This window comes from Thamnophis elegans, chromosome 10 (assembly GCF_009769535.1).
Source record: "Thamnophis elegans isolate rThaEle1 chromosome 10, rThaEle1.pri, whole genome shotgun sequence".
Lineage (NCBI taxonomy): Eukaryota > Metazoa > Chordata > Lepidosauria > Squamata > Colubridae > Thamnophis > Thamnophis elegans.
The window spans coordinates 46169748-46313926 of record NC_045550.1 but is presented as its reverse complement, the minus strand read 5'-3'; the positions used below and the strand labels follow the sequence as shown (position 1 = coordinate 46313926).

The following is a 144179-nucleotide window of genomic DNA, read 5'->3' as shown; positions in this document are numbered from 1 at the left end:
GAAACGCCATGCCCACCAAGCCACATCCACAGAACCAGTAGTAAAAAAATTTGAATCCCACCACTGATCAGATTGTTATAGAAGCCTACCAACAAGAGATGGGTAAAAACATTTTTCTACTCATGTTCCCAGCACTTAGGGTCAAGAAATGTGCTACCTTTGATCTTTGCAGTATTATAGAAATTTCATAACAAGGAGCTTCTTACAATATAAAATCCTCTGGATTTATCTAATCCTTTTTAAAAGAAATCATCATTAATGTTTGGCGGAAGCAAATCTTCCAGTTAACTTCAATTTGACCTGAATCTGCTACAATTTAGCATTATTGTTTCCAGATTAGTCCAGGAATCAAAGATCAAGAAGGTTTTTTTTGGGGGGGGGGGGGCTGCTATTTTGAATTAATTCTGAATTAATTTGAATATCAAATGCCATTTTCCCATAGTAGAGTTTCAGACATATATTGAGGAAAACCCGTAAAATTGCAAGAAGATGTTAATAAGCTTCCAATGTTTTCCTGCAAATTGTAAATTTGGGATAAAAAATTCTGGGAAATTAAAACAAGTTTCATCACTTAGTTACAAACATTTGTCTGCTATAAATAATTGCATTTAAATTCCATGATATGTAAAAAAAACCCAAAGGAAATCTGGAAAGTTGAATTGCTGAAAAGCCATAAATTAAAATTGTGTTGCCATAAAATAATTGCCATGAATTTTTCTATCAATTGTTATTTAATTTGATGAAAAATAATTTGTACTAATCATTTACTTCAAACGATGAAGGGAATTTTGGTATGGAGTGGATGTCAGTATTTTCTTTGTACTTGCGGTATTCAATCCTCAGTGCTAAGTACATTGTGTTTCTGCCCTGCCTTTTCTTGAAGACTAATGTTTATGCTAATCTTTAAAAGAAAGGCATAATGAAGGAAATCTCAGTTGGACAATGCGAACAACCAAAGCAGCTTTAGAATGATGGGAAACGTAATAATAGCAGCAGATGCATCACTTGCCATGTCCAGTAATAGAATAAGCTAAAAACAACCTTCAACAACAAAATTTGATAGAAATTCTCAAGTATACTAAAGACCAAATAAGCTGGTGTTATCCAAGATGGATACTTTTGAGAAACTATAAGGCAGATTTAGGGGGATGTGATTAAAGACTCAGTGGTTAAAAATGCTGAGCTTGTCAGCTGGAAAGCTGACAGCCCAGGGTTCAAGACCCAAGAGCCATGCAAAGGGGGCAAACTCCTGTTTGTGCCTCAGCTCCTTCCAACTCAACGGTTCTAAAGTATGCAGATCAGAGGTGTTATTCTGCCATTTCACCCCTGTTTGGGTGAACCGGTAGTGGCGGCAGCGGCAGGAGGCTCCACCTTCTTGCCCAGACATCATCACGGACACTCTGCACTTGTGCAGAAGGTTCTGTGCAGGTACAAAATTGCCGCAAGTGAGCTAAGCGAGCCCGTGCTCCACCAGTTCCAAACCTGTAGCGAAGGTAACAGGATTTCATGCCTGATGCAGATGCAAGTAGATAAATAGGTACCACTTCAGTGGGAAGCTAATAGCATTCTATGTGCCTCTGCATATAGCCATGCTGGCCCCATGATCACAGAACTGTCTTTAGACAATACTGGTTCTCTCAGCTAAGAAATGGAGATGAGCACCATCTCTTAGAGTTGGACATGACTAGACAGGAGAAACCTTTATCTTTACCTAAGGTAGATTTTGGGACAGAACTAAATATCATCATGGCTATATAAATGTCACAGAATCAACTTCTGTAAATCAACTCCTTATTTCCTGTAAGCCGCATGAAGGCAATTATATAAAATTTTCCAAAGAAATATAAGCAAACTCATTTGAAGATAAGTAGCCATGTTAATCTTTCCAGCAAAAAATAATCAAAACTATTTTTTCTTCCCTGATGCATTTATTTTCCCATAAGCTTTCTGTTCTGACCCCCTCCTCCGTCCAGTAACGAATGCCCAGACAAGCTTAACTGGAATGTCACAGCACTTTCTTAGCAAGAAACCAAAACCTCGTTGGCTGAAAGCCAAGCATAATAAACAGATAAGAACCTTGGCAGCAACTCAGACAAGACTTAGTAGCAATCCAGCCTGCCAAGCTAGTTACAAAAGTTCTCCAACTTTTAGTCAATGTGTTGACTCCTGCAACGGGGCGTGTGCACAAGCAGTCCTCTTATGGTCTTGAGAGAGCCTAATTACTACCAGCTGAGTGCAATTATCTCCTGTAACTGCACAACTGTTCCTTATGCCTATCAGCTCTTTGGTGCCGGGCATCCAGGAACAACTCCCTTGGCTCCTCCCCACTGCTCCAATGCTCAGGCGCCTCCTGGTGGCCAACCAGCCTCTCTGCACCCAGCTCAGAGTCAGAACCCTGCCCAGGGTCCTCCACATTGGCAGCTCCAATGGCTCCTGCTGGGCCACAACAGCTTTCATAGACTACAAACTTCTTCATTACTACTATTACAAGCTCTTTGGCCCTCCAAATGCTGATGAAGTAAATAAGCATGACAAAAATACATCCATCCATCCATCCATCCATCCATCCATCTATCCATCTATCTATCTACATACACACACACACACCAGTGGTGGGTTGCAGGCAGTACACCCTGGTATGGGCATACTGGTGCCTACCAGGAGCACCGGGTAGCATTCCAATACGGTGCTCCGGAGGGCTCGCCCGCCAGAGTTCCTTACCTGTATTTGAGCTCTTCAGCACTTCTGTGCACACGCATGGAGCATACGGTGCCTATGCGACGTTCTGCCAAGCAGCTGGAGTGTCATGGAGGTAATGATGCATGCACACGTGTGCGCATGCATGCTGCATGCATGCATGTGGGCGACGCGGGCCCCCGTTGCACTGTACCGGTTGCACCAGGATCCAGAACCTACCACTGACACACACTTACACATATTCTCTTTATAAAAAACAAAGCCCAGAACTCACAACTATTTTTGAATATTAGTCTGTTTAAAATTATCACACTAAATATAAATCATTCTGAATCTGTGAAAGTTTAATATACTCGCTCTTGCTCCCTATCTTCTTCTTTTCTGCAGTTTTCTAAAATCTATAAATAGCACAATCTCCTTGGTGCATGAGATGCAGATAAACTTTCTAAAAATATCACCATTCACTCAGCCCAGACCTAAATTATTTATTTATTAATGTTATTCAAAGATTTTCAAAAACAATGTGGTAAATACACCACATTGAAAATGAATCATTCCCTAATTCCTATTATAGTTATCAATATCATTGTTTTTATAATGCCTAATAGTGAATTAATATTTCCTAATGAAAGACCTTCAATGGTCTTTTTTTAAAAAAAAAAAAAAACTTCAACCTTGAAGAATCTCTCCTCAAGATATATGTACTCCTGATTAAATTACTTCAAATTGCTTTGGAGTTTCCACAAACTAAAATGAGTAATTTGCCAAAATCACTTTTCAAAAAGTTATATAAAATACTTTTTGGAACAATCAACTAATAGAAAATGATGAATTGAAATTGGTGGAGTTATTTGTCACTGCCTCAGTGAGCATTAAACAAAATTTAAAAAATTAAAACTACAGAATAATTATAAATTAACTAGCACTTATAACCAGAAAGGACATGTGACCTGTTTATATTTGGATCTTGACTGTTATACTTTTATTAAATTATTGGAGTTAATGGGTGAAGCAACCTAAGTGAAATAATTAACTTATTGTATGAAATTTTAAGATTTGGGAACTGTCAGTAAGTAGATTGTAAGAATAATACATTCAAATATTTAAGGACAATAGTTGTCTGAACCAACTGAGTCTATGTTTATATATAATATAAAAACATACAAGTGTGTTAAATATGTTTGAATTTGCAATTATACCAATATTGTGTTTGCAGAGGTATTTTATATATTTGCACACACCAGAGTTTTTCTGTGGCTGGCTGCTGTTAAATAAATTCTAGCTTGTTAGAAAGTAAGATTTCACTAAGTTCCATAATAGCTACAGTGGTCTAGTGATTAATGTGTCAGCTATGAAAGCTCATTGGGTGACTTTGGGCCAATCACTCTGCCTTAGCGAAGCACACCTCCCAGAGTACCTGTATGGAGAAATAGGAAATTGTACAATACAAAGCAAAAATAAATAATACAAAGCAAGGTGGGTGATGTCAAAACATGGTGAAAATGGTTCTTTAATTTTTGAACAATTCAAGAATTTTTAAATTCCATTTTTAATTTAACTTATTAGATTTGTAATGTCTGCCCATTCCAGGAGACTCTGGGGAGCTTCCAAAATATTGTGCTCTTAGAAGCTCTTGAAATCCTACTCTACATCTTTCTCTCCTTCTCTCTTGAGCATCATCACATTAGAGATGGTTTAAATATGGTTGTGGTTAAAAAATATGACAAAAACAACTTAATGTGGCACTTTACACAACCATTGAACTGAAGCATAATAATAAATTTTACTTTCTTCCTTTATTTTACTTTCCATTTACCTTCCTTTAATGTCATTTTGGTTTTGTAATATTTTTGTAATATTTAATGGAAAAACACTTTTTGGCCCCAAGGTATTTATGATATATGCTGCCTAGAGTAACTTTTTGAGATGGGTGGGAGGGGGAGGGAGGGAAGGAGGGAGGGAGGGAAAGGGATTAAAGACATAAACACAAGCTCTTCATTCCTAGAAATTGGCAAAAAAGTAGTCTTTTGTTTTCAGATCATCCCTGATCATCCCAAGCAAAGATATTGTTATCTACTCAGCAAATTCATAAAACAATTGAGTGATTGTATCAAAGCAATACTACTCTATATATGTATATTTGATCTTATTCCATAACCCACGGGAGCAAAGACCAAATATAGCCCATTTATATTTATATTGCCACATTTCAGCAGTTTTTATTCTGACTTTTTATATTATTTCCTACTACATTACATTTAGTAATTTACCATAGCAAATACAGACAGATGCAGAAAGACATTGATGAAGATAACTTTATTATCATGTATCATTATATAATCTTATTCATAGAAGCTCTCTCCAGCAAACTTCACTTTTTCATTAAAATGATATGCATTAAAATGATCGTATGGACAAATAATACTAATGTTGTAAGCAATTTCTTTAATATGTAATTGGATATATTTATTTATTTGTACATAATTTATTAGAAATAAATAAATAGGAAGGAAGGAATAAAAGAAAGTTAAACTTAGATGAATTGCATGTAGCCCATTCTCAGATAGATGTCAGGCCTGCAGTTTTCTTTTGGATCTTTGGTCTGCCACACTTTCTATTATTCTATTATGCCTTTCTCCATTGTGGAAAAATGGGAGGGGGATTGTATGGAATTACTTACTATGCAGCCAAAACAAAATTCCTTCTAAAAAGCCAAGGTCATCCTTTGTCTCTGTACCTCTGCACCTGACAGGAACTTGATGGGTGGGAGATTGGACTATGTGATGGACTTGTGGGTGTTGGGGCAAGATCTTGAGCTTTCAACTAGGTGGGGAAAACCTGGAAGCTTTCAGATTCGGGTTTTCCCAGAAGAGCCAACATGGCTCTCTTAATAAATTGGAACTTTGAGCAATACTTTGCCTTGGACTCTGATTAACTTTTGGATGCTATTTGGAACCATGACAATAGATTTTAGAAACACATTTAAAATACAAGATATATCAACAATTTTTGGAGTTCTCTAGAGACCTGATCTTAAATCCTCAGAAGTCAATTGAAATGTTTTCTATAGACTAAAAATATGTAGCCTTTGGTAAACTTGATTTGACATCATTTGGATAAGGGGAACAAGTGTAAATTAAATGTAAAACTAAAATACAAGCTTAGGCATGAAGTGAAAATGTGATACAAATAAATGAAACCTTTACTTTATCGTCAATCTCAATATTTGTTGGTTTTGCTGTTGCTGCTGTTCTTCTCCTCAATTATTCTGTCAAGTACTGCTCAAAAAGACATAGACCTGGTAAAGTATGTTGTGTTGATCGGGATTAAAATGCTTCCATACAAATTTATTGATTTAAATAATATGATACCATAGTTGAAATTAGTGAAATAGAAAGTTTTGTAGGTAGATGAACCATCTCATTCAGGGCCCTTCATAAAGGGAGGGGTAAGGATGGAGGAACAAGTGTCTTATCATGTCTGTTTTGATATTTTTTTTAGTAAAGGGATATTTCCTTCCCACTTATTACAGGAAAACAGAAAGTATGTGTTTAAGCCTGATGCTTTTATTTTATCCAGTATTTAGATAACTGCATCTTTAGTATGTGGATCCTGATTTTCTACAATTTCTACAACTTCTGAACCATTCCTTTTTATTCTAGTCTTTGGATTAAATTTAAAGGGACGATTTAAAGGGATGCGGTGGCTAAGAGGTTGAGCTTGTCAATCAGAAAGGTCGGCAGTTCGAATCCCTAGTGCTGAATTACAGAATAAGCTCCTGTTACTTGTCCCAGCTTCTGCCAATCTAGTAGTTTGAAAGCATGTAAAAATGCAAGTAGAAAAAATAGGGACCACCTGTGGTGGGAAGGTAGCAGCATTCCGTGTGCCATCGGCATTCAGTCATGCCCGCCACATGACCACAGAGATGTCTTCAGACAGTGCTGCCTCTTCAGCTTTGAAATGGCAATGAGCACCGCTCCCTAGAGTTGGGAACGACTAGCACATATGTGTGAGGGGAACCTTTACTTTTACCTTTGGATTTAGATATCTTTAGTATGTGGATCTTGATTTTCTATAATTTTTTCAACTTCTGACCTACTCCCTTTTATTCTACTGTCTTTGGATAATTAATGATCTTGTTTACAGTAATTTTAGAAGAATTACACAATTGAGAAAAGAGGATGTGAGTCAGGACCACGGACTGTTCCATCCAAGCTCTATTAGTCGGAATTTGACTGAACTCAGAAGTCTAGTGGAAATTATTATTTGTATTGCTCATCTCCAGTCCTATCAGGCCATTTTGCATTATGCTTTCCTTCAGTTTTCTTGTTTTTCTTTCTTTCTTTTGTTTGTTTGTTTGTTTACTTGCTTGCTTTCCTATGAAGCCGAATGACTAGGTCTGCTGCTTGAGATGAGCAATGAAAGTAATAATTTCCCTTAGACTTCTGAATTCTCATTCAAATTGCAAATATAAACTTTGGTTACAATGCAAAGAAGCTCGTGCTCACACCAAATATTATTATTAAAATTGGACTGTATCCCTCTTTGATAGAAAGTCTCATTAAGATAATCTCCTGGGGCTTCCATTAGTTCTTTCTGAACTTTTCCTACATTAGAAGGAAATTTTGTAGAGTACACTTACTCACAAAGAAAATGTGGATAGTCTCTGGTCTAGCTTTTATCTTTGAATGTTCAACTTTTTGGGAGTTGGATTGACATTTCCCACTTCTAATATTTCCTTCTGATAAAGTAAGTTTCTGACTGTTTTTTTTTTCAATAAATGCTGCAGAGATCTCAAGAAGTTGCAAATTTTTAAATGTTTCCATATTATCATTTTTATCCATTTTTATCCATTAGAGTGTCCTGTCCTGTCTCTGAAAGTATAATGATGGTGGTGGTATGAAATAAAAGCTAGAAATAAAACATGGCCTATTGCCTCCTTCTATTCTTCTTCACAATGTTCCTCTTGTACAATTAATACTGACCAGAGATTTTGAGCAGAGGGACAATCTGAAAATACATTATTACAGTTTTCACATATTGCAGACTTCATGGACATGGATAATTGACCTCCTAGTCCAAAACCTTTGTAAAGGACCCCGATAAACCATGTATGGTTTAGACAGATGTTGAATCCAAACCATACCATTTTTATAGTTCAAATAATACCAAACATTTGAACTCAGACATTACAATAAACCATGTTTTGTCAAATAAGCTACTTACGTTCACACATACTCTCACCTATAAATGATAGTTCACAAACAACAATGACTGAGCATAATCCATGAAGCAAATGATTTTTTCCCCTGCCAAGATTGAGTAGAAAAGAGGGGATATGCAATTCTAGCTAGTATTCCATATTTGTCCTGCAATTTTCCCATATATTATTGAGATAAATGCTTTAAACATTTAGCTTTGTAATGCACTAAAATATTTCAATGCTTTGGCCATTTTTTTCTTGGCATGGCTTTTTCTAATTTAATAATTTTATTTGGCAGATCACACTAGTTGGAAATTTACTTTATGAGTGGGCAACTCATGAAATGGATTCAGTGCCTGAAATAGACCTAGAGGAATTAATGATTTGCCTAGTACTTTTATAATTCAAGAAAGTCTAGCAATGTTCTATAAGGTTTTGACATACAAGTAAATTAATGATTGTGATCAAGGATGAACCATCAACTGAATTAAGAATGTCTAATATTATCTGGATTATATAATGTCTGGTCATTTTATAATCAAAATCAGTGACACCAGTACTTGAATATAGTGATGGAAATATATGGGCATTATCAACAATTTTTCAGGAGCCATTAAAATATGGGCATATTAAGTAAAACTTCAGTTATACAGTGCATTTGCTTTCCATAAAACTAGGTTTATCTTGCTGCTTGCACATAATATACAATTTTTTTTTCATTTCCTTTATTTGTCTCTTTGTGAAATATTATTCTTTTGGAAACAATTTTGCTGATGCATAAACTTGCCTAAAGCTATTTTTTTCAATTTGAGATCTAAGCTACCATGCCAATTACTGTATATAAAATAAATAATGTTAAATCAAATGGGAATGTGCATATATGTTCCCCACAAACAGTTTAAATGATAGTTAGTATGTCATAGTTGTAACTCTCACTATTCCATGTCATTACTACAGGCAAATTTTCCAATCTATAGCACAGGTTCAGTGTAAATAATTAATATAAGCTCTGTTGTCACATTAAAATCAATGCATTTGGCAACTTCATCATAAATTATTGTTTTCAAATAAGTCATGATGAATGCAGTGGAACTGGTGTATATTTATAATTTTAATCTTTGAAGTAGTTAAGTATTACTACCTTTGAACATGCAAGTTTGATTGCAAGGAAGTAAATGCAGCTGCTAGGAAACAAACTATGAGAAACAAAAAAAGTCCTTTAATTGCAATAACTTTAATCTTTGGCAATGAATACACAGACACAAGATTTCTGCCTAATATGTCAGCATCACTGTAATTGCCCATAATGTTGTTTAAATATTACTGCACATATTTTTGGGATTTATATTTGTGCTAATTAAATATGCGATTGCCTGCAAATGTCACTGTCCTGTCCTATTTTGTCTCCTTCTGTTCTAGTATGAAATTAAACAAAATGATCAGGCATCTATGACTGGCAGTGTTGATGGGGCAGGAAGAAGCTAATGTTAAATAGAAAGCAATGATTCCAATAGAAGAAAATATACAGTATATATCTACAGGTTGAACTGTAGAATTTTTGATGTGCTATCTGAGCTTGGATGTTTGCTTGCTTATTTTGGTTGCTTATTTTATTTCCCAATAGGTAACAAACACCATTGATGATGAGTATGGGGCTTACCCCCCTATTTATCTATAGTAGCTTACCTTCCAGTCAGGGCTGGGTTTCAAAAATGGTTCTATGGGTGTGGCTAGGTGGGGGCATGTGACTGAGTGGTTGTGGCCAACTTGACATCACTTACGCACATTTAGTCACATGACTCTCCCCCCCCACAAAGCCACGCCCAATCAAATGGTGGTGAAAATTTTTGGGATTCTGACAGAGGGAAGGGGGGGAAGACAGGGGAAAAACTCCCAAAAATAGACCGCCGGAGGATTTAGGTGTGGAAAAGACATATGTTTCCTAGAAGGAATTAAAGCATTCAACTTTGCAGCCTGGAGAGCACACTTGTGTTTATAAATCCGGTGTGTGAGTAGGGAGGGGGGGAGAGAACAACGGGAAGAGTGGGAGGTAGGAAAAAATGTAAGTGGAGGTGCTGAACTGTGCAAGTAGGGTGGAAGGAAAGTTCACCTGATCCTAGCTCGGGACAAGGGGGGAGGAGGAACTAGCTGCAAGCCCCCAAAACACTCCCCCAGGGCGGAGGAGGCTGTGAGAAATAGCAATAGCAATAGCAGTAGACTTATATACCGCTTCATAGGGCTTTCAGCCCTCTCTAAGCGGTTTACAGAGAGTCAGCATATTGCCCCCAACAATCTGGGTCCTCATTTTACCCACCTCGGAAGGATGGAAGGCTGAGTCAACCCTGAGCCGGTGAGATTTGAACCGCTGAACTGCTGATCTAGCAGTAGCCTGCAGTGCTGCATTTAACCACTGCGCCACCTCGGCTCTATCAGAAATTGCAGAGCTCGGATTGCATGTGCGTCCTTGTGCTCTGCAGTTGCAATACTGTGGCCCAAAGGACCATATAAAGACAATTCTCGAATGTATCAACACATTCTGCACCAATCCTAACAACCCTGAAGTACTAAATGTTGTTTGTTTGTTAGTTTTATTTTATGTCTTTCCTCCAGAAGTTCAAGGTGGCCTCAACTATGTCCCAGCCAATTCAACCATTGCCTCTCCTTTTTGGGCATGTACCTCTTACTCTTGCAAGTTCACCTTGGCCAGGCCGAGATCTTGCTTGCTTTTGCCACTGTTCATTGTCTCTTCCGCTGGTCTGATATGCCCTCTTCATCTCGCCTTCTGCCAGTTTGGAGGCATGGCCAGCCAGCCGTCACTATCAGTTTGGTGACTTGGATCCAATTACCACTACCGGTTCGCCCGAACCAGTCCAAACCGGGAGCAACCCACTTCTGCCTCCAGTGTTGATAAGGGAGAATTTTCTCCTTGGTTGTTCCATTTGTTTTCTGCTTGATTATTTATCTTGTGTTAATGCTTATCTGAAGAGGATGTGCTGAGAGGATGCTTTGGTTTTTTTGTTGCTTCTTAGTTTTTGTATTTTCTCTTTCCAAATGTGTATAAATGTGGTTTATTTCTATGGGTCTACTGATGTCAGCCCTTCCAAGTGAACTAGTCAGAAAACATGACTAGGTGAATTATATCTTCTTTTTTGTAAGGCTTCATCTTTCAAATACAAACTTCCTTCTGCCACATTTAACTGCTTGATCTTTTGAGACAGGTTTTTCTTAATTTTCTGTCTTTAACCATTAAGCCACCGGGGACTCATGTCTTATCTCTCTTGTCTGATTGTTTCCTAGGCAGCATCTCTTCCCCTCATTCCCCAAGGTCATTCATACATTCCATTACAATTGATGACTGATTTATCTGAATCAGAGGCCTTCAAGAATTCCCTAAAGTTTTTAGATTTATTATGGACTAATTTGAAACACTGACCTGGTCCAACAGATTCTTTTTAAGTTCTGAACCAAAAAATGTATTAGAGAAGACAGAAAAAAAGCAGTTACATCTAAATAACAACTGCAGTTCCTTTCATCTAATTGAAATTTTTAGTAGCACAGGTGTTAAATTCTAGCAGGGGATGTATTCTGATTCTTTTGAGACAGAAAGCATAGGAAACCGTATCTTAAGCCCTAACGTAGCATGGACTAAGCACTGCTCAATTTTTCTCCAAACTAGAAAAAAAATGGAACAATCATAGCTATCTTTAAATGTGTGATGTGGCTTTAGTTATTTTAAATCTTTAGCCCAATCTTTACAGCTCGTATCTCTCTCTCAAACATTAGATGAAGGACCTGTCAGAGAAGAAAAATGCACTGCATTGTAATTTCTTTTTACTTTATTGCATCCTGAAAAATTCAAATGTAATCTAGGTACCAACTGTTGATCATTAGCACATCACAGTTAACCTGACCTGGATGTAAGAGGCTTTTTAAAATTCTTCACCAAATTTGTGGGCAGACAAATCTCTGGTATATGAAATCTCAATTTTTTCCCCAGGGGGATAGGGAAACGAGTTGAGAGTTTATTACATGAAGAATTTTTTTCTAGCATTGGTACCATTATGGAAAAAGACCAATGTGAAGAGTTGATTATGTCTTCTCAATTTATGATTTAATTATAGTATGGAAAGATTATGGAGAGAAGGAGGGTACATTCAAACACACACACAGACACACACACTTTACATTTCACTGTTAAATGAAATAACACCCGTACTCCACCCAAGAGAATTCTCTGAAATTCTCTTCTTCTTTGAATTAATTTTTAAATTGCATTTTGCTTTATCAAATAGAATGACAATTGGGAAAAGCAAATGATAGAACAATTTCCAGTGTAGCACTGCAAGTAACTTTATATAATTATGACAGAGTTTGTTGCAGAAATCACATCCAGAAAGCAAATTTCAGCGGAATTCATTAACTTCTCTTTATAGCAATAGCAATAGCAGTTAGACTTATATACCGCTTCATAGGGCTTTCAGCCCTCTCTAAGCAGTTTACAGAGTCAGCATATTGCCCCCAACAACAATCCGGGTCCTCATTTTACCCACCTCGGAAGGATGGAAGGCTGAGTCAACCCTGAGCCGGTGAGATTTGAACAGCCGAACTGCATAACTGCAGTCAACTGAAGTAGCCTGCAGTGCTGCATTTAACCACGGCGTCACCTCGGCTCTTTATATATAATATAACACATGAAGTGAATATACAATACCAAAAGCAGGGTTTCCAATGTGGTAGTAGATACAAGGCAGGGACGTGCAGTCACTAGAGGCAAAGGAGGTGGGGCCTCACCAGTCTCCTCAGGGAAAGGAAAGGATTTTAAATAATGTTCTTAAAATAATTAAAGCCAGGGTATTTGCTACCAGATTTCAAGTCACAGTGGCTTGGTGTCTGCTCTCAGTATTAACTAGGAGGAGGCCAGAGAACTAGGGGCCTCTTTTGCATAAGGAATTTTTCACCTTTTAAGAGTTAAGCAAGGGTTAACAAGCAAAGAATTCCTTATGCAAATGAGGCACGTATTCTCTCACCTCCTGTAGAGGGCATTTTTAGAGGCTTTTTAGAGTTCTCTGGGAGCAACTAGCTCAGTCTGACAGAGCTCTGGCTTTTCAAGAGGGGAGGGCAGTGCAGGGAGAAGCAGAGTTGAAATCGTCTCTGAAACAGCTGGAAAAGGTGCATGTGGGGAGGGGGGGGAGGAATTCAAAAAGTTTGATTGGAAGGCAGCAGGGGAAGCAGGGGTATGGCAGAGGAGCTGCTTTCAAGCCTTTGGAAAATATATCCAATCCAACTTCTGTGTTTGTGTTTGAGAGTGAGTGAATGAGAGAGGGATCGAAGTTCTCTGTTTGCATGTGTCTGTTTTAGAGAGGGGGGAGGGAGGGAGAGAGGGAGGAAGGAGGGAGAGGGAGAAGAAAAAGAATGGGAAAACTTATTTTGCAAGGGGGGAAAATGCTGTCACTTTATATCGGAACTGAGCATGCCTGGCTATGGAATTCTGGGAGTTGAAGTCCACAAGTCTAAAAAGTGTCTCACCAGGGCTAAAGCTGACCGCACGTCACTGATACAAGGAAACACAGGCAGAGGAGAAAAGTTTCAGTTTCAGTTCAGAGCAGCAGACTAGTTTAGAGCTTAGCACAGACTCAGAGCTACAGAGGTAAGCCACGCCCAGGTGCCATGTGTCTTGTGGCTCATACAGCAAATACTGTTTCAGTTTCCAAATAGCCTTCATTGGCTGACCCATTTGCCATGTCTATTCATTGGCTAACCTTGTTACTAAGCCTATTCCAGTTCATGAATGTACACTGAAAATTGAACAGTAAACTTCAACTTCTCCTACACAGGTTTGATGTCAACCTGTCCTACCACTTTTATTTAAGCAAAGATCAAATGTTTCTCTGCTCAGTCATAACATTTGAGGAAAAACCCAGGGCGGGACTAGTACTTTTGGCTCTCAAAGCCTCCATGTTTTCCTGAAAAGGCCCTTTACCTGGTTGTATCAACCAGGAGCAAAAGGAAATTGGGATTTTCTTAAAAAGGAACCCGTTCTTGTGGCTAAGAGAAAATAAGTATCAGAAGCCTTACCATTTCAGTGAGGTAGCATGCTTAAACATTAGATAGCTCCTTGCCACCTAAAACAAGATGCATCCCAATCAATTATGCTAGCAGAAACATCTCTGCTCATTTTATTTGATGTTTATGAAGAAGATTCATTTACAGGGGATCATAAAGTAAACAGAAGGAAAGGTTATTGCTAAAGCTGATTAAATAAGTGTAATAAAAATCCATGACCTTGCTATATACCTTTCAGCTCCTCTTCTAAAGGTAAGCAGTTTTGAACCTAGTTTCTTGAAGTACAAAGAAGTGTTACTTCCTTACAATGATCCTTTTATAAGTCATGTTGTGTCCTTACTCAGCACTGAGATCATAGATCTGGAAGGTATCCTGCAGGTCATTTGATAGAAAAGTCTGTTTAATGCAACATTTCCATTGGACTGACTTCCAGGGAAATAATTCTCCAGGAATTTGCTGCATTGCCTAATTGTGATTACTCAGCTACATCCCATCCCAGTAGAGTAAGGAGACAAAAGAGAGGGAGAGCAACTAGAGCACCAAGGTGGCACAGGGCTTGGCACACAATAAGAGTGCTGTGAGGTCAAAAACAGTGCAACACCAAAGGAACTAGCAGCATTTTAACAGCATGCCATTGGCATTAAGAGTAGCACTGGAAGCTGTGGCTCCTTTTTACCATTAGTTCATATAATGTGCAGCTGAAATATTTTTAAGCCTTTAGATCAAATGGTCTCCCCTGTGCAGTGCCTGAGAAGAATTTGCTTTTTTTTTTTTAGTCTTCCAGTTATTTAAGGCTACATCAATGGTGGGTTGCAGGTGGTATCTCCCAGTACGGGCATACCGGAGCCTGCCCGGAACACTAGGTACTTTTCCAGTAGGGGACTCTGGAGGGCCCACCTGCCCACCCGAGCTCCTTACCTGTGCTTTAAGCCTTTGGTGCTTCCACACACGTGAATGGCGCGTACGGCACCTGCGCGACACTCCGCCAAGCAGCTGGAGCATCGCAGAGGCTTGCAGAGGCGTCGCAGGCAGGTATGACACATGAGTGCACTGTGCACATGTGCACACGCATCCCGCATGTCCATGTGGGCGGCGCCGGGCCCGTTCCAACTGTATCAGTTGAAATGGGATCCGGAACCCACCACTGGGCTACATCTTGTCTCTGCTCAGTGTTTTCTTTTCTAAATAAAGCATACATATCCTTTCCCTTTGAAGTCTCCTTTCTGTAGTGTTGACTATCTTTATGGTTCTGTACTGTCGCCTCTATTTCTGGGCTTTTTCTGAATGATTCTAGTTGCTTTTTGTTCAGTGGTGGGTTCTAAACCGGTTTACTACCGGTTCACTGAGAGAGGGCGTTTTGCGTGCAACCACTACCGGTTCAGCAGAACTGGTCCAAACCAGTAGAAACCCTCCACTGTTTATGTTGCTAGAAAGTCTAATTAAGAGATGAAATAAAGTTTTTCTAAAGGTTTTTCTGGAATCCAGATTTTTAACATATACATTTTCCCTGGAAGATGTGGTCATCTAAAATTGACATATCCATCTTTTGATTCATCTATTTGACATAAATCTGCTAGGGGTCTAAAACATTCTTTATGTATGGTGATAATCAGAACTAAAATGCCAATTTTTAAAATTAGAATCTAAAAGAAATATCCAGTCAGTGGTATGGTTACACATTAATTCTCAAGAAAGCTATACTGCTTCTAGATTCATTATACATCAAGAAACAGTCTCCTGGAATAGGAGCATCAATCATAATAATTTTTAAAAAATTAGTTTGCTATTTTTTTCCAGCAACAAAGTGGTTTTTTACCTTCTTGTTAGCAATTAACCACACAACAAAGAAGCAATTTGTTATATTGTAGGCCAGGATACCCCAGAGTTTCCAAAATGTGCATCTTTCTGAATTCTATCCACTGTAGCTACACATTTTTTTGTTGTAGTTGTTAATTTCATATTTCAACTTTGGTTCCACTATTGTATCAGTGGCAGCGTACAGGTTTGCTATTGGATAATATTGTATGGGTTTCTATTGATGCCAACATAATTGAAACTTTCTATATCATAACTTAATTTGGCTGTTTTTACAAGTCACAACCACTTCCTAGAATGAGGCCCTTGTTAAAATTATTCCAAAATGAGTGGAAATAATATCAATTATTCTAAGGGGAGATAACAGATTTATTTGAGTTCTCTGAATATACAATGATGAATATACAAAAGGAATAAACAAAATTCTTCTTCCCAAAATTTGAGGAACCATACATTTAGTTTGAATCTGTCCTTTTTAGCAGGAAGCTTCATTTGCATTCATAGGAAGCACAATAGGAGCATTTTCATTATGCCTTTTTAAAAATAGTACTAAGTAAAATACATTAAGAGGTAGGTTGAGCACTCTAATGTAGACAATTCATCTTTATCTCTGAGACATTATGCATATATGAATTAATAAATCTGGCAAGATATATTCCCAAACTCTGTGTCCTTCAGATGGTTAAACTGAGTCTGAATTTTAGGCATTCAACCTATTTGGAGGCAGAAAACACAAAAATCTATCCTACCATTGTTGATGTTGCTGGATTTTGTTGTGTGAAATTTTACACTCAATCATGACAGTGCATCACTAAGGGCATTGTTTTCTGCAAAACGATTGCCACAGAAAATGTTTAACTGACAACTTAATAACCAATTTTTCTCCTTTGGATTTTTGAGTGACACACTAAATACCCATTGATCGCAATTTGTACAATCTACTAACTTCTTCCATGCTCAGCTAGTTTTCTTCACACATATTTCTATTATGTTAGTTGCCCTGCAGATTTTATTGGAAATTACACTCTGTCCCAAACAGAAAAAGGTGTTCATTTTCATTAGAACATTGGATATTAAAAGTGGTCACTTAGAAATGTCATATTATGGCTGCAGATGTTTGTCTTCAGCTATAATATGCCAGTGTGCATACTTTAGGCAATCTGGTCTTAGGATACAACCTTGAGACATATCACCATTAACCTTTAAAGGTAAAGGTTGCCCTTGCACATATATGCTAGTCATGTCTGACTCTAGGGGGCGGAAAAGCTGAAAAGCCAGCGCTGTCCAAAGACGTCTCCATGGTCATGTGACCACCATGACTAATCACTGAAGGCACATGGAACACTGTTACCTTTCCACCAAAGGTGGTCCCTATTTTTCAACTTACATTTTTACATGCTTTCGAACCTCTCTGACAGAAGCTGGGACAAGTAACAGGAGCTCACTCCATTACGTGGCACTAGGGATTCGAATCACCGAGCCGCTGACCTTTCTGATCGACAAGCTCAGCATCTTAGCCACTGAGTCACCACACCCCTTATGGATCTTATAATTAAAGCAAATATTACCAAACTCTCAACAAGATATAATTTGGTGCTGCATTTGTAAGAAAGACAGTCATACATTTCTGCTTTTCAATTCTATTTTTGTATCATCATATTCATCTCCTTTTCACTCAGAATAGTTGGGTGCCTGTAGGTTTCCATAATTGTACAGCAATGAAGCAGGCTAGTCTATCAGTTCATCTATACGTAATGTTACAACTGCAAGGCAAGCCTCTATGGCAATATATCAGCACTCATCCAAACTTTAATTAAAGCCATGCTTCATTTCAGCAAGGGTAGCTGCAGATAATGAGCATTTTGTCAACCTGAGGTGGTGTTTGAGTTAACTGTTATGCTTCGAGAGGGGAAAATAAGATAGGAAATTAAACTGTGATAATAGAGACAGCTACTGATAAGTCATCCAACCTAAAGGGGGAGCAAAAGAGCTGTTCTGTAGGACAACATGGAAAAAAAAAAACTCAAAACAGGTTTGAACATGATTTTTTTTCTAAATAAGGCTTGTTCTTGAACTTTTGACCTGGTAGCCGTGGTAAACTAGTCCTGATGAGATTGCATTCTCACAGATCAGGTGCTCAACTGGAAATATTTATTGTTTATTTTATGGAGTGCAGCCTTTACTTTCACTTTGTTCTTCTGTTAGAGTTTATTGCATACATTCAAATCCAGAAGCACACACAGATAACTGATGCAGCAGGATTCAATAACTTATTTATATACATAGGAATAGATGAATAAATGTACAATACCAACAGGTGGTTCTTCCAAGTAAACATAAGGCAGGAGAGTTACAGACAAACACAAGCAGTTAGCTACATCTCAGCAGACAAGCCCAGGCAGATTGCTTTCTTACTTCTCAGAGCAGCAGTTTCAATACAGACAGAGAACCTCCTCTATACAGGGCAGTTAAGCTAAGTCTAAGTCACACCCAGGCTCCGAGCCATCTGGCATGGCTCTCAATTACCAAATAGTTCTCATTGGCTTTAGTTCTCATTGGTTTTAGTTCTCATTGGTTGCCATGTCTATACATTGGCTGACCTTATTACCATGTTCCTCTGCCAGTCATGAATATTGTAACATCTTCAAAATCTTCAGTTATGTTGTAGTCCATCTTCTACATGCAGATCATCCTGAGGGATTCTGATTATTAAGTGAAAAATTCTTCCACACTCCCAGCTTATAGTGTTTGTGAATAGTACAATTGATGTCTTGCCTCTAAAAACCACTATCATGAATGGGTTACTTTATTGCCGCTCTAGACTGCAAAATAGGAATTGGGAATGGATTTGGCAGAGACAGGTATTAATAATTAGAAAGCATTCTGGGCTTTTCTTCTCTTTAGTTGGAGGAGCTTGGTATGAACCATTAACATGAATACCAGAGATTTTCAGATGCATGTATGAAGAGTTGAGTTTTCAGAATAGTTAGGATTAGTAGATGTTTCTCCAGCACATCCAATTCTAAATTCACAAATACAACTCTTCATTGTATGTTTCAGAAAGGGTAGTTTTTTCTATTTCTGATACTTAGCTTGCTTTTCAAACTGGTAATACAAGTCACATGGCTTTACAGCCAGGCAGAAACTTGAGTAGGTTATGGAAGTTACTGAAATATTCATCCTATTTTATGCCACATATAAAGGAACTTTCTGCATCTTTGATAGGAAAAGGCTCAATATTCTCTTATGAATTGATGGATTGATAGTAATACTACAGAATCCATCACTAATGAAAACCACCACTAGTAAATTTTGCTGTGAATGTTGACAACATTCAGACCTACAACAGGAAAATATCAGGCTGAGTGAACTGCATAATCCAATGCAATTGAAGGTTCACATATAACCCATTGACATCCCTAATAACTGCATGAATTTGCCTTCCCCTTCCCCCCAGCTGCCATTGGAGCTGGTGGCAGACTCGGACAATGAGGAGGTTGGAGAGGAACTTGGGCCAGTTCTGGAGTCTGGGGAAAGCTCCTGTGGATGCTCTGTGTTGGATGCAGAGATAGATCCAGGACTGTCCGACATTTTGCAGCCACTGGAGAGGCAGCTGCCTTTGGAGGCTGATGTGAGTGGGGAGGAAGAACAGCTGGGGTCTGTTCCAGATGCACATATACACAGAGCAGTTAGAAGAGGTGAGCAATGAAGGACAAGGAGTCGACTCAGGAAGCAAAGCACACATGGATCCTGAATGTCCCCTCCCCCACTGGGAATAAATAGAAGGAAAGGGGAGTAGTGTCATAGAAGACAACAGTTCATATTTCTGAAGATTTTGCTCATTGTGTTTCATGCCACAAAGACTGCTTGCCAGAACTTAATTTGCAGCCTTTTGGCTGGGAGCCTTGCAATTATTGGACGAAACTGATAAGGTCTGTTACTGCAGTTCAGTGGTGGGTTCCTACCAGTTTGGACTGGTTCAGTTGAATTGGTAGTGGTTTGGTGGCCTGGGTTGCTAGAACCGGAAGTGACCCAGACCTGCTACACCCCTGAACCAGTTCTCTGGGCGGTGCCATAAGCACCACCATCTTGTTTTTCACTTCTGTGCATGCGCAGAACAATTTTTATTGCACTGTGCATGCATGTGCAGCGTGCACACAAGTAGTGTCTTCCAGACCCCACCCCTGCTGCAATTAAATACTTGAAGGATTATTGCCTGGACTTTTCAATGGGTGAATGCAATTAATTCACAAGAGGTAAATAAAGGGGGGTTTTGTGCCAAGGAGTCTGTCTCTTGCTTCTGCTTGGGCTGGGTCAGAACAGAATTATAACAAATAGGTGTTTTTCTTTTTTTATTGGTAATAAACCTTACATTAACATGTAATCTTAGCACATAAGAACAGTTAAAATTATTTGAAAGGTACCATCATTAAGCATGGCTGTAACTAACATAGTTTTTTTGTTTCCTCTTTTCTGCATTGTTTTCTCCACCACTTCCATCTTATGAATATTTGATCCCTTAATTCACCGGAAAAATTAGGAAGGCAATGAAGAAATCCAGTTGGAACAATTAGCCTAAAGGGTTCATTTTTACATTTTTAATACACATGCCTTAATGAGCTTTGAATGAGAGCATGAGCTCTTAAATTGTTTGTCAGAAATCCAGTGCTGGGATTTGCATCTGTATATCTGAGCTTGTTCTGAAAGCAACCATTCTTTCTATAAGATGTGTTAAATTTGAAAGAACATAGCATCACTTTCACTGGACCATTTTTGAACCCTGAATAAGGTAAATGTCAGTTGTAACTCTACAGTTGTCAGTCAGTAACTCTAAGGCACCATGCTGATCTCTGGTTCTTGGCTGAAGGAGCAAGCATTGTCCAAAGACAATTTCTGTGGTCATGTGGCCAATATGGTTATACATCAAAGGTGCACAGAACGCTGTTACACTAAAGTGGTACCTATTATCTACCTGCATTTGCATGTTTTTTTAAGTGCTTAGGTGGACACAAATTGGGGCAAGTAATGAGAGATCATCCCATTGGGCAGAGCTTGGATCTATTGCCTTTAAATCCCACATTTGTCTGAAATAATACAGATTTCCTGCCTGTAGGGTTTGGACTAAAAGACCTCCAAGCTCCCTTACAACTTTATTATTCTGTTCTTCAATGTCAACAATAAGTTATCAGCAACACAAGGATATCTATGATTCTCAAGTAGTCCCTAAAGCAGGGATGTCAAACTCACATCGTCATGGCAGCATCATGTGACGTATTGGGACTTTCCCTCCCTTTGCTAAACTAGGCAGGGGCATGGCCAGCATGTGACGTTTCTGGCCCACAGGCCATAGGTTTGACAACCCTGCCCTAGAGTTTTCTCAGACAGTTTTGCAGCTTTCTGCCACTTGGGAGCAGAAACCGATGAAAATTTAGGGAAGGCTAAAATAGGTTTGAAATAGCCTTCTTTTGGTCGAGCTCACATGGGGGAGACTTCACAGTCATGTCCATAATCATAGAACTGAAAGGGACCATTTGCTTCATAAAGTCCAACAATTGTTCAGCAGAATGATCCTAATTAAAGTATCCCTGACAGATGGGTCTCTGTCCCTTGGTTAAACACATCCAAACATGGAGACATTAACACCTTTCAAAGTAATTAGTTTTACTGACAGCAATTTAGAAGAGGTTCACCATGATCCCCATTGGAAGAGCAAGTGCGTTCAGAGAAGTGTTGTGAGAGTTGCATTGGAGAACACACAAACCAGCATACAGAAACACTGCAGTTTACATAGACTTTTACTTTCATGGAAATAGAGGTATCAGAGTCCATCAAACTGTGCAAGTCATACACGGATAAGACAGTCAGTCATCAGCATCTTTCAGTTAAGGGATAATCCAAATAATCCCCTCTCGACTTGTATGGTTGCGTGACTCTTGCTTATTTTAATTATCTGTATTTTGTTTTATGTTCCCCTTTTTCCCCTTTTGAATTGTTCGCCACCCTGAGTCCTTCCCGGAGAAGGGCAGCATACAAATAATAAAATTCAATTCAATTCAGTTCAATTCAAATAACATAGTCCATAATCATACAAACAGTCCGGTACTCAAAGTTTGCTAGCAGTTGCAAAACTTACAATAGCTCACGGCACTTTCTAACAGCCAGCTTCCAATACACTCAGATCAGATCAGATCAGCCCAACATCTAACAAACAGAGAGCTAACAGTCATTCTGGCTCCCTCTTATGGCCGATTGTGGAAAACAGCAACCAATCACATTTTACAGTATGATTTAAAGAAACAGATATAGCATTGTTACATGATTTATATATTGCCAACCCAACCGTTAGATTATATTCCTAACATTCTTCCCTTTGGGTAAGACAATATATAAATCTTACAATCTGGGACAAGAAGGTAGGTAGAGGCATTCACTTTCTAGCCCATGTTGGTGTTAGTTGCAAAATCATGTCCGATCCATTGCGACCCCATGGACAATGTTTCTCCAGACCTTCCTGTCCTCTACCAAACTCTGGAGTCCATTTAAGCTCATGCCTTAAGCTGACTCCATCCAGCCACCTCATTCTTTGTCGTCCCCTTCTTCTTTTGCCCTCAATCTTTACCAGGATTAGGCTCTTTTCCAGCCAGTCCTTCCTTCTCACTAGGTGGCCAAAGTATTTGAGTTTCATCTTCAGGATATGGCCTTCTAAAGAGCAGTAAGGGTTGATCTCCTCTGAGACTGACCGGTTGGATCGCCTTGCAGCCCAAGGGACTCATTTGAGTCTTCTCCAGCACCATAGTTCAAAGGCCTCATAGCCATGAAATTTCTAGATTGTCTCCCATCTAGGTACGTACCAAGTCCAATCTCATTTAGTTTTCAAGCCCAAATGTGGGTCAGGTGCTACTGAGACTGAAGACAAACCTGAAATGCCTTTCCTCAACTCTGGAAAATAAAAGAAATATGTCTAGCCCTCATCCCACTGCCCTCTGAAAACTCTTCTGTGTGCCTTCAAATATTAAAACTCCTTTCAGCCACCAAATGGTTAATGATATCTCCCTTGGGTGGAGGGAATGTGGGGTGGGGTGGGGGACTATTACAAAAATACTGCATTCTTCTAGAATCTGCCAATTTATAGTCAGACACATTTCTTTCACTGCCCTGTACAAAAATGGATGCCCTGGCCTTTCCTTTTTGTCATTTTGTCTTCTGTCTGGCAGGTGTAATCTCAAAATCAAATATTGTGTGGGTTCGGGGGTTTTTTTTTTTTGACTATCTAACAAGCTCTCTCATTCTCAGCAGTTTTTTTCCCATTGCGCAGAACTTCCTAATGCTAACCATAAGTTAACAAGCTCAGCTCTGTGGCTTTAACATTCTGTCCTGCTTGCCAGCTGTCAGAAATTGACAAGGCCTTAATCAGGCTGAAACCTTTTGCTCCTAACAGGCTTTCGCATATGGAAAAAAGACTTTCTGGTGATGGAAAAAGTAATTTTATATACATGAAGGCTTAAGTACTTTTTCTCTTAGCTTTTCATTAATTTTTGTCATGGATACCAAGTAATTTAAGCAGTGTGTATTCCTTTTCTCCCCATTTCCTTCTTTGCCTCTTCAGATATCTGGCTTCCCTCTCTATAAAGAAAGGGGCATGCTGGCTCAGTGGCTAAGACACTGAGCTTGTTGATCAGAAAGGTCGGCAGTTTGGAGGTTCAAATCCCTAGCACCGCATAACAAAGCTCCCGTTACTTGTCCCAGCTTCTGCTAACCTAGCAGTTCGAAAGCATGTAAAAGTGCAAATAGAAAAAATAGGGATCACCTTTGGTGGGAAGGTAACAATTTTCCATGCACTTTCGACATTTAGTCATGCCAGTCCCATGACCATGGAAATGTCTTCAGACAGTGCTGGCTCTTCGGCTTTGAAATGAAACAGAGATGAGCACCGCCCCTAGAGTCAAGAACACATATGTGCGAGGGGAACCTTTACCTTTATCTATAAAGCAGCGAAATAAGAGAACAAAAAATACTTTCTAAAGCAAAGCTAGCTTCATTCATCCATTCATTTTTAACTTGCTCACAAACACATGATCCAAAAACAATGGGGAGAAGCTCCCCATAGAGAAAGAATTCCCTTGGATGGTAATCCATCTGTTCTATTTTTCTTTCTGTCATGTAGGAGGTCTGAAATGCTAAAATAATTCTTGGTACATATATTTTAATTGATGTTACTGTTGTGAGTGGAAAATACCTAGTTTTGTGCTGTTTCTATGATTTTAATTATTTCTTTTTAACTTCTGTTAAGAATTAATAAACAGTTTCTGGGAGTTGGGCAGCGAGTAAATTAAATATATTGTTATTGTTGCTGTTATTAGTATTGATATTATTTTAATCTAGCTAATAATTAGATACCAAGTCCAGAGGGACGAAGGAAAGGAAAGGAGTGGAAGGTGGAATGGAGAGAAAGAGAAGGAGAGATAGTAGGAAAGGAAGGGGAAGAGTGGAAGAGAGTAAGGGAAGAAGAAAGAGGTAAGGAGACATGGGTGGAAGGGAGAGAAAGAGAAGGAGAGAGGGTAGGAAGGAGAAGAAAGAGGGTAGGAATAGGGGAAAGGTAAGGGAAGGAAGAAGGGGAAGTAGAGGAGGAAGGAAGGAAGTAGAGAAGGAAGGGAGGGAGAAAAGAAAAGAAAGAGAAAATAAGGTGGTGTTACAACAGGTGCTAGGGATGGTAAACAAAACAATCCAAACTATACCTTATAACCTTTTAAATGGAATAACAATAGTATAAGAATGGCAAAGAAAAAGAATAACTATGTGAATGTATACCTATAATTGTATGTAAGAGAATAAATGACAGTAAAAATATAAAGCACAAGATAGGTAAATAATATTTGGTTATAAATAGCTAAGTATAAATAAATATAGAATTGTACATAAAAATGGATAATGAATAAGGAGATTATGAATGCAAGATAAAAATGTATAGAAGGGAAAACACTAACTGCAAAGAAACCGATACGGAACTGCTGTATGATATATGATGGAACTTATTGTTCCTATGTTGTTTTAAGTTATGTGTCTGTTTATGTTCATGTGTTTATGTGTATAAAATAAAAATTTATATTACTAAAAAAAAATACCAAGTCCAGTTCATTCCATTTGTGGCACTGAAGCAACTGCCCCATTATCCTCATTTTTTTTTACAAAAAGTCCTGAACTTTTCATTTGCAGGTACACATTTATTGTATTATTTTTTTCTAGCCAATCTAAAAAAATGCTTGATGAAAAATTTCATCTTCCCTATTTTTTTTAAATTTTCTCCAGGGCAGGATCAAGCAGAGAGAGAAAATAGAAAGCAGGAGGTGGCTGACTAGCAACTTCTGAGAGAGGCTTTTAAAAGCTGCCCTTTGTCACCCCTTGCTTGGCTCTCTGTCTGCTTATTTGCACAATGATAAGTTAGATTATAAATTTGTAAAGACCTACCAAATGGTAGCACTGCTAAAATAAGCAGAAGTTGGAGTACTTTTAAATAGATTTTAAATATCGGAGGTCTTTGCATCCATGCAATGTTTTGGAGAAGAGATATATTTTTGAAATTATGAGCATCAGAGGCTTAACTTACATCTCCACATTTCTTTGATTAAAAGCAAAGAAAATATTTTATACAATTATTGACAGAATGTCAAACAATGACTGCAGGTTATTTTGTTCCTCTGTAGCACCTCTGTTTCACTGTCATGTTGTTATCACATTGCATTGAACTAGAACACGGGTGTCAAACTCATGGTGTCATGTTGCCATCATGTGACATTTCATGATGTTTCCCCCCTTCATGAAACTGGATAGGCGTGGCCTGCATGTGATGCATCCGGCCCGCGGGCCCAAGTTTGACACCCATGATAGAAGCACAATGTGTAACAGATTCACAAGAGTATGGAGGAGGCACTATCCTATGTTGGAGGAGAAACATTGGGAACCATTGGCATTATGGGCAACCTTGGTCGTCAAAGTATAAGCAAAGAAACTGCATCACAACATGCAATTTTTCTTTTGAAAAATTGATCCTTTATAAATCCCATCATTTATATGTAACATCGTGTTTATGGAACAGTTTTTAACCAAGCTTAAACGATAATATTTCTCTGATGTTTCTTTGATCATGACTTCAAGGGCCAATACTCATTCTATCCACAATGAATTGTCCTCCTACAGATGCCTCTCTTATCACTAATGTCTTCAGGCAACCATATTTGAGTGACCCCTGTAAAGAAGCAAAAAGTCACAAAAGCATCTAGAGCTTTGCTATTGCTTGAACTTGACTGGATTCTTGCAGACCAGCAATGGTAGCTTAATGTACAGTATGTCCATTACTTTATAATGAAACAACCCCTGCTGAACGGATGCTTGTTTGCTTGATTATCTGATAAAGTGCTATTCTTAAAGGACCTAAAGACAGAGCAACTTGCACTTCTAGTTCTTATCCCAAAAATGTTCTGGGAGTGGTTAGGCTAAGCAAAACACACTGGTCCAAAGTCATTCAATCTTCAATAGCGTAAGACTAAATCCAACCCTTAATCATTGCACCACACTTATTTTCAAACGGTTGGAACACAGTTTCAAAAATTCCCAACCCTTGGGGCAATTAGCCATCTGCACTAAAACATGGGAAATCCAAAGCAAGGTCAATGAAGATTAGATCTAATGCAACTAAATTCAGTTATTTTTAATGCGAGTTTTGCAAAACCATAAACCATTCTTCATTGAATAACAATGCAACTAAAATGGATGGGGAAAAGTCTGTTGATTTCACTTTCCATGTTTAGTGAGAAAACCTGTATCTTTGTGAGTCATTCTATCTTTCATGTTTTCCAGTTTCGCTGGAAAAAGACTACTATTTTTTTTTAATCCAAGGATTCTGTGATGTGAAATGTTTAAAAACAGTTTTGTCACTGGGCTCTTTCTCCTAAAATTTCCCATTGCTGAAAAGCAGAGCAGTAAATTATTTGTAAATTATTTCACACTAGGTTTCCCAGTATGTATCACAGCTCTCCAGATGCTTACTGTAGTAAAAAGAAGTCAGAGCCTGCGGACACACATTTTCATATTCATTTCCAAGTTTCAACTCTAGCTCAATGGTCTCTGGAGGGCCTTGAGAGACAGCTGAGGGATGTTTACATAACAGTCCTCTCAGTTCTGAAAACTACTGAATCTCACCTCATCAGCTCTGCCCCTTATTTGTGAATTATTAATAACTATAAATATTATTCATCGTTATTAATGCACATATTAATGTAGCGCTCTTGGTTCAATGACAGTTAGTTAAGTTGTGTATTTTCATGATATTAGAAGAGTCTTCATTCAGAAACCACTGGAAAAAGCCCTTTTCCAATTTTCTGTCATATATAGACACCTGGGTTATACTATTTGCTTTTCAGAGTGTAAACAGTCTTCTCCATTGAAGTGGATTATTTTATCAATTTAAATAATGGGCAAGCTTTGTTACCATTTTGAATTGGCAATTTAAATATATTCAACGTTGCCTCCTCAGATATTCTCACAGATATTGTAAGATTAGCGTCTTAAGGATTAATTCCGGAGAATTGAAGTGGGCAGATGTGAAAGCTGACATTTTCAAAGTAGCATCTGGAGACTAAGACCGGAAATCTACTATATTTTAATAGGCAAAGTCACTCAGTAAACATTTGATAAAAGAGCATGTTCATTCTCTGGGATGTAATCCAGTAGCTTTAGATGTGACAGGACTTGCAACCTAATTTCTTATTCTGTTTACCACATTTGTGGCAGATTGGAGAGATTCTTGGCAAAATGAAAACACTGATAATCATCCCAGAATGGAGAAGATGACAATAGTGTGGTTTATTTTTTTGTAATCAACCATTCTGGTGGAGCAAGAAAGTTAATACAGTATTTCCCTTCCTCTTCCCTCCCCCACACAAAGACACATACACACCAGAAATATGAAGAAGAAGAAAATGAAAGAAGATCAAACAGGACAGAAGGAGGATAGGAGAAAGCTACAAAGAAAATAAAAAGCCACATAACATAGTAAGTAATAAGAAGTCAGACAGGATTAGAGCAGAACTGTTAGGAGAAAGACAGATGATTTCACAGCAACAGTTAATTTATTTCTGTGAGTCATCTCTGTATTAGAACATGAATATAAATCTGCCAAATTAAATAATTTAAGGAAACAAATACCTAAAATCAATAACCACATGGCAGTGTTGTTTTTGCAATATTGGGGGTACCTTTGAGTCAATTTTGAGTTCTGGCAACTGTCTGGATCAGGGGTAGTCCACCTTTTTATACCTACCACCCACTTTTGTATCTCTGTTAGTAGCAAAATTTTCTAACCGCCCACTGGTTCCACAGTAATGGTGATTTATAAAGCAGGGAAGTAACTTTACTTTATAAAATTTATAAAGCAGAGTTACAGCAAATCCCTACTGCCCACCATGAAAGTTGGAACGCCCACTAGTGGGCGATAGGGACCAGGTTGACTACAACTGGTCTAGATTAATCCCAGCAGTTTTCTTGGCCAAGTTTCCCAGAAGTAGTTTGCTATTGCCTCTTTGCTAGTGCTGAGAGAATTTGACTGGCTCAAAGCCACCCAGCAGCTTCATGCTCAAGGTGTAACTAGAACATCCAGTCCCCCATTCTAGCCTGATGCCTTAACCACTACATTAAACTGAGTCTCATCAGTAGTATAAAATGAAACGTTAGACATTTGTGGATATAGATGTACATGGTTTGCATGAGGAAGAACCCTAGGTTGAGTTGTTGGTAGCAACAGATAAAGCTAAGAAAAACTCTTTTCTGAAATCCTAACTAAACAGTTCCAGGGGGACTGATGGTCTGACTTGGTGCAAGGCAGATTTTTATGTTCCCATATTACATGTCCAAGAAAAATATCTTACCTCAAGAAGAGGATCCTACATTTGATGTGATTTTATATAAGCAATTTAGTTCTTAAACTATAACTAAACTGGTAAGTCACATTTAAAATGTCAATACTGAAATAATTTCAAAGACAACCTGCTCCATCTGCATTTGTTGGGGACACATAAAATCTGTTGTACTATTCTCAGCAATTTGACTTCAACTCCCAGAATTCCCCAACAACTTATTTGCTGAAGTTGAGAAACTTTGCTTTAAACTACATACATATTTTCCCAGCATGGTGTATAGAGAACAGTTATAGAAAGTCAAAGAAAAGCTGCAGTTACTATAAGAAATTCCCAACAGATTTCTGCATCCTATTGTGTGCTTTGAATATAGATTTCTTAGGATTTTAGGGATGCTAGCTGAAGATAAATCTTGGTTTTAGATGTTGAAATCCAGTACTAAAATTCTCCCTGCCACCATATTATAATTGCTTCTGAGGCCATCTCTTTGGAAATGTCCTAAATTCTGCAATAGGAAATCTACAAAAGCAGAACAATAGGTTGAACAAGGAAAGGCCTTCTTATAGGCTTCTCATAATGAGGAAAATTTAGATAACCCATGGAGTGTTGAGAGAATCATTTATTTCATATCAAAACAGAACAGCAGTGATTACTGCTCCTCTTTAGACTTATATCCTGCTGTTTTGTCATCAGCAGGGGGTTGTATTTTTTTTTGTAATACTGCAGTGTTAGATGCTCCAACAGTGCAACTTGACTGCACTGCTAAGAAATTGACAATAGAATGCATTGAGCCTTGTAGAAGATAACAATTCTGATATTTCAGTCTCATATCCTTCTTTAAAATGCTGTTAGCAATGGCAGTCTTAGTAAAGTTAAAGGTTCCCCTCACAAACATGTGTTAACCATACCTGACTCTAGGGGGAATCTCTGTTTCAAAGCCGAAGAGCCAGCACTATCCGAAGATGTCTCCATGGTCATGTGGCCAGCATGACTAAATGCCGAAGGGACATGGAACGCTGTTACCTTCCCATCAAAGGTGGTCCCTATTTTTCTACTTACATTTTTACATGCTTTCGAACTGCTAGGTTGGCAGATGCTGGGACAAGTAACAGGAGCTCACTCCATTACATGGTGCCAGGGTATAGGATTTCCTGCCTGAGCAGGGTGTTGGATTAGAAGAGCTCCAAGGTCCCTTCCAACTCTTCTCTTCTCTTCTCTTCCCTTCCCTTCCCTTCCCTTCCCTTCCCTTCCCTTCCCTTCCACTCCACTCCACTCCATTCCATTCCATTCCATTCCATTCCATTCTATTCTTAATATAGTGGTTAAGAGGCACTGGAGAAACCCATTTTCAAGTCCACTGACAGCTATGGACCAGTCACTGTTTTTAAGATCACGGGGCTATTGTTATGGGGAGAAATGACAGGATGTAACTCTAAGTATGTTGCTTTGAGATCCTGAACAATAGATTGGACATAAATTCTATCTGTATTAGGCACTCTATGGCTTTTATTTGTAGATATACTATCACAGTCTAATATCTCTTCTGGGAAGAAAAGTTTCATTTTTTTATTTTGACCTTAATCTTGCTCTTTGGCTCTTGCTCTATTTTCATGTGCCTATATTATCACAATTATCTAATTTCCTATGTAATTGTTTTTATCCTGGCAATCAGAGGTGGGTTTCAGGTGGTACGCCCCGGTATGTGCGTACTGGTGCCTGCCCGGAGCACCGAGTAGCATTCTGGTACGGTGCTCCAGAGGGCCCACCTGCCCGCCCATCGTCCTTACCTGTCTTTAAACTCTGCGGTGCTTTTGTGCACAGTGCATACAGCACCTGCGCGATGTTCCACTGAGCAGCTGAAGTGTCACGGAGGCATCGCTGGAAGGTAGGACCATGCTCACACTGTACGCACTGCACATGTGTGCGCGCATGCTGCACGCATTCATGTGGAGGACCCCAGGCCCTGTTGCAACCGTATGAACCCACCACTGCTGGCAATATATAGAGTTAACTCTCATACTACCTAAGTTTGGCAAACTGTGCATTATCTGCACCTCACCCTTGCTGAAGTTGAAACGTGGTTTCATTCAAGTTTGAATAACCTCTGATATATTGCAACAGAGGTCTACTTTGCAGTTGTAACATTATGTAATGATGGAACTCTGTAAATACGACAGACTTGCATATAGCATCACTGTATAATTAAGGAAACCTGAAAATATCCAACTTCATGAAGGTTCACTGAGATTCCGAAGAATCTTGACAGACTTGAGCACTGGGCCTTATCCAACAGGATGCAGTTCAGTGGTGAGAAAAGTAAGATCCTGCTCCAAGGCAGAAAAAAAAGGGTACAGAAACAGAATAAGCAGTAAAAAGTTCAACAATATTGCCTACGAGAGGGATTGTCTTGGTGGACCATCACTTAAGGAAGAGTTAGGAGTGTGTTGCAGCTCCCTCCTCCCTTGAAAAAAATCCTATGTATCCTATGTTTTATCAACAACAGAAGGATAGCATCAAGATCACAGGAAGTCCTAATATTCCTCTATAATGAACTAGTAAGGCCACACTTGGACTAATGTATCTAGTTGCGGTCACCGTGATACAAAAAAGATGCTAAGGTCCTAGACAGAGTGCAGAATAGAACAACAAAGATGATATGCAGTCTGGAGGCTAAATCATATGATGAATGGCTAAGGGAACTAAGTATGTTTAACCTAATGAAGAGAAGGCTTAGATTAGTGGGTAACATGGTAGCCATCTTCCATACATGAAGGGTTGTCTCAGGGGAGAAGGGGGTTGATTTATTCTCCAAAGCACTTGAGGGCAGGACAATAAACAACGTGAAGAAGCTCATCAGAAGGAGATCATACCTGGAAGGATAAAATTCACAATTAATCAATGGACCAGTTTGCCTCTGAGACTTGTGGATGGTCCATTGCTGGATACTTTCAGGAAAAGACTGGACAACCTTTTGTCCTGGATTGTATAAGGACTCCAACCTTGGTCAGGAGATAAGACCAAGTCCCTTCCAGCCCTGTGATTCTGAGGGAAAGAGCAGTGATAAAAGTTAATGATGACATGCCTCAAGTTATATCATAAGACTGTTCCAATAAAATGGTGCTCAGCAGTCAAATACTATGATCTCAAATCCTTAATCTCTAACCACACTGACACGAAACAACACCAATTCGATTGGAGCAACACAAAAATCATTGGTCATACTACCACCCCCCACACTCATGAAGCCTGGCATTCCCCAAGCAATTCCATCCGCAGACACATTGACCTAACAACCAGCCTACGAACCCCTCAGAATCCAAATCAACCACACAGCTAACCAGAGACAGTGCCAACCCTCAACCAACCCATGCAAGCACCCACAACCAGCACTTCACCTCCAAAGGACCCTCACTTGATGTAGCCTCCCTATCATATCACAAGACTACCACTGATGACTCACATCTGACCCATCACAAGAACCATTACAAGACCATTACTTGACACACCCACACCTGACTAACCACAAGACCTACTGACCACACAAAGCCTTTATAAATAGAAGAGCACTGACACTGACACCTCCTAAACTCAACTGATGATGTTACCCAGCCTGGGAATGAAACCAACCCACAAGCTCAGAGAATGAACCTTCAGTCTCATCCTACATCCAAGCTACAGATATTTGCCACTATTGCATAGAATGTAATTTCCAGTAAATTGGAGAATTAAAATGATAGAAAGATGCATGAAAAAAAACTAGTTGAGCATTGATGAACTATTAGATGGTACAAATTGCAATCAATGGGCTGTTAGAGTGTCACTCAAAAATCCAAAGAAAGTTATTAAGTTGTCAGAGAATCATTTTCTGTGGCAATCATTTGCAGAAAAGAATGTCCCTAGTGATGCACTTTCATGAATGAATGTAAAACTTCATACAACAAAATACAGCATTATCAATGGTGATGGGATAAAATTTTATGTCTGGTGCTTCCAAATTTGTTGGAATTAATTCCTAAATTCTCACTCAGTTTAAGATTGGAAAATGTCGTGTCAGATTTATTAATTTATATATGGATAATAGTTTAGAGATAAAGATGAATTCTCTAAATTAGGGTGCTTAACTTGGCTCTTAATACATTTTACTTGGCAATATTTTAAAGGTCATAATAAAAATTCTCCTTTCTATGAATGGAAATGAAACTTCATGCCAAAAACTAAATGCATAATTTCTCAAATCTGGAGAAGAATTTTTTTTAGCTTTAAACAAAGAGTTGACATTTTAGAATTGATAGGCATGGTATAAAGAGAATGTTTTAGGAACCTGACAAGTTTATTGCAAAATAAATGAATGTGTCAGTTTTAGAGGCTTGTATCTCCCAGAAAAAAATTTACATCTTCCCTAATATTTAAAAAAACACCACATTCTAGAAGAACATTTGGCGAAAGTTTATCTTGCTGCTTAATTTGAATTCCTATGGATAGATCTTAGTGGAACCATTCAGAAAAGGGCCTGGAGATTGTTGACTGTATACAAAACAGCCTTCAAAGGAAAAGAGAAAGAAAGTATAGGTTTTACTTGTAGAAGAAAAAGTTGAACAACCATAAGCTGTAGCCTTAAATATCTAAAAGGCTACTGCACATTAAATAAGAAATAAAGCTAAACATAATTTAAGCTGAATTAACCTGGATTACCCTGTATAAGAGTAAGAGTATGGGAAGTGAATTCACGAGATTTTTTTAAGACTTCGGATCTGTCATTAAATCACCTCCAGTGTAATGCTGACTTTCAGTATTGGCTGATGAGGTCAAGCATTTAGCACAACAGTCTGAGAACTGGGATGACATCATTGCATTTTAAATAAAATGGGGGCATTAACAATCTCACATATTACAAGTCCAAATAATTATGAATATGATAAAAAAAATATGCCAGGAAGTTGCATTGGAAGGTTTACAAGGAGCTACATCAGGGGCAAACAACCAGAATCAATCGCAATTAGCCTTAAGTTGTAACTTTATTATTTATCATCTATGTTACATGTTACAAGCATCTCACCAAAAGACTTGCCTTTACTAAGAAATAACCAGATATACTTCATAGATTGGGGGGGGGGGGAGGATAATTATGCAATTTGTACTTGAACCTTCCTCCAACCTAGTTGGCAATTCCCAACAGGCTAGAACCTAGATCCTTGAGGATGTGCAGGTGGGATCTAGTGACATTAGAGCTATCCTAACTATTAGAGCTATCCTAAACATTTTACTGGCCAAAAAATATGCAGGCAGCCTGAATTTCCAAGTATTGATATTCGGTGTGAACTTTAATGCTGCGTTAATCTCAAAAATTTCTTTGTAGGTAGGATTAAGAATTCCATCATGAATGAATAATTTTTGTTACTGATCTATAAACAGTATGAAAATACTATAATTAGATTTAAGTGCTACTGGGTCAGCTAACTCTCTTAGCAATAAAATAAAGCTGCACATTAGCCCTATTTCTATTCAATATTTATATACATTTGCTTTAAAAAAGCTTAAAAGATCTTGGGATACATGTGGAAGATCTACATGTGGTAGATATTGATCTATATGTGGCAAATCTAGTTGTTTATAAGTAGCAGATGAATTAAACCAGTCCTGATTTAGGACTTATTATGCTGCTCAAATTCAAATCAGAAATTGATTTGAATTGATTCAATTCAATTACACTGCTCAAATTTGAATTTGAGTGGAACAACACTGGAAGGAAGAATGGTTGATTATTGTTGATTATGCTGTAGGGTTTCCTGGACTAGAAGATCTACAAGGTCCCTTCCAGAAGTGAGTTCCAGCTTCTTCTATTGCCAGTTCACTCGGGGATGTGCTTTGGGTGCATGCACAGTAGTAAAAAAAAACAAAAAACAAGATGGCAGTGCATACGGTGCCACCAATAGAACCGGTTCAGAGGTGTGGCCAGCTGAGTTACTACCTACTCGGCCGAACTGGGCCAAACCAGTAGGAACCCACATCTGGTCCCTTCCAATTCTTATCCTATGTTATTCTGTTATTCTATTATTGAGGACCCAAAAAATAAGAGCAATGATTTTTTTCCTAACAGCTCCAAGAGTCAGAGTTTGTATCTACATAGATGATGAATCGTAGAACAAGACAAATTTTCTAAATACATAGGGGTAATTTTCTAACCCTCTAAGAGGATAATTATTTATGTCAACTGTTCTCCAAGCTCAAAAGAACATGACAATTATTTTACAATACAGTCATAAATAGAAAACTATATTCTAGTCATTATTAAATCATTTGTAGCAAAAACAGAAGCACAACTTCCTTAAGGGACAACATTAGGCCTTCATTTCAATTTTGGCATGCCAACAAATCAGCCAGGTTTCTTAAGATCCCATTTATGACACTTAGATATGCCTGCAACATAGTATTGAGACAGGAGACTGATCTTTATAGAACTGAAGCCAAAATATGTCAAGACATGAAAACTGCCTGCATAAGGCTCCATTTGGTGACCATGGCAGTGCTCCTATTAGTAAGATAGTTCCTGACTTGCAATTTCAATGGAGTTCAGAACTGTGGTCATCATGTGACTGGGCTCAATTTTATGACCATTTACAGTGGTTATAAAACAAGTCACTGCAATCGCTAAATGAATCATGTGTTCATTAGGCAAACTGGAGAGTTGTTGAGTGAATCCTGCATTATCCAGTATAACAGAGTTGAGAATAACAGAGTTGGAAGGGATCTTGGAGGTCTTCTAGTCCAACCCCCTGCTTAGTGAGTGGTTGTTTTTTTTCATTTTCTGCTGAATAATGACAAAACAAAATGAGTGAATCCTGCATTATTCAGTATAACAGAGTTGAGAATAACAGAGTTGGAAGGGATCTTGGAGGTCTTCTAGTCCAACCCCCTGCTTAGTGAGTGTTTTTTTTCCCCATTTTCTGCTGAATAATGACAAAACAAAATGTAGCAAATCATGGTAATGTGACCTTGGCATGCTGCAACCAGTCATAAATGCAAGATAGTTGCCAACCACCTAAAATGTGATCATGTGATGGAGTAAAGAGGGGCAAATATTTGTAACTTTGAGGACAGGTTGCAAATTGCTTTTTTGAAGTCTGTTGTAACGTCAAACACTCATTAAGTGACCCATCATTGATGGAGGATTACCTGTATTAGATAGGCATGGATTATTTTTGGCAGAAAAGCATCATAGGTAAACTGCTTTCACAAGAAGCTATGGCTGTTACTTAGCAGAGATTCAGCATACAGTTTCAAAAAGTCATATCTCCTGAAAGTATCAACCCCTCAGATACATTTTCCTGCAAACTATTTTTTGAAATACTGCTTAAGAGCACATTTTGGTAACAATCTCAGCAGGTGGATATATAACCATACCTCAGCTTTTCAGAGACTATACCTCTGGGATTTAAGGAAGATTAAAACTAAGAACTACAAGCAATCCTTGAGCTAAAACCTTCCCAACAGCAAATTAGTTTTATAAAATGAGTTTACTGTTATAGGGGATTTTTTTAAAAAGATATTTTCAAAAAAAAAAAATCAATTCCACTGCGTTTTCACAAAATAGCTTTTCGACAAATCCTTGTTCTTACGATTTATCTAGTAAATATGATGGTGAAATTAAAATACCACTTCTTAAAGAAGCAAAGGGGATATCATAGAAATGTAACCACGGAGAGAACATCACTGCCTGCAGAACTCACAATTTTCCCTAAAGAACTTGAAAATAGCAACAGCTAGACTTTTCATCATCTACATTGACTGTGGAAGAAAAAAAAGAAAATCGCTGATAGAAAATAATATTTTTAGCTCAGGGTTAAACTGCGGGGTCCTTGGTGTTTTCTGAACTTGGTGCTTTTCTTGCAGGCATTTTATTACCAAATTAAGTAACATCATCAGCGCACTGATGTTACCTAATGAAACACCTGCAAGCTCAGAGGGCACCAAAGAGCCCACAGGGGAAAATTAATGAAAAGTTGCAATGGGCATGAAAACTGACCAGTAGATTGATACTCAATTACTTGGCAGCTTGAATTTGAACAGAAAAAACAATGAATATACTTCCTTCTGACAGCAGAAGGAAACAAGTTGACAGAGTGGTTGAATTGGAACTGTGGACTTCAAGCTGCTATTTTTCCAATTACTCCTTCTGGTGATGATTTCAGTAATAATGTCACCAAAGTCTGAAAGCATCTACCTTCCAATATGCTTTATGGTACTCATTACAGCAGGAGTATTTGTGGATACTGTCAGAGGCATATTTTTCTGGTAAATATTGACTATTAGCAGTGATAATTTGCTTTTTGTTAGCTTTGATGACCATTTGGCCTATGAACAGTGTTGTTAATGATAATATCAAAATATTGGTCACATTGGGCATATACTGTAATAATAGAGGCTGAAGGTCATGTAGTAACTGTTCCTCTTCATGTTCATGATAATTACTATCTCCAATTAATGCAAATTAATTGGAAAAAGGTGTCACAAAGAAAAACTGGCAGTAGTTTTCACTAGATTAGCTTTCATAAGACAATAGCTGTCCAACAATAATGTTCTTTATTATTGTACTGTATGAAGTACTCAATGAAAAACCACAAGACAACAGTATTGTTCTAAAGAGCTCCCTCCCTCCCACTCCCCTTCCTTCCGTCCCTCCCTCCCTCCCCCCCCCTCTCTCTCTCTCACACACACACACAAACACACACAAAATTCTTGGCACAAGAGGCACAGGTTTGCATAGAAAAATCCCAGATTTAATTCTACCTTCTTCAAAGACGATCCCTCCCTAAATTTTCAATATTCTTGCTGGAAAGTGTGGAGAACAAACTTCTTCACTCTGAACCCCTATGTTGTATTTATAAATGGTGGAAATCTTAATCATATTGGCTTTGGAAAAATTATTGCTTATGGTACAGAAATAGATGGATTAATGACCTAGACTGTTTAAGGAAGTCTCCTAGAACTTTGTAAGCACGTAGATTTGGTTCAGAAATATTCCATTATTGAAACATCATGAAAAACCCAATTTAATAATTACCTATTAGGGTCTTAGTTCTAGATGTTGTGTGACTGTTTTTTGCTTGCTTAAGACTTATAAACACGTTTATCAAATACAGGTTTTATGCTTTACATTTTATGTTCCCACATTTTCATAAAATAAATTCATATAAAGTGAAACACTGAACCAGTGGAAAAAGGGAGGTTGCAAAGCTTTATTCTTCAGCATTACATCTCTCAAGCCTGTTTTCTTCCCTAATTCACATTCTATGTATGAAAGATCTGATTTTCTAATATAATTATATAATTTGTGTCAGCCAAATCAATTTGCACCCCAATTTTGAGTGCAAATTGAGTATGTGTGCCAAAACTACATAAAAGAGATTTCTTTTGCATAAGTGAATTGGTTGAAAATGAACACTCTGACAGTAGTAAAGTTAGTTCAACAACCAAGTTCAGAGAACACAAGAACTTCACATTTCAACCCTGATATTGTCTTACCAATAGCAATAGCAATAGCAGTTACTTATATACCACTTCATAGGGCTTTCAGACCTCTCTAAGCGGTTTACAGAGTCAGCATATCACCCCCACAGTCTGGGTCCTCATTTCACCCACCTCGGAAGGCTGGAAGGCTGAGTCAACCTTGAGCCGGTGAGATTAGAACCGCTGAACTGCAGATAACAGTAAGAACTGCAGATAACAGTCAGCTGAAGTGGCCTGCAGTACTGCACCCTAACCACTGCGCCACCTCATCTTGTATTGGATCCGGTCTATTGTTAGGATGAAATTGCTGGAGAAAGATTTGTTTTCTGATTCAACACAACTGTTCTGTGTTATGATTGGTTTCTGGATCTGAAATTTAAATCCAGATCAAGCACCTATATGTTAAACTCTTGGATCCAAGCAACATGGAGGCTTCATTACATTGGCATCCTTCAGTCTCGAAAGACTATGGTTTCGTGCTCTGGAAAGAGTTCCTAAAACAGCATCTAGTGGACTAAAAAAGGCCAATTCGAGAGTAGCAATCCCTTCCACACTGAGGGCAGATACATTCTGTCTCCTGCCCAGCCCCCCTGATTTTGCTGGTTTCAGGACTGCCTCTTTGCCTCATCCTGCTGAACAAGTGTCTCTTCGACTTGGAGAAGGCCATGCTGCGTCTTTAGCCTTCAAGCTGAATGATCAGAGGTCAAGGTTTCCTAGCTGTTAATGTCTATTCCCATGGCCTTTAAATCCTTCTTGCAGATATCCTTGTATGGCAGCTGTGGCCTCCCTCTGGGGCGCTTTCCCTGCACTAATTCTCCATACAGGAGATCTTTCGGGATCTGACCATCAGCCATTCTCATGACATTACCAAGCCAGCGTGGAGACTTCACCTTACCAATTATTCCGGCATCCATGAACTGAAATCTCTGTACCAGAAAGGCAAGAGAGAAACCTTTCTTACTTTTGAAATTCATACACAAAAGCTCTGACTGAATGCACAAATACAAGCCTCTGTGCACAGAATTAATCACCTCCTGAGAGTTCTCTAAGAGTACCATCAAACATAGGTGTTGCATTTAAATGTAGGCATCATTCTTTGTAATTCTGTTTTAGTCAGAAGAAATGAAGTCAGTCCCAAAGAAGAGAAACATCTGGGGAAAAAAACAAAACTCTTCAAATACACTTGAATAAGCTGCTTCTAATGGCCCTACCTAATTCCTTCTCCTTTCTTTAAATTTTAGAAAAACATGCTTTGTAAAGGTTTCCTTCTGCATCAAATCATCTGTATCTCTTGTTTAAAACTTAAAAGAGAATAAATCCTCCCCAATTTAATATTCTGCAGATTGACATGCAAAGAAAAAGTGTCCTACAAACTTGAAAGAACTATTTTTCTGAAGAGCTAATTTTGTGGCTGAAAGCATAAACGCCATCTGCCTCATTTTCTTGGTCTGTAAAATGGAAGTAGTCAAGATGGAGACAGAGGATATGGAAAATAAAATATTCAGGCTCCCCAGACTTGGTTTACAGATTATTTCCTGTAAGCTTTCAGATCATTTGTATATATTGTAATTATGAATCATAGGATTAGAAGTGATAACTTAAGCTAGAACCCCAAATTATAGTATTCAAAAACAATGGCCATCTTGCCACTGCTTGAACACATCGAGCAAAGAACCCATCACCTTCCTGGGTAATTGGTTTCATTACCGAATTGTTTTTAATTATTGTTGTGGCATACCAGCAACCAACAGAGCTAGCAGCAGAGTTAGACAGTGAGGAGGTTGGGGAGGAACATGGGCCAGTCCTGAGGACTGAGGAAAGCTCAGAAGAGGGCTCTGCACCAGAAGCAGAGAAGGAGCTAGACAGCAACGAGGCAGAGGAACAACTGGAGCCTGTTCCCAGAATGTGCACGCGCAGAGCTATCACAAAACAAGAACAATTAAGAAAGCAGGGTTGACTTAGGGGTCAAGCCACACATTGGAGGTGATTGGCCCCTCCCATAGGGAACAAAAGAGGAATGAATGGGAGTGGGCTTTTGCAGGAAACAATTTGTTCATTCGGTCATGTCAAGAGTGAGACTATAAGAGATTCTGTGCCAAGTTTTGCTTTGCCCTGTGTTCGGAATCTAAACAGTTATCTGCCAGCGCAGAAACGAGATAAGGTGCGTGTGGATTCCTCTGAAAGACTGTTTGCTAAGCCTTGCTTACTATGAATGAAAGGAATTAACAGTTGTGTAAATAAAAGAGGTTCTGTCGGGGACAAGACTTTGCTTCTTGCTTTCTAAGGAAGCCTGGGTCAGAACAATTATGAAAAATATTTTTCAAACTTTCAACTGGAATTTGCCCTCTTTTAACTAAAAACTGTAATTCCATAACCTGAACTATGCATACTAGAGGGCAGGTCTTGTATAAGGTAGTTTTGATATAGGCTATTTACTCTACAAAAGTGATACAGTTCCCTTGTTCAGGCAAAGAGGCAATACAGTCTGTCTTAACAATGCACTTCGTGACACTTCAGAGTCTCAATAGGTTTTAGTCTTCAATCATCCAAATGGGTCTGTGTAGTAGTGAAGCAAGAATGGTCAGCTTCTTACTTGTGATTTGTGCTTCTTCACAAATCACTGGAAATGAACAAGATCTACACCGGGAACAATCGATGCATGAAAAAAAATGTATATGCTTCCAAATTCTATAAGATTCTTCATCAGACAAAGTGGCTCAAACATCAGGTTGAAGAACTTCATCATCATCCAGGCCAAATTAAAACTTGAGATTTAGAATGGAATGGAAACAATCTCCAGTAGGAGTTATAAGATGCATCTCACATCATTGAAAAAAGAACTAGCAGATTCCCTCTTGCCTATTTCTGAAAACATGAAGACTAGGCAAAGATCTCAGTTAAACACTGAAATTATGGATGAATTGCTACTGTTGATGACCATAGCAAAATGATCCCACTACAATGATTTTTTTAATATATACACATCAAGGCATTTCATGTTTCAGATAGATAATGTAGCAGCAGGCTATTTTTCTTTCTGAGTGGTCAAACAACTTCCATATTTTTATACACTAAGTATTACATAATGTTTAGAATTTCAGACAAGGTTATTTCTGAACAGAGTTCAGAGTGGATGCCAGAGTTCTTTGATTCCTGATAACTTTTGGATTAAATTCATCTACTCTATATGTGAACTCTATATATGTATGGTTGACATGGTTACTAAATGGATCCAGTTTGCTTTCCTCCCTCAAATGGAAGATTTCTATTGGAAAATCAAAAAGGCTCTCTGAAGCCTTTATTCCCCACCCAAAATATTCTTTGAAAAGTCACTCCACTTCAGGAGAACATAAAAAAAATATTATCTTCAATTGGCCCAGAGATACTTACTGGATTGCACCCTTTTAAATAACTTTGTTGGTTTTGAATTTCTTAGGCATTCTGTACAGTTGTTGCCTTCCTTGAATTTTTTTTAAAGATGCTAAATAAATAAGCAACCAATGAATCTTTTCTGAGGTCAAATAATCAGTGATAATCAAAAATAATTGGATATCTTATTTGAATTCCTCTCCTCCGGACACCACTACAGGCCACTGTATGCCAAACCAATTATAGATATAGAGAAAGTTTTTTCCTCTTGTCCCATCACTTTGCTGAACAGGACTGTCTTATATCTCAGCATATTTGCCCATGTAGTGAGACTGTATTATTTTATCCTTCTCTGTTCCAGTACCTTCTCTTATTGGTATCATTATTATGATTATTACTACATTGCTGTTTTTCATGTACACTGAGAACTTCTACACCAGAGACAAATTCCTTTTGTGTCTAAGCACAGTTGGCCAATAAAAGATTCTATTCAATGAAGAAACTATTGCCCTTATAATAATAGTGGACTATAAATCCTGGCACAGCTGGATGAAACTGAAACTCCAGAAAATATAGAGGTACTGGTTACATCTTCAAAAGGAAAAAAAAACAATAAAGGCCAGTTGCCTCCTGAAAAAGCACCTTTGGGACAACCATGAACTGGATGACTGAGAATCTCTATAGACTTAGCTATACAATTTCGAATGAACACCATTTGAGTGGTGTGGGAGTAGGAATGGATTTCCAGAGGGGGAAAAATTCAGACTACAGGAACCAGGAGCACTATACAGGTGATCCTGAGGACACAGATAAACCTCCAAGTGCTTCAATGACTCTCTAAAAGCATGTAAATTACCAGCTGTCTACAAGGAATATAAATCCTTCCATTCCCCACTATCCTGTCAGAGCTGAAGAAGCTTCTTGGATGAGAAGCAAAATGTCTTCACAAGAAAACCAAGAAAGTCCAGTTGCCTCCTGAAAAAAAAACACCTTTGGGACAACCATGACCTGGATGACTGAGAATCTCTACAGACTTTGAATCCTGGTTCCTTATTCCTATAACTGTAAAACTATCTAGTATAGTTTTACTTGGTCTTTTGCATTATATTTTCTAAAGCCTTCCTTCATGCACACCACAGCCAGTTTTGTTTTTGAAGCAAATTTATCAGCACAGCTGTTGCTGAAATTATTATTTCCCAAAAAACTCTCAATTCTGTCCCTAGTCACTCTGCTGCAACCTGATCAATTTCTTGGGAACTGCTTTAAATTACTTTCTGCAAAAAACTTATAACTTTTTAATTTATGGTGCTTATTCATAGGAGAATTACACGGTCTACTAAAAAAACATTTTTCTGAGTATTTCACAAACAAAAATTAAACCCATAAAATCTAAAATGAAAAAAGAAAAGAAACATATCTTAAATAAATAATATATTTTGGGGAAACAAATGAAATATAGAGTACGGCTATTTTTAAATGAGCAAGCAAGAATGATTTTTTAAAAAAGAAACACTAAATGTAGAATTCTGACTAAGTAGGAGTAATATTACTGGAAAACTACATCTATGAATCTTGAGTTCTGCTTTGTTGAACTGAAACATAGACCAGGAAGAGAAAATTTCATACCTGTAGCTAGAGTACAATCACAGAGGAAGAAAAAATAACTACATCGGTAATAATCCTGGTATTATGTGCCATCAAGTCATTATCGACTCTTAATGTCCACACAGATAGATCTTCTGCCTGGAAGACTGTTATATTCTTAATCTGTCACAATAATAGAAAGAGTCATATGAGGTTGATCAAAATTATTATCAAATTGCAGGTGTAAGGAAACAGCACTTCGGATTCTCAAATCATTTAAGTAGATAATGCTGAAAGTCTTTTGGAGCACAGAAGATATTCTTTTGGATGTAACTTTATAGAGAAGGCAACATGGCTGGAAATTCAGAGGAACTTTGGGGGTGGGGTCTGGAAGGGTGACACATTGCATTGCATCGCATTGCAGTTTTCTTCCTTCTTCTGGGATCAGTTTCAATAGGTGTTGATTGAGAAAGAGATCGAACCCAAGTTGATCTTTTTATAGGATTCCACAGTGCTCCACACTTTCCATGCTCCTATTTAATATCAATCATTGGTTTACATCATCTATTAACATGGGGTCAGAAGAGATCAATCTGCAGGCTTTCAGCTTTATATCCTTATGCCAGGGTCAATATGTGATGGAGGGATTGTCAAATACCTGGACTTTATTAGGTTTTGTATAAGGAGTAACTAGCTTAGATTCATTCCTAGAAACATGTGCAGCTTTGGATTCAAGGACTTTTCATTTACAAGTAGTTTTCAACATTAGATCTCGATGGATTTACACTTCTTCAAATAGAGCATGTGTATAATTTGGGGGGAGGGGCTCCTGGATCCTAAGTCCTTGCTCCTTTTTGAGGAATTTGATATGCAGAACCCTTGGGCAAGTCTTCTCAGTGATGGCTTCTGCTCTATGGAATAGATATCCAGTACTTCTCTATGTTATTAGGATTCCAAAGCTCTGTGATTTGGGACTGTATTCTGAGATGCAGAGTTTTACCTTTCCCCATGGATGATGTTGCCATGGGATGTTAGTTGATGTTCATGTGTTGAGATCCTTCTTTCTGGGTTCTTATAGCCACTTATATCTTTAGTGGCATAGAAACCTTAACAAATAAACCCATAAATTCCTTTCTATATTATGATTCCATGCTTTGGAATCCAAGCCAGCAAAAGATTGATCAAGATCAATTTTCTTCTAATGATCCATTACTCTTCGGTGACGCCAGTGCTTCTTTCAGCACACTCATGTCTGGAGTCATCAGCATTCACATGAGGCAGCATAGCACAGTTCTTCACCATGCAGCGCATGTACTTCGTGGATTCAGCAGTGGGCTTGAATATAAAGAAAAATGCACCTGATCTCCAGCTCCTGTTTTATCCCAGTTGCACCAGAACTGCCAACAGCTGTGCTGGCTGTCAGCATGATCATTAAGTGGATGGAGCTACATACAAGCAATCTATGATAAATAATTCACTTTGTTTACGGTACATTTTTACTGAGGTATGTCCTCATCCAGTATTTGTGACAACAAAAATATTGAGAGGCTGCAACCGCCTCTAAACAGAGTGTTATTGTGTATATTTACTTCTGTGAGTCATCTCTGTATTAGAACATAAATATAAATCTGCCAAATTAAATAATTTAATGAAACAAATATCCAAAATCAATACCCACATGACAGTGTTGTTTTTGCAATATTGGAGTTGCCTTTGACTCAATTTTGAGTTCTGGCAACTGTCTAGATTAATCCCAGCAGTTTTCTTTGCCAGGTTTCCCAGAAGTGGTTTGCCATTGCCTCTTTGCTAGAGCTGAGAGAATTTGACTGGCTCAAAACCACCCAGCAGCTTCATGCCCAAGGTGTGGGAAGAGGGTTGGACTTGAAGACCTCAAGGTCACTTGGTTGATTCTATGAAGAAAGCTTACATTCTTACACTGGAGCAGGAAGGTTTTCTCCTGATTGGAAGAAAACATGAGGTATTTTTAACTAAGGGAAAAGGTCTCAAATGAAGATTTTTCAGATCCATTTCTAACTTCTTATCCAAAAGTTGCCATATTCTGAATGTTATAGGAGCTTATCTTAGTTTAAAAAGAACTCTCCAAATACATAATATAGATAGTCCTCAACTTTTAACCACAAATGAACCAGAAATTATGGTCATAAGTAATTTTGTGTGTCAAGAAATCAGCTCTTGTGACCACCTTAGCTCAAAAACTGCAACACTGGCTCCTCTGTGGGTTGTTAAACAACAGTACAGGTTGTTAAGCAGAGCTTGAGGTACCTATGAATGGGAGACTTAATGTGGACCCAGGCCTGCATTACAGGCTTCTTCCTCGCCCTGTCACATATCAATCCACTTACCTCTTCCAAAGATTGCCTTTCTGAAAGAGCACCCAACCAATGAGATGCACGGTTTTCCTACAGAGGCTGCCTTGAATCATCCCAGAAGCAGGCACCATCCTGAAAGCAGACATCATTATTGTGATCTCTCAAAAGGCTGCAAGTCTAGAAGCTTGGCATTTAGACAAGTCAACCATCAACATAGGCATAAACATTTACACAGCATCAATAAAAGACAGTAAACAATTTAAAAAGAAAATAAGTGACCAGAACACCTCCTTGCCAATAATCAATACCCAGGTAAGCAATGATTAACACAATAATTAACACCAGACAAATAATCAAGCAGTAAACGACAGCCTAATCAAGAAACTACCAAGGAGAAAACAACATTCCTACCAATACTGACAGAACAAATGACTATATCAACAGGTAACAAACTGCACACCCACTAGCACTGATGGTGTTACTGAGTCAAGTAATGAAATGTCTGCAAGCAAACAACCAAGCTGAGATGTCAGAATTCCACAAGACATACGTAGAACCTAAAAAACTGAGGAAATTGACATTTTTTTAAAAAGGAACCTAACCTAATACAAAACATCCTAGCATTTTTCAAATTTCATCTGAAGATTTTATCTGAACAAATACATTACTCCACACCCTTACTTAAAAAGTCTTTGTAATTTTCAATCTTTTATTTTACAGTTGCAGCACAGAAAACAAAATATAATCCACAGGATGAATTCTTTTTCATTGAAATACAATTAAACTGTGTGTGTGTGTGTGTGTGTGTGTGTGTGTGTGTGTGTGTGTGTGTGTGAGAGAGAGAGAGAGAGAGAGAGAGAGAGAGAGAGAGAGAGAGAGAGAGAGAGAATGTTTGACTAATGAAACAAATTATTTTTATTATGACTTACTTATAAGGTATTTCTCCATATAACAATTTTATATTTTCTTTTTCATTTTGCTATAGTACTATGTCCTATAGCACTATATTGTGTTTTTCACATTCCAGTAAAAAAAGAAAAATATCCACTTAGGCAACCTTATTTTGCACAAACCCAAAAGCAGTTAGTGAAAAATAATTCAGTATTTCTTTCCTGAAAACAATGTAACACTTGTGGTATTTAGAATCCCAATCTCCTGTTTTTTTCTTAAAATAGGCTAAAGCAAATTTCCATCTTGTCATTTACTACTTACCACATTGCATATTCCATTTTGTAAGTGAATTATTAAGGACTTCTTTTATTTTTAAGCAGTCATGATTTTTTTCTTATTTGTCTACTGAATGTGATCTTAACATTCACAAACAACTGGCAAAATTAGACTAGAATAAATTTTATACATGGTCCCTAAGAGGAATATTATTTTTCCCCAGTATAGCTGACATTATTTACTTGTGGGAGAAAATAGTAGTCTCAAGTACCCAAGGGACAGCACAGAATGGTAATTAAATCTGGCAGTTCTATTTTCCGAGGAAGTGATAACTGTTGTTTTTCTTTACTGCTTTCCCAAACCGAATCCTGACTAAAGTTTGATGCTTTCTGGATGTATTGGGCATAAATTACAAAGAATTGTTAGCCAGCATGTGGGAATTGTAGTCCCAATAATTACAGGGCACCAGTTTGGTGAAGTCTCCTGTAGATGTACACTTTGTTCTGGATGACATGAAGAGCACTAACGAATTGTTATTCTATGTCTTCGTGGTTTTGACTTTTCATCTGCTGCAATATTTTTTGGAATCAGTGTGTGAGTTCTCAGTGTGACAGACCATGGTGTTGATCATGTCTAGTATGTTGACTATAGAAATTCCAGGTTTTAGATTTTATCATTTGGTCAACATTTTACAACTAGTACAATTGAACATTATTATTTTTTTACAATCTCCTTCTGTCCAAGGTTATTGAGATTTTTTCCTCATTTTCCTTCAAGATTTTCTAGAAATAGTGTCATCTTGGAATCAGAGACACAAATTCTTCTTGCTTTGAAATTGTAGGTGTGTGGCTGCAGATCAAGATGGAACAATGAACTGTATTTGGAACAATGTGTCCTTATAAAAAGTGTTGGCAGTATTTTAAATATGATATCTTGTTCTTGCATTGTACTGAAATGCTATTATTAGAAATATTTTCCTTTCATGAATCATTTTTATTAACAAGAGACACGTTAGAGAGTTTTGTCACAGTTATACATGGAAAAATTATTTCCAAGGTTATAATTTTTATTCTCTCTCTTTATTGGAATTTGAGATTTACTTCCCCCCCCCAAACTTGGTTTTCAAATTAAACTTGAAAAACCAAGGGTTCTTCAGGCAACTGAAGAGATGATTGTACACTGAAAGTCAGGATATTCACATATACATTTTGCTACTATTAAATAATACTAATTAAATAAATACAACAACATTATATTCTTTGAATAAGAGTTTCTTCAAATTTCTCTCATCCACTGAAATAATTAAAAAGCAGATACTCTTTCATTAAATTGAATGAGAACTGGTAAGAAAAATTCATGAGATTATGCTCAGTTAAATCCTCAAATGGATGGATGGATGGATGAATGGATATATCAATGATAGATGATGGATGGATGGCTGGATGGATGGATGGATGGATGGATAAATAGATATATGATACAGACAGATATACAGATGATAAATAGATAGATGTTATATAGGGGGAGAGAGAGAGAGAGAGAGAGAGAGAGGGAGGGAGGGAGAGAGAGAGAGAGAGAGAGGGAGAGAGAATATGTTTATTCCTTTGTGAAAGATTGACTTTTGGAAACTGCCTGGATGAGAGTTTTGGAAGTGGTTTGCCATTGTCTATTTTGTAGGACTGAGAGAGAATGACTGCCCCAAGGTAGTCTTCATGCCTAAAGCAGGGTTACAACTCACTGTTTCCTAGTTTCTTACCTGGAGCTTCAAACTGCTACACCAAACTGGCTGTCAGTATAATATACGACTGTGGGTAAAAGTAGGAGTAAAACATAATTATATTTTTAAACCAGGTTTTTAGAAAAAGATCAGCTTTTTAGAGAAGCACATGCTTTAATAGTTATTTAAATCACAGCTGCCGGCTGGCTCAGAACCTTTTCTATTTGAGCCATAAATCATTCATTTTCATTTGAAATCCATTCCTTACTGGTGCTGCAGAGTAGCCCTCAAAATAAGGTGTTTGGCCAGAGATTATTTTTATGGAAAAACAAAGGATTGTCTGAATTGGTTAAGATTTCATGTGAGCCTGCTTTTAAACTACACTATTTATGATGGCTGTGAATGCTCACCTGGCAGCCTATTCCTCTGATGGTTAAGATACATCTTGATTAAACATGTTCTAGTTTTAATTAGCATTGTGACCTTTTCTGCCTTATTAATGCAACTTATTAATTTGTAGCTAAAGGATTCATCCTCTGTTTACAGAGAGGGCAATAATTCACCCTTTTCAAAAGAACCTACCTTTCTGATCAAAAACTTGGTCCAAACAAATCCTTACAGATGGGGTGATATTTCTGTTATGAGCAGTATAAATCTGCTTGATCCTTTTTCTTCCATCTGTTTTTTCTTAAATAAATAGCTATTTTAAATAGGTAGGTAGGAAGGTAGAGGTAGAAGTAGAGAGTTAGAGAGGTAGAGAGGTAGAGAGATGAGAGAGAGAGAGAGAGAGAGAGAGAGAGAGGTAGGCAGGCAGGCAGACAGACAGACAGACAGATATATTGATATGGGCATTTGTGTTGCTATTTATGATATGATCTTTCAGAAGGTATATCAGAAAATGTTTCCTTTATTTGAGCCAGTGAGCTTTGGGAAGTGGGTGACTGCAGTTGTTTTCTACCAACAGCTCTCCAGTGTTAAGAAGAGAGGAAGAGAAGGTGAATGACAATGAATATACATGTCCCAGGATAATGTTGCAGGTTCCAATTTGGGTTGGTTACTGGGATCAAAGGTTTAGTCTTTTGAGCTTTCAGACTCATGCTGGAGTCTTCTTAAGCATGCGTGTAGGCTCTAGAACTTCTCTCTGCTTGAAGTTCCCTGAGTATGGGCTCCAGCACAAATCTGAAAGCTCGGAAGACTAAACCTCTAGCCCAGGTGCTGACCTAGATTGGATCCCGTAGGAAGAGAAAGTCTTCAAATGCATCCCTGAGATGGTTGTGTCTTAAACATTGCAATCTTTTCTTGGAATGGCTTTCTTTGCTGCTTGCACCAGATTAGCACTTTAATTCTACCTGGTAAAATAGCAATAGCACTTACAGTAGATTTATGTACCACTTCACAGTACTTCACAGTCCTCTAAGTGGTTTACAGAGTCATCCTATTGTCCCCAACAATCTGGATCCTCATTTTACCAACCTTGGAAGGATGGAAGGCTGAGTCAACCTTGAGCCAGAGAGATTTGAACTGCCAAATTGAAGGCAGTCGGCAGATGTTCCATAAAGAAGAGGCTACATTTTTACATAAGGTTATATTAAAAAGGCACTTTTTTGTGGCTCCAACAAATGGGTTCTGCCTACCCATCCTCTTGAGCTGGGTGGATATAATAAAAGAAAGACGGTCCTTTAAAATACCATGGAATGAACAAAATAAGTGATTCCTGTACAATAACAATATTGAATTAGTTATTTTCTTTTTACTGGTGATTTTCTCTTCTAGAGCAATGTTGTCCTTGAGATGTTAAAACTAAAGAAACATAGCAGCTAACAATTTAAAGGTCCCTTAAGAAATATAAAGCTGCTTTGAATACAGAATAGATTAAATCACTGCAGAATGAGCTCCGTAATCCAAAATATATTAAGGTTGCTTTTGAAGCGCACATTAATCACATTTTGGTATAGCAAAGCGTATGGCCCTCCTACTCTCACCTTTGTGCCAACTGCTGATGACTTTGCTTGATTGCTGGACAGACAATACACACATTTTCTCATATCATCCACTGTTTGTTTCTCAACTCTTTCAGACTGAGAAAAAACAGAAGTGAGTGGACAACTCACTTGAATGGTTAGGAAAAGGAATAGCACCAGACATTCTTGGTGGTAATCACTTCTGATACATAGAGCCCAGGAAAAACAACTGTCTGTTGAGTTGACACCAGTCATAATATGGCAAAGAATTCTGACATGCAAAGAGCTAATATTAATTTCTTTATTTTGGGGTCTGAACCAAACATCTTGAAACTATTTCTAGCCAAGTGAACCTACTCGCCTGAAAGGACTTCTGAACAGGTAGGCATGGATAACATTTAAACAGATAAGGACAATGTCATTTCATCACAACTTAGACAATGTGTAACATGCTAAGAAAGTATCAAAAAGTAATCCACAGGGTTTTGGAAGAATGAGATTACTTTTGTCTTACCATTTTTCACACAACATTTTTAGTCTTAGATGAAAATGATTACATGCCAGGGCAAGAGCCACAAAATAACAGTTGCTGCTGGGGATGATGTTGATAAAGTGAATCAGAGAGAGTTTTTAGTCATTTATATATGATGACGAATAAAGTGGAATGACTTATATTTCAACCGCAAGCAGTTTGACCGAGATGGGCAGCAGCATTCTCGTGGTAACATGGAACACATTTCTATTTTATTTATTAATCCAATTTATACAGCGATCCATCTCTCCAAGGAAATTCTGGGCAGTGAACAAAATAATAATAGAACATGCCAGTAAATAGTAAGAAGAGCCCAAATCAAGGCCCAAAACCATCTCAATAATCACAAATCATGCCAATTCATACCAGAGTTGTCAAACTTATGCTCATTGACCTGAGAAAGCAATAAGTCTTCACAGTCTTCTGAAAAACCGATAGAGTCAGGGACAAATCATAACTTAAAGTGTGGGTGTCAAACTCACCATGTCACATTGCTATCACATGATGTATCACATTTTTATCCCTTCGTGGAACTGGGTTGAGCATGGTCTGTGGGTGACGCATCCGGCCCGTGGGCCACCAGTTTGATACCCATGTTTAAGGGGAAGGCTTTCATATTGCAGAATTGGAGATTGATGATAGATGATAGATGATGGATGGAAAGAAAGAAAGAAAGGAAGGAAGGAAGGAAGGAAGGAAGGAAGGAAGGAAGAAAGAAAGAAAGAAAGAAAGAAAGAAAGAAAGAAAGAAAGAAAGAAAGAAAGAAAGAAAGAAAGAAAGAAAGAAATGATTGTGGCCCGTCGGCCGCCGGTCCTTCTAGCAGCTGAATCAGATGTGGAGGTGGCATGGGAATCAAGGCCAGCATCAAGGCAACGTGAGAGCTCTGAGGGGGAAGAGGAAATGGAGCTGTCAGCGATAGAGACAGAGGCAGAGCCTGGGCCATCCATCAGCCCTCAGATGAAGGGTCAACCTCCTCCAGTTCTGATGAGGAAGAGGAGGAACAGCTGGGTCTAGTACCTGATGCGCAGATGCTCAGAAGGCAGAGGAGAGGAGAGCAATGGAAATCTATGGGCCGATCCTTGAGATGGAAGAGCCACCGCTGCTAGTGCCACCCCATCCTAGCTCTGGTGATAAAAGTCAGGGGCAGAGATGAAAAGGTTTGGAGACAACTATTCATCTCCCTGCCAGAGAGACTTGTTAGCCTGCTGTGAGAGAAAGACTTTTTGTCGGAGCTTCTGGCACTCCTAATAAAGGAAACATTTATTTAACTACAGAAGGTTTGTTATGTTTGGTAGCTGGGTCAGAAAAGAAACAGATGTGTCAAAGGCCAATAAAAGCTCTAAGGAGGACCATGGATATGACACCTAGTGGCAAGTCTTACATTAAGATGATTGACATAATCCTCACCTTATGCAGGTATTTTCCTTATCTATTCCTATCCAGAAGAGATCGAGTCACTCTAAAGAGGGTCACTGGGCTCTATCTGTGGATGCAAGAAAGATGGAGAAATAGGTGCATTTCATCATCTTTATTGCCACAAGGTGTGTCCCAATAAAGGCTCTTATCTGTGCTCAGATTCATAGCCTATTTTCCTCTACCTGTATTCAGATTCATTGTTTTTTTTTCCTCTTTCATTTTCAGAAAGAAGAAACATCAACAATGTTATTTATATGGTATGCCCACAGAATACCATTATACCTGGCTGAGCTGTTTTGAGATCCTTTGGGAGATCTTTCTAGATATGTATCTATTGTTTCTTTATTTGTTAGTTTTTCTCGTTTTGGCTTGAATGGCAGTGGCTGTGGGATCCACACTTAGAGAATAAATCATTTTGTGCTTATGTACAAGAACCCATATTGTGCATGGGCAATAGAAGGACTGCATTTAACTGATTTAAATATAATACAATATTCGGACTCAATTTTATTATATTTCAAAAATAACAAATGGTAACCTACTTTGTTATCATTAAAATCTAGTGCATAATTTAGACCAGGGGTGTCAAACTCGTGGCCTGTGGGCCAGATTCATCACATGCTGCCCCCCCCCCCCCCAGTTTAGCAAAGGGGGGGAAAGTTGCAATACGTCACGTAACGATGACATGATTCAAATTTGACACCCTGATCTAGACAGTAACTTGATTATGTTTTGTGGCATTTCCAATCTACTTCTGAAAATAAAATACACTCTATTTTTTCACTGCAGTTTATAGATATTGTTTTGCATAAAATGCCACAACTAGGTTATATATATCTTACTGAAGACAATTGGATTGTCACAGTTCTAAATATCTTTCTTTTTAAGACATGGAGACTGACCAAAGAGACATCATAACCATTTGACATTATGTTACTATATTAGGTATCTTTATTTAAATGAAGTTCATATCGGTATTTGCAAGAGTAAAACATTTTTTAAATTTATTTATTTATTCAGTTTATGTAACCACCCATCTCACTTTTATGTGACACTAAAGAACTTACAATAAAACAAATAAAAACACAAAAATACATAATATAAACAAAAATAAAAACATTTAGCTGTGTATGATATAACCCATACAACTGATAGATGGAATCTAACCCATCTTGGGTTAGACTTGGACACAAAGTCAGATTTTCAAGGCTAAGAGGAACAAGACCAATCTAATCTCAGAGGGAACTATCATTTTCTCCCTCAATCTTCCCTTTATGCTTCCCGGGTTTGGGTTGATGCTCAGGACCCTGGACAGCATCCCAAAGTTCTGGGTAGCTGGTGATGTATTTTAAGGGAGATACAGATTAATGTCAGGGTTCCAAATAGCATCTGAAATTAAATTAGAGTCCAAGGCAAAAGTTTCCTCAAAGTTCCAATTTATTAAAAGAGCCATGTTGGCACATCTGGGAAAACTCGGATCTGAAAGCTTCCAGGTTTTCCCACCCAGTTGAAAGTTCAAGATCCTGCCCCAACACCTATAAGTCCACCACATGGTCCAACCTTCCACTGCCATGAAGACAGAGTCCACCCATCCAGTTCTGACCAGTTGCAGAGACAAAGGATGACCTTGAGTTTCTAAGAATAATGTTATTATGGCTACATATCACCCAACTCCGTATAATCCTCCCTCCCATTTCCCCACAATAGAAAATAAATAGTAGAAAGTGTGGCAGGCCCGAAGTCCAAAAGAAAAGATGGCTTGCAGGCCTGACAATAACAATGTTCCAAAGAGTGGGTGCCATAGCAGAAAAGGCTCTCCTCCTGAACTCTACCAGATAACATGGTATCTGAATGGTACCCTTCCTGCCAGATTGGGTAGCATAGATAGAAACAACTGGGGAGAGAATTGAAATCTACATGTCTTAAAGTTATCAAGTCTGAGAAACATTGCTCTTGGGCCATGATGGCAAACCTATGGCAAGTGTGCTACAGGTGGCATGCGGAGCCCACTCTGTGGACATGCAAGCCGTTGTACAGCTCAGCTCGACCACACAGGTCCATGCACCTCCCACCAGCCAGCTGATTTTCATGTCTCTGCCGTGAATGCAGGAGATGTGTGTGCATGCAAGGGAGTCCCCCCGCCACTCCATTTTTTTGTGCCAAGAGGCTTCAGGGAGGGCCTCCAGAGCCTGGGGAAGGTTGTTTTTGTCCCCCTGGAGGCTTGAGGAAAACCCCCGGAGCCTGGTGAGGGTGAAACGGCATGTGTTTTTTTCACATGCACATGCACCAGGGAGTCATGTGCACATGCGTGGGGGAGTGTTGAGTGCACATACACAGGGAGGTGGGATGCATTGCATTGTGGGTGTGGGCACACATGCTATCATGCACATGGGATTCAGCACATGAGGACAAAAAGGTTAGCCATCACTGCTCTAAGTGAACCTCAAAACTGTTCCCACCCAGGAGGCTCTGGGTCACCTGGAACAGGGCAACTATCTGCAGATGCATTAAGGACAAAGTATTATTAACACTTCAACCCACCACTACCATCACCACTGCCACCATCCCGATCCTAAGTTAGGCTCTAATAGCATCCTTGTTCTTCCTTTTTTCTTATGTTGTTGTGATAAGCACAGTAACACATTGTAAAAAAAATAATTTATTTCAAATATCTGGTGTGTATTATACCATCATGAATCATGAAAACAAAGGCTGGCAGATTATGTCCAATTGAGAACATATGCTCCCATTCATTTATGTTTCCTGCAAGAATAAATTTGATTTTTCATGGTAGAACTGGATTAATTCTTAAATTCACTTGAATCTCATATTTAAGGATGTCCTCTTTAGAATGTTGAAGCTCATAAAATGAGGCCATGGTATTGCTTTCATATTCTTTTAAACATTGGAAGGCAGTGTTGAAAAAACATTAGGATCCAGACATGATGAAATGTAAAATAAAATATTTATTATATAGCATATAAAAAAGCTGAGCTGCAGCTGACAAGTTTCCCAAGTATTCTTTTGAAAAAGTTGTGTGGGTGTATCAAATGAAAGCTTATAATATCAGACGTTAGTCAGACCAAAAGCATAGTCTAGCATTTTGTTGTAAAAAATTATTGAAGGATTGATAGGGATTGTAACCAATTCAGACACCAATTAAAATGAAATTTGTTACCATGCATGGGATACTGCAGTGAACAATTTGTGCCATGTGTGTTCAAGTACAATGTCCTTCTCCCTTCTATGTTTGCACGAATGTGGATAACAGAATAACAAAGTTGCAAGACAAATCTTCTAGTCTAACATCCTGACCAAGCAGGAAAGTCTATAGCATTTCAGACAACTGGTTGTCCAGTTTCTTCTGAAAAATCGATGACTTGGTTTCTGATTCTTGGCTGATTGTAGATCATAACAGAAAAACAGAGTTGGGAGGGACTTTGGAGGTCTTCTAGTCCAACCCCTCCTCATCAGGAAACCCTATAGCATTTCAGATAAATGATTTTTCAATCTCTTCTTTAAAACTACCAGTGTTGAAGCACCCACAACTTCTGGAGGCAAGTCTCTCCACTGCTCAGTTGTTCTAACTGTCAGGAAATCCCTCCTTGATTAGTTTTCATTCATTATTTCTTGTCCTGCCTTCAGGTACTTTGGAGAATAAGTTGACCAATTTTTTGTAGCAGCCCCTTAGATATTGGAACTCTGCTATCACATCGCCCCTAGTCCTTCTTTTCTTTAGATTAGACATACCCAATTCCTGCAACCATTCTTTACATGGTTTAGAGTCCAGTCCCCTATTTATCTTAGTTGCTTTGGTACTGAAGCCTAACTTAACCATTTTTGCCTACATGCATTTTTCAAGCCTCTTTTAAATATTTCTTCAGGTTTCAGCCACACAGAGCTGAAAGTGCAAACTTTCTACCATTTCCCATAATCCCCAGTCCAATTTCCGATTATTTAAGGCAAAAGGAGCAGGCGGCAGCAGAAGATGAGATGATTAGATAGTGTCATTGACACAACAGATATGAATTTGGGCAAACTTTGGGAGACAGTGGAGGCTGGATGATACTGGTGGCATGCTATGGTCCATAGGGCTGCAAAGAGTCAACACAACTGAGCGACTGAACAACAACAACAAATTTCAGATTGTGTTATGCTAATACCCTTCTTAGTTACTCTTGTCTTTTGACTCCCTCACATAAAAGCATTGAATTGGCCTGAAGAGAAAGCTAGAAGCTTACAGTTGATTTCTAACTTAACCTTCTGAAAAGCCAGATCCTCTGCTTCTTGTTGTTATCTGTCCTGTTGTTTAGTACATGGCTTTCTTCCTCAGGGTTCCTTCAGTTCTTTTGCCAAGCAGCACAATATTCATCTCCCTGCCAGCCACTTTTGAAAACTGAGTCAATTTGTTGCCTACTTCATGATCCTTTCCTGCTCTGTATGTCACGCCTGCAGCCATCTTTTCTTTTGGGTCTTTGGCCTGCCATACTTTGTATTATTCTGCTATGCATTTTCTATTGTGGGAAAATGGGAGGGGGGATTGTAAGGAGTCACATACTATGTAGTCACAACAAAATTCTTTCTAGAAAACCAAGGTCATCCTTTGTCTCTGCACCTCTGGATCTGATCAGAATTGGATGGGTAGAACTGCCAGCATGGCACTGGGAGATTGGACCGTGTGATAGATTTGTGGGGGCAAGATCTTGAACTTTCAACTGGGTGGGCAAACTTGGGAAGCTTTCAGATTTGGGTTTTCCCAGATGTGCTAACATTGCTCTCTTAATAAATTGGAACTTTGAGCAATACTTTGCCTTGGACTCTGATTTACTTTTGGAGGCTATTTGGAACCCTGACACCGTAGCTGCCTCGCTTCTTGATTTTCAGTTTCTGTGGTAGCTTTGCTTCAGGAAAGTCTGCAGAGTGTGTGGATACATCAGGGATCCCCAAACTTGGCAACTTTAAGTCTTGTGAATTCCAACTCCCAGAATTCTAGGAGTTGAAGTCCACAAGTCTTAAAGTTGCCAGGTTTGAAGACTTCTGGTATACATGGATGTTTCCCCAAAGACTAGAGTGCAGTTGTGACTGCATGACCAAAGTCTGTCCCTTTTTGAATGTGATGCAGTTGCTCATGATTTTTATAAAAAGGGAGAGAAGAGCTTTAATCACTCAGTCACAACTGCTCTCTTTACTTTTTTAACCTCCTCCTACAGATGCCCTTGCTCTGCTCATTGACAACATCATCTGTAGACTTGAAAGAAAAACCTTTCCCAACAGTTTACTCACTTTGTCTATTATGTGCTTAATTTCAAAAACCAAATGCATCAGCTCATAGATGATCTAGGACATCTAGGAATTTTCTGAATGCCTCTGGGTCTCTAATCTTGTCTCTGAGATGGCCCTAATGATGAGAAGAAGAAAAACTTCATACCTAGCAACATGTGTTGCCACACAATGGCAACTTCCAAATGCCAGTGGGAAGCTCACAATAGAAACAAAACATGGTCACTTCTTCAGCCACAAAAATCCAAGAGGCTCATTGCTTCTCATAACGCACATCTAGCACAAAAACTTTTCTTTATCTACCTATCCATAGTAGACTTCCCATATCTAAGTGCAGCCTCCAGACACCCAATATTTACCCATGTCCAGTAGCAGGCAATAAGCACAAAAATTGCAGGAAAATGCTGATGTCACTAGCAACATTGGTCTTTACCACTCATCACAGCCATTAGTGGTGATCCCATATAATATTTCCAATTTATTTATTTATTTATTTATTTATTTATTTATTTATTTATTTATTTATTTATTTAGCATATGGCAATATTTTCAATATAAAAAGTTTATATTTGAAGAAATATGTTCTTGCTTTAACTGTGGGCTCTCCAATGGTATCTGATAGATCATTGGGTGGCAGGAATAGTGCTATGGTTCACCTCCAATCAGATAGGATCAGGACTTCATGATGTGACTGGTGGTGTGTCCCACCAGAAACCAATGGAGCTGGCAGCAGATTCGGACAGTGAGGAGGTTGGGGAAGAACATGGGCCAGTCCTGAAGTCTGGGGAAGGTTCTGACGAGGGCTCTGTGTTGGAGGCAGAGAGGGGACCAGAGACGTATGCCAGCTATCAGCTGGCTTCAGAGACAGACTTCAGTGAGGCAGACGAACAGCTGGAGTCTGTTCCCAGTGTGTGCATGTACAGAGTTGCCAGATGAAGGGAACAACTAAAGAACAGGGATTGACTTGGGAGTAAGACCACAGGTGGATGATGAATGGCCCCTCCCAGAGGAAATAAAAAAAGAGTGAAAGGGGAGTGGAGTTTGCAGGAGATAATTAGTTCACTTAATTGCTTTGTGGATCTCCAAGAATCCTTGACAGGTTTTCCAGATAGTGGTCTGTCAGGTCTCCAAGCCAGATAAGCTCTGTGACTGTAAATCCTCCTTTGAAAGACTTTGCTGGATGTGAATGGGCAGAATTCACAGTAAATTACTAAAAGGGTTTTTTGTCAGAACCAGGAGTTTACTTCATGCTCTTGGGAAGCCTAGGTCAGAACACTTGGTTCACCTCTGCAGTAGTCTGGGATATTCTAATAGGTTTACTTTAACAAAAGTCTAATTCACTAAAGGGCTTTTCTTTCTCTTTCCCATTGATTTTCAGTGACTTGCCCAGAAATCTTTCTAAAATATTTTTTAATCTTGAAGAGTATCATTAAGAGGTTTATGGCCTTCAAGCAGCTTGCAGTTGCTTATCATGGGCTGAGAAAATCATGAAAAGTATCCATGCTTATAAATTCAATAAAAATTGCATAAAAAAAGAATTAATTGTAATTGTAATATTGGTATCACGTATTTCCTTCAAGATAATGCATATATGATTTTTATTCCCTGCATTCTGTGCTCATAATCATATTCTGGAACTGACAAAAAGCAATTGGAAGAAGTTCAGCTGGTAGTTTTCATAACTATGGGTTTAGGGAGGGGGGGAATACTCAACCTTTTCTTGGCATTCTAGTCAGCTATGCTGCTGGCTCAGCCTGAGAACACTTGTAGTCCAACATTTCAGCAATTACAAGATATGGAGCACCCTTATTCCTTCTCTGAAAATCCAAGGACACTTTTTCCAGGATCAGCTGCTTTTGTTCTTATAGGTTCATATGATTGTCTCCTCTAATGCTCTTCAGAAGGTATTATTTTATTTACACACTTATTTACAAATATGCCGCTTCAGCACAGGAGTATTCTCTGTGTAAGTTTTTATCAAGCATGAGTGTTAGTAATTTTCAGGTTTGCTACTTATAATTAGTCCATCAGCAGAATATTTATGAAGAATTAAAGCAAGAGTAGACTTTAACTGCTTAGATGATTGTAGTGCTTCGTGATGTCTTTTGTTCAAAAGCAGATGCCTATGCGTGCTACACCGTATGTGAAGTACTGTGCTCTGATGTACTCTACATGTTTGATGATAGGAAATCAAATATGTTTTTTTTTGAACCACTTCCAATCAGATACCTCCATTGGAACCTTTAGGCATTGCATACTGAGCAAAAAAGTAAACTGCGTCAATGCCATAAATTGCAAAGTATCACTGGGAATAAAACATAATGCAATATGAATAAAACACAATATTGCCTGGCTGAAAAACTTGGTGCTATGTTCAGCTATTCAGGATAACATTTCTTTATTTCTTAGTAAAATAGTAGTAAAATAATCTTTCTTTCTTCCTTCCTTCCTTCCTTCCCTCCTTCCTTCCTTCTTTCTTTCCTTCCTTCCTTCCTTCATTCCATTTCACTCTCAGTAAAAATATAAATACATAATAATACATAGAAAAAACATTAGTTGTCCAACTCCAATAGTCTCCGGAGGAACATGGAAGAATCATTTCAATGATCTCTTCGTGTAAATAGAAAGATTAAAAGTTGTTTTCAAATTCAATATTAGTTCCATTTATTATGCATTTTAAGAAAAGAACACTTAATCAGAAAAGGAAATAACTTCTATGTGAGGAAAATTCAATCATAATCAAATCTGATCCTATAAATAATTCATTGCATATTTTGTAACCAAAGTAAATATAGTATTTTTTACATTCCAAAGAGGAAATGAGTTTCATGAAAGGCCTTGTTCTTTTGCAATCTTCCATATCCTGTGCCCCATCTTTGCATATTTCTTTTTCCTATTGGGTTAAATGTCAACTGTTTTGTCCAGCTATGGGGACGAAAAAAGGTACATGATCGATATTGTGTGCCTGTTCATGCATGTGTGAATCTAGGGATGTGTATGTTATGGGGTTTAGGGAGAACTTCATCAGCCCAAAAGGACACCCTACTATAAAGGAATTCAGTGAGAAGGAACAAATTTATGAAAACTCTGCATGCTATCAGTGAAGCCACAAGTTATTTTCATATCCTTTGTCTCTGTGTGTAAGCAATTAAAACTGAACTGAATACACCCTTCTATTTACAAACAATCCTTATAATGATTTGAAGTTGAATAGAATAGAATAGAATAGAATAGAATAGAATAGAATAGAATAGAATAACAGTGATGTAGGGTTTCCTGTTTAGGCTGAGGATTGGATTAGAAGTCCGCCAAAGTCTCTTCCAACTCTGTTATTCTGTATTTTTTATTATTTGCCTTCCTTAAAAAATGATCCAGATAGAAAGTATTTGAAAAGCTAGATTAATCTGTTCTTTATATAAAAAAACTTCTTATACTATTGTTCTTAAATATACAGAATAGATATAGATATTTATATTTATATGTTTCTATCAACTCTATTTAAAATATATTTAAAAATAAATAGATATGTTATGCATACACACACTCATCTCTCTCTCTCTCTCTCTCTCTTCGTGTGTGTGTGTATCTCTTTCTCTCTCTACACACACACACACACACGTACACACACCATACATACATGCATACATACATACACACACACACACACACCCCTAGATATATAATATCTATGCCCCTGAAAGAAATCTTTTATATATAAAATGAGGATGAAAAAGTAACTGAGCAACCAATCCTCATATTTATGACTGCCTGTAAAATGAAGGGAATCTGAAATAAGATAATAAGAACAGTTTGGTTTCACTTAGCAACTCCTTTGTTTAATGACTTAGTTGCCAGTCCCAACTGTGGTTGCTAAACAATTTGTACATATCTGGGTGGCTTTGGGCCAGTCTGCCTCTTTCCTCTGTAAAATTGCCTCTGTAAAATTACAGAGACTTGCCAGGAAGTCTCCAGGAGTCAACACTGTCTCAAAGGCACAACAACAACCATAAAAACAGTAATAAAAACAAAACAAAACCCAAAAGGCATATTGTCCTTTTTCTTAAAATGCAAAGACCAAGATCACTCAGGAGGTATAGGAAAAGGTTTGGTTCTTCCATGTATAACCATGAAGAGCATTCCCAGAAATTGTCTAATATTTTGAAATATTTCTTTTTCTACAGTATTCATATATAGCTCCTCATATTTCACTCAAAATTCTTTCAGTGCCAGAGAATGATATGTTTCTTTTCCTAGGGCTGATCAGGAGTATATTTTGGTGGTGTGTCTGTGTAGGGAGGGAGGAGGGGAAGGCAGCTTTTTCTTCTGATTCCAAATTGTCTACCTTGTGCTTGTTTGATCTGGTGTTGTTCTAACAAGGGGATTTTTCATGCTGAACATTTCTGCTTTTGCTGTAAGCTAACCGGAATATATCAGTCCTATTCTGGCACACAATACGCTTGAGTATATCAATAATAAATAAAATGGCAGCAGCAGAAACAACAGGTAAAAATGTTATGCCTGAACAAATATCAGCGTAAAAGGGCTATAGAGCAGCAGGCCCTAACCTTTTCAGCACCAGGGACTGGTTTCATGGAAGACAATTTTTCCACAAACCAGGATTTCAGTTTCATTTACTGGCCCATTGCTCAACTGTGTTCTTAATAGGCTGGGGTGGGGGTGGGTTTCTAGCGATTCGGACTGGTTCGGCCAAATAGGTAGTAACAAGCTGGTCATGCCCCTTAACTGGTTCTATCAGTGGCGCCATAGGCACTGCCATCTTGTTTTTTGCTTCTGCGCATGCACAGAAGCAATTTTTTTACTACTGCACATGCAGTGTAAAAAATTGTAGGAGGACTTCCATATATTGTCCTCCTATGTTACTTTCCATTTCTTACAACTCTTTTCTGACACATTAAAACCAATCAGTTAAGGAGGAATACATACACCACTGTTTCATGTTTTTAAACTAATAGGACTGTTACCATCTGGGTACACTGTGGTGGCACAGTGGTTGGAATGCAGTATTGCAGGCCAACTCTGCTCACAGCCAGGAGTTCGATCCTGACTGGCTCAAAGTTGATTCAGCCTTCCATCTTGCTGAGGTTGGTAAAATAAGGACCCAGATTGTTGTGGGCCTTATGCCAATGTTGTAAACTGTCCAGAGAGTGCTTCAAAGCACTGTGGGTTGGTATATAAGTCTAAGCACCATTGCTATTTGCTCTGTAGATATTTTTTTTAAAGTACACCAGGATAAAATATCTGTTTTTGTTATACAACAGCCTTGTATTTCATATAATATAAAATAACTGTGAGAAACACAATTATTAAACACATACAGTACTGTAAATTGCCATACCAGATGAAGTTGGTAATATATAGTTATCATTATAATTATTATCATTATTTTTAGTTGATTGCAAGCTGTGATAAGGTAATTGGCATTATTTTGATATATGAAAATAATAAATGGAACAGAAATAGATGTCAAATAAATGTCTATCTGTTGTTGCTGCTATTGAATTGGTGCCTGTACCTCTATTTCATTTCTTTTGTTCAATTCCATTTTTCCTAGACCCCAGTCTGAGAAAAAATCCTGGGGTGAAAGAAGCAGAAAGGAAGATCAGTGAGATAAACCAGTGTTAGTTAATTTGTGGAGCATGGAGAAGAATTTTCAAAGCTATTCAGTATCTTCCCACAAATTGGCTGCAACAATGGGTATGGCCTCGAGGTAGGTTGCTCCCAGTTTAGCCCAAATCAGGTGAACCGGTAGTGGTGACGGCAAGAGACTCTACCCACCCGCCCGGATGCTCTGCACATGCACAGAAGCGTCACACGCACGAGCGAACCGGTCGTTAAAAAATTAGAAACCCACCACTAGTATGGCCAACCAGAAAATCAGGAACTAGAGAGCAAATAGATGCGGGTCTCCATTCTTACTCCTTCTAACATCTACAATGCTTGGTCCACCTATAGTGTTTCTGAATAGGAATACATACTTCTCAGCAAGGCATCCGTTGCCATCTCCTGCTTATTTTATTTCTAACAATGCCTTTCGAGCCTACAGGGGGTATATCAATTTCCTCCTGAGTTTTCTGCCTCAAATATATCAGCATGCAGTCCACTTCGTAATAATGATTTTTTTTCAATAATGATCATGTTTCTCTTTTTAGCAAAAATGCCTTTGTAGCTTAAGATCTCCTTGATTTTCTCAGGCACCTTTAATTTTTTTTTCCATTTTATTCATATTACAATATTAAAACAGGGGGAAAAATAGCATGATTTATTTTTTTCTTCCCTTCCCTTCCAGAAAGAAAGAGTTGTAATAATGAGCAGAAATTATCAGTACTTTGGAATACATTGTTTAAAAACAGTTTAATGATTCATCAACTGGGGCACCATTCCCCAGCTCCTGGGGGGACACAAATGACAACATTTATGTTCCACTAGTTGCTCAGAGCATAGATATAGTTGAAGTAGCCTCCACGTTGAAGCAGTGGGTAAATGAAGGAGTGACAACTTTTATAATAAGGTAATAGCAGTGGGGAATAGAGGAAAACTTAACAGTTATCATGTTACCTGATCCATAAAACAAACATTTGTTATCAAGTGCAAACTGAGACTCAACAAAAGATTAACGTATTTAAAACCACATAAGGCCTTTGGCTAGTTTGTTAAATTTCATATTTGTAAAAATGTCATTAATGTCCACATTTTAAACAAATATGACTGGATGCAATCTACACTTGTAATAGGTTAATATTATAATCTTAGCTAAAGTATTGACAATATTGATACATTTTCATTTCATTTTTCCTCCCTCCCTGTTGCAAATGCATTGTTCCTATTCCTTTATTTCTTAAAAACTATCTTTCCCTTTTTTAAGGGCCAAATAGTTATGTTATCAGTTGACTAGCTGTTGATCAACACCTGACTAATATCTTCAAGCAGCCTAGATCTTTACATCCGTTTCACAGCCTGTTAGGAATATAATCTAACAGTTGGGTTGGCAATATATAAATCATGTAACAATGCTATACCTGTTTCTTTAAATCATGCTGTAAATGTGATTGGTTGCTGTTACCTCAATCTGCCATAAGATGGAGTCAGAATCACTGTTAGATGCTGATCTGATCTAAGTGTTTGGAAGCTGGCTGTTAGAGATGCCGTAAAGTGACCAGTGTGAGCTATTGTAAGTTTTGCAACTGCTAGAAAACTTTGTGTGTCAAACTGTTTGTATGATACTGGACTATGTTATTTGGATTATCCTTAACTGAAAGATGTTGTTGACTGACTGTCTTAACCGTGTATGACTTGGACTGTTTGATGGACTCTGATATCTCTATTTCCACAAAAGTAAAAGCCTATTTAAACTGCAGTGTCTCTGTATGCTGGTTTGTGTGTTCTCCAACATCACTCTCATAACGCTTCTCTGAACGCACTTGCTCTCCCAATGGGGAGCTTACCTAACACAGCCAAAGGCTTAGCTTCGTGATGGCGAACGTATGGTATACATGCGGAAGTGGAGTGCAGAACCATCACTCTGGGCACACCAGCCATTCCCCGTTGCTCTTCTGGGTTCCGGTGCCCCAGCCAGCTGGTCTTCAGAGGCGCATGGATGCCAGAAACTGGAAGACCACATGTGCACAGCAGAAACCAGAAGCTCAACTTCCCACCACATGCTTGCCTGCCTGGGAACTGTTCTTCTCGTTTCCGGCAGTCCCCTCGCACACACCCGATGCCGAAAAGGTTCACCAACAATGATTTATCTGAACCATGGCTTAGGTATCTTTTACATTTAGTTTTTAGTTAAGTAGCCTCCCTAGGTCTAGTGAAGATAAGGGATATCAAAATCAAATTTGAACTTCTAGATGTTACAGCATAGAAAATTGTGATTTGGAAATACTCTTTTTGGACTCCAAGAAAAGTTAATACTTAGCATTCAGAGTATATGAAATGGAGTTTTTTCTTGAAATAGTCAACATTATTTAAAACTGTTTGTAGTAATTCTGAATTGGATCTGGGGAAAATGATTTATTGCATTCTGAGATTAGAATTGGTCAAATATATGTACCTCATTGTTGACATCAACATCAAATGGCCTTGGCTATTGTGGTACACACATAAAATTTCCCAAAGGCATTCCTTTATTTTAAATCAGAAAAAAATGAGACTCATATGAGACTCTGAAAGAAATATGAAATCTTGAATGTGGTTATAAAATGTGCTTTGGAATGAGTTCTACATTTAGGTAAGGAAAAAAAATGCACAGGTATAGCGTAGGTAGTACCTGGCTCAATAGTTGTAATTGTGACAGGGATCTTGGAGTCTTAGTGGACAATCACTTAAATATGACCCAGCAGTGTACTGCAGCTACCAAAAAAGTTAACATAGTCCTAGGCTGAATTAACAGGGATAGAATCAAAATCACATGAAGTGTCAGTACTGATTTATAATGCATTGTTAAGACCACATTTGGAATACTGCATCCAGTTTTGGTTGCTACAATGTAAAAAATATGTTGAGATTCTAGAAGGAGTGCAGAGAAGAGCAATAAAGATAATTTGGGGCACTGGAAGCTAAAACATGTAAAGAATGGTTGCTGGAATTGAGTATGTGTAGTTTACTGAAAAGAAGGACTAGGAGTGACATGATAGCAGTGTTCCAATATCTAAGGAATTACCATAAAGAAGAAGAGGTCAATTTATTCTCCAAAGCACCAGAAGGCAGGAGAAGAAGCAATGGATGGAAACAAATGAAGGAGAGAAGCAACCTAGAACTGAGGAGAAATTTCCTGACAGTTGGAACAATTAATCTGTGGAACAACTTGCCTCCAGAAGTTGTAGATGCTCCAACACTAGTGGTTTTTAAGAAGAGATTGAACAATCATTTATCTGAAAATGATATAGGGTTTTCTGCTGAGGAGGGGTTGGACTAGAAGACCTCCAAGATCCCTTCCAACTCTGTTATTCTGTTATGATTTACAATCTGCCAAGAATTAGAAAGTGAGTCATCGGAATGTAGATGTTAATTCAGAATCCTAAGATTTATGTATCTTGAGGTTGATTTATAAACATACACAAACATACAACAACAAAAAACTCTACTTTTATATTGAAGTAGTTTTAATGATTAATGATATGGCTTCTAAAATGATAAAATACATTAATGATAACAAGATGACATTCACCCACACATATTGGAAGCTCATCATAGTTGCTTATTTCTTAATTCTCCACAGGCTTACAAGAAGCCAATGATATAAATAAAGAAAACAGTTGTATATATGTATAGTGATATCAAAAGAAACTGAGAATTTGCTTCAGGGGGTAATACAGATAAAAAGAACACAAAGAACCAGTAGGAGAGAAATGAACATGTATATCCAGAAAAGTAGATTACTTATGAAATTAAATTCCTTAAGATCAGTTAATGTCAATGTATTGGACTAAAATCGGTGTTGGGGAATTTAAAAGGATTTTATTTGGAACCAGAGAAAAGGAAGCCAAAGAAGTTCTGAGTGAATAGCTATCTAGATGAAAGGAAGAAACAAATGATTGTAGGCTTAAGTGAGGTGTTCATGAGCTAAAAATCAGAAAGAACAGTAGATGTATCAGGATGTTAGCTAATTTAGCAACATTGGTACATTGTTTAGGCCAGAGGATGGCAAGCAGGTACCCTTAATCATTTCCTTTAATGTTCATCATTTTCCCTGTTCCTTTTTAACACACACACACACACACACACACAAACACTTTGTCTATCTGCTCTGCTTGCCTGTTGCCAGACAACCATCCATTTGTGTGTCCACCATAACAGCTATTAATTACATCTATCCATCTATCACATAGATGTAATGGATAGATAGACAGACAGACCAGCAAGCAGCAAGTATCTCAGAAAGAACTCCTCTGTGATGGAATGCATTTAGGAGGTAGATCCCCAGGAGGGAGGGGCTGCATTCCAGAGGAGTAAGAGGCAACTCAGCTCAGATATCAAGTGTGAGAGAAAGAGGGTGAAGACATATCCTCCCTATTAGTGTATTAGTGTATTATAGATGCAGATAGTAGAGTCTGCAGTCTGGCAAGATTTTGTTTCATACATGTAACACAATAAAGAATTCAGTTTGGTAGAATCAAGTATTATTCTTGGTTTTGTGCTTATATGTTGTTTTGTATCTCACCTTTATTATTTTTAAAATAATTCAAGATGCTGAATATACCCAATACTCCTTATTCCCCTCCCCCCCCACACAATAGCAATAGTGTAAGGTGGGTTGGGCTGAGGGACAGAGGAACTAGGCCAAAGTCACCCATCTGACTTTCATACCTAAGGTAGGACTAGAACTCACAGTCTTGCAATTACTAGCCTGGTGCCTTAGCCACCGGATTAAAGAAAAGGCGAGGAAGAGGGGGAGTGCATTCTATTACTATAACATTAGAATAAAGGCAGTGCCAGTATTTGTGGTTTTACTTTTTTGAAGTAAAACTGGCAATTCATATAACATTGGACACCTACAAGAAGAACTAGTAGTATACTACATATATAAAGATATATACTATATCTTTCCCGCCAGCCCACTATGATACAGCTAACAATATGAAAACGCCCAGGGGTGGGTTGCTGCCAGCATTATGCCGGTTCAGCGTGCAAAAAATTTAGGTGTGCATTTGCACCTAAAAAAGTCTGTGCATGTGCAAAACGTTTAAAAAGGGGAAAAATACATTTTTGCAATGAAAATTGTTCTGTGCATGCTCAGAACTGAAAATCAAGATGGTGGCACTGTAGGAGAACTAGTTCAGGGGCGTGACAGGCCCGAGTCGCTGCTGGTTCTAGTGACCCAGGCCGCCAAGTTACTACCGGTTCAGCCAAACTGGTCTGAATCAGTAGGAACCCAACTCTGGGAACGTCTCTTAAACAGAATGATCGTTTGGGGACAACTGTGTCAACTTTGGCATGTTTGTTTCAAAATAAGGGCCACTTTCTGTAGCACTTCCATTTTACAACTCTACAGAAGCACTTTGAAACATAACATTTGTGCTATGGCTCATGGCCATAACTGTTGGTGACTTTGGCAGTTGCTTAAGTCTCTTATCTGTGCATGTCATCTCCAATATTGGCAGGGCATTTTAACATTGGCCGTAACATGAAAAAAAGAAATAAGACTAGCCTTACTGAATAGGTCAGCCCATTGCCAAAGTCTAGGTGCCTAGCTTTTTATAAATATTTTATTCCAGGTGGTCAAATTTACAACCTTATAATGTAAAACACAATGGGCTTGTTATTTTAGTAGAACAGATACAATGGTTGACAGGGGGAAAAAGTACTATCCAAGCTAATTAAGAACTTGTTAAGTCTGTCAGGAAAGCAAACTGATTAGGTCATTGCAGTTCATGTTTTAATAATCTAATCTGTAGAAGGAAGTCATAATTACTCTTCTGAAATAAGATGAGGTGGACTTTTGTCCTCCAGCCAATAAAGTAGAGTAATCCCATTGCATTAATTGGATTATATTCTTGAGCCTGCCATGCATTTCTTAGCTTTAGATCAGATTGTTTTCAGTAGGAAATTATAAAGACATCCTGGAAACTAGAATAGGAGGTGATTTTTTTTAACAGATTAGCAAAATATTAACATGAGTAGCTTAAAAATACAAATGTGAATATTCTGAGGATATATTCAAAAAGACATTTAGTTTTGGAAACTGCATAAACAATAATTTGATATTATCTTCTGAAACATCCCAAGAGTACTTTGTAATGTATTAGGAAGCTGAAATATTAAAGTACTACAATTGTCTTTCAAAGTGAAAAAAAAACTTTTAAATCTATATGAAAAGAAAAAAAATAGCAAAAGTGTCATATTGAATGCTAGGGAGAGAGAGAAAGAGAGAGAGGCAGACAGAGACAGAGACAGACGGAGAATAATAAACAATTTTCCTTCCTATTTCTACTACTTTGCAGAGCTAATTATATAAAAATCTGTGAAATCTTACAGAGCCACATTTACATTTTAATAACTATGGATAATTCTGGCAAATAAATTCAAATCTGGCAATAGCTAAGACCAGGACAGATGAAGAAAGAGACAGAGGGGCTAATTCTAGCTGCATTGAAATACTGGCAAGAACTGCCACTTGCCTGCAAGCAAGAACTTGTGGTCAGGCCACAACATTGGCAAAGTAATAAAAATAAAGAAGTTATGCTCTGGGACTTCAGAATTAAAACTGACAGGCACCTGCTTTATAATGTCCCAAACTTAACCACTGTCGATAAGAAAGGCAAAAAAAAAAGTCTGGATAGTGGACATTGCTGTACCTGAAAACAGCAAAAAAGAAAAGAGAGAGTAGGAGAAAATCTGCAAATACAAATAGAATGAATGTGATAAAAGAAATCAAAGATAGCACCAATAGTAATAGGTACCTTGGGTGCAATCCCCATATTTCTGGAGCACCATTTGAAGCCCATCTGCATTGGCAAAATCATCCTCTGTTAATTGCAAAAGGCACCTTTAATTGGAATGATTTACAACTTGCGATGATATCTTTAACACCATCAAACATCTGCCTATCCTGGGAACTTGGGAAACATGCCAAATCCAGTCTAAAAATCTAGCTGACCATGAGACCAACTGTAAGAAACTAAGTTATGCTTAGGACAATTTATTTATTTTTATCAATTTTGCATGTTTACTGTACTGCAATTCATATACATTCTACTGATGTTATTTTATCACCTCTATATCACTGGTAAATTATTATCATCAACATGTCTTTCTATCAGTAGACAGAATCAAGACATTTGGACTTGTCCGTACTTAATTCTAATTCTCAATTATTTATTGTCACTGTGTTCAACATTTTGAGTCAAACAGTGGATCCCCTTGTGTACTGCAGTTTCCAACTTTGTGCTTTTAACATTGGTTTCTCCTTCAATTTTCAACATTTTCACAAGTTTCAAGCTTTTCTGGCCCTGTAGCTGTCCAGCTCTGCCAAATCCCTAATGCCTCCATCCATCACTATTGGATGAAAGCTATTTTTATCTAATTTGACTTTTTTCTATTTTTAAATCAGTTTTCTGAGTATTAATACGCTGGCCATCTGCTAGGGAATTGACATACCAACTTGTCAAAAAAAAAAAAAAAAGCTGCAACAGCAAACCCAGTAGGAGTTACCACTTACAATTCTAGAAGTTTCTGTACCAATGCATATAATGTGGAAAACAAACAGGGAGTAACCTGAAACTAGATGGTAGGAGCTATGGAAAAGAAACAGGGGTACCTAACCTAGGAGAACAAATATATCATAGACACCATTGAATCTTGGTGGGATGACGCACAGATCTGGAATAAAACCTTGGAGGCTACAATTTATGTACAAAGAATAGAAAAAAGGAGATACGCTGTACATAAAACAACCATATGCCTACATATAAATTCAAAACTCAGAGTATAGAAATCATGTTGCGAATATTTAGGTAAGAATAAAAGAAGAGAGAAACAACTGTGGTGTTTTTTTATTATTATTTTAGACCATCTGGTGAGGCAGAAGCTGAGGACTTTCTGTGTCAGATAAATACAGTTTCAGATAGGCCTGCAATAATGCCAGTGGGAGATTTCAACTACTGTGTTGGAAATGTAACTCTGCCAAAACTTAGAGGTCTCCAATATTCTTCACCTCTATTGCTGACAATTTCATTTGTCAGAATGTGAAAGACAAAGCAAGATAATCTTCTATTCTGAACTTAATCCTAACTGTCAGAAAGGAATTGGTTGAAAATGTGCAGATTATTTGAACTTTGAGACCATGTGTCAATGTTATCATTGAATTCATATTAGCAAAGGCAGGAATAGAAAGAATAGAGAATATTCAGAGTTGTTTACTGGATTTCAGAAGAGCAGATTTTGATGAATTCATAATCAAGGAAGGTTAGTCATACCCTAATGGTTTGGTTATTCTGAAAGAGAGATGTTTCTGGGAACCTAAAGATCAGAATTAGCTGAAGCTTGCAAGAAATGCCCTTCTCCATCCCTAAGCCTGATTTGGATATGTCAGAAACCAAAGGAAATAATACAAAGATGCACTATGAGAAGAAAAGGGTGAATTGCATTTAGTTGATCCTGAGGAGGTAGAACATCAGTGGTGGGATTCAGCCAGTTCGCACTTATTCAGGAGAAGTGGTTGTTAACTTTTTAAGCAGTTCGGAGAAACGGTTTTTGGAAGAAATCTCATTTTGTTTTTTCCCCCCTCATTTTACACGGCTAGTCCTGTAAGGAAGGCAGAAGGAAACATTCTGGTGCTGTTTATAATCTTTATTGCCCTGCTTACAGAAACTGCTCTCCGGTTAACCCTTATTACATTTTAACAGCTAAGGCGAAGCACCCATCAACGTGAGTGATGTTGAGTTGGCCATGCCCATGCAGTCACATGACACTGAGCCTCGTCTACTCAACTGGTCATTAGGGCACTGGACTGGTTATTAAATTATTTGAATTCCACCACTGTAGAACATGTAGGGATAAGAGGGTGAAGGAAAGCATATTCCTGTTCCTTGGAGTTCTTCAAACACAGCCTGGTAACCCACTGTCTGAAATCCTTTAGCAGTTCCTGAACTAAGGATTAGACTAGATGGCTTTTCAAATCCTTTGCTACTTTATGATTCAATGATAGATCGTTTTCTTCTTTGTTGCCATATATGATTGGTTGTGCTTGCTTGTCCATATGAGCTTGAATATTCATTCTAGCTAGTTCTTTGTATTGTTTTGAATTCAGGAGTTTATTTGAATTAGCTGTTTGTGATGTGAAATGAAGAGAGAATGTGTACTAGTTATTGTCAGCTTACAAAAGATAGCTACCCCACCCCCACCCCACCTGCATTACAGCCCAAAATGCAAATAGCAGCATATGAATGCCTCATCTCTGGAAAAAAATAAAATAAAACCCCTTTTTTTTCTATTATTTTCTATTATTATTCTATTATCTGGTAGTCATGCAAGTCTGCGTGTATTGAGAGTGTAGGATGCTCAGAAGCAGTTTACCTCCCATCTTTTTCAGAAGCTCTGAAAGAAATTTTCAAACATCCTTCTGATCATTAGCAGTTCCATTATGAAGCCAAAGCAGCTTATGTCTCTTGCTGTAAGACCTGTGAAGCCAAATGCTTTTGCACTAAGTATGTGCCAATTAGCAGTCTTGACTCATTAACATACATTTTACCACCTACCCTAGACTCTAATTCTGTTCTCATCTGATGTAAACCATCTGCCTCTTAAAAAGCCAATCTTTTTCTTTGAAAGTAGGAATGAGATTTAAAAAAAAAAAAAATAAGAAGATGGAAAAGAAATAAAGCTGCTTCTGAAAGTTTATTCATCCTTTTGATAAAAATCCATTGATAATATTTGAGAAGGAGACCAATTTACTAGGTGAATTTTGGGCAAAAAATATAAGGTAAATGGGCCCTTCCAGACAGATAAAATGTGTCACTCAGAAACCAGTTCTGGACTAATGTGATCCCACAACTATGACTGATTTGGGCTGCTAATGTGTCTTTATAATCAATGTAAAACAATATTTCCTTATAAATGCTTTGCGGAACATGTGGACAATTTGATTTTCCACTTACTAGATCAGTGGTTCTCAACCTCAGAATTTTAAGATTCAATTCCCAGAATTCCTCAACCAGCATGGACTTCTGGAAGTGGATTCATCCGTCTTAAGGTTGAGAAACATTGTATTGGAATACATGTCACACTTCTCTTCCTGCTTCTGAGCTTTCTGCTACCCTAGAAAGTACAAAGTTGGCTTGATAGATTAGCAACTCCCCTTCACAGAACCACTCAGTTATTTATTTATTTATTTGCATTTAATGGAGCAAATATGCAGTACATAAGAGCTGAGGTGGCGCAGTGGGTAGAGTGCAGTACTGCAGGCCACTTCAGCTGACTGCTATCTGCAGTTCAGTGGTTCAAATCTCACTGGCTCAGGGTTGACTAAGCCTTCCATCCTTCCGAGGTGGGTAAAAATGAGGACCCAGATTGTGGGGGCAAAATGCTGACTCTGTAAATCGCTTAGAGAGGGCTAAAAGCCCTATGAAGTATATGTCTAACTGCTATTGCTATAACACAAGAAACTTGGATTATAGGAAAAATAGACTGCAATGTATCGTTTGATTTCCTTTTACATGGAATAAATAGAGTAAAGGAATATTTATTTTTCCAGGATCCGTAGTAAATCATAGCAGGACTTTTGTACGTTGTTCCTTGTTCTCAGTCTGTAAAGCTAGCAGCAAAAATGATGGCTACAAATAAATGTCAAAACTGTCTTTGAGAGATGAAGAGTGAAAGAGTGATTACACAGGAGTACCCAATTTACCCAACTTCCCAACGGTATAGGGTTTCCTGCCTAGGCAGGGAGTTGCACTAGAAGATCTCCAAGGTCCCTTCCAACTCTGCTATTGTATAAGAATTTCTTAATGCATCATTCTGTGATATCATCAATTTTCCAATTTTAATAGATATTGTTTTCTCCAAAACATTTTGACCACTTTGGCTAAAACATTTGACATAAATATCACCCATAATTTGAATTTCAGATACATTGGTAAGGTCCCGCTAGACTGATTTATTTTTCCCCATTCCAAATTACTATTTACAATGAATAGTCACTTCTGGCTAGTAGCTTTGGAAACATTTACTAGGCTCTACTAACTGTCATTCTACCAATAACAAAAGTTGCTGCTGTCACAATGGTATGTTCTCTATCTCCATATTTTCTTATACCTATTGGATTATAATTGATTTTATTTTCTTCATTCGCCTGCCTACCCAGGTATTCTTCATTCACCTTCCTACCCAGGTATTCAAAAGCAATATTGCAAATAGATGAATGGGTAACACTTCAGTGGGAAAAATTAGCTGAGTTCATGTTTGCAGATACCAGAAGCTGGTGCTGGACCTGGGCAGATGTGAAACAATGCAAGACAAGATGAGGTGAGACAGCAGAAGAGCCCAAAAGAGCCAACAACATTAGTGCTGCTAATCAGCTGGTATAAGCTACTTCCTTCCCTGTGGTGCACCAAGGATAGGCATGCAAGAACTCAAGAGAATGAACTAGTAATTTAGGCTACGAGGACTGCATTGTGTCTAGCATTTGTAGATTTTTTTGACATTATATACCATACACTAAATAAATAAATATTTTCTTCATTATTCACCTCTCTTAAGAGCAAGGGTTGATAAAGAAAATAGGATCAACATTCGAGTTAAACCCATCCACCATGAATATGATAGCATGAGATAGCCAAGAATTGTCTTCAATCCTGTCACTTTCCACCCAAACAATATTTCATTCTTTTTAATTTACAGCAGAAATTGAGAAATACAGATAACATGTTTTGTCACAGAATGTAGATTTCTCCTAGGAAAAGGAAAAGGAGCTTTTCTGATTTGAGGAGACTTCTGGGAAGAAGAAGGAAGAATGACTGGTCAAAAAGAGATTGGATTTTGAAGAATTATTGGTTCTAAAAGAATCCAGGATAAGATTCTTGAAATTGACAGGGCCTTTCAAAATAAACAAACAAAACAACACCCTTCTGTGGAAAGAGAAGAAGGAAGAGATAAATGTTCTACCAGCCCAACAGAGAAAATGCTAGTTAATAGAAATTGTATTAATATGTGAGGGTATATACATACCCAGCAGGTAGCTCAGTTTAAAAATACTTGAACAGGTGCTAATAATACAAACTTTTGTTTGTCACTGTTTTGCTATGTATCAGAAAATGAGAAATGGGTTCCAGCTTAATCAGTGGCTGTTATTTTTTAGTTACTATAATTAAATATTCCTTGAATTGCTTTATGTACCTGTTACAAAATTTGTTAGTGGGTTAATGTGGCTAATAAAAAGGGGGAAAGCACAAGAAAGGGCTGCAAGTTGGATCAGCTCCCATGAATCCATGAATATTTTATCACAGTGACAAAGGATCGATCTTGAGTTACTATACCCATGTGCTCTTCCCATCAGTATATAGCATATAAGAATTCTAATGCTTGCCAAGTGATGGAAGGCTGTCATGTACATTGTCCCAAGAATGAAACTAAGATATCATTGATACACAGATGCGTGCATGGAGCCGAGGTGGCGTAGTGGTTAGGGTGCAGTATTGTAGCCACTTCAGCTGACTGCTAGTTCTGCAGCTCGGCGGTTCAAATCTCACCGGCTCAGGGTTGACTCAGCCTTCCATCCTTCCGAGGTGGGTAAAATGAGGACCGAGATTGTGGGGGCAATATGCCGACTCTGTAAACCGCTTAGAGAGGGCTGAAAGCCCTATTAAGTGGTATATAACTCTAACTGCTATTGCTATTGCTATTCTAATATTAACCCATCAAATTCTACTCTGCAAATACCTTTATTCGATGCACGTTGGCATAATTTTGGATTGTAATACTGACTTTAGTTACTGAATAATTTCATACTTGTTGCAATGAAGCAGGCAAAACATTTAAATTAATCAATAATGTCAAAGCTTTAATACAATGGATCAAATGTTAGGAAATATGATGTAGCTAACCATCTAAAGTGACCCAGGCAGTGTAGCTGAAATTGCACATTAAATAGCAACCTCCTATTATTATATAATATAGCTAAGAGCCAAGGTGGCGCAGTGGTTAAATGCAGCACTGCAGGCTACTGCTAGATCAGCAGTTCAGCGGTTCAAATCTCACCGGCTCAGGGTTGACTCAGCCTTCCATCCTTCCGAGGTGGGTAAAATGAGGACCCAGATTGTTGGGGGCAATATGCTGACTCTCTGTAAACCGCTTAGAGAGGGCTGAAAGCCCTATGAAGCGGTATATAAGTCTACTGCTATTGCTATATTGCTATTGCTAAGCATGTTTCTGATGACCATGTGGCTTTGCAAAAACATTGGGCTATAATAATTGAATTGTTAAGGATAAAACTTTGGCAGCTATGTGCCTCTTTGTTTCAACTTGCCATTAGAGTAGGAGGGGGAGATGTTGCTTTCAAATGGTTAGATAGAGAAACAAAACCTATAGATTCCGCTGAAGACTATGAGAGCTTGGAACCTTTTCAAGGACATCATAATAGGTGTGGCATTGAAGCAGACAGTTCCCATAACAAAGTGAACTTGTTTATCTGGACTGTAGGAGGTTAGGGGTTTAGCTGGGGAAATTATTGTTTAATTCCATGAACTGGTGTTTGGGAAAGTCAGAGTTAGTTGTACTTTGATATTACCATGCAGTGTTCAATAAACAGTAAGATTTTCGGAAACAAAATGAACTTGGAGTTTTATTTGGATTAGGGTTCTCGAGCTGGATGTTGACATTAATACCACTTCCATGTTCTGTCTTTAGAGTGTTTTGATTAAGTCCCATTGTACCTGATCTGGACTGCATTTAAAATTTACATCTGCACCAAGTCTAACTTTTTTCCTATTCCTACCTCACCGTTTGCAAAAGTGCAATCATCATCACCATTGTCTTTATTATCACCATTGTCATAAAACTTCAGGACTGAGAAAATGGATGGGCAAAAAAATAAATAAAACAGAGCATCCTGGGAAAGTGCCTAATTGGTTGGTTGAACTCCAGGAACACAATTCAATGTTTTATTAATTCGTTAAAATGAATAATAATATTGTTAATCCTTAATTCATTAAAATATCATTTATTTATTTATTTATTTATTTATTTATTTATTTATTTATTTATTTATTTATTTTATTTATTATTTACTTATATTTCATACTTAATTGGCTATCTTTATCTAATAAGCAGTTTGCTACCAGTAAATAACTCAAGTGTGGGCTGAATTTTTATTTCATATAAATGTTGTATTATCAAAAATAATAGCCACGAGGACGAAATTGCAGCTGACTGGAAGGAAAGTTTAATTCCTCTTCTTTGGCACTTTAGCCAAAAATATTCCTTCAAAAGTGTTTTGCATCAATAGAAAATTTCTAACAGGCCAGATGAGAATTTCCTTTCCCTGATTTAACCCCATCTGTGACTTCTCATGTTCTTAAAGTGGTTGTATTAAATGTTTTATGTTACAGAAGCAGCAGGCTAGTGAGAAACCACATTCTCATCTGAACAGACTACTAAATCACACCATGTTCTCTATAAACAACTCTTTTCTATCCTTTTTTTCCTCAACTTAGCCTTAGCCAAATGCATTTAGCCCATATGAGGTAGCATAACTCAGTGTGTAGAAGTAAGAAAAACACATCTACTGAAAGAGGAAAAAAGAAGTGAATTTCTGCAATCTACATTATGATTGCTAGAACCAGTATCTCATTATACTTCTTAGGTTATACAATCTTTTAATAATTTTTAACAGGTGAAGTAGCTTTTCTTCTTTGTGAGAAGAAATAAGTTTTAGAAATAAAAATCCTGTGTACACAAAGCTTTAGTTCTCGCTGTCATTATTCCTATATGTAAGTTTGCAGAGGCACAAAAATAATTGTCTAAATGTCAAGCCCCCTGGAGCATTACTCACCTACATAATTTAAAGAGGATCATTCCACATCAATTGGTAATGTTCTCAGGTTAGAAAAATATAACCAATGCAAATCTCTGTAACATCATCCTATGTGGAGAGGAAATAGAAAAGCAGAAAGAATCCAATTAGATTTATTTCATTTGGCTAGGAAAAATATTACTGTTAATGATGTTTGATCATTAGAGACCCAAGCATAATATCTACCTAACATTTTCTCCTCAAGTATTGAGAAAGAACGACAACAAATTTTGAGAAAATTGATTTATAGAGCTGAGTATTGTTTAAGTCTCTGATTTAACAAACAACTTTCCAGAAGCCTGAAAATAATGCCATAAAGTAACCTGTATCTAAATCAGACTGAGATTGTTCTATATTTTAAGTTCATTTATTTTGTTGAACATGGAAAGTCCTTGGAAAAAAATGGCCACTTTTCTGCTATTATAGAGACATTTCAGGCAGTTGTTTCCTTTTCATTTCTCCTGACTCAAGATGTTTAACCTCCTGAGGCAAAGATAGTACCCTCGCCTCAATTCTGTTTATAGAAATTGAGTTGACTAATAACTAAATTTATTTGGACAATCTCAATGATAAAGTGTCATCTACAATACCTGAAAGGCATAAATCTACTGCCTAGATGCTGCTGTGTCACACTGCCTTATCAGAGGATTAGCCCATTTGTTATTGATAGAATCCTTGCCTTCACTAGTAGCAAATCTTGAAATTTCACTTAATGACACCTTGGCTTGTTTCCAGATTGGGATACTTTAATCAATGCCAGTGTATTTTTAATTGGTCAATCTTCCATCTAGCAGTAGAGTACAGATACAACATGGCAGTTGAGAGATTAATGCCATCTATATGCTGTAATATGTAAATGTTTCCCTCAAACATATGTGCTAGTCGTTCACGACTAAAGAAGGCAGTGCTAGCACTGTCCGAAGATGTCTCCGTGGTCATGTGGCCAGCATGACTAAACGTCGAAGGTACATGGAACGCTGTTATCTTCCCACCAAAGGTGGTTCCTATTTTTCTTCTTGCATTTTTAACATGCTTTTGAACTGCTAAGTTGGCAGAAACTGGGACAAGTAATGGGAGCTCATTCCATTATGTGGCACTAGGGATTCGAACTGGCAAAGTGCCGACCTTTCTGATCGACAAGCTCAGTGACTTAGCCACTGAGCCACCATGTCCCTCTATTCCCTGTACACTGTATATATATATATATATATATACACACATGCAAATAACAATAAATTAGGAATTGCCAGTAGCAATAAAATCCCTTTTGTTAATAGCTGCCAACAAATGTCATGTTTTAATGGCCAAAAGCCTATTTAAATAAGCAGACTACTTTTCCACTACTCATCCCAATCCCTCATGCAACTCCCTTGGGCATTTCCTAAGTATATAAAATGTCTTTCTCATTTTGTTTTCCAGTCTTTAAATAGAAATATAGCACCCATAATCCTATCCTCCTTGTTGTAATCCTTTCCCTTCTCAATTCATCTTAAAATAATGCCCATTTATCTCATGGAAGTGAAGTTAAAAACGTACTGTATGAAGCTTTGCCCTATAAATCAGTTTCATTTGAATGAACCCGCATTCAACTCCAAGGCAGACAAACTGGGTGGGGAGGGGGGTTGTCTCTTGCCCCCATCACTAAGTTTAGCAATATAAATGCTGCAACGTTATATGGCGTAATAAATAGTTCTTTGGATCTCAGCAGGGTTTATCCTTCTGCTAACACAAATGGGATTGCACTCTAAAATGACATGTTATTTTATGTTTCATGAAATAAGCAAAGAAAGCAGTCACAATTCCTGCAGCCTCTGAACTCTCAAACTTTTAATGACATTGTTTTGACCAAAGTACAAATAACATGTTAATGCGGGCTTTATTATGGACAGGAACAATCTGTATATCAGCTTCTAGATTACATTTTGCTTACTGTGCCTTATTCATTTGGTTGACAGCTTAATAGATGGAGCACTCAGTGTTTACATACACCTTCCTTTGTTTTCTGTAAAATAATCCCTCGGCATTAGAAATATGTTTTTTTAAAATGAGATCATGAGTTGGCTTCTCTACCAATCCTTTGGGAAATAATACTTCCTCAGTTTTACAAGCTGTTACAACCAAAGCAAATATTAAGAATATATTTGAACAGCCAGCCAGACAGATCAGGAATATATTACCCACAAACATATGCAAACCATATGCACAATCAGAAAACCAATACTACACTTTGGGCACATTTATAGGATGTGATTTCTGGTTTAATATGGAGGATTTCTGTAACCAGAATTCCTAATTCAGAAGAAACGCTTAGAAAATGATAATTGGTATTACCTATAATCGGTTATCCTTGCCACTGTGACTTATCCCTGCTAAGTCATTGTTAGGGCAATATGATGATTTAGTGTGACTTCTCTTTGGTGGGGGAGAAAACAAATATTTTCATTGGAATAATGACCATGGAAGACTTAGTCAAATCAATGGAAATAGCTAACATTACAGTATAAATCTTCTATAACATCATAAAGCATTTGGTAATCAGTTCAACAGTATTTTCCTGCTTGTAACTCAATCCTTTCCTTAGCTTCTATCTTAGTTATCCAAATTATGGTCGCTGGCAATCCATATTTGAACTCTTTCAAGTGGTGGTACTTAAATTGAAGAAGTACACAGAAGAGATGTATGGCAATTAGGCCACACACTACTATTTGTCCCACCCAGCATTATCTGTCCTTCATTCAACAACATATACCCCCTGAAGTGAATCATCTTCAAGGAAAAAAGAAAGTCCAGTTGCCTTTTGAATGATCTTCTTTGGAACAACCATGACCTGGATAGACTGAGAATTTCCATAGACATACAACCACCAATTTAGATTATTTTGAAAGCAACCTTGATTAATTCTATTCTTAGATTAACATTAGGTTTGTCAGTGGCTATGCATGTGATGGGTGCTTACTACTTAGCAATAGCAATAGCAGTTAGACTTATATACAGCTTCATAGGGCTTTCAGCCAACTCTAAGCAGTTTACAGAGTGAGCATATTGCCCCCACAGTCTGGGTTCTCATTTCACCCACCTCGGAAGGATGGAAGGATGAGTCAACCTTGAGCCGGTGAGATTTGAACCGCTGAACTGCAGATAGCAATCAGCTGAAGTGGTCTGCAGTATTGCACTCTAACCACTGCGCCACCTCGGCTCACTTGTAGAATTCCAGGTTGTATATCTTAAATATTAGCTGCAACAAAGCTACAATGTCCCCTGCCATCTTTGTGAGGTTCCTGAATACATTCGGTGAGCCACTGTGAAAAAGCAACATATTGGGAATTGGATAGGTCTAGTCCAGTAAAAAGAAGGACTAGGGGTAACATGGTAGCAGTGTTCCAATATTTGAGGGGCTGCCACTAAGAAGAGGTGGGTCAACCTACTTTTCAAAGCATGAGAAGACAAGACAAGAAATAAGACAAGACATGGAAACTAAACAAGGAGACAAACAACTTGGAACTAAGGAGAAATTTCCTAACAGTGAGAACAATTAACCAGTGGAATGGCTTGCCTTCAGAAGTTGTGGGTGCTCCATCACTGGAAGCTTTTAAGAAGAAACTGGACAACCATTTGTCTGGAATAGTATAGGGTCCCCTGCTTGAGCAGGGTTTGGACTAGAAGACCTCCAAGGTCCCTTCCAACTCTGTTATTCTGATTGAACATCTCATGCAACAGGCATCTTATGTAACACAAGGCTCAACTATTTACTTTCAGGAAGCCAGAATTGGTCTTCTGCGGATACTAGCTATTTTCTGTTGTTACTGTGTAACAATTGATACTGGGACGGTCATATTTTCTTGTTTTCTGGAAAAGAGATATAGCCACTAAAACTACTAGCCATATATAATCTACTCTCAGTTCTTGTATTGTCTATAGACGGTGAGGCTGAAGATGGTAACACTTTTTACATAATCTCCACCAATTCTATTTTGTGTATTACTGCTGCTATGAGTAATGTGGTTAATTAGTTTCTCTCCAGTGCTTTTAAATTTTGACATATGTTTTAACATAATTAGACAATAAATAAGTAAATTCTTAATATTTTGGTTTGATTTTTGTTGGCTGCCTTGCAGATATTTGATGAGCATGGATCATCAATATTTTAATTCCTGGGACAGAATTCCTAACAAACACTCTAATTTAAAATTCTTTTTAAAAAACTATGAAAAAAGTAACAACACTACATCAATCTACTGCAAGAGAAGGTAGAATTTCAAATGCACAAAAATGGAAAATTCTAGTTCGTATCCCTTTTAAAATTCATGGTGGCTTGGATGTTGTGTGAGGCATTACTATGAGTATTCTGAGCTTTCTTGAACAGGCGCAGAATAAAAACAGAATTCAAAAAATCTATTGAACCTCATAGTGGATCTTCTGAGTTGTCCAACCATTGTAAGCAGTATAAGGATCACTGTGGAGCAAAATCCTATTCAGGGAAATTCAGGGAACCTATGTGTCACCTCTGAATCTCCTATTCAGAGATGACACATAATTTTGGGTTTACTGCTTAATTTCTTCTTGGGAAAGTTTGCACCAATAATTACACTGGCTGTGTAGTAGGGTGATTAAGATACTTTAAGAATTTAACCAGGGAAACTTAGATACACATTAGCCAGGGAAGTTTACTGAATGATTTGGCCCAATCACTGCATTTCAATCCATCCTTCTTCATATTGTTATTATTAATAGTGTATTGAACCCCTTGAAGAAAGCAAGCAGGGATGTCAACTAAATAAATTACAGGTAGTCATTCACTTACAAGCATTCAGTTAGTGACCATTTAAAGTTGCAACAGCACTGGTAAAATGACTAATAACCATTTTTCAGACTTATGTCCATTGCAGCATCTCCCATGGTCATGTGATCAAAATTGGGATGATTGGCATCTGACATGTATTTATGATGATTGAAGTATCCTGGGGTCATGTAATCCCCTTTTGCGACCTTCTGACAAGCAAAGTCAACGAGGAAGATTCATTTAGCAACTGTGTCACCAATTTAACAGCTTTACTAATTCACTTAACAATAGCAGCAAGAGAGGCTGTAAAATTGGCAAAACCCACTTAACAACAGTCTTGCTTAATAATAGAAATTTTGGGCTCAGTTCTGGTAAGTTGATGACTACCTGTAGGTACATTTCGACATGACAATATCTTTTCTTGTGTTGCTTTTTTATTTTTTGAAGGGAGAATTTTTTTTCAGTTAGTCTGCTGATTTTCTCAGCCCCTGAAGCTCAGCTTTATATGAGCTGACTTCATCTACCCTTTTCCTGATAATCAAAATTAATTAGCAGATCTTTCCTTATAAAATTGCTTTCAAAGAAAAAGAACATCAGAAACACATGGAAAATGGTATTTTTTCCACTTTCGTTCTCATTTCAGGAAGGTTCTACATCATGCTATTAAATCTATGATAGATCAGATTTTGTTTTGTTTTTCAATAATAAGTTCCCAATAGGCCAAGCCACTAAAAGCAGCCTCCCACAGAATGTTCTTTAACTGGCACTTTTCCCTATCAAATAAGAAGTTGCATCTCAGGCAAAAATTGTTATGTAAACTAAAATAATATTGGATTCAACATAATAGACTCTCTTGTCCTTGTCCTCTGCCCCACTTTAGTTTCCAAAGAAAATGAAGTTAGGGAACAAAACAAGATCATGAGGAAAATCTTATGACATAAGATTGCAGACGATAATGCTGATAATTTAACTGATTTTTATTTCCCTCTAGGCATCCAGCTTGGGTAGATAAAATTATTTTTATTTTTCAAAGATATGAAAATCCTAACTATCATAAAATTATTATTTAGCTGCTTGGATCTTTTTTCTGAATCTCTTAACAGAGTTAGTTGGAGAGATAGCTATAAATATAGCAATAGCACATGGACCTATATACCACTTTATAGTGGTTTACTCATGGCAATGAGCCGAGTTAGCATTCTAACCTGAACTGGTATTCAGCAGGTTCTGACAAGCTCTGGAGAACCGGTAGCAGAAATTTTGAGTTGTGGCCTCACCCCCATCTATTTTCTGCCTCCTGAGTCCCAGCTGATAGGGGGGAAATGGGGATTTTGCAGTAACCTTCTCCTGCCATGCCCACCAAGCCATTCCATACCCACCAAGCCACGCCCAGAGAACTGGTAATAAAAATTTTTGAATCCCACCACTGATTCTAACCACTATGTCACCACAGATATAGGACGTAGATATAACTAAATAGATGAATGACAGTGTAGCCAAAGAAAACAAGTAAAACAACAACAATCAGGGTCTTCTGTTGCCTCTCGGATAACACAGCTTCCTTAGCTCTCCTGTAACTGATTATAACTAACACGAAGCCATTCTATCATGACTAGAGACAAGATTTTAAAAAACAAGAATAATTGTTGGGAAATCTACTAGCTGATCCTGATCATTTTTTCACTCCCTATACTCCAGAAGTTCTCCTTAGCCTAGGCTAGGCCTATACAAGTATGCCAGGCCTAGGCACCGCATGCAGCCCATCAAATAGCTTTGTACTTTTGGATCAACAGCATATTTGGAAACTCAGTCAAACTACTAAATGTCCCTCTCCTCCTCTGACTCTGCCTTGAAACACACATTTCCAAGTGCCTTCAATGCCTCCAGCAATTTCGCACGGCCGCACTGACACTGACACTAGCCACCAACAACTATTTGCATGGCAGCTATTCCTTTGTGGCCTACAATTATATTTAATTCATCAATGTAGTCCTTTTCCTCAATGAGTTGTACATTCCCTATATCTAAAATAGTCTGTCTGTCTTTCCGAGGACTAATTCTGGAAGCACTTAAATTTACATGTTAAATTAGGGCTATGCGTGGTTTGAATATGGCTCAACTAAGTGCTTCAGACATTGCACAAGAGTGAGCACAGCACTTAGCTGTTTTCAGAAAAGATGTACTGCTTTAAAGCGCTTTACTGCCGAGTCTCATAAATTAGCACATCTTTTTTTCATGCTCACATAGAAGCCCAGGCAGAAAAAATAGCAAAAGAGTGTTGACTTTGCATCTGTATGTCGTCTAAAGCGCTGCTTCCAGATACTTTTGAAGCATAGAAACCATAACTGTATTTACTAGTTTATATCTTGCATCTTTTAAGTAAATACAGTATATCTATGTGCTAAACATGAAGTTAACAAGAGATCAGTGTATATTTGAGGTTACTTTTGCTTAGTTCAAATGTTTCTAAAAAGTGCTAGTATAAAAAGTTTGTGCTCCCCTCCCTTTTTTCTTTTTTCTTTCTCTCCTAGTCAATTATCACTTCCAAGGTATGGGTACGTGAAATTATATTGGTCATGCTCTTGGACAATCTCTGGCAGGAGCGAGATGGAGGTTGTGCATTTATTCTTGCTGCGCTTGTTTTCTCACTATGTCTTTCTGTGCATCCCTCCTTGCTCTGCTTGTTTGACAGCAGCATTCTTCTGGACATGCTCTGGGGATCAGGGGTGGGCAGCACAGTATTATGTTGGTTTTTATCTTTCTTTTGGGATTGATGAGCATTGATGGTAATTGGGGAAGGAAGATCCTACCCTCAGCCTCTACTTCCAGTATGCCCCAGGATTTGGTACTCGTATTCACCAATCTTTAATTAAGCTGCTAGCTGAGCTCATCTATTGCTTTGGGGTGAAGGATCATCAGAATTCTAATGATACCTAATTATATATCTCTGACCCTGACAAAGAAATACCATCATTGCATAATCAAAGATTACCTTAGCTTGATGCTGAACCTGAATGTTGGATTACAACTCTTCACCCCTCAGAGAGGGTCCGCAACTTGGATGTCCTCCTGGATTCTCAGCTGACATTAGAATACCACCTGTCGGCTGTGACCAGGGGGGCTTTTGCCCAGGTTCACCTGGTGCACCAGTTGCGGCCCTACCTGGACTGGGAGGTACTTCAAATGGTCACTCATGCTCTCGTCACCTCTAGGCTTGATTACTGCAATGCGCTTTACTTGGGGCTGCCCCTGAAGAGTGTTCGGAGACTACAATTGGCCCAGAATGTGGCCGCGCGAGCAATATCGGGTGTATTTAGGTACATCCATGTTACACCTATCCTCCGCGAGCTGCACTGGCTTCCCATCAGTCTCCGAACGTGCTTCAAGGTGCTGGTCGTTACCTTTAAAGCCCTACATGGCTTGGGACATGGATATCTGTGGGACCGCCTCCTGCCACATACCTCCCAATGACCCATAAGATCCCGCAGTCTGGGCCTCCTCTGGGTACCGTTGACCGGGCAATGCCAGTTGGCGACTACTCGGGGGAGGTCTTTCTCTGTAGCTGCCCCGGCCCTTTGGAATGATTTACCCGCAGAGATCCGGATCCTTTCCACTCTCTCGGCCTTCTGGAAAGCCATTAAAACCTGGCTGTTCCGGCAGGCCTGGGACTTTTGACCCCAAATACGGTCCAGCCCCATTCAGAACGGAGTGCATGATGGGTTGTATTTTATATCTATCTTTCTTCCCTGTATCTTGCTTTTTTTTCTTTTTTGATTATTTTTGTACTGTAAGCCGCCCGGAGTCCCACGGGATTGGGCGGCATATAAATGTTGTTAAACTTATAAACTTATAAACTTATAGCTTCTCTGGATGAAAATGGAACTGAAGATTTTTACGACTTGATTTCAACACTATTCTTGTCTGGTAATCCCTCTTTCTCTAACAGCAAGCCTGCTTTTTCATATGTAGCATTACTATGCAAACCAGAGAAGAAAGCAATTATATTTAATAGAGGCTTCCTTTGTATATTGAAGTTGCCCTTGATTTAAAATCCTTGGAGGAAAAATTATTAGATTTGATAGGTTCAGCATCTTCTGAAGATCATATTGTATAGGTATATTTTTACTCAACTTTTTTAAAGATGGGATGCTAGGCTGTTTCTCTCTCGCTCTCTCTCCTTTTATTAAAGTTGCCAGGATATTGTCACTGCTTGGAAAAAATCTCCATCTTTGACATTTCAATTCTCTAATACATTTACGCAAGGAAGGCTTTGATTTTAGGAGCTGAGAAGAAGTGGACATGAAGCAACTTGCACAACAGATTTCAGGGTCCCTGTAGCCTGCGCTGTTACAACCTGGGACAAAAGATTTGTCAATCACAGAATAATAATTTTGGGAATGAAGAGTTGTAACTGGCTGTGTTAATTGGGCAACAGAGGTGTGGTCATAATTCGTGGACAATTTTTTTTTACAATAGATACAACATATCTGAAATTGCTCAACCACATGGCTTAAAATGCAGCAAAATATCTCCTTCCATTGTTTTTATAATTATTTGTGGTATATCTGAAGTATTTATACACTGCTCTTTTAGTCTGAAAACCTATCAGAGGGATTCAGAGAATAATAAAAACCACACATTATATAATCCAAAAAGCTATGACATGAAAGAAAAGGGAATGGAGACAATGTAATTGAGACCTCCAGTCTTAATATTAGTATAATGTAAGATGAAGCCTGCTATAATAACACTGCATGGCTAAACCTGTTATATGATTAGTTTCTACACAGTTCAAAGCACTGTGTTTCTATTACTGCCACTTTCTAATGATGGTGTAATTTTATATATGGTGGCTTGCAGGACTACATGTTCAATTTGTAGTTGTTCTCAGTCCATTCTCAACTTTCCAAGGAAGACCCAGTTATTCTCCTGAAGAGATAAGAGACCACTGATCCAGCTAAGTAATAAAAGCTGTGTTAAACCCTAGTGTGGATGTTGCAGTAGAATCTGGACAATGTAGGAGACAGTGCTATAAATTTCACTTGTCAGTTCATGGGCCATATGCAGACTCTGAATTCCTTTTTTGCAACTTCCAGAATCCACACTGATAGTATGAGTTCTCCATACTATCAGTCTTCCATTCTGCTTTTGGGAGGAGATAGCTAACAACATCTGTATTTGCATAATTTTGTAGAACATTTCTACAAAATCATCCAGACCACCTAGACTTCTCTAAATTCCTGCTCATCTGATCTGGTAACTTTGTCCTGTGGCATCTGGCCTCTAAAAAGTAGATGGGAAAGAGCAGACCCAGTTACCAATCATGTTTGCCACTCAAAAATGGCTGATCAAAGCCACGCTGAGCTCTGGGCTGGATGTACTTGCTGGATTGCTACGTTCTTTTTGGTTCACCTAGTTGCCTTCCAATCCCATCCTCATCGCCAGTGTTAGATTGGGTAATGGATAGGCACACACAGGCTTAATGGTAACAACAGCACTTTATTAAGTACAACAAGTGAGAACAATCTGGCAAAGGTTGAGTCTGACAGCAGCCCTTTTATAGGGAGCTGTCATACCCTTCAATCAATAAGATTAAACCTCTGTTCCCGCCGGAAACAGAGGGCCTTGGTGGAAACCACTGTAGTTAGAACAAGTATCTAACAGATTTGCCCCCTTCTGAAGGGATCATTACCCAGCAGGATCGTTCTTGTGTTCTTATTGCACAATTACTAGGTGTATAGAGCATCTTATTTGATAATTCCAAAATGCTTCTGGTTCAAACTAATTTCCTTCTACTTTGAAAGCTATCAGGCAAGAGAAGGGGAGAAATGTGAAGTTTCTTCTGAAAAGGAATAAAAGCAGAGGCTGTTTGCTTGTCAGTTGTTCTCTTGTTCTTGATTATGGGTGCGTAAAAATAGAATGTGATATATTCAAATTATATTTGTGGACAGCAAGTAATTAAGGGCTGACAAACATTCTGATCTTCCCGCACGCTTTGAAACTGAGGAGGGTTCCTTGTACGAAAGAGCTCCTTCTGTGAAATGGCAGGAGTTTGCAGCTGGCTTAATTAAATTGAAAGTTTTAGAATGTAGGGGGAAATCAAGCCATAAATTCTATGTCCATGCACACAGTTCGTTGCTTGGCAGAGATCCTGCATTAAAGATAGCAGCTTGAGTGGCTCTGAAGAATAACTATTGGCATCACAGGGTAAAGGTCTACAGTGTCTATGGTGCCATTGTTCTGCTTGTTTATAATTTCAGGAGAATGCTACTATTTTTTCAGAAATAAATGTTTTAGAATGTGTTGCCTGAAGGAGGAGGAGGAGGAGGAGGGGAAGGAGGAGTAAACTAAAACTGAACACATTTAAAAAGATTTGTATTATTTTAGAGAACTTATCCCATTTGTGGAAATCATCTGAATACTAACAAGGAAGCAACTACAAAGGAGAATTGACTCCAGTAGAAATGAGCCGAGGTGGCGTAGTGGTTAGGGTGCAGGCCACTTCAACTGACTGTTATCTGCAGTTCAGCGGTTCTAATCTCACTGGCTCAAGGTTGAATCAGCCTTCCATCCTTCAGAGGTGGGTGAAATGGGGACCCAGACTGTGGGGGTGATATGCTGACTCTGCAAACCGCTTAGAGAGGGCTGAAAGCCCTATGAAGCGGTATATAAGTCTAACTGCTATTGCTATTCACGAAGACCTTCCAGTTACGCATCAGATCCACATGATGATTTTGTGAAAGTAAAATACTAATTTTGAATTTAATTATTTCGAGATTAAAATATGTAGGGTAAATACAATTTTCTTCTCATGATGCAGTAAAAATAATCTTCGATAATACTCATTTCCCTACTAGCAGCTTAGAATCATGCAACCTTCTCTGTGCCAGGAAAAAATAAGGGTAAGGTTTCTGTCACTTCAATTACTAGTATATGGTGTTATGAAGACATTAAAAATGTCCAGTGTGGTAGCCTTACTATCTTCTCAATATATTAAGTGTGAAACTCACAGGATGCCTGGTTGACATTGCCCAAAGGCCTCATAAACACTGATGCCTAACATTTTATTTGTTGTGGGGATGTATGAGAACATTTGGTTCAGTTACCTCATAGAATTGCTGCTGTAAAGAATAAAATAGGCGGAGGCGTCGGATTCCTACATACATGCCTTGAGATTTTAGAAGAAAAGTAAGTTATAAATCACCTTCATCATCTAATTTGCCTTGTTCATAAAAGAAATAGAACAAAATCAAAAATTGAATGTGGGAGAAAACAGCATTGACTGATTCATTCATTTGGAAATAAGCTTTAAATTCCAAGCTCTTAAAAGTCTGCTTTTGAATTTCTGTGTATTCAGCTATGTTTGTTGAATTCTATTAGTGTTGCAAATTCTATTTTCTGACACCTCTGCATGGCAGGCTGATAATGCACAATCTGTCTTCCTGATGAGAACAAATGTATCTATTCATTTGGCACTGCAGAAATAAAAGAACTTTTTTTTAAAAAAAAGTTTTTAACATTTTATCAACTTTAGGAAATTTCTTCAAAAACAAGGTAAAAGGAAAAGAAAAACATGGGAGAAAGTAAAATAACATAGCTGCTGATGTCCAAAAGTACAGCATATTGATCTGAATCAAAGTCTTTGTAGAATCTTACTAACTCACTGATCATGTCCTCCCAATGATAGTTAGTATGTTCAAATCAGGAGGGGTCTTCTGTTTAGTTCTGATTTTGTAGATAGATGATTCACCCAGTTGAAATCAAGCAGATCTACTCCAGAGCACAATTTAGAATTTAGGGCTTCAGTTGGCCCTTACAATGTTGTATGCATCCTATAGAGCGCTTCTAAAGTTTTTTTCATGAATATAATAGAATACAAATATTAGGCATGTGGGAAGCAATTGTATTAATTGGAATTAATATTTTAAAACTCAAATTAACTATATGTTTCTAGAATGTGACTCATGACATAAAATCTCTTGCAGCCTTTGATTCCAAACAGATTGGACATCCTTGAATTAGTCAATATCTCTGGCTGTGCATTTGAATGTCATGATGGAAGAAAAGGAAGTTACAGATCAGTTGAATCAATCAATACATGAGAGGCAATGATTGAATTTATTATAGAGTTAAGCAGGCAAGGGAAAGGAATTTATTTTTTCCAAAATCTATGTTCTAATGACCAGCCATGATATGAAGAACAAAAGGGAAAAGAGCAATATTATATAAAAAGAAATTAAATTTTGAGGTATACATTGTAGAGTTGTCTCCTGTCAAGATTTAGTACTAGATATGAGTTTAAACATTCACTACCAGCTTTATATTCACAGACCCAAGAAGTTCACGTGGGCAAATATGTTTTTGTGTATAAAGTACTCAGGAAACCTTTTTTCTGTATATGTTATTCAGATTTCAAATTAGGACCTCTTCTACCTGTTCAAAGTAATAGATTTTTGGCTCTCTCTCTTTTTACAGCCTTGAAGTCACTTTAGTAACAATCTCTCTTTGGCATAAAATCAGGGTCGCTCACCCCATCAACCATACCTCTTAACATCTCTAGTCCTTCAGAAAAGTATTGATTTTTCCAATTTGATATCTTTTCTATTTTGTATTATAATCATTATGCAGTGTCCCCTCCTTTTCCTGGCCTTTAGAAGTATTATCTTAGGAAAGTCATCACAGAAAGTACTTTAATATGATTCATCTTTTAGGCCTAACCTGGTTTTTTAAAAAAACAATTAACCTTTTCCCCTTGAAAGTTTAACTTGCATTTGGCAACTCATCTCGCTAAAACTTCCTATGAATTCCTCACAAAATTGATGGTCCCTTAAACTTTTCCTTATTACTTCTGAATCACTCTGACTTTTCTACCAGACCATCTTTCTCTCAGGTTCTCTCTTTCATTTTCCAAATGAATGGCTCTGTTCTGTGCTGTTTATTATATTATTTCAGAACCAAACACCTGAATATACTTTTAAATGTATCAATTTGTCCTTTTCAGTTTTCTTCCTACCAAGGCCAAATGGCTACAGCCTAGCTCTGCATTGTAAATAGATCTCACTATTATGTGAGGATTGGTTTTCAAAATTATGGTGGAACGCATCAAGCTTCATAAACCTGAGAACATACAAAAGAGGACCATTCACTGTTATTCTACATAAAAAGAGGCAATTTAGGGTAGCAGATGTGCTGATTTCTTCCTGAAAACTGGGCTTTTGCTCTTGGGTTCATTAAAGTGTCTCAATTCAATTTAATGCCTTTCTTTTGTTTTGCCTTTCTAAATAAACTGATTGCGTCATTCTAAAAATCTGGAGTTATTTTGCATGCTTAATTAACCTAAATACATTCTGGGCTTTTTGTACTAAAATAATTAAAATCCAAGACTTGACATGAATTAGAATGCTTCTGAATTGAATTACTGTTTTAATTTTGGAGGTGTGTGTGTGTGTGTGTGTATCTACTGGTATATCTATATGTAGATATAGATTCATATCCTGGACTAAAAATTGTGTGTGTGTGTGTGTGTGTGTTTGTGTTTGTGTATCATCCAGATTAATAAGGTCCACATCTCATGTTGATGATAAATGGGCTACTGAAAGAAACTATATATGGATGAGACAAGAGAACCTGTAATTGAACAAATGCTAGAAGCTCCTCACAATGTATGGTGAGTTCTATCCCAAGCCCAATGCCCAGAGATTGTACATAAACTGGAAAGAGGGCAGGCAGGGTCTGAACTATTAGCCTGGGAAGCTTGAGAATTTCAGTAAGATGGCACCCAAAGCTGAGATGCTAAAGGTATGCCCGAGGCAGCAGCAGCAGACATGAAAGATCAAATAGAGGAAATGCCACAGCATGACAAGAGCCTGAATGTATCACACTGACTAGACTGGACCAAGAGAGGCCTCAGAGACAATCCATTACATAGTGGCAAGGTGCAATAGCATACACTGAACAACATAACCAAGCAGCCAGCTTTGTGTATAGGACATTGTTGGATATTGTGACTAGATCCTCCCAATTCAAAATGGGGAATTCCACAGAATGCTATAGAGAAGAACAGGGCTAAGGGCCTGTGGACTTACAGATCGAGGCAGGTCGTGGCTAATAAACCTGCCATTGTTATAATACACAATGCACACTTTTCTTCAACAGTTCATTTGGGTTTGAAGTAAATATCTGCTTCCATATCTGTGTAGGAGGTATAATCTACCAATATCACTACAGCATACTGCATTGCTGTTGGTTTTTTTGTTATTTGATCCAAACTGCCAGTTCAGCTTGTGTACTATTAAGCATATCAGAGGTATGGTCCAGGTATTGAGGACTTTAATGGCGCTTCCACTGTTCACTTTTGTCTTTAACAAAAAATGCATCCAAAGATATGTGTGTGTGTGTGTGTGTGTGTGTATGAAATTTAGAAACCTGAATTTGGCACCAGTGTGCTGGTAACACTGGGACTACCATGGATATTTATGATAAGTACACCATCAAAATGGAAGATCAGAAGATCAGATATTCCCCCCCTCCCTCCCTCTCCTTTATTTTGTCCTGTTCGAGTGGTTTTCTCAAATTAGTTTCTTGGACCAGGCTTAACCCTGCTTATTTGATACTAGCCTTGGCTGCAGTTCTTCCTCCTGTGCTTCAAGGCTATTCCTTATTTGTTCTACAAAAATTGAGTCTAAAAATTAATCCTAGAATATTTCCCACTAAATTAGAATTCAGGAAGGAGACAGACAAAAAAGAGAGAAAGAAATTCATAGATCAGTCACTGAGAAAACCATGAGAAATTTATTCCTCTCATAATGCTACTATGAAAACAATTCTTGCAATTGCTCCTATCACAATGCAATTCTATGCTCGACAATTTAAAATGAAGTTTTCTTATCTGAAAAAAAAACATCTCCTAGATGGTAACCTTGGAGATGTTAAACTATGTATGTATTCAATAGAAAGAGGGCTTTCAAAGGGTGATGCCCTTTGAAAAGTTCTGGATATCCCACACAGTGAAAGATACTTTTCCTTCCTTCCTTCCTTCCTTCCTTCCTTCCTTCCTTCCTTCCTTCCTTCCTTCCTTCCTTCCTTCCTTCCTTTTATATATGTAAAAGGTGAGGATAATTTATTGCTTTTTTCTTTCAGCACCCAGCCAGAGTGGCTCTTACATGTAACATGTTAAAAGTTAAATTTAATTTACATTTCTTTCTCCTTTTTTGTACACTATTTTTTTTTCTTTGTTGTTCTTCTTTGGTCCATTGCTGAGAGAAAGTGGCAAGAAGATGACAAGAAACAGGGAGAAAGCAGAACTATTTAATTCATGTTTTGTATCTGTCTTTACACAAAGGGATAAAACAGTCCAACCTATCAAAAACAGCACTACAAAAATCAGATTAGGAACACAAATTGAAATGGAGAAGAAAACAGAAAGTGAGTACCTGTCTACCCTAGACGAGTTCAAATCACCAGCACCAAGATGGATTACACCTCAGGTTTCTGAAGGAACTGGCAGACAGATCTCAGAACCACTGAATTATATCTTTCAGAGATCCTGGAACATTGGGGATCTACCAGAGGACTGGAAAAGAGCTGATGTGGTTCCCATGTTCAAAAAAGGAAAAAAAAATAGATCCAGGAAACCACAGACCTATCAGCCTGACCTCAATACCAGGAAAGATTCTGGAAAAAATTATCAAGCAACGAATTAGTGATCACCTAGAAGCAAACAAAGTAATAGCCAAAAGCCAACATAGGTTTGTCAAAACAGATCATGCCAGACTAATCTTATTGCATTCTTTGATGATGTGACAAAATTTGTGGACCAGAGGAATGCCGTCGATATAGATTACTTGGACTTCAGTAAGGCATTTGATAAGGTAGACCATTACCTAATACTAGATAAAGTAGAAGGATGTGGGTTAGACAGCATAACCACCAGATGGATTCATAACTGACTGACCAACCGCACTCAACATGTAGTCCTCAATGGAACTGCAGAAAAGATGTGGAGACTCTGGAAAGAGTGCAGAGAAGAGCAACAAAGATGATTAGGGGACTGGAGACTAAAACATATGAAGAACGGTTGCAGGAACTGGGTATGTCTAGTTTAAGAGAAAGAAGGACTAGGGGAGACATGATAGCAGTGTTCCAATATCTCAGGGGTTGCCACAAAGAAGAGGGAGTCAAACTATTCTCCAAGGCACCTGAGGGTAGAACAAGAAGCAATGGGTGGAAACTAATCCAGGAGAGAAGCAACTTAGAACTGAGGAGAAATTTCCTGACAGTTAGAACAATTAATCAGTGGAACAGCTTTCCTCCAGAAGTTGTGAATGCCCCAACACTGCAAGTCTTTAAGAAGATGTTGGATAGCCATCTGTCTGAAACGGTATAGGGTTGGACTAGAAGACCTCCAAGGTCCCTTCCAACTTTGCTATTGTATTATTATTGTATTATTGTTACGTTTCTATTATGTTTCTGTTTTGTTTCATTTTGTTTGTTTGTTTTATGGTTTTGTATTTTATTTTTTATGATCAAACAATATTTTTTTGAAAAATATTCAGAGTTTAACAAACACAAGTTTCATTTTTGATCATTTTTTACAGCGCGATCCCATACATGCCCACTTAGAAGTTGACTGTCATTGTACCAAATAAGATTTAATCCTAAATAACAGAAAATAAATTTCAGCTTATTTTGCTTTCATAATCTTGTAAAGATGCATGTTAGATTTTTGGAAAAAGTTTTTTAAAACTCTATACTGATAATGTAATAAAACTTATAAAAAATTAAGGTGGTATATAAATGAATGAATGAATGAATGTCAATAGTTTCTAAACTTCCATCTACACATTGTTTGCATATCTATGACCTTGCTTATGTTCATTATTTTCCTTTATTAGAAAGCAACATACAGGAAGCCATGTTAGGTCTAATATCATAGGTACCTTGAAATCTGGTAACAGATCAATTCATACATACTTTTCTTCTTGATACCCATGCAAATTTCCAAGCAAGCCATACACAAAGTTTTCTCACACCACATTTTTACCACATATATTCTTTGTACTAGCTATAAATCATACATTGTTTACATTTTGTCTGGAAGTGAATATTGCTTTTCACAATATTATCCAATTGGATCTGTCTCCTTTCCGCTGCAGGAATACATTAAGAAAATTAATAATTCCCTTATATCATAAAAAAGCTTGCCATCCCAACAATAAATCATGTCCTTCTACAGTCAATAATCTGGAATTCCTTAATGTAATCCACTCCTTAACCCACATCAAGCTTGTTGCCTGATAATATAATTCCCACTTAGGCATGCCCAATCCTCCTCTTATTCCTGCATCTTGTAACAATTTTAATTTTATTCTTGCTTTTTTACCCTGAATAAACTTTAGCACTATTTTGTTTAAATCATCAAAATAGTCTTTCTCTAATCTGATTGGAATTCTCTAGAACAAATATAAGATTCTGGGTAAAATGTTCATTTTGATTGTAGATATTCTCCCTATCATTGATAGTTGTAGGTTTTCCCATTTCATCAAGTCAATCACAATCTGCTGTTTAAGTTTTTGGTAGTTGTTCTCTTTAAGTGTGCTACGTCTTGTAGTTAAATATATCCCCAAATATTTAACCTTATTTGTGACTTGAATCTCCAAGACCTCTGCCAATTCTTCCTTTTGTCTTGATGATATATTCTTTGTCAGAATCTTCGTTTTATCTTTATTTATTTTCAAACCTTCTACTTTTCCATATTCCTCTATTCTTTCTATCAATTTGGGTGCAGTTTCTAATGGATCCTCTAGGATAAAAACCAAATCATCTGCAAATGCTTGTAATTTATATTCCTCTTTTTGGATTTTCATTCCTTTTATTTCTTTTTTTTTCTCTGATCTTTCTATTTAAAACTTCTAATGTTAGAAGTTTTAATGTTTAGAAGAATGTTAGTAGAGGTGATAGTGAGCAGCCTTGTCTCGTCCCTTTCCTTATTTCAATAGAATCTGTCAGTTCTCCATTTATCATTATCTTTGCCGTTTGTTTATGCTATATGGTTTGTATGGCTTGGGTAAATTTCTTACAGAAACTCATCTGTTCCAGTTGTAGAAACATAAATCGCCAATTCACATTATCAAATGCTTTCTATGCGTCTAAGAACATTAAAGCCATTCGTTTTTCTGGGTGCGCCTCATAACACTCCAAAGTGTGTCCAGTATTATTCTCATATTATCCTTAATTTGTCTCTTAGGTAAAAACCCATTTTGATCAGAGTGAATGAAACTATTTAAATATTTTTGAGTCGCTCTGCTAATATTGAAGCAAATAATTTATAATCTGAGTTTAACAAGGAAATAGGTCTGTAGTTCTTAATTTGTAATAAATCCACCTCCTCTTTTGGAAGAAGTGTAATATATGCCTCTGACCATGATTTGGGTATCCTCCCCTCTGACATCACCTCGTTCATAACTTCTAATAATGGAAGAGACAACGATTCCTGGAGTGTCTTGTAAAATTCTACTGGCAGCCTGTAAGGGCCTGGGGCTGTTCCGTTGTTTTGTTTTTTTAAGTGCTTCAATTAACTCCATCATAGTTATATATAAGGGATAAGGAAACTAAAACATGGGGGTATTTTAGAAAACACTATTTACGGGAGGCTTTGTTACTAAATTAGGAGAAGATTAAAAGGCAATATTACTTAAAAATTCCAGGCTGGCTATCAACTATTGAAGCTTTTTCATATTCAATAATATACAAAAAGGAACAAACAGTTAGATATGGTGAAATATTGAATGCAAAGAATGAACTTAAATCTATGCAAGAGTTGAAACAGGAAGGGATAGGAATGAATTGGTTTTCATAAGTGCAAATACAATCTAGATATGATAAAGATCGTGAAATGGAAGGGTTCTATGATAAAATGACTGAACTAGATAAAATCTTGACAGGTACTGATGAAAAAGTAATTAAAAATTATATGGACACTTACTAGAGGTTAAACTAAAGGAAGAACAAGTTAAAGAACCTATGATAGCTTGGGGGAAAAATTTGGACATGGGATTAAACTAGAGAAATGGCAGAAATTGTGGTCTCAAAATTATAAAATGACAACGTCAACAGCATATAAGGAAAATTTGTATAAGATGTGCCACCTACCCCCAACGAGAATAGCAAGAATGTTCAAGAACAAATCGGAAAAGTGTTGGAAATGTCATCAGACACCGGGTTCATATTACCATATGTGGTGGACTTGCATAGAAGCTAAAAAATATTGGAATAAAATCCACACGTGGTTGGAGAAAATGATACAAAAACACATTGACTTTAAACCAGAGATCTTGTTATTGGGAATTATACTGGAAATATACAAAAAAGATTTGAAATATTTGATTGTAAATGTTTTAACTGCATCTAGAATTGCATTTGCAAAATATTGGAAAAATGAGAAAATACCAACGCAGGAGGAAGTTATTCAAAAAATAATGGAATGTGCTGAAATGAGTAAATTGACATTTGAAATAAGAGAACAAGAAGATGAACACTTTTATCAGGTATGGAATCTGTTCTATCAGTGGTTAGATAAAAAAAATATGGAAATGAAAACGGAGAATTTTTTTTCTTTTTTTCCCATACTGTAAGAATAATAGAATGATATAGGTGATGCGATAAAAACATATTATTATTAAATGGACTAAGAATGATGCAATGGAATATTGGTAAATATATGAATCTAATATCTAGAATATTTTGTTTAAAATGAAGGAATAACAATTGTAGCTGAACAAATGATGTATAATGATAATAATGTACCTATGTATATTTGATGGACAATCTGTGATTTTATACACAATTAAAAGTGGTGTTGCACAAATGCTTGTAACCAAACAACATACTATATGTAATTGATGATGGTTTTATGTTTTGTTTGTTTTCATTTGTCTAAAAAATAAAAAAAACTTGTACAAACACAAAAAATTAATAATGGAGAAGTATAAGGATAAAAAGTAATAATCATTTATAACATCTTCAATTTGAAGCAACTGCTTCAGCCTACCTAAGAACAAAGCCTGGCTATTGGATTCTACAGGGTGTGAAATGAATTGTTCAGACTGAGAAATTGGTTTGAATTTTAATATTTCATTTAGTATGTCTCTCATGAACCGATGAGTGGAAAGATCTTCAGGCAAGAACTACAGTCTATAAAGTATCCCAAATCACCTTGCATTGATACTACCGATTCAGGAAATAAACAGCCCAATGCACCTCTTGGAAGATCCTGTCATAAAATCTATCACTCCTTTCAGGCTTTACAGTGAATAGAAAACTAAACATGTAACTCATTTTTCTGAAAACAGTATTTTGATCTTCGAGTAGCAATTTATTTCCTGAATCTTTTCAGGCATGATACTGTAGTATCAGATTGGATTATGGAATTTAGAGTACCCATCTGCGGCAGCCCAAAAAACCTTGAATACAAATTCAATTCTCTGCTTAGCATATAACAAACAAAAAAGTTTAAGAGTTTGAGTACTGTGGAAGAGAGAAAAAGAACTCTTCAGGTGCTTTTCCTGGATCATTTCCATTTTTCTTGCCAACTCTGTCATTCCAACACAGCATTGATTTTAATTCCAAAAGAAAACAGGGTTAGGGGCTGAGCCATACCAATAAAGATTGTGAGAACTCACTGATAAAATGTGACGGGAGCAGAGTAAGATGAAATTCAATATGCTGTATTATTGATCAAGTTTTTCATACATAACTCCCCCAAGCTTGTAATCAGAAACAGTTTGTGAGAAAGAAATGGCATCCAGAGACTATCATAATGAGATGACTATTGAATGTGTTGAATGCAGAAAGACAGCCCTGTGAATGTGAAGCCAATGTAAGAATTATGGAATCTGCAATTCCAACATTGATATAAAGTGCCAAATTGGAGATGATGCTCTAAAGCCATCTGTGCCAAATCACCCCCAAGCCATCTTCATTGGCTTTCCTCCTTTCTGACAAGAGACAGCCACAGAGGCAGTTTTAGAGAGTCAAAGAGACCAGGTGTTACCCACTCAACAGATGGTTTGCTTCCAGTTTTGATTTACCCGTTGTAATGATTAAAAATAATGTTGACTTCAACGATAATTATTTCTCCCCCAAATTCTAGCACAGGAATGTTCAATCTGAGGACCCCGAACCCCATGAATGCTTTGGCTTTGACCTCAGAGCCTTTCTGAAAGTTGTTGCACTTGGATTTCATCTTCTGTGTATCCCGTCCAACAACAGCTGTGCAGTAGTTCTGGGGCTGAGAGAAAGAGATGACATTTATTGTTGGATCAATGTTTGCATTGGTTCTATGGAGCAGTGCTGAAGGTGAAGGTGTGGCTTTGCAAAGAGTCTTGCTTGCTTATGATCTGAGAGCAGCTCTGCTTTGAGATATTCTTCTTGTACTCTCTTCTGCTATCCTGCTTATATCTGACTCCTCCCTCCTGCAGCTATGAATTGTGCAGACTGAACCAAAGAGCTTCTGGTGGTTATTTCCCTCCCTCCCCTCTGCTATAGTTTCTCCTAAGCCGGCAGTGTGAGACTGATATTCTGCTTGCTTTCTCTTACGGGCACGTTTTTGACATCGGCTTTTTACTTTAAGGCTAAACTTTACCGCTTCTGAGGATTATAAACGGCTGACAAAGAACTGAGGAAAGGAAAAATTATTGTGCTTTATTTTCTTGGCTGGAATTTTTTGCTCCTTGGGACTTAACATTAATGCTTCTTTTAACAGTGTGAGCTACTTGGGAGCATCCTAAGCAGGCATTCAAAAAGGGGAAAAAATCTGTATAGTCCAAGAATAAACTTGGTAGAGAAGATGAGGAATCTACTGTGGAGCTAACAATGTTTTCATCGGACGAGAACTCAAAGAATCTGTGAGAAGGTAAAGTAACATCAACCCCAGCTATCCCAACCATCCTGGCGACAATGTCAGTCACCCATATTAATGATTCATTAAATGGGACAAGCTTCCCAAACCAGGGAATGATGGATATACCCAAAGACCAAAAATCTTTGAATCTTTTTATTTTTTGCTTGACTTTTGTCATCACATTCCTAACCCTGCTGGGTAGCATCTATTCATTAGTTTCCCTGCTGAGAATGCAGAACAAAAGTACAGTTTCCATGCTTGCAACTTCTCTAAGTGTGGATGATCTGATTAGTGTGGTACCAGCAACAATTTTTATGCTCAAGCCTTGGTTGAATGAGATGCTTCCCCAGACTGCGTGTAACACTTCAGCGCTACTGTACTTATTTCAGGGCTTCTCCAGCAACTTGATGGGGTCCCTTGTAGTTTCCTATAACTTCTACAGCCTCAATAAAATGGGAGAGAGCCAAGGGGCCACCAAGAGGCCAGTGAGCATAATATGGGCTGTTCTTACCATCTGGATTGTCTGCCTGCTGATTTGTATTTTGCCTTTATGTGGCTGGGGCACCTATGTTCCCACCTCCTGGGGATGTTTTGCTGACTGTTCCAGTTCGTATATCCTGTTTCTCTTTATAATCTATTCATTGTGTTTCTGTCTCCTAATTATACTCTCCATTCCTCTTATTTATCAATTGCTGTGTTCAGATGAGCAACAGCATTTTTATGATGATTATCATCAAATCACTGGTGGCCATTTTTCTTCTGGGGTACTTCCATTTGAAAGTCACACATCTTCTCTTCCTATAGAAGACACTATGAATAAAACCCAGAAGCACTGTCAGAACTCTGACCCAGTTATCAGACAAAGTCCAGCTGACCACTGTCACTTGGATCACTACGGCACACGAAATGTGCCACCTAACAACCGGAACACCACTGTGGAATTTGCTCAGAAACGTTTCTCGCTAATTCTTGCTCTGACCAAAGTCATTCTTTGGCTCCCAATGATGGTAAAAAAAAACTTGTCCAAATTTCTTTTCCTTATCTCTAAAGGCTTTGTTAAGTGATATTTGGTGATATTTGGAAGTGGGGAGCAGCAGAACAGAGTAAATTAAGCTACAGCTTGTGTCCAATTTGAAAACTTGCATCTTGTGTTTAAAACATTGGTTAATCAAGATTTTTTTTAATGAGTTACTGTGTCACTTGCTTTGTATTTCTTTATTCAGTTTGGCTACTGCTTAAAGTATTCCTTGTCTAGTCAAACAGTTGGGTACATTACTGTAGTTTCAACTGAATGTACTGTATATTTCTAATACTGGTTTATTTAACGTTCAGGAATTCAAAATGCACATATATTGATGTTTTCTTAAGGAAATGAGTAAGATTTTAATTACTTTTCAGATGATTGAGATTTGTTTTGCCAAATGGTTTGTAATAGTCAAATGCAAGAAAGATTCCAGACAACTACTTTACAATTCTAGTTTTATGCTAGCATAAGTTTTCTACAAATACATCTTGTTGAATGATTCCAAGGGTGGAAAACTAGGTGGAATAAACCAAGTTCTTATGCTTCATGCAGTTCAGTTGGGCATTAGGTTGTCTTTTTTGGCATCTTCCAAATATTCCTTGCTTTGTTTATTAGCTGCAAGGCACACCTTTTCGTGGTGAATTGCCTGTAGCCATGTAATTCAGAAGTATGACTAAATGACTAGAAGAATTTCATTATTTTCTATTTCCTTGTTTAAAAAAAAATAAGAATTACTGCCTTGAAGTTTGTGACAATAGATTGCAGATAGAGCAATTCATTTACATGTGTTTGTTTTGTTTTTGTCATGTATCTCTTACACCACATTCAGTGCCCTATTGCATTTGTGAATCCCATTTTTGCCAGCACTTAGGGAGAATATTTTGAAATCTGTTGTTCCTTCCGAGCCCTTTTCCAATCTTACATTCACTGATGAACTTTAATTTTTACATCAGTTTGGTCTAAGGCTTGTGTGTGTATTGTTGTGTACTCTTCCCTGGAAATAAGCCCTATTAGACACATAAGAATTTATTTCAGAAGCAATGCATAGTTGCCAATCCAGTAGTAAGAGCTGCATTCACTCACATTCTTCCCTTGTAACCTCCCCTAGCAATCCTCCCTTTGCCCTTACTTATGAGATTAAAATTGTAAGATCCATGGGGCAAGGACTTGCTTCTTTATTTATGAAGCTCTGCATAATGAAAGCACTGTGCAAATCATCTATCAACGTGATCTTCTCAAGGGTACCTTTCCACCTCCTTGCAATAACTCAAATGGCTCTTTATTAATAGCTCAGTGTTGAAGCTACTTCTCTGCTATAGAACAGGCATCAATATTTATTGTTTCACTTGAATCAACTGGCATTTCTGAGAGGCACAGATGGGACTTGTGTTAGAACAGTTCCTTTTCGACATCTGTCAAAATTCAAAGACATGCGGAAGCTCAGTTGAGACAAATTCCAGGAGAACAGGAATGTTTATCTGCTGTATAATAGAGAGCAAATGGCTTTGGATGTCTTTTGATAGGCAGCACAGACTGCTTGTTGTTACGTCCATTATTTTGCAATGGCCCTGTAAATATATCCTCAGCAAAATATCTGTATACGCTACTGGATGAGTCTAACAAAGAACATTAGGTCATGCCCAGGACTTAATGGACTATGAGCCATCCAAATCTGGGTCTTAGCCTTACCATGAGCAGAGCAGAGCAGAGATAAGTGTGCTCATAAATATGTTTGGTGAACGTAATGATACAGCGTGTGCAATTTTGGTTTTGGCTACTTTTGGCTTTGGTTTTGCCTGCCATATTATGTGGATTGTAGAAGATGATCCCCAAGTAAATGAGGTTGTTGGGAGGAATAGCATCACTTGTACTATTTCCATAGGATTGCAACATATGGCAGACATACATTGCCATGCTAAGTAATAGTCAGCTCTACCAAACTCAGTGGCATTTATTTGTAAGTAGCAGGTTTAGAAGAGTCCTGTACACCTGTCTGGATCATGTCTTTGTTTTCTAAGATGCCAATATTCAACTCTGGGGAAGCCTATGAAGCACATATTTAAGAGAGGGATCATAATATGTGATTGCTTTTGTAGAAGCCAGCTGTCTGTTGCTTAATTTCTCTGGAATACCTCTCTCTTTCAGATACAAATGGTTGTTCAATACACTGTTGAGTTTCACAATCTTTCCTTTGAGATATTCAGCTTCCTGCTAACTTTGCTAGCTGTCACTGTCACTCCGATGTTTGTCTTGTCAGAGCACTGGAGTCACCTGCCTTGTGGTTGCATTATCAATTGTAGAAAGAGCATCTATTCAGTGTCATCAGAGGAAAACAAAGGTAAGGAGGAAGGATGGGGAAAGAGGTTATACTGCTTCTTCCAAAGAGACATTATCAAGTTCTACTGTTATATACTGCAGATCCAAGGGGATGTAAAACCTATAGTTTTATATCGTTTTAACATTTTTCATTCAAACACTTTCTTTGGGCCTGAGTTGACTTATTTTAAAATGCAGACTCCTTTGTGGTATTGGAACATCAATATGACTGACAAAAGTTCAACTTCTGTTACATAAAATAAGACCAAATAGTGGTGGAAGAGAATTGCTACGGTTTTACACTCTTCTTTCATCAAAGTTAATGGCAGTTCACATGGTGTATTGTTTTAATTTTCCATGTCTCATTAACAGCCAAAGTTTAAAACTGCCCATTAAGGCAACCCATATACAGTACATTTCAGTGGTTGTGAAGTACAATTTTATTCACAATTCATTCCCAAAGCAAAATGGATCTTTTCTGTCCAAAAAGGTGCATCCTCTGAATCTTCTAGAGCAACAGTGCCAAACTCAAGGCCCATGGGCCAGATCCAGTCCTCAGGGTGCTTAGATCTAGCCCACAGAGATGAACCAGAAATAGCAAAGGACCGTCCCACATGCCTCTGCCAGTGAAAATGGAGCTCAGGAGCCCGTTTTAGCTGGCAGAGTGCTCGGGCCACCACAGGTGCCTCTGATATCGCACTGGTCACACCCACCCTGACCGTGCCACCCCAGCCCCTTGAGGTCAAATGCAACCCTGATGCGGCCCTCAATGAAATCGCATTTGACATCCCTGTTCTACAGCCTTCTTCCGTGTTTGCTTTATGTTAAGAAACAATGTGTACACCTTCTGCATATTTCTGGCATTGATCAAATATTTGCAGAAAGATATTTATAGCAGATGGTGATCCAACAATTATCTAACAATTTAAAGGTAAACTTTTTCTCTCGTTTTGTTAATGCTAAAGGTTATTCCTCCCCTCCGCCCCAAAATAAAATATTTACCCATCTTTATGGCCCCAGGCAGAACTAAATAGTTAAACATACAATCATAGTATCTAAAAACAATATCCCTCTACTTTAAAATCTTTTATTTTTATGGCTACTTTTGGTGGCAACTACAGCTCGCTTTTATTTCTAACATATTCTGTTACAAAGGATAGGAATAAAAAGTGGCAATTGGAATAGGAAACCTGGTGCTCTTTAGAAGTTTAGAAATCTAATTCCAATCAGATGCAGTTAAGGGAGCCAATGAGAGGAGATTGTGAGGACTGTTGCTTGAAACATCTGGAGACACTAGGATCGCTACCATTAAGCCTGTATTCCAGAATCAATGTTACAGGTAATCCAAGACATACAACTACAATTAAGCCCAAAACTTCTGTTGCTCGGTGAGATATTTGTTTGCTCCATTTTACGATCTTTCTTGCAACAGTAAGTGAATCCCTGCACTTGTTAAGTTAGTAACATGGTGGTTAAGTGAGTGTGGCTTCCCCATTGACTTTACTTGCCAGAAGGTTACCAAAAATGATCACATGACCCTGAGACACTGCAACCATAATAGGTTGGTTGCCAAGAGTCTGAATTTTGATCACTTAACCATGGGGATGCTGCAATGGTCATAAGTGTGAAAAATGGTGATAAGTCGCTTTTTTCAACGCCACTGTAACTTTGAACAGTTGCTAAATGAACTGTTGCCAGTCAAGGACTACCTGTAATTAATCAACTTATTTGCAGAGATGACAGGCTTGGAATTCTGAGAACATACAGTGAGAGCTCCCACAAGATGACTGTTATGATAGTTATATACAAGATAGCGAGACGTCAAACATTCATTCCCTTCAATTTATTTGGAGCACCCTACAATTCCCAATTTAATTAGCCTTTCCTTTTTCTGGGCAGGTGGATACAGCTTTAGAGTATTTGTTGCAGCTCCTTGTCATTTTGATTTTTTTAAGAACACCTACTGTGTATGAGCTATTTGAACTTAGAAACATTCTTATGAATACAAATAATGTTAGAGGCTGACACTTAAGACGCTTACTGTCTTCCCTGTTGAAGTCCTTAAATATTAGTGTGTGTGTATGTGTGTGTGTGTGTTTTCAAGTCAGTGTTGAAGACGTCCCTGCATTTTTCTTAGTATTTTGGGAGTGATTTGCCACTGGCTGGCTTCCCATAGCTGAGAGAAACTGGTTTGTGATCACCAGTTGACTTTGTACCTACTGTGGATTAGAAATCATAGTCTCCTGATTTCTTGCCTGATGCCTTAAACACTACACCAAACTTATTATTTAATATTTTAAGAAGCTGGATTGAACCGGATTTATGTGTTTCAGAGCAGAAAACTTTCTGGATCAAGCTGTTGCAGAACTGAGATATTACTTCCTTCTTTTGTGTAGAGCAGGAAAATAAACTAATACTGGTATTAGTAATAATTGCATAGGTTCCTGTTTAACATAAATGTTAAAAAATGATGTAGATAATACTATTCAATCTAAATCTGGGACTCAAACAAAGATGGTGATTGAGCCACAGTTGATTTTGAAGAGATGGATTTTATGTTCACTGTTCTTCCAGAATTACTACATAAAACAAATATGAAGAATTAAAGTCAGACAAAAAAAAGTAGCAGATGTTGAATTCCAAGCCAATTGCACATCAAGCAAACAAACAAAATTGAAAAAAATAGACTTAAATTGCAGACATTCAATTAGATGATTAATATGTTAGTTAGGCACTAGTAAGTCAACCTGATTCCTGACAACTGCATGTACAAATGTTCAACACCTTGAAGTTCTTCTCCCAAAAAACCTATAATTTCTTTGATTCATTCTATCTACTTTATCAGTTGTCTTCCCATTTTTTTTAGTTCTCCCACTTCTAAACATAGACAACACAGATCTAGTCCATCTTATATCACATGCCCAAAGTATATGAGTTTTTGTTTGCTGTTCCTCAAGGGAGGAATCAGACTTTCCTAGACCCAGGATTCAAATCAAATAACCTTATTACAATCATAAGGAAAGCAATAAATTAAAGTCTTAAAAATAAGCGAATATAAATATACATATATATTGATTGATAAGTCTATATAGATATAAGATATATAACAAGAAATAAGAATAAAACACAGAATTTAATAGTATAGGGATAAAAGTGCAATAATTATAGAATAAACTATCATAAAATATCAGAAAGTTAATAAGTCAGGATCTTCAACTACAGGTACTATGATTAGTACATGTAGGAATGAGCAACCTGGAAGGATATGAGTTGGGTTACTCTCAGATAAGAGAACCAATAAATAAAAGTTGTGCTCTCTGTCCCCAAATGTCTTTAGGATGAAGTGTTTGAGTCATGCTAGAGTCCCTATTATGGGAACAATAGAGGAACTTATGGCTGTAATGAACCATCTCTGCATGGGTCTACAGTAGGTGGTGATGCACTGGAGTATTCTTTGACTGTCCAAAGATGACTAATGAAGGCTGTGCATCTAGCCCAGTTAAGGTAAAAGACCTATAATATATTGATATTACAATAGATGGTAAATAGTAGGCTGGTGCAATCTCACAGGTTTTAGGACTAGACATTAGAACCTAGTTTTGATCAAGGGTTCCTAAACTCTTTGTCACCATACCTTTCTTTATTTTAATGTACACATCTCCCCTAAAAATCCAAAGACCAAAACAAACATAAATGAATAATGAAAATAATACACTGAAATGATGGAAAATATAGGTTTATTATAACAATGTAACTGAAAGATTCTTCATATTTCCCCATGGAAGGAACACCTCACAGTTTGGGAAACTGAAGTGCTGTGTTCCCTAGAATTGGGTAGACAATAAATTTAAATAACAAGAATCTGAACAGCTGGCTGACTATGTCAAACCACAATACTGTATACTTATGAAAAAAATAAATCTGTATTTATCCCAATCTTGATTGGAGCCCTCAGAGCAATACCCAAAGGACTCATTCAATATTTGGAATTTTTAAAAAATTATTTAATTTATTGGACCTGAACACCATAGTTTCCCCTAACCCCCCCCCCCAAAAAAAAACACCCCACCTTGCTTAGAACTGCCTATATATTTAGGCACTACCTTTAAAAATTCTTAGGTCATTTGTTAGATCTTGAATTATTATGTTATCACCAGGCTTAGACTGTGAATTTAACAGTAGATTACTCTTAATAACAATATTTGAGGCTTGAGAGCACATCTGGCATTTTCAAAGCCTAAGGAGCAGAGACTCTGAATTGAAAAACTCAATAAATGGATTTTATCAGTAGCTTTCTTAAGCCACATTGATTTAAAGCAGTCCCTAAAGGCTAAATGGGCCAGACTTATAGGGAAGAAAATTAATTTTAGTCAAAAGTTGACAAGTAAAAGCCAAGCTCTAGCCTCCACAGAAACTAAATATATCTCCAAACATAAAATTGTATTTCTAATTCATTTTGGGACAGCAAGGATTGATGAGTTCTTCTTTAAATCCATGATTCTCTTAGTAATAATTTTCAGGTCTGTAATTTGATGGCAATTATCTTCTTTCTCTCTCTTTTCAATAGCAGCTTTCACGGCGATATATTGCCAGTGGAAAGATTATAATTGTAATTGTTCTGATCTTTGTTGTCATAGAACTATCCTTTCATGACACTATCAGTGCCTTCCTCATTAGGATTAATCTGCTTTTTATTCTACGGCACACTGACCTTGTCTATCTATCCTTGAGCCCAAGGAAACAAAATTATCACTTCAAATCCTTTACCATTAATAATAACATTAACCCAGATTTTTTCACAATGCATATTTTCATTGTGAAAACTGCCTCACTCTCTGCTGACAATGTTTTCACATCTTAAATTCTTATCTAGAATCATTTTCCATTCATTTACTATTTAAGACACTAAATCTCTGTTAGACATGCATGGGAACAAGAGATATCCTTGTCTCATTTTTTCCCTATTCATTATTTTTCTCTAAATTTGGTTTCTGCAACAACTTCCAGTTTATTGTAAAAGTTTGTCAGAAGAATCATCAGAGTCAAAGAAAATAATCTGATTTCTCTTGTTTGTAGAAATCTGTGTAAACATCTTTGTAAAATTTGAAGTTGAACTTTGCTTGCATAAGGACCTAATCAACTATGTCAATATGGGTATATTCACAATATTTTATAATCTTTAGGCTATAAAATCTTGTTCTATATTTATTGACAGAGAACTGTTAGCATAGTGACTGCTTCTTCTCCTGCAACTTTAATCAGTGCAAATATGTATTAACTTGCTCCACTGTTTTCTTATGTGGTACCTAGTTTGCTTTCTATCATAACTGAGTGGTTCCTGAACATATTCTGAAAATGCTTTCTATAATTGTATAATTCAATTTGTTTTCATATGCCTTCAACCTCATTTGATTCAACTATATATCTCTTTTGTGATTACATAGTTCTAAGTATTCCTATCTAAATATCATTTCCCTATGCTTTCTTGTGAATTCTTTCTTTTAACACTTCTATTTTTATTTTCCCAAATATTTATAGTATCTTCCTCAATTTCTTTCTGAAACTGCTTGACTGCCTGGATTGCATTGGATTACATTTTTCCATCTCCTTTTTCAAATTGTTTGTTTGATTCTGCTATAGTACATCCAGTAATGCCCATATACTATATACTGTTTAATATGCATTTATGTTGCTTTAAAAATAGTTAGCAATAAATATTTTTTCATGTGTTTATTTATTAACACTTCCTCTCCATTATTGCATTTTTTCAAATCTTCTTATGGTTTTTAGTTCCTCCATTTCTCCAATGTTTGCATGGCAATCACCCTTTATAGTATTACTTCAGTTATTTTTCGATTTCCCAACATCTTCCATTTTGTAGTGGGGACAAACACTTGACTATACAGTTGTTGGCTATACTCCAATTCTTATAGATATGACCCTACCATTTATTGAGTCATAACTAGGCACATGCTTAGACGTGCTTGTTTTTAGTATTATTGTTACTCAATTTCTTTATACTGTATTGTCCAATTCCATAATAATATAGTATGATTTGAAGTAACTCATTCCAGACCACCTATGTTTAAATATTCTTAAAATTTCAGTTTAATAGACTTCATTTCCACTTTTTAAAAAAGTTACATTCGTTTCATGCCATCCCATGTTATAACGTTATGTGTTTTTGAAAAATGAGAAAATCTTCTTCTCAGTATTGGCACCATTGATATCTAGACTTTCTTACTCATTTGGTCATGCCTTATCTTTACCTCCTTATTTGCCTATGAAAGTTCCCCAGTTCTTCCTCAGTAACAAGAGAAGTATTTCCCATACTAGAAGTCTCACAATGGTTTAACAATGCCTATACTATTTTCTTGATAAAAGTACAAAGTGGTTTGCTATTGCCTTTTTCTAGATTTAATTTTGGATTTTCTTTTCTTACGCAGGCTAGCTTTCTTTATGCTTGCCTCACTGCTTTGAATATTACTCTTAACTTTACCATCTATCTCTACCAGCAAGAGTGGTCACTTCAGAAATCTCTGTTCCTACTTCTATTACTCTCAAGACATTAAAAAATAAAAATCCCATTACTTACTTATATGTAATTCCCTTTTAACTCAAGGTGACTTTTTATGACTAATTTATATAGTCTGAATTTTATCAGAATATTTTCAGAGTTCATTGTTTTAAACAGCCAACAATATAAGTTTACATCAGTGGGAGAAGTTAATTTACTGTATTGCGATGCTATATTAAGTTACCAAAAAGTAAATCTCATTGAGGTCAATGTGATTCACTTTGGATCTGAGATTCATTAGAATATTATAGGCTTTGTTTGTGGAGGTCTCTATTGGACTTGTGACGCTGAAATAAAATTATATCCAAGCCCTGAAAAAAGTTGAAGGCTGAATAATTAAACCAACAAAATATGCAGAAAATTGTAAAACTATAGGATAGGATAGGATAGGATAGGATAGGATAGGATAGGATGGGATGGGATGGGATGGGATGGGATGGGATGGGATGGGATGGGATGGGATAGGATAGGACAGGACAGCAGAGCAGAGCAGACAATAGAATAGAATAGGAAATTATATAATATATTTTAGCAAAAGTATACTAATAGTATATTACTATATTGTAGTGTATATTGTACAACTGTATAGCAATATTTTCTTTTTCAGGACACTTTTCAGGATATTATTAATGCTAGCTCCAAGTCAAATTAGAATTTATTTTTATATTATTTCTGTTACAATAAGGTCATTTAATTTACTTCCAGGGTAAATTTAACATACTTTCATAAAGTGTACAATTCCTAATAGAACCAACATAAAAAACTGTTTTCTAATAGCTGGGAAATAACTATGCTCTTGTTCTAAAAAAAATTTATTTCACATTCCAAATGTTATATACATATATAGTACAAAATACCTTTATTACATTTAGTACAATTTTAAACACACTCATAATGACTGTATGACTGATTTCCCTTTGTCCATCTACTGCACATGATCAAATGAAGGACAGATTTTTTTTGGGATGGCTGCCCAATTGCCACACTGTCTGGGAGATAATTATTTCCTGCTGCTTTTTTTTTAAAGCATTAAAATACATCTGTTGGCCTGGTCAACATTTCTGTCAGAGGAGAGTTGGGGAAGGCTCACTCATCCCAGCCTATGACTTCCTCTATTTAATCCCTCTATGAGCTGCAAATAAAAAGCAAAGAGAAAGTAAGACAAGAGGTCCTTAGAGCAATCACTTTAGAACTTTGATCTCCTTGCCAGCAACGAAAAATAAGGTAAACCTTTTGTTAACCTTTGTTCCAGTTTTTACAGTGATGAACCATAGTATGTTTACAGCTAAAACAAATATCCTCTACTGTCTGGGGCTAATTGGATTGTCGTATTTATACAATATACTGACCTACTCCCTGCCCCAGTAAAGAATGTTGTGCAAACACACTTTGGCTTCAGCTGTTTCCTATTTTGTCATTTAATGTTTGAAACATTGATTTAAAATATATGTTTTGATAAAATTTACTGACACCCAATTATTAAAATATGGTGTACTTTTTTAAAAAAAATACTATTAACTGTCCTGCCGGCTTCTAGTTGTTTTAATGCAATGCTTTGCTTTCTTTTTTTCTTTAGCCAAAAGAAGAGGTTTTGAATTCAATTTGTCCTTTCAACAAGGTTATGGAATCTATAAGATATCCCATGACAATCACCACAGTGATGGTAGCAATTCAATATCCTACCACAGCTTGCTCAACTGCGATTGTGAGAACACAAAAGGAACTCAAAAAGAAAGCAGCAAACTGGAGATCAGCACCATTTCTGTGGTGGACAGCTCCATGTATAAAAATATTGCTGGTTGCAAAAATGTTGACAGCACAGACACCAGGAAAGACTTAAGCAGGGATAAATTCATAGACTGCCTAATGCCTGATAAAATGTCATATAAGAAAGAAGAGATCAGGAATATTGAAAAAGGAACTTTTTTTGAAGGACCAGAAAGAAGGTTGTCTCATGAGGAGGGCCGGAAACCAGAACTCTCTGACTGGGAGTGGTGCAGAAGTAAGTCGGAAAGGACCCCTCGACAGGTAGTGTGTAATTTAGTACTGAAATCTTTTATGTCCAAGGTTCATAACTTGAAGCCTCTTTCAACCTTTGAATGTTATTCCAGAGAACTTTCAAAACTTTCCAGTAAAGTATAATTTTTAAAATGATACAAAGGGAGAAGATAATTAAGTGTATGGGGAGCAATCATAACAATTGTATTTACTTAATTTCATACAGCTCAAATGTAAACAAATCACATTTAGTTATTGTCCTTGACTTGCTCACTTCTTCTGTCTCCTTCTTCGGTCCTGTCTACTTTGGGGAGTATATCATTCAAAAGAAAGGTGTGGTTGGCAGCAAAAAGTTGTGCATGCTGGTTTCTTTGTAAGTGTAACAAGTGCTAAAAATTTCAGGGTCTAAGCTTTCTAAGTGATAAATCATTTTGCTACTCAGGTTTGTAAAAAACTGAGCCATGTTCTAAATTATCAATTGGTTAAGGCAATATATTCAGCATAGTAAAATGGATTCCAATGTATTTCACTGGAAAATAGTAATAGCAGTAGCACTTAGAACTATATGCCACTTTACAGTGCGTTGCAGCCCTCTCTAAGCAGAGAGTCAGCATATTGCCCCCAACATTTTGGATCCTCATTTTACCCAACTCGGAAGGATTAAAGGTTGAGTCAACCTAAATCAAAGATACTTTAATTTAGTTACAGTATGTTGCAGATAGGATAGGTCAGTAATTTATTTTGGCAGTTAAGATGCAAATCGGGAGAGTTCCAGTAATAATATATGAATTATTACTGATCATTCAAATATAAGTATAATTCAAAGAAGACAGGATTCAATTTTAATGTGTGGCTTAATAGGGCACATATTTAATTTAAGCAGCTTCAAACGCCTGCACCTGATTTTGAAAATAAATAAATAACTTCAGACTATAAAGGGAAACACAAAAACATCTGCAGCTGCTTCTTTTTTTTAAAGGATAATAATATAAAAATACCAGGAATTGTAGATCTTTTACTCACCTCTGTTGAGTTTGGACTGAATACTTTTACTCTAATGATTTTTAAAAGGATATTTCCTTTGTACCTATTTTAAGACAGACAGTAAATAGTTTGGATAAGGAAATGTCAGTAAATTAGCTTCCATGTATTCTAATGAGGAACTGTAGACAGGTAAGAACCTGTAGAGAAGTTACGTTACCCTAAGACTGTGGCTTTGCTACTTCTCATTCTTTGGTTTACTTGATGGCCAGACAGATTGGCATACTAGATCAGCAAACTTAGCTACTCATTGGAAAAACCTTTCTGGGTGCCAGGGTGGGTGGATATATTAATGGATATATTAGTGAAGCTTGGTCTCATCTGAGCAAGATTTGGTTGTTTGTCTGTCAATATTACGTAGCAGAGGCACCAGAAACAAAGCTCACAGACAAAATGCTGGCATGGATAAAGTGGCATTTGTAGAGTTGATCTTCACTTCAATCCCTCATGTTTAAAAGTAAATATTTGGACCAATGCCTAGAAATGTTAGCTTACACCTGATACTTAATCCAAATTCATTTTGATCCAAGAGCATGCATTTTATAAGTTTTCAGCCCATAGTCCAAGTGGCTGGAACTTTCTTTTTAATTAATTTCTAGCTTAAATTAAATCGATTTTAATATTTGACTTAACCACATGCACCACTCAATCCTGGCTCTAATTCTATGCTCCAAAATTTAGAAATACACTTTTTAAAAGTACTTTCCTGCTGTGGGGAAAACTTCCCCAGAAAATAGTCTTTAAAGCAAGCAATAATGATGCACAAGATAGGTTGTAGACCATGGGTGTCCAATCTTTTGAATTGTCTGGGCCACATTGACAGAAAATAAATTGCCTATGGCCACATATAAAATATATAATACAATTAATGTGTATAAATAATAAACTTCCTTTGCTTTCTATAAATTTTGTATGGTTGCATTACTAGCTATCCAGGGATGTGGTTTAGGGCCACAGATTGGATACACCTTTTGTAAAGTGTACATTGCAAAAATAGCTAGAGTGGCAGAATAGAACAAACCGAACAAGATTACCCCAAATAGTGCATTTTTTTCCAGTTTCCATTTCTTTAACATGTATTATATCAGGGGTCAGCAACCCACAGCTCTGGAGCTGCATGTGGTGATTTCATCCCTCTGCTGTGGCTCCCTGTTGCCAGTCAGCACCACAAGTTTGAGAGGAGCTTCTGGTTAGGGGGGAAGCAGGGCACACCAGGAGGAGACTCTATGGCAAGGGGTAGGTTTTATGGTCAGATCCACAATTGATAGAGCTTTTAGTTAGGGCAAGTAGAGGAAAAAGGACACCGCACTAGGAGGAGACTCTATGGTGGGGAAACTGGATTTCCAGTCGGCTCTAGAATTGAATGGGGGCTTCCAGTTAGGACCTTTGTGGCTCTGAGTGTTTAAGGTTTCTGATCCCTGTGTTATATCAACAATTTTTTAAAATGGGAACACACTAAAACACTCATTTTAAAAACTGTATTATTCCCTCACCCATTCCAGCCCCAGGTTCAGAATACATTATTTTGGTTTATATGTTTGGACACTGTTCCATAATTTAAATTAAAAATGTGATGGTTTAGTGCCATCCATTTGACAATAATTGTCTTGGGAAGGCTGACCTTTATTTGATTTTCATTATGATACTCAAATGCAGTTATGTTTTGAGTACCTTTGAGCTACTTGTCTCATTTCATGCCTGTTCAAATATTTTGGAAGTCTTGTAAAATATCGACAACTATTAGAAGCTATTTTTTTCAGTTTTTATCTATAATGGAAAGATCATAGTGTAATCTCTTGGAAATTTTCTTAAATCTTGTCTACATCTATTCAGAGACAATATCAAGCAATGTTTTTTCACTTTCCAAATGAAGAATAGGCTATTGTCTCTTTAGCTGAGGTTGAACAGGTATTAAGTTGTGGCTTACATAGTACTTTGACAAAATCTTGCCTGTGTATGTGAGTGAACACATGTTCATTGTCTTAGTATGTTATGTGACATGTCTTAAGATTTAACTTTGTTTTAGTCTAGTATCTTATGGAAACATGGATACTGTTGTTTCTTAACCATATTTTACAAACTAGTGTTTTCTGTGAGTATAGTTTAACATGCTTATGATAGTTTTGGTTGTGTAAATTTGCATTATTTCACTTTAAAAAATACACTTCTGGGGTTTCTTCTTTTTTCTGAGTTTGGATTCCTTAATTTATAAATTCTAAAGATAAACTGCAAGGCTGAATATTTGAAACCATCTATTCATAGAAGGAAAACCGATTGTATTAAGAAATCTTTTCAAATGAGCAAGCTCCAAATTCACATAGTGAGTGAGAAAGCAGGAGAGAAAGAAACAAAACTATCATTTATCCCTCCACTCCCCAAAAGACAAAATTGGCTTTCAGAGCTGTCTCACTGAAATGAAATGAAAATAAACACTTATAGAATAGGATGAGAATCAAAATTCCCCCCCCAAACACAAATATGCATACAGACTAGAAAAAAATCCCTTCTTTGATTGTGCTTTGGTATAAGCCAACTTTGTATGAATAATTAGAAATTAAATCAGGACTTCATTTTTGTCATTTCTCTGCCCTCCCCTGTGTCCAGTATTAAAAGTTGATTCCACTGTAGTACATTTCTTATATAAAAGCTATAGGATTTATGCACCATTGTATATATGTCACCTAAATACTCCTAGAATTTATTTAATTTATGTATTTAAAAGGTTTGTATCAGTGTCCACCTTAAATCTGAGCAGCTTGCAACAACAGTAAAAGCAAAGAACTATAAAACGTGAGCATAAGTCCATAAAACAAAAATCTGGTTGATTTAGAAGTCAACTGACCACCAGTGTGATTCCTTCAATACCCAGATAATTCTACTATAGACTCTGTCTTCCCCCATTATAAGGCAAGCAAGCTACATGGCTTCTAAATGTAGGGTAATTTCAGGTAGAACAAATTGCAATCAAACCGTGAGCTGACAAGTGCATGAATTACCATTGTTACTCTCTCCTAATCCAGAAAGGTCAGAATATTTTCAGAACAGTAACATATAAAAAAATATTCCCCTTGTAAAAGTTTTTTGAAATGCTAGATTTGACATCAGCAAAAAACCAGTGTAGATCAGAAGCAGCTATAATTTTTGTCTTAAGAGGTTAAATTCATAATTTTGGATACATTTAGGCTATCTGTTATCTATTTTGTGCTTCTTCTGTCTTACAATTTATTGTTTTATCATATCTATAATTTTGATGTTTTCAAAAGCATAATTCAGATCACTGACATTATGCCCTCTTCCAGTACAGTATCTGAAGTTCAAGATCTCTTATCTGCAAGATCAGTTATCTTCTGAATCCAGATGTAACCATTAGCTTGCCATATATTTCCTGAAAAAAATCAGGAGAATGGCAAAAATAAAAACAAATTAGAACTGATCTCAGAGGCTATGGAAAATAGATGGAGTATATTGGTTTGTTAATGACTGATTTATTACTCTTGCAAATTGCACAGTATATGACCATTTTCTTCTCATTTTCTGTTTTCAGTTTTTGAGTAAATGTTGTTCCTTATGTATCATGGAGAGAAGCAAATTGTTCTCCTTTTAGTGACATCACAAATGTTATCCTGTGGTTTTTCTTTAAAGCACTCTAATTAACAGTTCACTGCAACACATTGAATAGAATGATTTTCAATAGAGCACATAGAATAAAAATGCAGTGTCTAAAAATTGTTTTTCTACCCAGCAAGTGAGAAAATCAATTAAATCATCATCATCATCATCATCATCATCATCATCATCATCATCATCAAAATAGCATTGTCTCTTGCTAATATTGCTAAATAAATATTAGCTTTTATTTAGCTAATATTGCTAAATAAAATTAAAATTGAATCTGGGACTGGTTCTGATTCTTAAAAAAATCCATGAATCTCAAAGTTTAATCATAGTTGTTTAGATCCATGTCATTTAAAATTAAAGGACCTTTATCAAGAGCTTGACATAATGACTTTCAATTAAATCCATTAGGTTATCATGAAAACCTTGAAAAAATAGAGAAGTTTTAAAATTAAAACTGGGTAAATAAATTTGAAGTAGAGGAGCAGAGACATGAATTTTATACCACAAAGTATAAAATTCCTGTCTCTGCTCCTCTAGTTTTCCTTCCAGTTTCAAAGACTATTATGTTTAATTACATAAACCTAAACCCAGATTTTTCTAACTTTATGGCTGGACAGGACTACCTCAATTGACCATGTCCATTGCCTTCCAGGCCAATCTCTCCTTCCCTCACTCTTGTTATCTCTCTCCTATTGTTAAATAGCGGTTTGTTAGAAATATGTGGTTGTGCAATTTGGACTCAGGCTTTTCTTTCTGCTTAGGAAGTTAGGCAAATTATTCTAACTAGCCTCATCAATTTGCCTTCTAGAAAATGAATGTCAGAACCATATTGTAGTCAATAAGTCCTATATGTGTTTATAGTTAACTCAGAAGGATGTGGACTACAACTTTTTCAGTACTAATTCCAAAAGCTTCAGGCTCTTGCTGAATTCTTTCATTTAAAATGGTCCACTCCTTCAGCATAATGCTACTTTTGGCCATTATAAAAGGAGGATGAGAATATTTTTGTTAACTCTTTTTATCTGGTTTAAGGTCAGTGATATGTATGTACATACATACATACATACATGCATGCATGCATACATACATACATGCATGCATGCATACATATATATATAGACATACATACATACATACATACATACATACATACATACATACATACATACATACATTCAGAGGCAGAGATAGCACATGGATTTCCCCATGGTAATATTTTACTTGTTAGAGAGTTTTGAAACAAAAATAGTAATGTACTTCATGTTTGCTTCAAGAAGTTTATTAATTGAGGATGGTGGAGAATAGATGCCTTACCAGGACTCAGTTGTCCACTTGACTCTTACCTGGGGCTCCCCTATTTAAAGGACCTTCAAATACTAGACTTAGCATTCTGCATAGGGCATTGTGCATTTCCTTCTCGGCACTTCCTCCACCCTTCTCTCAGGGTCATCTTGAACTTGCAAAATTGATGCTGTTAGTGCTCCTCTCATCATTGTTCACTAGCATTTTTCTCTAATGGGAAAACTCATTCAGTACATATACATTAGGCAAAATGAATTTGATTGGGCCTTGTACTCTATTCCTTCAGAAAAGTTTTATTATACTATAGCAATTCTTAATTTAAGTAGATCTTTGGCAACAACAAGTTTGATCAAAAGAAATCTTTGCTGAAATTTAGCTATTCATTAATGTGACGTTGGTCTCGGGGGGGGGGGATCTTTCACTCATTTTCAAAAATTAATCTTCATCAGACTTCTACCTGAAGCTACATCACTCAGATTAGTAAGAATGACACGTTCTCTGCAGGGCTCTTTATGTGAGGACATAAACATACTACTTCTTACAACACTGAGATATATGTAGATTGAAGCCTCACATATTATCAAACAGGAAAACAAATCTATGCACATAATTCAATATAATTCATCACAGGGATTCAAAAAATAAAGGTGAAGACCCATCACATTTTGTTCACAGTTCTGGTGGTAAGGGGAAAAAAAAGAAAAGAGCAACTTTCTCATTTGCTTGCTTATTTGTTTATTACATTTACTTATATCTGGTTGCTTGCTTTCCTATATTGAATTTATAATAATTTGTTTAATTTATGTACTGCCCAACTCCCAGTGATTATACTATTTCTCCCAATAGGTCATCAAACAAGTATTAAAGATAACAAATAATTTAAATTCTTAGGACTTTAGCCAGCAGTTTAAAAATTAATCAAAGATAAATAGCTTTTAAGTGTTTTCTTTACTTAAAATAATAATAATTACTTTAAATTTCACTACTATGCTAGTCATATTTTTCAACAGCAAGTTTATGTTTATTTATATTGTTTCCATATATTTATTATATGTTGTTCATACTGTTTTGAATGCTCAAACTGATAAAAATTATGATAATATTTTCAAGGATGTGCTTTTCAAGGGAACTCTTTCCTTAATGTTTGTCATTTTATATGTAATGGTAGTTGACTGCACATCAGTTCTTTTTGCCAAATATGTTTCACTCTTCAGGAAAGGTGTGTGTGTGTGTGTGTGTGTGTGTGTGTGTGTGTGTGTGAAATTAACACTTTGAGGAACAATTTTGGGCATTTTGAGAAAACGTCAAAGAGAAGCAGAAGAATTGAAGAAGTTGCATCGAGGGAGCATCAGATTTAGGCAAGACTAGTCCATAGATCTGTTTTTGAGAAACAGGATTAGCTATCTCCATGCAAAAGCATTGGCTCTTTGAAACTTGTTCACCTAGTAGAGTTTTTTCATATCTTATGCTCTCATATCAACAGTACAGATGTGGGCTGCTGCCAGTTAGGCCCAGATCAGGTGAACCAGTAGTAGTGGTAATGGGAAGCTCCACCCACCCACCCAGATGCTTCTGCGCATGCGCAGAAGCATCGTGCATGCAAGTGCATGCAGGAGTACACCAAACCGGTAGTAAAAAAAACTAGCAACCCCCCCCCCTCTACAACAGTAGTAAAACAGGAGGTCCTCGTTTTAGGTTGTGACCCGACAAAAGCGTGCACGACAAAAGCATGCCGACAAAACCGCATCACTAAAACCACAATGTCATTAACGCGTGGAGAACAGCGCTGACAACAGCGCGTCGACAGAAGGGTGATTTAAGTTAAGGTAAGGGTTAGGTTTAGGGTTAGGTTTAGGTTTAGGGTTAGGGTTAGGTTTAGGTTTAGGGTTAGCGTTAGCGTTAGGGTTAGCGTTACGTTTAGGGTTAGGTTTAGGGTAAGGATTAGCGTTACGTTTAGGGTTAGGGTTAGCGTTACGTTTAGGGTTAGGGTTAGCGTTAGCGTTAGGTTTAGGGCTAAGTTTAGGGTTAGGTTTACTGCACGCTTCTGTTGCCGCACTGTTGTCGGCGCGATTCAGCGCTCATTCGTCAGCGCGGTTTAGAACTCACGGTTTTGTCACTGTAGTTTAGTCGGGCACGGTTTTGTCGTTCACCCTTTTGTCGTTGAACCATTTTAGGTAGTTTTATATGTCAAACTAATATAACAGAAAAGCCATCATAACCATAACAGTGTGGAATTATTATTTCAACAATGTCTCCCTACCAAGATACAGATTTGTCTATAAGTAAATTCTGGAGGCTTAATGATACTCTCTGTTTCAGTTTTCAAAGCCTTAATTACTTCATGGTAGGAATCAATAATTAGTTCCACTTCTGGAAAGTGCAGACACTTTTAATGGAATAAAATAGAAAAAGAGCAGACCTTGTGTGGTACATAACTATAAGCAGATGTAATTCACAAAACTGATTTTTCCAAAATGAACATTAAAATCAGATAAGTGAGGATTTCTGATAGAACGAAAGCAATCCTCTCCAGATTAAAAATGCAAACATATAGGCCTATCCTCCAGGATTTAAATTCTAGTTTTTTTCCCGTTCTTCCCACTCAACAGATACGAGCTATTGCCCTGATGTCCTGGAAGTTATATTATTCAAGTTGATATAATAGATTTCTTTAACCTCTGACCACAATTATTTTTTCCTTAAAGAATGATGGTCTGAAACAACTGGTAAGAGAGTGACCATATGAGATATAATTCTTATTTCTAAATGCTTGATATGAATGTTGCTGAACTGATTGAACGGTGATACCACAGGATTAAGAAACTGGATGTTTTTGTGGAAAAGAAATTTACTGTGAAATCAAACGTAGAAAGAATTCATTATTTTTCTTGTACTTATTTATTAAGGTCTACACCACCCATCTTAGCCAAATGATTCTGGGTGCTTTGCAACACTTCTAAATGAAAGAACTTTGGATACTTTTTTTTAAAATGTTACCTTGTTTAATCAATAATGGACAAAATAAGAAGGGTATGTTAAGATTCCCCAATCTTTCTGAAGGCAGACTGTTGAAAAATGGCTACAATGGGATGAGAAAACATATGTTTTTACAAAAATTGAAACTATGATATGTGTGTTCTGATATAACATTTCCATATACTAGAAGGTAAACTGGATAGAAACAGCTTCTGGTCATCACCACAAAATATTACTTTTGCCTTCTCCCTCTGCCCTCCCCCCCCCCCCAAGGCATGTACACATATTTCCAAACCATTCCTCAGGTTGTGTTCACCAACTGATTTCATACAAATACTAATATGAATTACCTAAGTTCCCACACGTATTTTTGGAGATGAGGTGGAAACTGTAACCTGCAAGGCTTTATAACTGATTTCCTTTTTTTTCCTATAAAGATTAGGGCATGGAAACTTCTGGATTCTAAATGGGTCTGTCAGGAGCACTAGGGTATTCGATTACCCATACATACCTTATATTAGGATACCTTCAAGATTAAGGCATAGTTTGGGAATGGTAATGAAACTGGTTCCACCACAAAACCGCGGTAGACTAAAGCGTGCTCGACGAAAGCGCGTACGTGACGTCATCACAGCGCGACGAAAACAGCACGCTGTGAGTGGTAAGCTTAAAATTAACACATAAATCTAAACCTAACCCCCCCAAACCTAACCCTAAACCTAACCCTAAGCCTAACCCTTAACCTAACCCTAAACCTAACCCTTAACCTAACGCTAAACCTAACGCTAACCCTTAACCTAATCCTAACCCTAACCCTAACGCTTAACATAACCCTAAACCTAACCCTAACCCTTAACCTAACCCTAACCCTAACCCTAACCCTTACTTTTATGTGAATCGGCTTGCTTTAATTTAATTTTAATTTAATTTATTTTTAATTTTATTTGTCGCGCTGCTGATGACGTCAGGTACGCGCTTTAATCGGGCGCGCTTTATTCTACCACGGTTTTGACGGGTCACGATGAAACTAGGTTCCAAGTAGTAGATACATTGCAAGCAAAAATTCCGAGGCAGGTGAATTCCTCAAAGAATAGCTTTATTGGAAATATCAAATTGGCACATATCTGGTGAAAACCAACTCTGGGGGCCCCTTGGTTTTCACCTAACTAAAAGTGAAAGTTTTTCCCTCAATCAGTCACATGGCCCAATCAACACTGTGTCCACCAGTCTGGTGACATCACTCTTCTTTCCTCCAGCCAGGTGTAAGAATGTCCTTGGTTCCCAGGAGAAAGTATTTTATTTTTACTATGTAACTCCAGCTATCTCTAATCCCTCCCCTCCCCTATCCCTCGCTCCAGTGTGGCAACACTAAAGCTCTAAAATGGCTTTGGTTTTCTACATACTCTTGATCAGGAATGTTGTATCTCCTATTAATCTCAGGACTATTGTTAAATTTTATATATGCCTTTTCAGAATCAGATCTCAATTTAATAGGTTTGATTCTTGTGTTCTTATAGGATCCACTTCTCCTCCAAGTCAATTACAGGAGATATTTAATTCTTAATCTCCAAAGTTCAGTTGTTACAAGACAAATTGATACTCAGGGCAAGCAGACTTGCAATGCCTATTATTTTTCTTTTTGAAAACATAGTAACAAAACACTTATTGTCACCCATTTCAGTTGCTGCAGTCACGTGGTTTTGAAGGCTAAAAGCAAGGGCCTATTTTTTTTCATAGTTTCAACACAGAATGCACAAATATTCTAAAAGCATTAAAAAAAACTGCACTATTAGTAGGAAACAATAACAGAAAAGCAATATGAGTCCCAGACAATCAAGAAAATATTCAACAAAACAAAGGTGTTGACATTTTGAATGTCATTAAAATATATTAAATGAAGTGGCTCTCAGTGGACTGAGCTTTGTATTTCAAGGTTAGAAAAGAACACATGAAATGGTGAAAAACTATGCAAGCCACATCTTCTATCTTCTCTCAGACAATGATTTTAAATTTAAAGTGATATGCCAATGTATTTAGACCAAAACTATTAGTATACATAAAATGATATTATTCATAGGTAGGTAGGTAGGTAGGTAGGTAGGCAGGCAGGCAGGCAGGCAGGCAGGCAGGCAGGCAGGCAGGCAGACAGACAGACAGACAGACAGACAGACAGACAGAGGTGGGTTGCTCCCAGTTTGGCCCAGTTTGGCTGAACCGGTAATGGCGGTGGCAGGAGGCTCCGCTCACCTGCCCAGATGCTTCTGTGCATGCACAGAAGTGTTGTGCATGAGCATGTGAAAACCGGTAGTAAACCAGCTAGCAACCCACCACTGATGGATGGATGGATGGATGGATGATGGATGATAGATGATGGATGGATGGATGGATGGATGGATGGATGGATGGATGGATGGATGATGGATGGATGGATGGATGATGGATGATGGATGATGGATGATGGATGATGGATGATGGATGATGGAGGATGGATGATAGAGGATGGATGGATGGATGGATGGATGGATGGATGGATGGATGATGGATGATAGATGATGGATGGATGAATGGATGGATGGATGGATGGATGGATGATGGATTATGGATGATGGAAGATGGATGATGGAGGATGGAGGATGGAGGATGGATGGATGGATGGATGGATGGACAGACAGACATGCATAAATGCATAGATAATATATTTATGCATCTATCTAATGCAGACAATGTCCATATATATTCTAATTTTCCATATGATTATACAGAATTGTGTTAGAGCAAAGGCAAGCCATTTAGAATATTCCAATCTATTACTTATATCCAATATCAAATAAGTATTACATTTTGAAATGCTACCTCTCTTCTTTATGTCAAATTCATATGGACCATTCTGAAAATGTGCTGTTAGAACTGCCAGAGGAGTTCATCCAATTAGAGTGTTCAATTTTCTCAGAGACAATCTATCCCATTTTTCTCTATAGTTCTCTCTTAAAATAGTAGCATAAAAGGATAGCATAGAAAGAAAAGCATTTCTGTCTGAAATTCTGTTCCATCTAAATAGATATTTTCCAGAGAGCAAAAAATGGGTGTTGCACTCTTATTATTAGACACTGGGGAAATGCCAAACGTCACATGAAATGCATTAAAAACTAGTGTTACTTTTCCTACACAACATCATTTTTCACATTAAAGTTTGACAAAATGACAAATATATTTAGACCTTATTTTAATCTTTTGTACTTGGAACTTTTAAGTAATTCCAAAATTTGTTGAGGAACTGTACATGGTATTGAGCTTTTCTTTTTCTTTTGTGCAAATGGAATATTCCCTCCCTCCCCCTCTCTCTCTCTTCTATCTATCTACCTACTATCTACAAAAGTATTCTACTATCAAAAATAGTAGATTATGTTGCCAGATGGATTGACCACAAATATATTTTTTGCATGATTTAGACTCAACCTAAGCCTCTTTGAAAGAAAAAGAAGTCAATTTATTCAGTTTGCATTTGGATGCAAATTCACCTTTCTGTTTTGTTTTATTTTTTCAGATATTACCAAAACTCAAATCAGAATATTATAACTCTCCAAAGGTTACAATGCTGCTTGCTATTTTTAAAAAACAAACAATACTCAAAACAATAGATGCATTAGAGCAAAATCTGCTAAAATGCATATATAGGAAAATAATAGAGAAAAATATATTACATTAGAGAAAGATATTTGAAAATGAGAAAACTGCCAACAAAAATGCATTTACTGAAGAAATCTTCTCCGAACCCATACTAGCTTTTAGTAATGTCCTTAAAAGAAGAAAACCTTCCATTTGAATTGAACCTGCCTTCAAATGTGCAAAAGCAAGCAAAGAAAGAAAAACCTTGATCGATTGGCAAAAAAAGAAATAAGGATAAATAAAACTGACTGATTCTCCAATTCTTATTCTTTTGCCTTATCAGGACTTTGAAGCATTCATGCAGTGCTTGAAAAAGCTCTGCCCATTTCTTTCTTCACCTACAAGCTCATCAGCCAACAATTGACATTTCAGTGGGCTTGTTATACAAATAAAACTCATTCAAAGTTGATGGAAACAAAATGAACTGAATGTTTTCTTAGGAATACATGTGCAGTGAGATTCTACACAGACATACACATACACACAAACACAGAGGGAGATAGATGATAAGATAGATAGATAGGTAGGTAGGTAGGTAGGTAGGCCGGCAGGCCGGCAGGCAGGCAGGCAGGCAGGCAGGCAGGCAGGCAGGCAGGCAATAGATACATAGATGCATGCATGCATGCATGCATGCATGCATGCATACATACATACATACATACATACATACATACATACATACAGGTAGTCCTCGACTTATGTCCACCACTGAGCCCAAAATTTATGTTGTTAAGTGAGACATTTGTTAAGTGAGCTTTGCCCCATTTTACGACCTTTCTTGCCACAGTTGGTAAGTGAATCACTGCAGTTGATAAGTTAGTAACCTGTCTGTTAAGTGAATCTAGCTTCGCCACTGACTTTCCTTGTCAAAAGTTTGCAAAGTTGATCACACAACCTTTTGACATAGCAATGGTCGTAAGTATGAACCGGCTGCCAAGCATCTGAATTTTGATCACATCACTTTGGGGATGCTGCAAGTGTCATAAGTGTGAAATATGGTCATAAGTCACTTTTTTGAGTGCTGTTGTAACTTTGAATGGTCACTAAATGAACTATTGTAAATCGAGGACTACCTGTGTACACACACACACACATGCACACACTACAGCCTTCTTTAGACTTTCAACAAAAGTAAGAAAAAAGATGGAATGTTGTTATTCTGTACTGTGCTAAAAGGAGTCGGAAGTCAACACTTTTTTTTTCTTCCCTTATGCCTCATATTTTCTTTTCCCCTCTTGTTTTCCTTCCCTTAATTTCCTATTTTTATTTTTCTTTGTATTTTATATATTGATAAAACAATAAAAGTCATAATGAATTCCAACAAATGTAAGAAAATATTATTTGGGGGCAAGGGAAAAACCAGGAAACTGTAGCGAATTACTTTTTATTCTTTCTTAATATGCTATATTATGCTTTTAGCCATTCCAGGTTATACTTTCATGGTGAGAAGTGACTCTCTGAACAGCTTCCAATATTTCCTGCATCTTGAACCAGGAGGTTCAAGTAATATAGTTTAAGTACTACATAAAAATTAAAATTTCATCAACTTCAACTTCTCCTAGAATAATTGTCATATTTCAGCCTGAATTGTGTACATTATGTTCTTAAAATGGAGTTTATTATTTCTCAGGATAGTTTAACCCTATTATGTGCTATTCTAAAAACTGTACAGTCTGTACATTAGAAGCAATTTTAAGACCAATATAATACACTAAGATTAAGCTAATAATTCTGTAAGAAAAAAAGATACAAACCATGCAAATGTCATAGGAGGTAAATTTAGTTTTCTTGGCATGTTGTTTGGCATCTGAATTCCATTTTAACATGAATGTGCCTTGAGATATAAATGCAAACAGATTGCTACTGTTTTGCTTGATCACTACTGCAATATGATTTGGGGTAGTCTGAAATATTTCTTCCAATTCTGAATAAGTTCCACATATATTTTGGGCTCTTTAGAGAAGTCAGTAATTATGCTGAATACATGTCTGAAATACTAACCCCTTTAATACAAGCGAGGGGGACAAAAAATGGAGGGGAGCGCATGCTTTTCTTTATCTAAAAATACAATTATAGTTTTTGTTCCTTTGAATTATGGAAAGGTCAAACTCCATGTTGATTATATTACCTACCAAATTATTTCGAGAGTTTCTTCCTGTGCTTTTATTCATGAATGGAGAATCATGTTTGATATGTATGGATTTGCAGAGTCAGCATATTCCCCCCCACCCCCAGCAATTTGGGTCCTCATTTTACCCACCTCGGAAGGATCGAAGGCGGAGTCAACCTTGAGCCGCTGAGATTTGAACTGCCAAACTGCGGCTGGCAGTCAGCTAAAGTAGTCTGCAGTAGTGCACTCTAACCACTGGGCCACCTCGGCTCTAGTGGTAATAGAGAATTAAGCTTGTGTAGCTGGGCTTCCTGCCTGAAGCAATTGAAGGACAGGCTCTCTATGAGTGGCATGTTAGGATGGTTGCTTTAAAGTAGAGGCTTGATGCCTCCTTGGTGTGTGTGTGTGTGTGTGTGTGTGTGTGTGTGTGTGTGTAATATTTATATATTCATGCCATTCACCCTGAAAAAAGAAACCTACAGTCTCCATTCTCAGGGCTCCAAGAAATGGCTTCTACTTTGACGCATTTAAGCAGAGCACACTCATTTACTTGAAGCTGTTCTTTTCTTGTCCAGTTGTACCATCTCCAATGGAATACCTTTTGATGACTCTCCTCTTATATTTAAAAGTGCTGGGAAGCAGCAACAGTCATGTGATTTTCTTCTGATTGTTGGTCAGATTGGGACAGGAGGTTATCTAATAAAATGTCCTGGAATGGTTTAGACATTATGGGGCATTAAAATAATTGTTCTTACATTGCAATGTTGAAAATGAAATGTCCACATTAGGTAACTATGGTGGATGTTGTGGCGGCCCTATTAGATCAGGTGATAAAAATATCAATACCTGCTTGGCCTACATTAGAAGGATTGTGTTGAAACCATAGGAGATAATATTTCCATTGTACTCTGAATTGGTTAGACTAGAGTTGGTCAACCACATCCTACCCTGGACAAAGTGTTTTAAGAGATCTAAGTTAGTTGGAGTTCAGAAGAGCAACCAGGATGTTAAAGGGGTTGGAAACTAAGTCCAAAATGGTTAAATGAACTGGGCACGCTTAATCTGCAAAAAAAAAAAAAAAAAAGTATTATTTTAAGTGGAATATCTAAAAGACTATCTCCAAGAGAGAGAGAGAGAGCGAGAGAGAGAGAGAGAGAGAGAGAGAGGATTTGTTTTCTTTTGAAACTGCAACAAAAGCAATGCAAGGATGATCACAATTTCAGGAAAGGTGATTCAGTCTGAGAATTATGAGAACTTGCCCACAGATCAGGGGTGGGATTCAAATATTTTTACTACTGGTTCTGTGGGAGTGGTTTGGTGGCCATAGCATGGCTTGGTGAGCATGGAAATGGAAGGATACTGTAAAATCTCCATTCCACCCCATTCCATGGGAAGGATTCTGTAAAATCCCTATTTCCTCCTTGAATCATCTGGGACTTGGGAGGAAGAGAACAGATGGGGGCGGGGTCAGTCAGAGGTGGTATTTACCGGTTCTCCGAACTACTCAAAATTTCCACCACCGGTTCTCCAGAACTGATCACAACCTGCTGAATACCACCTCTGCCACCAATAGAAACAGTCTGTCTAGAAGAGTTGGGTACTTACTCTTATTGATGTTTTCAAATGAAAGCTTAAAAGGTTTAATGGATTCCTGCACAGAGCAGGAGTTGGATTATATAATCTATAATGTTTTTTCCAGTTCATCCATTCTATGATTCTATGATTCTGACATTCTGGCTTGGATCTGCAAAACAAAGAGCAAGTGATAATGGATGTTGGCTGGTATTAACTGTTAAATCAGGCGGGCATGCCTCTGAAAAACAAATAAATCTAATAAAAAATTCATGGTAAAAAAATAATTTGTATTCTCATCTCTCAGATTTCTTACAAGGTAGCAGACTGAAAAAGCATTTCACAATCCAACAGAGCTCAGATTTTATATGTTTACAGTGATGCTACTCAGGAAGATATGCTGCTCTGAAGTGGCAGAAGTGCCAAAAAAATCAAATGCTTCTTTATGCTGCTTCCTTTTCAAAAACCTCTTTAAAATATTAGGTGTAAGCCAGCTCTTATTCCACTTGGAGATTCAAAATTTTAAATAAGCATGATTTGTTCTATTTTTTTCCACTAAATATACAGTGACAATGTAATTTGATGGGAACTGATTTGGCAAAAAACATTTATAGCTGCAATAATGCAATTACAATTTTGAAAGTCATTGATTAAAATAGCAGGATGACGCAGGATATTAGCCCCGCCAGGTTTTAGTTACATACCTCCAAGAGATTTATTGCATTTTTCTAAGATATTCCTTTTAGGATAGAATGCTAGTGTAGAGGAAATGGCAGTATAATAACCCTCCAAATTATTGGAAATCTAGAAAAGAGCCTGTAAGGAAATTAACTGAACCAATGGTATACCCTACTACAACTACAACTTAAAAATCCAAATTAATGTTCAGAAAGGTTGGCAGTTCTGCGGTTTGAATCCCTAGTGCCACGTAACGGAATGAGCTCCTGTTACTTGTCCCAGCTTCTGTCAACCTAGCAGTTCGAAAGCATGTAAAAATGCAAGTAGAAAAATAGGGACCACTTTGGTGGGAAGATAACAGCATTCCGTGCACCTTTGGCGTTCAGTCATGCTGACCACATGACCAAAGAGATGTCTTCGGACAACACTAGCTCTTTGGCTTTGAAACAGAGATGAGCATTGCCCCCTAGAGTCAGGAACGACTAGCACATATGTGCAAGGGGAACTTTTACCTTTACCTAAAGCAGAAACGGAGCAAGAAAAATTATGTGTGCCTGCTACTTTAATCAATAGCTTCCAAAACTCAAATTTTACCCCTACAGTATATAAATGTTTTCCCCCCAAAATCAGCTCCAATCAAATTGTGTTGCCATTGTAGCTCTAATGACAAATTTAAAGCAAATCATATTTTTTGAATGTTGTTATGTATACTGCTCAGAGTCACTTGGGCAGCTATACCGTATAAATCAGATAAATAACAGAATAATTAAAGACATGACAGAAAAAAATAGGAACACAGCTACTTCTAATTCAGTATAAAGTAACCTAACCTCACACATGTCTTGGGCCATTAACTCAAGACAGATATGTAGGTGACAATAGAGGAATTAGAAAGGGAATGAAGCACAGGATGTGGGAGTGAGAAGAATGAAGATAAATGAATGAGGAATTGAAAGAAGTCAGGCTGGACAGACGTACTAAGATAAACAAAAATTAGATCAGGCACAAATAACATCTGAATAATAAACAGATTTGGAGGAATGTATCCTCACACCCAAGAAGATATCAGCAAGCAAAAACCCACCAAATAGCTGCTCAATTATTCCATTTTCCCCTCCCTCTCTCCCAATTTCCCAGCAGATTAAGCTGCACAGCAAGCAAATTTTAACAAATAAAGTGAGAAAATATAAGCAGAAATAAACAAACAGAAAAATATTCAGCCCTCAAATAATTCTTCAAGGCTGTCTTTTAAAGTAAAATTCACTGGTCAGTACATGATAACTAGCACATATGTGCAAGGGGAACCTTTATCTTTACTTTTACCTATGTTCTTTCGTTGATGATTTACGAAAAATAAACCAAATATTTCTTTCATTGGTAATTAATGGTTAAAGCTTCCCCCTCCTGGTCTGATACATTTTTCTGGCTCATGGCCAGGTCTGTTTCAGGAGGCTTCACATTCACCTTGAACCTGGAAACAAAACTAAGCTTCAGTTGTATAGCACTGTCTAGTCACATTTAGGATTAACAGCTGTTTCCACTCTTTATTAAATCCATCAATCTATAATAGTCACTGCTGTTTAGGTCAATCTTAGTTGCCAGATGCTATATCTATTCCATTTCTGTCTCCACTACTTGTTCTTCTTTCTAGGTTTCCTCTTGTAATTTAAAATTCCACCTCTGATGCCAGCTCAACAGATCCTTCTTCTCCTGTAAGAATATCTTTCTATGAGAAATTGACTATTGAATTGCTTTGAGCTTCTCCTCTTCAGCAAACTAAAGCAAAGCCATTCTTTGGGTTTCTGTACAGAGAAATCAATTTTGTTCCTCTAATACTTTCTTACAATAGCTACTAGCTATCCAACTGATTCTCTCCCATTGGTTCTTTCCATCCTTTCCTAATAAGGAGAAAGAATTTAACTCCACTAGTTATTTGATATAATTTTAATTAATTTAAACATAAAATACATTCCATCAAATTTGACCTTTGTTTTTGTCCCACCGATTTACCCTACTGTGACTACAGTAGCTACTTGATGGATTAATGCCTGGTGCACATCACTCCAAAGCTCTCTATCTCCATCTCTTAAATGTTGCATTCAGGATATTTATAGCAATCATCACAGAGATCTAGGCAGCTCTCAGGTGGGGAAAAAAGAATACCTTTTAAATATAAAAATGCTCTAAAGGCAGAAGTAATAACCCTATGTTTATTTCAGTCAATATTACATCCTTTTGAAGCAGTCAAACAAGTAAATAGTGAGGACCTGATTTATGGGAGAGGCAAGTGGTAAGTCATAGAAACAAAGAGTATTGCTGGAACAAAGTTGTAAATACTCTTCCAAGGATTCATTTGGACATTTTTAGCATTTTCATCAGGAACAAATCAATGTAGGTCTTCAGACTTGTAACCTGAAGAAAAATCACACTGGTGTTTGATAGTGTTTCTCGCACTCAGACCAAAAATTGTGATTCCTGTAAAACTTAAATTAGCTTTCAACTGTAGAATTCCATCCTTCCTTTTATGTAATTTGTTACATAGTCCCATTTTCTAGCTATGTTACAGAGAATAAGAGCTTGTGATTACCATATTTTTCAAAGTATAAGACGCACTGGAGTACAAGACCCACCAAGGTTTTGAAGAGGCTTTTTTTAAAAAAAAAAAAAGTAGGTAGGTAAATAGAGGTATAGAGAGGGAGAGAAAGAAAAAGAAATACAGTAGGTAGGGAGGGAGAGATAGTAGTTAGGCAGATAAAGGGACAGAGAGTAAGAAAAATAGGAAGATAAATAGAAAAATACAGTAGGTAGGTAGAGAGAGAGAGAGGGTATAGTTAGGTAGGTAGAGGAATAGAGAGAGAGAAATAGAAAGGGAGAGAAATACAGTAAATAGGTAGGGAGAGAGAGAGAGAGTAGGTAGGTAGGTAGATGTTTCCATTTGCTGGAGAAGGAAGTCAAGCAAAAATTGGCTCGTTTTTCACGAAAATGGGCCCGTTTTTTGTCAAAAGAATTGCATGCATAGCCTTATGGAGGCTTATAGAGTGCTGCTGGGGGCTGGGGGCAAATTGGCTCATATTTTGCTCATTTCTGACCTCCCCAGCCCTCAGGAGTCCTCTGAAAGCCTCCACAAGGGTATATACGGCCATTGTTGTGAAGGGGGCAGGGCTTCAGGAGGCAAAAAAATGCTGTATTCGATGTATAAGACACACCCAGATTTTCAGCCTCTTTTTTGAAGAAAAAGGGTGTGTCTTATACTCCAAAAAATACGGTGTGTGTGTGTGTGTGTATGTATGTATATATGTATTTGTGCTGATAAATAAATAAAGGGAGAATAGTATAGATCTATTTCAAGCTATTTAGCTCTCATCAGCTAGCCATACCCATGTATGTATGTATGTATGTATGTATGTATGTATGTATGTATGTATGTATGTATGTATGTATTGCAAGAGTGGAAAGTGTTTGGCTTGTGAATAAATTAATTTACAGTTTAGTGGTAGGATTCAAACTTTTTTTAATATCAGTTCTGTGGGTGTGGTTTTCTAGGCGTGCAAAATCCCCATTCGCTCCCCACTGCACCCCACTAACCTGCCTTCCAGCTCCGTTCTCCTCTTCAGGGCAACAAAAGAAGATTAGCTGGGAGACTGGGAGTCAGCAGGAGTGGGGCCAGACTATTTGCCAGTTTTCTGAACTACTTAAAATTTCCACTACTGGTTCTCCAGAATCTGTCAGAACTGGCTGAATACCACCTTTGGTACAGTTATGTCCAAACAATTTCCTATCTATCTATTCCTCTTCTCTCCAAGCCCTTTTTTCCACTTGCTGAGCGGCACTGCAGTATGTCTATGTGAGAAATATGTGGAAAGAAAAGTTGAATGAAGACTATAACTTACCACCAGGGAAAATGAAAGATGTTCTTTAAATTAAATTGCTCCACATAGACATTGTTTTTTTCCCCCTGGATGTTTTCATTACACGATTACTCATAAAATTTGTCAGAGTTATAAAAGCAACATCTCTCTTTCTTTCTCTCTCTCTTTCTTCTCTTCCCTCCCTCCCTCCTTTCTTGGGTGGGGGGGAGAAAGGTAAAAAGGAAGAACAATAAAAGGGCATGGTTAACAACAGAAAGAAAAAAGAACAGATCTCCCAAATATATCTGGTGATTCTTGCCTAATTATGGTCTTGCACACAATTCCATCATTAGAAATTGTCAGCTCACCTGTGCAAACGAGACAGGAAACGTGACTGGATGAGTTAATCCTACTTTACTGTAAGGCTATATTAACAGAATCTTGCAAGTCTGAAGGTCCAACTCCCCATCACTCCTTCTACCTGCTCTAATTAATCCTGAGCAGGTACTTCCTAAATTTCTTTCTCTGATTGTTAATCCATCTGGGCTCCTCCCCCACTTCTGTGATTGTTTCCTAGGCCAGCAGTCCCCAAACTTTCCAGCATAGTGGCTGAGTCCAGTGTAGGAGCCCAATGTAGGAGAGGCGTGTGAGCTCGGTGTAGCCGAGCCCGGTGTAGGAAAGGCATGTGAGTGGCAGGTGCACTTCCACATGCATAGCTCCATGCGTGAAGCTCCACTCATTTGAGCAGCAAGCACTTGCGCTCACACACGAAGCTTCACTCACACGAGCAGAGGGTACTTGTGCTTGCATGAGTGGAGCTCTGCACATGTGCACATCAGAGGTGGGTTGCTCCCAGTTCAGCCCAGCTCGGGCGAACCAGTAGTAGCAGTGGCCAGATGTTCCACCTACTTGCCCAGCGCTTCTGTGCAATTTCAATTTCAATTTCTAATTTAATAGATTTGTATGCCATCTAATCCCGAAGGACTCTGGGCAGCTTACATAAAAGCAGTTTAAAAATATTAGAAAAAGATTTAAAAACACAAGACAGGACGATTTAAAAACAAAACACAACATGCACTCAGTTTTAATGGGGCTGAAGTTCAATCAGCAGCCCCAGGCCTGCAGGAACAGCGAGAAGCATTACATGCATGCACGAGTGAGCCCAAACTGGTAGTAAAAAAATTGGCAGCCCACCATTGGTGCACATGCTTGCCCACCACTTGCGTGAGTAGAGCTTCATGCATGAATGCTTGCCCATTTCTCCCATGGCCCAGTTTTGAACAGGCTGCCCCCTGGTAGTAGGCCACAGCCCATGGGTTGGGGACCTTGTCCTACAGAGTATCTCTTCCCGTATCCCCCAAGGATATACATTACAGGAATTGTACCATAGAGCCATTGCATGGGTAATTTTAGATTTCCATTCTGTTCAACAAGATTCACTCCCTTACAAGGGCTCCTACTGCTCCAGACATTTTTTATAATCTGCAACATTGACCACTTTCTGCCAGAAATCTAATTAGCAAGCCTGAAGTCAAAATCTCCCTTTGTATCCAATCTGATGTTTGAACATTTTATCTCAGTTGGTGTATATCCTGAATAGATTTTAGATGGAGGCTCCAAGCTGTAGACATGAATACAAAGGTATATTAGAAAGACAATAAAGTGCAAAAGAATCCTTCAATGTTTACAGCTGGTACTTCTTTTGCATTAAATAGCAGCCCATACACTGCGCTATATATCAATCTGTCTAGGACATTAATAGCATTAAGGCTTATATACTGCTTCATAGTGCTTTATAGCATTCTGTAAATAGTTTCAGATGTCAGCATGTTGCCCTCAACAATCTGGGTCCTCATTTTACTAAACTTGAAAGGATGGACGACTGCATCAACCTTGATCCAGTCAGGATCAAATTTGTGGTTGTGGGAAGAGTCAGCCTACAATACAGCTTCCTAACCACTGCACCACCACAGCTCAATAACATTTCAAAACTTCATATATAGTATGTGTTAGATTTCAATGTAATGCGATTGCATACTGTTGCTCTTTAATTTCACTGTAAAAATAGGACAAGCTGAATATATTGACATATAGTAGAAATACACCAAAGGGAGGAGTAGCGGGATAGAAGAAAGAGGGGTAGAGAGGGTGGGAGAGAGGATTGGAGTGAGAAGGAAGGGAGGGAGTGGACTGGGAGAGAGGAGTGGTAGAGTGGGAGGGGAAGTAGGGTAGAGGGGAATGATGGAGGGAAGATGGAAAGTTGGAGGGGAGCGAAAGAAAGAGGTGTATGGAGGGTCGAAGAAGTATATTGGGTTTCTATTTTGGGGGGTATTGTTGACAAGAGGAATTGCTGTGTTTATCGTTTAATGTTGTATGGCCCCGGTTATGCACAGTATATATGTGACTGTATGAAAATGAAAAATGGAAAATAAAAACACATTTTACAGAAAACATTTCAAAACTTCTTCAGCATTTGTATTACTGATTTCATTGGTGAACCTAGGTACACTTTTCAGACTTTTTCATACATTTTCACTTGGAATGCTTTCCTACACTGACCAGAAAGACAAAATAGATCCATCTATTGGTGGTGCAGGTCATCATAATGAAGGCACTCAGTACAGAAAAAAGTAGTGATGATTATTTTTTATTCTGAAATAAAAGCACATTTGTTGATTTCCTGTAGCATGGAAATCTGACTATTTGTGTGTGTGTGTGTGTGTGTGTGTGTTTGTGTGTGTGTCTGTGTGTGTATACATACATACATACACACACACACACACATATATATATATGTCTGTGTGTGTGTGTGTGTCTGTGTCTGTGTCTGTGTGTATTATATTACAACCCATGGTATGCCCAAATATGGGAGGAAGCATACTGATGAGAGCTAAATAGCTTGAAATTATTTATCAGCACAAATGTAACACACACACACAAACACACACAGACATATATGTGTGTATTATAGAAATTAATATCTTCTATAAGCTAAGATTGTGTGTAGTCAGGAGTAGATTGTGTGGTTTTTCTTCCCAGAAAAGTGTGTATTAGATTGTCACCTTGATCTCTTTAAGCTGATTCGCTCTATTCCTGTCTTTAGAAATAATAAAACTTTCTGCACTTTCAACAGCCTGGGTAATGAAAAAAGAAAATGAAAAGGAATTCATCTTTCACACATATTTTTTTTCCATTGCTAATATATTTTGTATATTTTTCTACTGCAGAGATATGGTAGTCGTTGATTTGCAGCCATAATTATTTCAAACCCAAAATTATAGTCATAAGTCATTATGATCGTAAGTCAAGGCATCACATGACCCGATTAAAAATTACATTTTTGCAACAGTCATTAAGCAAATGTGAAGCAAACCTGTGGGCATTTATTGCCCCATTTATTGCTGGAATACAGAAGTAAAAATCAAAATTGACGAAAAATGTTGCAAATCACAGGTCATGTTACTGTGGGATGCTGCAAACACCCATAAAAGTGAACTGGTTGTCAAACACCTGTGACCACAGGGGTGTGAATCAAGTCATAAGTAGTTCTGGAAAAGTCTGCCATCACTTCAAATGGCCATTAAGAGCTGTGGTGGCACAGTATTTAGAATGCAGTACTGCAGGCTACTTCTGCTGCCAACAGTTTGGCAGTTCGAATCTCACTGGCTCAAGGTTGACTCAGCCTTCCCGAGATTGCTAAAATGAGGATCCAGATTGTTGCGGGCAATATGCTGACTCTGTAAACCACTTAGAGAGGGCTGTAAAGCACTGTAAAGCAGTATATGTCTAAGTACTATTGCTATTGCACAACTGGTCATAAGTTGAAAAATATCTGGCTGTAGCTATGTGGCCCAGTTCATTTACATGATATGTATGTATGTATGTATGTATGTATGTATGTATGTATGTATGGTGTCACAACCCCTGGTATGCCCAAATAGCTGATAAAGGAAGAGAGCCTGTGGCTTAGTGGCTAATATAACTGCCTGACATGTAATACAGCCCAGGTTCGATTCCCAGTAAGGGTATGGCTAGCTGGTGAGAGCTAAATAGCTTGAAATAGATCTATACCAGTCTCCCTTTATTTATTTATCAGCATAAATGCAACACACACACACACACACAGAGCCTTTAGTTTATAAAATTATACACTTCAATCCAATCAATTTATCAGCATAATCAACTCACTGATTAATTATTATTTTTTGATACATCCCAAATGAGCAAATGATATTAATGGATAGAGACGTTATTTGTCTAGGAAGATAATTATTTCATTAGGAAGTTCTGATAACTTTGCACTGTTTTCAAGATACCAGCATATAGCTCTTGTATCCTCTGGAGATCTTTATTAAAGTATTAACCAGGGCTAATTCTGCCTAACTTCCAAACTTAGACAACATTGGACAGGCACTGATACCTTCAAGGACAAAATTGTCTTAATCGTTAAAACGTAAAAAGGAATAGTGAGTTTTGTGCAATTGTGTGGGAAACAGAAGGAGTCAATACATGATAAATAAATTCTGTTTCACACATTCAGAATAAGAACTGTGAATAAGAATAAATAAGAAGCATATATTATTATACCGTCAATGAAATCTAAGGCCTTTAAAAGGTATTCTCAACAGGCAGCAGTGAAAATAATGAGATGTATTTGGATTGTTGACAACTCTTTTTTGCTTGTGGAAGCAACATTAAATAATAACCATTTTTCTCATTTCAGCGTTCAGGCGGTGCCTTAGCTATTCCTCTGTGTGCATTTCAAGGAACTGTCTCTCTTCAAGCTCCCACAGGAAAAACCCTCTCTTTATCTACATATGAGGTAAGCTCAGAAGGACAAAAAATCACTCCCACATCCAAGAAAATTGAAGTGTATCGTTCCAAGAGTGTGGGCCATGAGCCAAATCCCGAGGATTCTCCAACCACGTTTACTGACACCAATGTGAAGATTCACTTAGAGGTGCTTGAAATTTGTGACAATGAAGAAGCCATGGACACTGTTTCCATCATTAGTAATATTAGCCAATCCTCTGCCCAGGTCCGCTCTCCATCCTTACGTTATTCTCGGAAAGAAAATAGATTTGTCTCATGTGATTTAGGAGAAACAGCATCTTATTCACTCTTTATACCGTCAAGCAATCCCAACAGTGATCTTAACATATCTATTCCTGACACTGTCGAAGCTCACAGGCAGAATAGTAAAAAACAGCACTTGGAAAAAGAGGGTTATCAAGAAGAAATACAAATGTTAAACAAAGCATACAGGAAAAGAGAAGAAGATGGGCTTGGCAACTGAAATGGAGGAAAAAAGGGCTGTGAATAATTTGTAGCCTCATTTTTAAAGTTTGCTTTGACCCTCAACCATTTATCCATGAAATTTGCAGAAACAATTGAATAACATTAATGCATTCACAACAGAATGCATTAATTACATACTTTGTCCAAAAGCTGTTTAAGTCGTACTGCTATATATGTACTAGGGAAGGGCAGATTTCCTTCTCGGTCTTCTGAAGAATTACTACTGGAAGTTTGCTTGATGAGATAGTTTAAATCTCTACTTTTAACGTCAGTTTTGCTGCACTAGCAATGGAGCCAAAAGTGAGGCCTTTGAGGGATATATAAGGGAGGCTGCGAATCCTGGATTAAAAATTGGGGTTAAAGGATTGCAGCCTCCCAGCCAACAATCTCAGGGGGACAGTCTTCTTTTATTTAAAAAAAAAAGCTGATTTCTAGCTTTATTGAGGCAAAATGAATTTAGCCTCAATCTTATGATTACATTGTAATATTTTTTATAAAATGATAAAGATGGTTTTGACTTCCCACCTGGCCTACAGCTTGGCATTCTTTAATGGTATGATATCCAATTACTAACCAGACCTGACTCTGCTTGGTTTCCAAACCCAAACCACCAGATGCAGCACTAGTCAGTCTATTTCTTTCACCAGAAAGGAAATTGCTATCATCTTTCAGTATATTTAGCCAACCAAACGATAGTCCATTTCTGAACAGTGTTAAGTGTAGAGATTAATGCAAAATGGCCACTTGTTTACAGAAAGAACTTTTTGGTTATTTTAACCCAATGATCTTATTATCCTCCTGGAGTTGTGATTAATGACCATTGAAAAGAGTCCCCTTTTGCTTTCAAGAAGGCATGTAACTTGCTTATTTCACTAATATAGTATACTAGCTGATAACCTGGCATTGCCCGGGTATTTATTTATAAGGGGGAAATGTCTGAACTAAACGTAATTTCTAACGGATTTTCCCCCTGATCAGAGGAAGCCCCCTTGTAGAGTTCTGTGAAGCCGTTACCATGGCAATTCCACTGCACTGCACAGTAGAAGCCATTTTATGGCAGTTCAGTGGAAGCCATTTTAAGGGATAACAGGCTGTATCTTACAGAACACATACCCCGAGGGGTGTCTTACCCCCACAGTATTTTTTTCCAGAGAGTAAGTCATCTGTGTACCAAGTTTGGTTGAAATTGATTAGGCGTTCCAGAGTTATGCTGGAACACACACACACAGTCATAGATAGATAGATAGATAGATAGATAGATAGATAGATAGATAGATAGATAGATAGATAGATAGATAGATAGATAGATAGATAGATAGATAGATGATAGATAGGAAAGGCTTTTTCCCATAGAGCATACACAAATATTATGGAAGAAAAACCACTAGCTCCATCAGGAACTAGGTCTGCTATGAAGGCTATGAATATACAGAATGCTATCTACTGCTTTCATCAGAATGTGGTTAGGGCTAGATTAAATCTGGAAAGCTCATAATACTTTTTCTCCTATTCAAGCCAATGAGAGAGAAGTATTATAAAGAAACCAGTTCCATCTCTCATTTTGACCTCAAAAAGCCAGTTGGGTCTCACACCTAGAATAACAAAAATAATTTCCCTCCCTTTTCATTGGATTTACACAACTTATTCATAGTTTTAAATATTGAAACCACTTCTAACTTGAATAGGACAGAAAGAAAGAGAGAGAGTGTGTGTTTCCCAATTTAATACTTTTACCATTTGTTTTAATTTTTAATACTGGCCTAACTCCATGTGGATATAAAAGTGGAAGTGGTCCAATGGTTTCCAATGGAACGTTATTACACACACAAACATGCTGTGTGTGTTTGTACAAAGATACACAAAATTACCTGCACTTTTTAATTCTTGTATTCAGTTTTTAATTTCATAAAACTGAGATATGTCTCTCATATTTTGAAATAATTGCTCTGTGCTGCATAAAGTCTTGTAGCTTGCTTTAGCACTGACAGTTTTATCCCAGTATTTGCTGAGACACAAATTGAGTGCCAGTAGAATTACTGCAAAAGTTGTAGTAATTAACCAATGTAATCCATTTTTCATCTTTAATAAACATTCTACCCAAGAACATGACTTTATCTTGCTCTGCTTTTTAGTGATTTATATGTGATCGACCATCTTTCAATCATTAATTTTTCTGTGGAACACAGCTAACTTTGTCTTTGATGTATTCATTTACACATCCATTTTTCTCATTGCTTTCTTTCTTGCCATTGTATACCATTCAGGTTTTCTGCAAACATTGCATTGTGTATGTACAAAAGTGCAGACATGCTGAAATCCATAAGCAAATTACCTCTAATGAACACAAGCATACATTTGTCCATCAATATATTACACAACTATAAGATCATCACATGTCCTGGTTTTATTCCCTTCTCAATGTTAAAACATTTGTCAAATGCTTAACTTTCTTGTCACTCGTTCTTTACTTCCACCATATAACACTTTTACCATATTCAACAACTTATATTCAACTCCATATCTCTGCAAAATATTTCACAAGCCAAGCCTGTTCAATTTATGGCTCCTTTAAATCAATAAGCATATAAACAATGGAAGTCAGTTTTTCAAATCTCACAACAGTCTCAAAAGTTAGAAAGAAGCGTGGTTCCAGAAAGGAACATCAATAAAGTGGGGGTAATAATATTACTGTAATATTGTTCCAAAATGTATTATAGGAAGTAATTCTTCATCTTTCTCGAACTGTATGAAACTAGTGTGAAATCCAGAGACATTCTCAACAAATTGAATTTAGATGAGCACATTTGATGCTTACTGAAAACTTGGAATTCCTTCAAGTGACCTATTTCCACAGGGATCAACAGTGCATAGATTTCAGAGGAGCCATCATACACATACAGGGATTAAGTCATTCTTAAACTGTCCATATTTTTGTGAGGTTGATAGGAGAGATGCTGATATTTTACTGCTCTTGTTTACCAGTTCTATTTTTAATCTGAATTGAAATCATCAGTCTGTTAGTTAAGATGATTAATTTATCTTTTCACCTTTCCTTGATTTTTATTAACTTCAAAGAGAATTTTTCAATTAGGGCATTTTGAACTTTTCAAATTATTGATTCAGAACTCCCATCGTGATGTGTTTTGAAGTCATTGAAACTGCAAACCACAAATGTGGAGAACATTTTGAATTTTTGCAGACTGAAATGAAAATTCTATCTTAAAGTCTCCAAATCTTCACTGTTCATACTGCCAGCCTTATGTCCTGTTTTCTATTAATTTCTTGAGACTATAATGACTGTACACAGAAATGTAATCATACTTCCAAGAATTTGTTATTGGTAGTTGTGCATTCATCTTGCATTTGGTAAAATCAGCTCAGAACTCAACCTTTGTAAGGTAATGTACTGTGGGCTGAAAGCATTGTTACCCAGACTATAGATGGCATTCTGTTCGGTGGCCAACTGTATTCTGTTTCATTTCAGTAAAAAATTGAAATAATTGGATATCATTTTTCCATTAAGAGTTATTTGCATTATATTAAAATTTAATTATCCCTTCCAATTGTTTGTTTATTAGAGAACATTAGAAATAGAATTGCTTATCATTTTTAGAAAACCAGATAGATTTAAAATTTTAAATCCTTTTAAATCTCTAATGAGTTATTTCATCCTTTTCTTCTTTGATTTTTCCATCCCTCTGACCTTTAATAAACTTCAGAACATAGTGTTTGACATTTCTGAGCAGAAGAAAGGTTGTCAAAAAGCTCTTTTTGAAGGTGATTTGAAAGAAATGTAATCCAACCAAACTGCATGTGGGATTGGAAAAAAAATATGGACACTGAATTACCTGAACAGCAGTAATTTTAGGCTATTGAATAATACATTTTACATCACATTGAAATTTGGGAGGTTTGATGTTCGAAACATTTACTTCTTCCTCTCCTTTCACATCTCAATTTCTATTTAATTGGACTATAATCTAGAACATCAGTCCTTGGCTAGGAAGTGTAGTGGCTCAGTGGCTTAATGACACTAGAGGTAGTCTCTGTTCCCACGGTTCAAGTTGTAATAGATAAGAGAGAAGAATCATGTTGCTCAGTGCCTCAGGCAACATTTTTTTAAATCAAGCTTTGTTAGATAGTTTCACAAGTAAACATATGGAGTAATAGATTCGGTTCAAGTCCTAGCACTGCCTGGCAAGATGAGCTCCCATCACTCACCTCAACATCTGTCCACCTAGCAGTTCAAAAGCATGTTCAATGAGAGTAGATAAATAGGTACCACCAGTGGGCAGATGAGTTGATGCTCCGTGCAGGCAGGCAGATTCTTTCCAGCTCTGAACCTTCTTGGTTGCAATGCCAATTTGTGAGGCAGCTCCAGAGAAAGGAGGGGGCTTTGTATGATGCTGCAGGAAGAGCAGCTTGTCATTTTTTCTTGTGCAAAGTTTCAAGTTTAATTTAATTTATAGGCCGCCCAATCCCGGAGGACAAAGCCAGGTTGTCTTCCTGTGACATAGCTTGAGAAACATGTGAGCGTGCCCTACAACAGAGCTGGTAAATTGGCAGCCAAACAATTACTCTGAAATTGCATTGTGGTCTCTTGGCTAATGTAACAATTATTATTATTATTATTATTATTATTATTATTATTATTATTATTAATAATAATAATAATAAGCAGTTTGGCATGGAAAAATGCGCCACTGTATCCATAAAAAGAGGCAAAATCACTGTGTGTGAGGGAATTGAAATGCCCAATGGTCAACTAATTAAATGCAACGAAAATGAACCCTACAAATACTTAGGCATTCTGCAGTTGGATAACATCAAGCATGGAGAAGTAAAAACTATTGTCAGGCGAGAGTACACCAACAGAGTTAGGAAAATTTTGAAATCTAAATTGAATGGTGGAAATACAATCAAGGCCATAAATACCTGGGCAATACCAGTTATAAGATACACAGCTGGTATAGTTAACTGGACACAAGCTGATTTGGACATTTTGGACCGAAAAACCAGGAAACTAATGACAATGCACTACAGTTTACATCCACATGGTGATACTGATAGACTCTACCTGCCCCGAAAATCAGGTGGCAGAGGATTATTACAAGTGAAGCAAACAGTTGAAGAAGAAAAACATGCACTGGCTGATTATTTAAAAGAAAGTCAAGAACATCTATTAATCAAAGTAAAGAACAAAAAACTACTGAAGGCCCAACAGACGAAACAAGAATACAGAAAACATGTGATAAAATCAAGAATGGAGAGTTGGCAGAACAAAACACTGCATGGTCAATTTCTGGAAAAAATAAAAGATAAAGAGGACAGTCAACAAACTTGGTTATGGTTAATAACAGGTACATTAAAGAAAGAAACAGAGTCACTAATCCTGGCTGCGCA

At 37.4% G+C, this 144179-nt stretch overlaps 1 protein-coding gene across 1 annotated transcript; it reads left to right on the top strand.

Moving 5' to 3' along the window:
* The first annotated feature begins 100808 nt into the window (after positions 1-100808).
* On the top strand, positions 100809-138774 carry GPR149 (G protein-coupled receptor 149). The gene is made up of 4 exons (XM_032224959.1): positions 100809-101759; positions 103922-104114; positions 112246-112697; positions 138202-138774. The coding sequence occupies exons 1-4, from the start codon at positions 100809-100811 to the stop codon at positions 138772-138774; spliced, it is 2169 nt and encodes a 722-aa protein (XP_032080850.1).
* The last annotated feature ends 5405 nt before the right edge of the window (positions 138775-144179 follow it).

What these genes read in the sequence shown, in the direction of transcription:
- GPR149 (XM_032224959.1), top strand. Translation starts at nt 100,809, where the DNA reads ATGTCAGTCACCCATATTAATGATTCATTAAATGGGACAAGCTTCCCA. An exon ending in TTCTTTGGCTCCCAATGATG is followed by an intron (nt 101,760 to 103,921) that starts GTAAAAAAAAAC and finishes TCTCTCTTTCAG; the next exon opens with ATACAAATGGTTGTTCAATA. An exon ending in GTCATCAGAGGAAAACAAAG is followed by an intron (nt 104,115 to 112,245) that starts GTAAGGAGGAAG and finishes TTTTTTCTTTAG; the next exon opens with CCAAAAGAAGAGGTTTTGAA.